Source organism: Schistocerca serialis, chromosome 6 (assembly GCF_023864345.2).
Source record: "Schistocerca serialis cubense isolate TAMUIC-IGC-003099 chromosome 6, iqSchSeri2.2, whole genome shotgun sequence".
NCBI classification, from domain to species: Eukaryota; Metazoa; Arthropoda; class Insecta; order Orthoptera; family Acrididae; genus Schistocerca; species Schistocerca serialis.
In genome coordinates this window covers 245287818-245431996 of record NC_064643.1, presented here as the reverse complement: position 1 = coordinate 245431996, position 144179 = coordinate 245287818, and the positions used below count along the sequence as shown (strand labels likewise).

Below are 144179 nucleotides of genomic sequence, written 5' to 3'. Positions count from 1 at the left end.
AATGAATTTTACTGAAACATCACCTAAATAGGAATTTTGGTGCTTTATGAAAATGTGATACATCTACTACCAGAAAAATATAAAAATGAAGTAAGAAAATCGTCTAAGGAGTAGACTTAAGGCTAATGGAGTTACTCCAACGTGCTAAGTTTCAAGTTCCTCATCTGTACAATAGAAGTATGTATTCTGCTGTCCCCACCTTAAAAAAAGTACAGTTCTCAAATCCAAATTGGTGCATGTCAATCAGTGTTTATGAAGCAACTGTTGATTGCTTTAGCACTGCAGATAATCTAACTGGATTACGGGGCCTACCAAATTAGGGATATCTTTAACCCAGCACACAGCTGCAAGTTTCTGAGGGGAACACAGTATTAAAAAAAAATGTTGTAAAATAATAATAGAGCACTTGTGTACATAGTACACAGATCTACAAAAGCAAACTTAAGAGAGTGGCGTACAAGGGTAGTCAAATTAATAAAAAAAAGTAAAGAAACTATTCATTAATACTGAGGTAATTGCCATAGTTGTTAACACATTTATTCCACTGTAATTGCCTTACAATGGTCAACGCCTTTGTGGAAAAATGTTGCCAGGCACACACCTCTTTATCTGAAGCAAAGGGACAGCCATGAATGTCTTTCTTCAGCACTTTAAAAATATGGAAATCACATGGGGAGAGATTTCCCAGTGAAACTTCTACAGCGTACTCTATACAGCCTATGCTGCAGATTTTTGTCTGGGAAGCCTTCACACAACCTCCAGACAGTGCCAATCTCTCCTCATGTGATTTCCATATTTTTGGATCCCTAAAGAAACATTCTGGGCAATTCGTTTGGTTCACACCAAGAGGTGCACGCATGGGTACAATCATGGTTTCGTAGAACACCACAAACATTTTTCCATGAAGCGATTGACCATCATGTCTCACAGGGGCATAAATGTATTCACAGCTATGCTGATTACTTTTCAAATACTAAACAGTTAACTTACTTTTTTGCATCAGTCTTGTTTTCATGGCGCTTTCACCTTGTGTACTCTTTCCGAAGTTTTGCATCAGTGTAACAGAATATATTAATACAAAAAAAGACAAATGTGACAAGGTTCAGATCCCATGCAGAGCCAATCACAAAATATTTTGATTTCATTCATCACTTTCAAATTATTTTTTAATTATGCTATGTTGACTCAATGATAAATCTATAATGGCAGATCCATGATTAGGTTCGGATTTCTTAATTAACACATACGCCCCCCCCCCCCCCCCCACACAAAAATTCATAAGACCAATTTTGTTTATCAGTTTCTTTGGGTGGCAGTGGCAGTGTGTGTAAATACAACTCAGACACACATACCTGACCACAGTCTCTGGCTGCCAAGGCCAGAATGTTAGCAGCAGTGCAAAACACTCAAAGTCTTGCCTTGGCAGCCAGAGACTGTGGCCACATCTGCACATGTTGCGTTTGTGTGCTGCATTGTGTGCTGTCTAAATCTAATGAACACCTCTTTGGCCAAAAGATGTGTTTGACAGTCTTTTTGTTGTGGCTATCTGCGAATCAGTGACTCCACTATATGGTGGGTAGCAACTATCCTTTTCATGATACTGTCAAACATAAATCTTCCTTTTTCATTGTTGTGAGAAGACAAAGCAATCCAGGTACAGTTACTGGCATCACTATTTTAAACCAAACAGCTGCTTTTGTTGTTATAACCAGTGTTCGATTTGTGATGGTATGGCATACCGATACCTCTGGTAAGTCACAGTACTGGTACCTCTTCATTTTTTAAATCAAGCACTGGTCATAACTGTTACTACTTCTACTTGTTTTATTTCTTCAAGATCCGGAAGTTACAAGCAGAGGAGAGGTGATGTACCTTATTGTAAACATATACACAGTGAATCTTTGATGAGGCTCAAGTTGCAGTCCACCTGAAATTTTCAGATGTCACTAATATACCTGATACAGCTGATGTCTAATAGTTCACAGTAAGCGAATAAATTCTGAATAATTGAATATATTATAACAAAAAATTCGACATTCCATACAGAAGCAATCACAAAATATTTTAATTTGATACTTTTCACGGTTTTACTTTTGAAGAAATGTAAGCAACTCAGCCAAAAAATATTATCCTTGGACCTACAATCATTAATGGATGGATCATTGAACTCTTCTCAAAAGTGTGTGCTCCCCCCCCCCCCCTTTCCAAGACACACACACACACACACACACACACACACACACACACACACACACACACACACACACACACACACACACATTATGCAATGATTCTTGATTCTGTAATTACTTTCTCTGGGTAGGGATGGGAGCAGGGATTGTGAACAACACACACATAAAATGGGACAATACAACATATGTAAAAGACATAACTCCTTTTGCAATAAACAAATTTATTTTACTGCAGTTGTTTTTAACATGTCATACTAAAAAATTATATTCATTGCAACAGTAACTCCAACACAAGAGATACAAGTGTTATCCACGCGTCAATAAACATTTTGTGACAGTGTGTTTGCACAGTGGAACATAAACAATTTCATTTTCTTAAAGTGTATCTATGATACTACTTCAGACAGTGACATAACATCAATATATTACCAGACACATTAATTTGGTAAAATAAAAATAATGATCTTGGGTACTGGCTGTTGCCTATGCCTAGTAACCATCCCAGAAAATGTAGGGTGGTGGTAGAGAACATTTGATTGTGCAATCCTGTAGTTACTCTGTTGTGGTACTGGATTTGCAATGTGCTTCTGAAAATAAATCAAAGATATGTTGAACGAATTATTGAATATTTTTTGATAGAACCTAGCAGTAATGGAAAGAACTAACATAACTAGAATAACATCACTAGATGTCAAATTAGAATAACACCACCACATGTCAAATATGAAAAGAATTAAGTATGTGCTGATCAGTAACATGAATTCTGTATGTAGAATACACCACTCTGTCACCAATGAGGTGCCAATCAATCTCAAATGAAGTACCTAAGAGTAAAAACTCCTACTTTTGAGCACATATTAAGTTGTTAAATGGTGGAACATATAATCACCTAATCTGATCATGTATTGCATTCACATTGCAACTGGGCAGCTGAAGATAGTGACGCTACGAATTTACTGACAGTCATTATGTGGCTGCGTGTTCCAAGGCATTAAGCATTCTAATAGCATCTTCACATTATATACATTTACCAACATGGTTTGACATAATTAAACCATTACAATTTCAAAAGAACAGAAATGTCTTCTGATCATTCATCATATTCTGTACATCCCATCAAGAAGGTGAACAAGAATAGAAATTTCTTCCACTGTACCACCAAGAAGATGACCCTACAGGGAGCAAGTGAAGGTAAACATTAACAAAAGACAACCAAACATTGCTTAAGCTGTTCACTATATTAACAAGAAACTATCACAATACTGATTAATGCTAGTTCTGTTCATGCCAATTAAATGTGTTCTAGTGAATTAGAAAGAAAGCTGCTGCTACTTCAGTTATATTAGGTAGCTGCAGTATGTCTTATAAGAGACTTAATATTTACTTCATTAATCAAGTATTTTTTCAAAGAAAACAGTACCGGTAACCTAAATATGTAATTACATAGGACAGTTTACAACACACTACGTGTCATCAATCTAAAGAAGGAATCAAATTCGTGCACTAAGATAATCAGTGGAAGGAGTCGCTAATGAGATGTGTTTTAAATTATCCTTTGAATTTGCTGAGATAACTAATTACTTGTTGTATGTTAGATGAGAACTTCTCAAATATCTTCATACCATAGTACATAACTTTGATAAATCCTAGTTAAGGATACAAAGTTTACACAAAAGTTATATTTGTGTCTCGTATTGATAGTGCAGATCAAATTTCAGCTTGAACTGATTTTCTTTTCACAACCACACTACACCTTGATTAAAATAACTCTATATGTTATTTTAAAATAACTCTGTATGTTATTTGGCAGTGGCTAAGTCAGCTTGATGCCTATGTGCCCGCTATAAGGTCTGATTTTTTAGGCATCACACAGCTTTCTCAGCTGCAGTATGATGCACATGAAGGCGAGAGCCAACTGTTGCCTTATCCACCATCCCAACTGATGTACTCCCCACTGCTGCTGACCATGACAACAATAAAACTAATCTCAATGTATGTTTTGCTCTATTTGCACTGCATGTGCAGCTCTTGCTCGTTCTGCTGGAATGATGTATATAATGAACGACCCTGTGCCACCATAGCTGTCTGTCAACCAAGAGGTTATTTTAATCAAAATTTAGAAGAAAACATAATAATTGTTTCACTAAGTCTACCAAAGGTTCACAAAAGTGTTCAACAATAGCCACAAAAGCTTTTTATTACTACCCCATCACTATCATCAGATGGTACATATTTATTGCAGGTTTGCAGCTTTGTTGGAGTTGTGCAGCTATGGCCAGGTGTGAACTGTACATATTTCGGATCGACAGAAGCGTCCGATCCCATGCGTCGGCTTTGACCCGTGACGTAAGGGTGTTGTGTGTGACGTCATGACGGCGCGGAGTTTGGTTTGTGAGTGTGGCGTGTTTGTAGATGTTGTCGTGTTGTGGTTTGTTGTGCTCTCTGGCGGTATGTTCAGGGTTTTCGTTTGTGTGGTGTAATGGGCTCTGTTTGAGTGTCGGGTCTGTTTTGTAGTGGAATTCGTTTCAGTGAGTTAACGATTTTGTTTGAAGGTTAATTTAGTGTTGTTCACTGTACATCGTGTGGTAATTTTAGTAAAATTAATTGGTGGTTGTTTTTGTTCAGGAATGGATATGACGGATAAAATTAACAGTGCGCAGGTCAAGGGAAGTGTTCGATCCCAATGTGTGGCTGTGTATGTTGATATTGGTATCGGGAGATATTTTTGAGCTATATAGACCAAGGGAAGTGTTTGACCCTAATTTATGGGATCGGGAGCTGATGATGAGCTATATAGGCCAAGGGAAGTGTCCGATTCCAGATGATATTGTGTTTAGTGGTATTTGGGGAGTTTTGTGATGCCGGTTTTTTTCGTCGTTTTCTGTGGTTTTGTGTGCAGGTTGGTGTCTAAATTTGTTTATATTTAGTTTGCCCTCACCCAAAAACACCCCATTTCCCGCGCTTGTCGCGTTAGTGTCATTAGGCTTTTTGTGGAAAGTGTGCGTGTTTGTTTCTCGATGTATTTTCGTCCTCATAATGTGTACGTACCAACTTTATATGCGCCATATTGTAATCGTGATTTATGGTCGTTTCAGCCATATTTGTGACGTCATGGGTCAAAGTAGACGGGCGGGATTGGACGCTTCCATATTTCCCATATTTCTAAACACATTTGGTGCGTATATGTTTCGTGCTCTTTCCATAACTGCATAAGCCACAAGAATGCTGCAAATATGCAATAAATATGTACCATCTGAAGATAAATCGCTTGTTAATTTAAAACCAGTCATGGAAAATAGAAACTGAAGGAAAAAACCAAAGGCAACTGGCTGCTGTAAATCTTTACTAAACTTTAAATCTGAACTGAAATTGCTTCTTCTGGCAACTTCTGCTCTAAAGATGGATATTTAACAAAAACCTTGTGGTATAAAAAGACGACAATGATTGCTTTTGCTATTTAAAAGTAGATGTAAACATTCTGTAACAGTAACATGAGCAATGAGAGACCAATATGTTCATTATCATTACTTTTCAGCCAATAAGCTAGCTGGTAATCTGTAAATAGCCATTATGTAGCCATAAACAAAGACACAGAGTGTAAAACCAAAGTAATCTACACCATTTTGATAGAAACAGACCAATGGTCCTTGGAACACAGCATTATTTTTAACTAATCAAAACACACACACACACTATATATGAAGAACAAATCAGTTTATATAAAGTGATCTACTTCTCAATTATAAAAGGTAGAGTGGCGTAAAGTCATGACTCCACCTGCCTGTTTTGACCAGTAATGCCATCAACATGGTGTACACTGTTTCAAACACATACAATATGGTGACCACAACATCACTCATTAAACCTGCAAACAAACAAGTAGCATGTGAAACATTTAACTCCAGCAACAGAATGAAACTAACAGAACAACCAAATGAAGAGGACAAACTAAATAAATGACAGTAAGAATAATGACATCACTGCAAAACAAATATTCACCCAAAAATCAAGCACACAAAATCTTCAAAACTTAACAAAAATGACAACTACAGGTGTTGTAAATTTCACGTGAACTATATATCTCAAATGAAGACATGAATACCGGTAACCCATATAGAACTCAGAAACTCAACACAATTTTCACTTGGGCTACACAGTTCCAACAAAGCCCTCGATACCAGGAAGCAACCACTCTAAAACATGGGTGCTGCAAATTTCACTTCACCCACAAAGATCAAGCAAAACCCTAGATACAACACTTTCACTTACTCTATCTAAACCAAAGTTCTCATTACAACAAACCAAACCATGTTCACATGACTAATATCAGAAATGTATCCTATACAATAATGGTAAATCAGTACCCATGATACCTACCAATAACATTCCAACAATTACCGAACACTAACAAGGAAATACCGAAAATTCATGAAAACTATCACCACCACCAGTTTCAATATACGCAAACAACTTCACCCATTGCAACAAGCAATGAGCTACTCTCCCAATATCTATATCTTCTTCACCACCGAACAAAAAAAGAAAAATATTAAATCTCCGACTACAAGAAACACACGGCACTAATATTTCCAGACGTAAAAATGAATCCATCAGTCAAAATATGCAAATTCAAAATAACTCATTAGAAAGCCAGCACAAATTCTTTCAATACCAACATGAAACACTCAATTCATGTCATACTACTAACTAAAAAACATACAGCACAACAGAGAGCCAGCAGATACTACAACACACAATCTACAAACACAACGACTCAAAAACGTCAAGGCTCACAATGACATTATGGGTCAAAGCAGATGGGTGTAACATCAGCACCTGACCTTGTGCGAATAACCTCAAGTTAGCCTCAGGTAGGAAATAGTGATGAAGCAATGACTGCCAATTGGCAAGAAAACAGGACTAAATTATCAAGAATGAAACTTAATTACTGTTGGAACATTTGTTCAGAGTTTGCATGTTTTTGGTTCAACCCAAGACCACCAGTGCTGCCTGCATTGCACTTAAAGAGATGTTTCTCACTGTACTGGCCCATAAACAGCATACTTTTATTCAATCTGTCCTACAGCATTTTCTTTATAAGCAGCGCAGCTAGATAGAGATGTTTCTCACTGTACTGGCCCATAAACAGCATACTTTTATTCAATCTGTCCTACAGCATTTTCTTTATAAGCAGCGCAGCTAGATCTAAAAATTGTCCATTCTAGCATTGAAATTCTAATACTTACATCCATTTACTCCCTAGTGGTACTTATGATTAATAATGAAGAGTGAATTTACGAGACACTGATTTGATTTGCGAATTTTCTGCATGTCAGGCGAGACATTCGTACAAATCATTACTTGCTATTTCAGCTTCTTGTTTTGTAAATCCGAATTTACCACAGTATCTCCAGTCTTGCTGCATTTCTCTTCCTGTTTTAAGCGAGCTTCATCGCTATATACTTCAGTGACTAAAAATAAAGTACAACAACTCCATTACTTAATATTTCAACATGTTTAAACGAGAGTTACCTTTGAAGAAGCCTTCCAACAGCCACTACAACAGTACTAAGTTGCATACAACACAGCTATAGAGCTAAATCTGCCGTTTATAACGTTCATAAGCACAACACTACACGTGTAGCTTGACTAGATACGTCTCAGTATTGAATAACTCCCATACATTTATATTCTATGCGAAAATACGATATTCTAACCACAATCATTTTAACCGGTCAGCTTGTTTGCCTACCAGAATGCGAATGTATATTACGTGTCCTACTTTCTCTCCAACAATTTAGCATTCCACTTTTCGTCTCTCAGAAATCACAATCCCACAAAGCCTATTACTGAGTTAGTGAGTTACTACAAAAGTTCCACGCGGCATCTACCACCTCGACAAAAACAATAACAAATGTCAAACACAGATCTTTCTTCCCGCCAAAAATTTCGTCTTCAAAGATAATACTCGCAACGCCTTTAACTGGATGTGGTAACTTCTGTGAACTACATCACTTCCCGTGTTTCGATGTCGCTAGAGTCTAGTCTAAAGATGTTCCTAAAATAATACCTTTTGAATTAATAAATATAAATTTTAATCTTGCTGATGGAATGCATGTAAAACATAATGATCATTTTCATAAAGCTAATATTATTGCTTCATTTAAACATAATGCCGAGTTTGGTGAACCAATAATTTATGAACCAAAATATCCTGTAAATGTTCCTATTTTTAATACAATTCAAGATTTAGAAGTTATTATAACTGATGAAAATGATAATTTAATTGACTTTAATGGTGCTACGTTAACAGTTGTCTTAGAAATATCTTAATAAATTTTTTCCTTAATAAATCATAAATAAAATTGAAACTTATCAGTTTTACTCATACCGTGTGAGTGTGAAAACTAAAAATAATTTAAATGTTCCTAACAAAGATACATAAATTGAAATAAATATTGATGATGGTTGGCTTCATCCAAATCATGGACAATTGTATATGAATTTTAGTATTATTGGAAATCATGGAACAGATTATCCAACTTGTGATGGAAAATCAAACAAAAAATTAATTGATAATTATGTAGCAAAACTGTTTGATTTTGTAACGATAAAGAAAGGAAATAATATTTTATCTAGAATTGAACATCCTTTTATTTCTTCATTGGTTTCATTACATCTAACTTCATCCGTTACTGACAAAATAAGTTTAGAAGGACATATAATTAATACAGGAAAAGTAAATAGTAAAATAAATGAAGTACTTTATCATTATCATTACTTGGTGGATTTCTTAAAAAATATTAAGAAATTATGTGGGAAGGAGATTTAACTGTAATTTTTACACATAGCACGTCTTCCGGAGATGTAATTCTTCATTGGGCTGATAAAAATGACGCTGGAATTGAAATAAAAGATACACTTCCTAAAGAAGGATAAATAGTTATACAATCTATGGATATTCGTGTACCAGTTGTTAAATATGAACCAAATTATGAACTTGAAAAACGTGAAATTATTCTTAAAAAGCCGAAAATTCCTATTTCTTTTATGAACTTCAAACACAAGAAGTTGCTGGATTATCTGGTAAAAACAGTTTTGAACTAGATATCACAAATTACTATAACTCTACAGAATTTGATATGCCATACTTCGTATTTGTTACATTTCAGACAAATCGGAAAAATAATCAATTAGTTGATTCGTCATTATTTTATCATGTTAAACTACAGAATATTTATTTAAAAAATGGTAGAAATGAAGTTTTTCCACAATAAATGTGGAATATTAATCTGCCAAATAATTTTCTAAAAGCATATGATGCATTTCTTGATTTTAAAAGGATTACTTTACTAAGATCAGATATTGATATTAAAAAGTCAAAAAGGACCATTTTTACAGCTAAGAAAATGATGTAATAAATGCCTTTTTCAAAAATAGTTTTTAAAAAATTATAGTTAATTACCTAATTTATTTAATTACATTACAATCACCTGTGGGAAATGTACGTAAATTAAATGATTTTTTATTATAGTTATTATTTTATTATATTATATTATTATTAGGTAAAACTGATAGTAGATTGATTTTGTATGTTCTGGATAACTAGGTCAATTTTGTGAAAAATAAAAAATTGTGAGTGTTGGCTCAAACGGTTCAAATGGCTCTGAGCACTATGCGACTTAACTTCTGAGGTCATCAGTCACCTAGAACTTAGAACTAATTAATCCTAACTAACCTAAGGACATCACACACATCCATGCCCGAGGCAGGATTCGAACCTGCGACTGTAGCTGTCCCGCAGTTCTGGACTGAGTGCCTAGAACCGCTAGACCACCGCGGCCGGCTTGCGAGTGTTAATGAACAATTTTTTATAAAATTGAGAAAATGAACCAGAACATACAAAATCAATCTACTGATATCAGACATCAAAACATTCAAAGCCAAGTTACTTAATATTAAGAGAAGTCAAATGGAAGGGTTGAAAATAAAATTGAAGGCAAATTCGGTGTCAGAAGATGAAGCTACATCTCTATATAATTTAGTGAAGCATACGAAAAATGGGAGAATGACTTATTGATGAAATTTGAACAAAACACGGTACGATTCTCAGAACCCAGCAGGGTATCATGGACGAGATTTTTTATTGCGACCTATATTCTGTACATCAAAGTAGTGATGCATCCTTGGAAGAATTCCTTGACATCCTAGCCCCACAGCTGACAGAAGATGACACCGAAAATTTTCTCAAGGTTGTCAGTGAAGAAGATTTGTATGAGACTCTGTGCGCCTCACCACCAAAAAAATCCCCAGGACCGGATGGTCTGCCAATAGAGTTTTACATCCGTTATTGGCCAATAGTAGGTGCGAAAATCACAGACATTGCAAATGAGGTTATTCAGCGTGAAATGATTCTAGCTGAGTTTAAGGACAGTAAAATTGTTCTGGTGCAAAACAATAATGGAAACAAAGATTTAAATAATTTTCGTCCAATTTCACCCCTAAATCCGGCTATAAATTAATAGCTAGAATAGTAAACAAGAGAATTTCATGCCTTACAGATAAAATTATTAGTCAACATCAGAACTGCAAGGCAGAACCATTTTTCAAAATCTAACAGAATTCAGGGATATCATTGCAGTAACTTCTGTAACAAACATAAAGTGTGCTTTATTGTTTTTAAATTTTTACAAAGCATTCGATGTAGTAAATCATGAATATCTTCTACAGACATTGAAGAAAATAGGTTTCAACAATAGGGTCATACAGTTGATTAAGAACATAGCAACTGGAATAAATGCTAAAATAGCGGCGAATTGTCAACAATCCAGGCTGACGCAAATACAACGAGGTGTTCCTCAAGGAAGTCCTCTGACCATGTCACTCTTTGCCATTTCGCTGGAACCTTTCCTCCGACATGTCCATGCTAGATTAAATGGCTTACATTATCAGGAAATAAAGCAGTTATAAGAGCCTATGCTGATGATATAGGGGTCATTATAAGGAATAATGACGAGGTAACCATGCTAGCAACAGTGATTGATTCGTACTGTAGAGCATCTGGAGCCAATGCAAACGAAAAAATCTCAGAGGTTTTTAATAATATCAGCGTTGAGTGGGCAAAATTAGTCCGACAACATAAAACATTTGGCATGACTCTGACAGCATGCCCTATGAAAATGACAGCTTTAAATTGGAAAGTTGCAGCAGATAAAGTGCAAGGAGCCATTGTAGAGAATTTAACTCGATATATGAACCAAGTTCAAAGAACACAGTATATCAACTCATTTATCCTTGCTAAACCTTTACCTTTATTATACTGCCCAGCTGTTTCCAATACCGAGAATGATAGCAAGGAGAATAAAGTACAAAATCACCAACTTTTTGTGGAGAGGTGAAGTGTTCACTCATGCTTTGAGAATTCCACAAAATTAGAAGGTATTGGAATCACAAGAAAAAGTTCGGTAATATGTTAAAAATTGTATTTGAAAGAGTGGGCATTGGTTAATATAAAAAAGAGGACTGTGTTGACAGTGATGTATTGTAGTTACCTTAAGGATATTATTTAAGATTTTACAGTATAGTTATGATGTGTGCTTTTTCTACTTCATAGAGTAGTTTTTGAAATTTATAAGCTAATGTACGGAGCTTATGTGACATTGAGATTGTGTGTCTAATAGTGTCAAAACACAAAACATTAGAGGTGCATTATTGGCTTATATTATAAATCTGGAAATAGACAGTTTTTATAGAAATGTCCTTAATGATTGGTTAAAACCATAAGATTCTATTTGATAAATGTAATATTCAATGGCTGGCACATTGCCCTGTTCATTTTTGCACTGTGACGTGTAAGTCAGTTTTGCAGTGAAAGACTGATTATGTAGGTCTGATCACTTCAGATACTTAACATTCAATTAATGTCCAGAAAGTATAGTTGGAAGGCTTGTCAGCTTTATTATATATCTCCTTTCTGCCATTCTCAAGTATTTCAGAAATTGTCTAATACGATTATTAAATTGTTTTATATTTAAAATTATCCCACTAACTTGCTGATATCCATCATAAAAAACTAATTATGCTTCTGTAAAGTTTGGAGCCCATGTAATTCAAAGCGCAGTTTTTATTTCTTCCGGTTGAAGTTTGAATGTCTTTTAAAAAACTTTTCTTGATGTTTAACTTAATTTTTTCTGGTAATTTAGTCAGTAACACAATCTTCTGTTGTCTTTCTTTAACATCAGCTTAATTGAAATGATCGAACCGTTTTGTTTAAATAACTTTATGTATAACATGTGTACATGGTTAGTATATGAACTTAGTATGTATTTGGAATGTGTAACATTGTTTTTTTTAATAAATGTTTTTTATAAAAAAAAGTGGTTAGCGTGCGGGAATGCCATGTCAAAGGTCATGCATTCGTTCACAGATGGATGAAAAAAGTGTTTTTTTTTTCCTCTTGATATATGCAACACGCTCTGAGACATTGTTATTCGTGTAAGTTAAGATTTTTCTGCAATATTCCTTATTACTTACATGTAAGATCGCACTTCCTCAGTAATGATTTCGTGATTTCTACGTGTTTAAAAAACGAAATATGAAATTGCTGGAGATGAGATTGCTGTGAGAGAAAAAACCGACAGTGACCTTTATATTTTTTCTTGTCAGAAATAATTCACCATTTTTTTCCGAATATGTAACGATTTCCTAGTTGCGGTTAGACAGGAAAGTAAGAGCGCAACTTAAATTACTGGGAATGTCACTATCAGCGGTCATCTTCATGATCCTGCTTGTCACAACTGCTGTGTGTGATCGAATCCTCAACAACAGTAGACAGAGATGAAAGAGCTCTGCTGTAATATTTTCAGACTGTAGCACCATATACAAAACATTTTCATTCATGAGATGCATTGACGAACTGCAGGAGCTCTTGAAAATGTATTTTTTCAGTTTTGTTTTTAAGGCCCAAATCGTTGTCATATCATACAGTGGACTACTTAATCATTTGGATCTCTAGGAGCGAGTTATAACCACATTCTGTTTATCTTCTTATTCTTTGAAACTCTCATAATCAATTTTTCGGGTGCTTTTACAGATGTATTAGTACAATGTGGTACTACACACTATTCCTAACTCATTTTCCGAAATGTAAAATCCAAAAGACGTAGTCAGTGTGAATGAGAATAAGATGACATAATGCGGCATTTATGACAATCTGCAGAATACAGTCAAATATGCTATTGTTATTATGCACGCATGGAAACATGTGGAAACTGTAAAAAATTCTGTGAATTTCAGCTGGGAATCATGGAAATGGATATACTGTGTCTGATTCTGTTAAGGAGGAGGCAAGAGTGGTGAAGGCGGGCACATCAGCTCAATGGAATGCGGCGTCATACGTTATGGCAACATAAACGCAATTTTCGGTACTTGGAAGAACAGCGCGCCTGTGTCGTCTGCTAGCCGGTTTGTGTTCATGTCTCTGTGCGCGCTGCAATGTGCATGCTTGGATCTGCGCCCGCTTGCTTTTGATTGGCTTGCGTGACATGAACCAACAACAGCACTTCGGTTCTCTAGACTTGAACGGTATTGCTACTGAAATGCATACTGAATAATGCATGGGCTCTAATTCGATTACTAGACCGTTCGGTGCTCTTGAGTACCGAAACAATCAGCACAATGGTGGAAAGATACAGAATTGGCACCCAGGAGACCATGAGTTCATACCCTGGCCCTGCCCCTGCTGAAAGCAGCTTGCAGCCCGCTGGACGATATCAACCAGAGAGTGGAGGCCAGTAGCCCTCTCACTCTTCATGCTGGTGCAGCTCCAAGGTGCGGCATGCTCCGCCACTGCTATGATGCATCCTTACTGTGGAGGTTGGTGGTAGTTTGAGTGGGCTTGTTGGCCACCAATATTCATCACCAGAAGGTCATTGTGGTTGGCCTGCAAGTTAAAAAAACCATCATCTCTCTGGTTTTAGCTGTGGACAGAATGGTGACACGACTGTCTGATTTGAGACTCCAGGCTCACTTATTTATATGTCTTTTCTCTTCGTAGTTCCTCTGGAGGGGACATGTGGAGTGCTCTTTAATAATTACAATGTCAGTTTTCCTCAGCACGCTTCAGCTTCTATACGCAGGTCACTAGGTGTTATGTATGGGTTCGTCACAGCACATCAGTACCTTGTGCTGCCCTGATTACTTCATATTTGTATACAATGCCCACTGGGCCATGCCTTCTCACCTGCGAATGGAGTCATAAAACTGCCTCACAAAATTGTTTACAAAATATCAACATTGCCCACACCTGTCATCTGATGTGCTGGTCGGTTTCTTAACTACCACCTTCCAGCCATAGCTGTGCAAAATTTACAAGAATTTCCCAAATCCACCCCTGTACTTATTCATGGTGCAGCATACCTCCTCCTTCCTTAGAAGATTTCTCTCGAATCATTAACATTGGGCTCCTACTCAACTACCTCAACTCTGATAATTTACATATTGAGGACAATCTCCTGAGTCTACCATACAGGAATTCTGCTCACACTTTACTACTACCATGTACCCCTTATCATATGCTTATACACTAATTAAGACCTTAAAAATAATTGCTTTCCCTAGCAATGGCGGTCAACCATTCTACTAGTAATTGGTGTGTTAGCTCATAGCCTGTGTCTTCTTGCATCTTACCCAGAAACGCAGTACACAAAAGCCTGCTGGAAACACGTTGCAACTGTTGGCTTATATGGTCACCACTAACACTTTGTGCTCCTGTTCTTTCCAGACATGATGTACGTACTGCCACATCCATTCCATCGAAATTTCCCCTTGCTAGGAAGGACTGCAAAAGGTCTGGATTGAGTGTGTCATTTAAACATATTAAATTTTGAATGGGTAATACCCTCAGAGATCCTCCTGTCCAATGCAATGTATTCCATGACAACTTCATAACTTCTGAACCTATAAGCATAACCAGAAGATGAATATCCATCCTGACTATCTCGCAAGTCATGCCATTAACGATCATCCTTTATGATGAGACAAAAAATCCATAGTGAGGATCAGTTCATCGATGTAGGCAATGTAGAACATCCATGGAAAACGTAGAGAAGGAGATGGGGTCACTGTAACCTTTACTGAGCCTGAGGTAGGTAATGTCGACTCGCTGACAGCTTTTAAAAGTGACTTCGTCTGTGAAGAAGCGGCTAGAGCCATTGAAGTAGGTATGATCGACAAGTCAGCACCAGTGTGGACCAGAAAAGCTAGACCTGACACAATGTCAATCACATAGAGACGACCACTCGGCCAGGTGGATGAGTGAATGGAGTGTAATAAAAGAGAACGCCTGTTAGGTTCCCCACAGGACTCGACATCTCTTAGTTCCTGCGGTCGGCATTTGGTTGTTTGCATGGCAACTTGCACTTCTTGGCATTGTTGCTGAACATCTTCTGGTACCAGCAGGAAGGGCGAGCAGGGTGAAGAGGAGGTGGGGAGTGCGATAGTGGGGGAGCTTGTCATTGTTGATTTGTTCCGGTAAATACGCTGGTACGTAAGGTGCGTGGGCCATCCTGGAGTGCTCGGACAGTGGAGAGAGGGAGCCAATGCCGCCAGGAGAAGTAGACATGGTGACAGTGGAGCGAGCCCTGCCTCTGCTGGCTGCAGGGGTGGCTGTGCTGATGAACAGTGTGGAATGAACTGGCTGATGTTGCTGCAGCAGCTAATACAACTGGTCAGCAATGTATAGGTGGGAACCGATGGACTCAAACTAGTGTGGTAACAGATGGATCTGTAGATCGGTAGGTAGTTTGGCAGACCACACAGCCCATAGCAAGGTGTCAGGCATGGTATGCTCATTAAAGAGCAATTGAAGACGGTGTCAGAGTTGTGAGGGGGTGCATTCCCCCAGGTGCTTCTTGTAGAGAATCTTGATTATTAACTCTTGTGGTGAGCAGGCAAGTTGTTCCATTATAGTCTTCTTTGCAAACTCGTATTTTGGTGCAGGTGGCGGTGAAAGGAGCAGGTCACAAATCAAATCCGAGTGGTCACGTAGGTGTGTGATGAGGCAGAGAAACTTTGAGTTGTCGTCAGACACTTGATGTAACTCGAACAGATGCTTGTCAAGTGTGAACCACGATGCCGGGTTGTCCTCATATAAGGGCGGTATCCTCGGCAGGCGCCCAGAAGGGGGGTGATGACAGCAGCTTCGGTGTCTCCTGGGGTAGCGGCTGAACTGAGGTTAAGTTGGAGGCCGACATGGTAGGCCCAGATTTAAACCAGGCGAGCGAAACCGTAGTAGCAGCAGCTGGCATAGTTGATTGTGTGTCACAAAAACACGGCACAGCAGACATGGACAGTACCGTGAGAATGGGTGGATGGACAGCACACGAGGGGGGCCCAGAAACTGGACCTTGAGTGACGAGTGCTGGATGGAAACGATTTGCTTCCGGAACAGGGCGAGAAACCGGTGCGGCAGACACATGCGGTGCTGTTGGAGTGGCAGGCGGTTGAGCAACTGGAAACGGGGACCCTTGCAAGTGAGGGGTGGAGTGGGGTGGGGTTGGGGGGTTGAGAACGCAACCCGCGTGTAAACTATCTGACGCATAACATGCCTGTAGTGCATGTGGCGGCCACTGAGGCGAGGTCAGGGGTCCATGTTACACGAAACACTGAATTGTGCATGTAAATTAGACGCAACTGGAACACCACGTGCGTGGAATGGATCCAGAACGGTTTGTAGTAGTAGTGGCATTGCACACAGCACGACAGTAACTGATGTAGCATGCCAGTGGGTGGCTAAACGCGTGTTATAATGGAGATTACTTTGGTCTTGAAACACTCAATTTGAAGATACACAATTTGAAATACTGTTCAGTAAACATTTCACTGTCGGATGGGCGTAATCCGGTGACACAAAGCCTGAATCCATTGTTCGCTCTAATGGCGTAGTTGTTGACTGTTGAAAATTAATGAGGTTAGCACACAGCGTTGGTTGAGAATGCGAATCACTGTGCATAAATGATGAATACCCCGTTAGCGAAGAAACAGATCATATTTCCCCAAAGCAGGTGAAGTGGGTCCCAACAGCTCAGTTTGAGTTCCAGTGAAAAACAGCACTTCAAACTTCTTTGTTAGAGGGACTGGTATTACACCATGAACCATCCCTGGTCCCTGCCTACCCGCACAGGATGCTTAGATCTACAATTGACACACCACTCGCAGTCACGTGGACGAGTAATGACATATCCCACAATTCCTGCAGATTATGTAGGCTCCACAAGAGAGGATAGTACTTGAGGTACCTTTGGTATCACAGTTGCTGGTACATGTTCCTTGGGAGGTCTTCCATCACATCGATTCATAGTAGCTGCCAACCATTTGACAGTAGTGAAGGTGATTTGCAGCTCCTTACAATTTTGCAGTGTTTTCCAGGACAGTGAACAAATAACTTTAAGCAACACACTGACTATATTTTAATCTGTTGATCAAAAAATTAACAGTTCCCTATAAGAACTGAAGAAAATACTCTAAACGAGATTTCTGTAAGGCAAGAGGAAAACATGTAAAAATTACTAGTTTTCTAAAACTTTTAAAGCTAATTATTGTTACTAACCAACTCAAAAATAGACTTAAATTATGCTAAATATAAATAACATATACTCTTCTTGAAAAGGAAATCTAAATGTAACACAGTATGTTAGTTACAGTATGTGCTACAGTAACTAATCACAAACACTAATTACTATGAATTAGTTTGTGATCAGAACAATGGCAACTTCCTGAAATTCTTGAAACTTGGTGTGTTTGCATTGATATACACTGATATTAGGGATAATCTATTCTTTGACACTAACTGTGGATCACAAACACTGATTTACTATGAAATAATTTATTTACAACACTTGTACCAGTGGCTTATGAATATTTTCAAGAATACAATTTTCTAAACATCTAAAAATTTACAAAATAACCAATTTCTCACATAATTATGCAATTAAATTAGAGAATTATTATTTTGGATGAAGATAGGCATACTGCTCTCAAGGATTTTACAAGACCATAAATAAGTTTAAGCCTTCAAATACTAAGTTTAAGCATACAGTAACAGTACCAATACAAGTCACAGCACTTGCAAATGTTTGATGTTTCACAATACATCACAATATGAAAGAGTGTTGACATAATAAAGGAAAGATTATGTGAAGCTACACAAAAAGTAAAATATATGAACCTAGAATCTTAAATTGGCAAACTAATTTGGCACATGTGGTCACACAAAAAAGGAATATTCTGAAGTTGGCTTTTACATATAAATTGCAAGGATTTTTATTTAGCTGATTCTGTGACAGCTCTTACATTGGTATACAAAAGATGAACACTGCAGTGTTAGTCTATCTTGGTCAAAATCATGAAAATGTGTAGCTGCGAAAAAGCACGTCTTCTACCTGGAGCATCACACATCTGTTGTGAAACACAAGGTTCCTGGATTAAGTCACAATCCATCATGCAGTTTTAATCTTTGGGGAGCAAAACAGTACAAGGTCTTACTGTTGATTGAAGAGATTCATTCTGTAATCTTATTTATGATTGTGATATCGTTATATTGCCTTGTAATATTACAGTTATAACTAAGATGTAATTTTAAGTGTTCCTAATGATTTATATCTGTTTTCCAGTCAAACTAGCAATCACAGCAGGTGAAAGTTTTTTTGCAATCATTGGAAATGATAACATGAAGCACTATATGATAGCAGGTGAACCTATATGGAATATTAGGCGGGCTGAAAGAAACTGGCTATCAGGAGACATTCTTGTAGATTCCAAAGCATGGAGCTACATGAGGGCTGCTGATTATCTATATAAAACTGTGAACAATGGGCAATTTGTGAAGGTCTGTATTATTTTAATAGATTAAGTTAATGGGCTTCGTTTAATATAACATAATTTGATGAATATGTTGCAGATTTTGGGAGTCCGAACAGAAGATACAGAGGTGCGCCCACACAAGTTCATGAGTTCTTGTAAGTTTTTTATTCTTCTTTGTCTCATGAAGTCTACAGTCAATGGAAAGAACTAGGCAGTATCACAGTTTTACCTTAATACCCAAATTATGACCAAAAATCTTTCAGGTGTTACTTGTTTTTAATACTTCCTTTCTAATATGTAGATATGTTTTGTCTCACTATGGTAACATCCAATAAAACATTCTCAGGCTGAAGTGTTTCAACATAAATGGTTGATTCATTCAGTGAATTAGAAACTAAATAGATGCTACTAAGTGATTTCTTTTGCAGCAATTGCAAAATGATTGAGAGTACATTAATTTTCAAAAACTTCTTATCTTTGATGTGGTATTAAGATTTAGGTCCTTGGGTTAGCTAAACTGTTAAATCAAACACATTTTTCCTATTTTTGTGGTTTTTTAGTACTCATCCAGTTGCAAATACAAATACAAATACACGAGAAATACTAGCAGAATAAACACACTTTCACACTCTCTTGTGTCCCCTGCTGCCAAACTGTACATTTAAAAGCCTACAGCTTAGAGCTCCATTGAATCTAGAATACGTCCACCTGAAGGCAGTGTTCAAAAAATGGCTATAGTGATTATCAAATGACATCTACAGACAGAAAGCCACAGTACAACCAACACATGAAGAGGATAATCTACAGCAACACCCTATATCCTATACACCAGCAACACATTAGGAAAAACTGGTGGAATTTTATACTGATTCAAGACCAAATGTGTATACCATGTACCAGCCAAGAATAAACCCCCTTCTAGGGCCAGTAAAAGATTATATGGATAAGTAGTAAATTTAGAATATACCACATACTGTGAAAGTGGAGAAAAGCAGACATCTGACAAGCCATTGGAACAGGTGAAGAAAGGTGCACTGACATAAATGGCACACTGACCTCCAGCAGCCAGTGAAATCACCAATTGCTGAATGCTGTCTGGTGACAAACATTAAAATGTCATAAAAGTGAAAGCTATCAATGACATGAAGGTTGGTTGGCACACTACAGTGCTTTACTAGGCATTTTTCTATTGGATGCAGTATACACTGCCTTTGCTTTTGACCTGACCTTTGAACTGACTTACCTAGACAGTTATAGGAGTCAAATGTGAATTCCAAACCATGGTCAACATAGCATTTTTCAAATAACAAATATAGTTTCTAGGACTGAGCAAGGATCAAACTTGAAACCTTTGGATCCACAGTCAGGTATTTTACCACCAACTGTGTACACAAGAACCACATAGCAATAGTCATTCAAAATATGAAGCCATTAGACAAGGGGTGCCCCAGGGCTCTATTTTAGGTCCCTTGTTGTTCCTATTATATATTAATGACCTTCCACATGCAGTGTCACAAAATGCAAATTTTGTCTTATTTGCAGGTGATACAAGTATTGGTATAAAAAGCAGTACCTGTGATCTCACTGAGCAATCAGCTAATGAAATATTTGTATCAATGGGTGGTTTCCAACAAATGGATTGTCACTGAATTTTGGCAAGACCCAGTACATACAATTTACTAGTACCTCACAAAGAATACCTCACCCTATCAGTATAACGTATTCAAACATTGAAATTAAATCTGTAGACAGTGTCAGATTTTTAGGGCTACAAATTGACAACAACCTAAATGGGAAAACTCACACTCTAGACTTAATGAAATGCCCTAGTTCAGCTACATTTGCAGTATGCATGATAGCAGAAATAGATGATTTAAAAATGAAGAAGTTAGTTTATTTGGCCTACTTCCAGTCACTAATGAGTTATGGAATCATCTTTTTGGGAAACTCCTCTCACAAAGAGAACATTTTCAAAATTCATAAACGAGTCATTAGAATTATATCTGGTGTCAGTCCTAGATCATCATGCAGAGACCTCTTTAACAAACTTGGTATTCTAACTACTACTTCTCAGTATATATACTCATTGATGTCCTTTGTCATTTCCAACATGTCTCTTTTTACACAAGATACTGCAAAACAAGATTATAATACCAGAACCAAAAGCAATCTCTATAAGGATTACAAAAGCTTAACATTAGTACGAAAAGGAGTCAAATACATGGGTACTCATATATTAAATAACATACCAGAGCATATCAAAGGTCTTGTAAGTGATAAAGATCGGTCTCAGAGTGAATTAAATAACTACCTGTTGACCAACTTCTTCTACTCCATCGATTAACATTTTCACAAGGATTATAGCTCGTACCTCTGTTTGCATTAGATTTATACAATATCCATGTAACTGAGTAAAAATAAAATAAAATAAAATAAAGTAAACTTTGACTTTTTCTACAACCCAGAGACTCCTCTCCAACAAATTCATGGAAAATGATAAATGTAATGTAACACAATGTAATATCAACAAGGACAATGGATTTCAACTTATCCAAGGACGGAATCTTGTACTCAAGCTATCCCATGTGTGACAAAGGTAGAATACTGAGCAGGATGAATATGCAGCATAAGTTGAGGACCACCACTTGACCCCTGAGAGTGAGGTACAACTCCCACTTTGGCTGACACATTGTATAATCAACTCATAGGCCAGGAGTAGCGTACAATGGGTAGATAGGTGGGTGAGGGGGAGGGGGGGGGGGGAGGGGTTGTCATGGTGCTGGCACATTACTGTATTAAAAATTCAAACTACAATGACCATCCCAACTGACTGCAGGCTGAGAGACCTTCAAGCTATAGGTCACTGCCTACCAAACACAGGAACTATTGAATAGTTGACAAGCAGCAAACAGATAGTAAAGGAGAACAGGCAGCAAGTCAAGGATGATTAACAGCTGAGCATTCAGACAGTGCCCTCTCGCATTCCATTTACACACACACACACACACACACACACACACACACACAAAACACACACACACACACACACACACACACAGAGAGAGAGAGAGAGAGAGAGAGAGAGAGAGAGAGAGAGAGAAAGTGCATCCCTTTCACTCACCAATGTGTGAGATCCACTGGGGCAAGAAGTGATCTTAGTTCTCAGTTAGTTGCATACTCCATGGATAATAAAAGCAGTCTCTCAGTATGATGCAGAATGAGTCACTTTACTATTATAAACTGTTTCTCAGTGAAACACATAGCAACATGCTGAGCATTTACATGGTCATCTTGAATGATGTTTTTCTAAACACTTAACTAATACTCAACTATATTCAATCACGCCACACATTCACACACAAAACTAACAAACAGCAGAGGAGATGGATTCCTCACTGGAAGTGTGGGAAAAAAGGTCCTATGAACTTGTGTCTGGAAGTGCATCATTGCCTTGGTAGATGGTGCTGAGGAATGACAGTTCCTGTGACCATGCACTCTGTGTTCCTTATGTGTTGCAGGGTGTGTGATTGATGCATTATACTGTAAGAGCTAGAGCAGTCTGGTATTCATGTTGGGAATAAGCTGAGATGATGTTAGTGTATGACTAAGCAGCTGGAAATGTACGAGAGGCAGCATGGCTGTACAAACAAGTACACTCACAGACACCACCCACATCACACATCATTTCAAGCCTTTTTTTTGGGAGGGGGGGGGGGGAGCATTTGTGTGATCATGGGTCACAAACACTATCTTGACTTGTTCACAACATGAATACTGGCACTTAAAGTACGCTGTGTCACATCCTGCAACAGACAAGGGTCACACGGCACATGGTCAGAGGAACTGTCATTCATCAGTGCAATGTACCGGGGCAACAAACCATTTCCAGACACACATTCATAGGATGTTTTTCCTTCATTTTGAGTCAGGAATCTGACTCTGCAGTTTGTTGGTTTTATTAATGTTCACCCTGAATATTTATCTACAGAGTGCTCATAATTAAAGTTCCAGTTTCAAAATGTTGTGGGAAGAGAACCTCTGACATTATGGAACAAAAGAAAACGTTTAATCATAATTTTACCAATACAGGTTGCTGTAAGTGTCTTAATGTAAATGGAGTCATCTCCACATCATAATGGTTACTGTGAAATTGATCAATGATACACATAACTAGCTAACTACAAATGACAGATGAATCACAATATGACAGCTAAGGTTCAAATTGTGTGTTATGCTATCAACACTATTCAGTGTGCATAACTGCACAAGTTTGGCAGTCAAGAGTTGTGGCATTGTAGTTAGGTAAGCCCATCCACCACACCAAGGTTGTACCACACTGGATGGGAAAAATCAATTTGTAATTGTTCTGAGGGCAAAAACAGTATAAACAGCAAAATGACATTGACTTTTAATTGTCCTGCTGCCAATAACCACGTAAAAAACAAAATGACATCAGTTTTTAGTCGTCCTGTGTCCAAAAACTGCATGAAAAGCAAAATGTTCAATATGGTGTCCACCATATTCTGCCATAAGTTGAAATCAAAAACAGCATGTTCCACAACAGGTAGGAGTGTCTTGAGGGTCAGTTTCAGAACATGTTGCACAATGTTTGCCTGAAATTGAGCTGCATTCTTAATTGAAGCATGCAACACAACATTTTTCAGATAACCCCACAGCCAGCATTCATGCGGATTAAGATTGGATGATTTGGAGAGTCTGGCTGTAGGGAAGTATTGGCTGATAATTCTAACATTTCTGAAATCCCTCTTCAGCAGCCATTTTACTGGCTGTGCAATGTATGCAGGAGTGCCACCTTGCATAAAAATGATCCTTTCCACACATCCATGCTGTTGAAGGACTGAAATGATGTTTATATGCAAAAGTGTCTCATAGTGTTTACCAGCGATGCTATAGGTAACAGGATCCACAAGATTCATCTTTTCAGAAAATGTGGCCCTACAATAAACAATGCTGTCAACAAGCATCACACAGTCACCTTTTCAGAATGAAGTGTTACGGGTTTATGTGGGTGTGGTTTTTCTGTTTTCCATAGTCTGCAATTCTGCATATTGACATGTCCTTGGAGATGGAAGTGGGCTTTGTCTGTCCACAGAACACTCCATGGCCACCCATAGTCCATATCCATGTGAGCAAGAAATTCCAGAGCAAAGATTTGTCTTGCAGGCAGGTCAGATAGTACCAACTCCTGAACATGAGTGATTTCATATGAATAGCAATGCATGATGTTTTTAGCATTTTATGCACTGTGCTTGCAGGTGTGTCTAATGCAAGGGCAATTTCTCTTGCAATGCATGTTTGCAAACCACCACTTGCCCCATCTTGCAGTTCTGTGGCCACATGTTCAAAGGAAATCAGATCAACAGCTTCCCTCTCTCTGCCACATTGCAGTTAAAAAGAACCTGCCTTTCCAAATTCTGTAATCATTTTCTCCAGACTCTTAGCTGATATTGGACCAATGCCTTTTTTCATAACCTTGAGTGTCTGGAACTTCTGCAGGACTGCTGGTGCATAGTCACTGTTCTTGTAAAAGAGCTTTCCCAGCAACACACAGTTCATCATGGAGACAGCCAAGTTGTGCATGTTGGACGCAAACTGAGGAACAGCTGTATGCTGAGCACCTGTTGGTGTTTGTATTCTGACACTTACAGTGCAGTCCATTGGTCAAATTTTTGTAAAAATAGGTACCTCACTCCTTTCTGAATCACATCAAGATTGGATGATAGATAATGTAAAGCGTTTCTCCTTGTCGTTTTATATTCATGAATGTTTCAAATTGTGATTTAGTGTTAATAATAAAATTAATAAGGAAGTGTGGAAACTGGCACTGAAGCTGCTTGAAAAGCAGCAGAGGCTGGTATCAGTATGCCCAACTCATCAAAGAACTCTCATTGGGGTGGTTGGTAGAGACAGAAGTGTGGAAAGGGGAGAGGTTAGGGATACTAAGAAAGAGTGTTAAAAGGGGTGTGGTATGTGTAGGTTAATGTCAGGAGCTGTCTGATACTTATCTACAGATAAGATAAATGACTTGAGCAATAAAAAATTAAAAGAAGAGTTCAAAAAGTGTCAGAAATACTATATAGACCTCCTAATTTTGGAAAAACAGAAACATTTTGAAAGTGTCATTCAGAGCTCAAATAATATCTCCAAAACATCATGGTCACTAGTAAATAGAGTAATAGGTAAATCTGAGAAACATACAACTGAAAATCACTTGTTGATAAACGGCACAATAGAAACTGATCAGAATGAGATAGCAGATCTATTTAACAATTACTTTGCTTCTCTTGGCTCCAGCATAAACAATCAGCTTAAAAATCATAAATACAAATTCAGAGGAACACAAGTGTCAGGAAGTATATTTTTGATGGCAATAAGTAAAGAAGAAATAATTAAAATATTGAGTAGCTTAAAGAATTCCCATGCAACAGGATATGATGATCTTAGTCTGGACACTCTTAAGAAATGTATACATAAAATTTCATCACCTTTATCAACAGTTATCAACTCTCATATGGAATATGGTCTATTTCCAGATGAGTTGAAAATTGCTCGAGTTGTGCCTATTTTTTAAAAAAGGAAACAGGAATCTAGTAGAAAACTTTCGACCCATTTCTGTTCTTCCAATAATATCCAAAATATTTGAGAAAGTAATATACATAAGAATCTGGAACTTCCTGGCACGCAAAAAAGTGATTTCTAAGGGGCAGTATGGGTTTGTCAAGGAGTCGTCCACCATTACAGCAGCATCAAACTTAATTGAAGGTGTCACTCAAGCAATAGATAATAATATGTATGTGGCAACTTTCTGGACTTGCAAAAAGCATTTGACTGTGTTGATACGTCCATATTGCTGGATAAACTGTGGAACTATGCATTCGAGGCACAGCCCATAGTCTGATGAGGCCGTACTTGACAAATAGGAAGCAGTTTGTGTCTATTAGCACTACAGAGGGAGCATACAAATCAAACACCACTGACATAAATTTTGGTATTCCACAGGGGTCAATATTAGGACCACTTCTTTTTATTATATATGTTAATGATATTCAGTCCATAACAAACCATGCAACAGCTATCTTATATGCAGATGATACCACGTTAATATGCTGCAATCCAAGCTATTCGCAGCTCGAAGTGGAATCCAATACTGCAGCAGGCTTAATTCTGCAGTATTTTAATGAAAACTAACTAAAATTAAAATCAAACACCACTGACATAAATTTTGGTATGCACTGGGGTCAATATTAGGACCACTTCTTTTTATTATATATGTTAATGATATTCAGTCCATAACAAACCATGCAACAGCTATCTTATATGCAGATAATGCCACATTAATATGCTGCAATCCAAGCTATTCGCAACTCGAAGTGGAATCCAATACTGCAGCAGGCTTAATTCTGCAGTATTTTAATGAAAACAAACTAAAATTAAACACAAATAAATCTGCCTATATTGAATTTGATCTTGGGAGGCAAAAAACTCATGAAAACCAAATCTTAATGGGTGATGAATATATTAAAAAACAATACTCGGCCAAATTTCTTGGCCTGACACTTGATGCAAAGTTAAACTGGTCTGATCATGTGAATGATATCTGCAGAAAGCTATGTACTACCATATATGTCCTAAGAAAACTGACACCTTTTTGTAACTTCACCACTCTGAGGCAAATATATTTTGCACTATTTGAATCCCATCTAAGCTATGGGATAGAGGTAATATGTAAAGTGTACTTACCTTACAAAAGAAGGTACTTAGAATTATGGGAAAGAAATGTGCCAGGGAATCGTGCAGAAATTTGTTTAAAGAATTTAAAATACTAACTGTTCATAACCTGTATGTGCTGCAGATAATCATTATGGCAGTAAACAGTAACAAAACACTTAATAAAGAAATAAACGATCACAACACTAGAGGTAGAGAGACACCTCACATCATCTCTCATAGAACAACACTTTATGAGAGAAGCCCTCACTATGCAGGCATAAAACTACTGAATTGCTTCCATCCTAATATCTACCAATTGCCCATTACAAAACTAAAAACAAAATTAAAATTATGGCTCCTAAACAATCCTGTGTATTCAATAGATGAGTTTCTAGATTTAGTACACTCGTATGATGGAAGACCATCTATCTAAAAATATATATAATCTCAGATCTTAGATTGTCACAAACTGTAAATATTTGAATGTCAGATATGAATACTGTGTCACAAACTGTAGATTCCTTAATCTAAGTATGGCAATAACAATTTTTTTATGTGTAGTCCATATATGTAACTCTGTTCTCTCAACTAAATTTAGAAAAAGTTGTGTAGATAAAAGTGCCAGCCAATAATATGTAACCCTAGTAAGTAAGGCTCTGACTTATCCAGAAGACTCGAACAAAAAAACCTTTTTTGTAATCAGTCGATGTCAGATCAAAATAAATAAATAAACAAAATGAAATTGTCTACAATTGGATTTGTCACACACAGAAATTAAAGTATAGACTGTACAAAATGAAATTGTCTGTAATAAATGACAGCAAACTTACAGTTTCTTTCCACATAAATGGTTTATAGTAATTTGTTTCTCAGTAACAATATATAACTAGTACGATAGATGGTAAAGTATAATAAAAGCTGAAACAAACGAAGATAGAAAATTTTGGAGGTTAGTTTGTAAAGTCATTTTCTTGATCTTCAAGATATTCATTTATTGAGTAACAACATTTATCAGTTAAAAATTTTCTAAGTTCCAATTTAAAATTTGTATTTTTCTTTAAATCTTTAATGTACTGGGGCAGTGCATTATAGATATATTGTGTATCCCATGTATGTTTCTCAATGTACTTTCATCCACTGGATACATGTGTGATCTCTGTTAATTGTACTTTGTTTTCCAGCTATGACTGAGACCATTTGTTAACCACTCCCCTTACTCCTAGTGCCTCTAACTTATGCAACAGTTTCTGGTGTACAGCTGTATCAAATGCCTTAGACAGGTCTAGGAAAAGGCCAGTTACATAGCTGTTCTCATATAGTGTTCCTAAAACAGTTTGTTTTTTAATTGTGCTATTGTTGCTTCTGTGCCTCTGTCAGTTCTGAAACCATGCTGGTCATTGCAGAGGAGGTTCAGTTTGCTTAAATAGATTGTAAGCATGTTTTTCATTACTGTCTCTATCACTTTGGAAAAGGATGACAATAGGGCTATTGGTCTGTACTTCTCAATGTTTGCCACATCACCTTTCTTGTGAAATGGTAAAATTTTTGCATGTTTCTGATACTCAGGGAAGCAACCAGTTTTGAAGGATTCACTTATGATTTCTGTTAGTGGAACTTTGATATCATTTATACATTTTTTGAATACATACATTGGGACTTTATCTAAACCTGCTGAGTTCTTGTTTTGTAATTGCCTTACAACATTCCATACTCCCTCCTCAGTAGTTGGAAGCAATACCATTGAGTTAGCTATATGCTTCTGTGTTGGTTGATTAACACTTTTTGGAAAAATTTTCTGTGACTTTGTTGCAATGCTGCTAAAGTAGGCATTCACATAATTTGCTAATTCTTTTGGGTCACTTGCTAAGTTTTCCATGTTCTTGATTTGTGTGTTTGTACACCTCTGCTTCACAGTTCCTGTTTCTTGTTTCACTACAGCCCATGTAGCTTCACTTTTATTAGTGGCTAAATTTTTCAACCTATCATTGGCTGATTTTTTTGCATATTGAGAACTTCATGTAGATACTTTTGTAGTTTTTGTAGTAGTGCAAAAATCTGGATCACTGTTGTCCTTTTTAATGGAGTTTGAGCAGCTTTTCTAATTCTTTTAGTAATCCATTTATTTTTGGTGGGTGTTCCAATGGGAATTAAATTTCAGAATGAATAATAGCAATGGTTCAATAGTGGGATTCAAATTGTCTTTCACCTGTACAGAGAACCAAAGTTTGGGTCTCAGGATATAGTAAAGGAATGCTTTGAACTGAAGTCCACCATTGTGCAGCGTTACTCAGTATGCATAGAGAGTGGAATTCTGATTTCAACATAGTGATGAAACCTGAATGGAGATGGGTCCACTAAAGCAGATAATATATTGCTAGTTTTGTGCTTGGTTAAGGGGTCAAAATGGACAACAATGTTATGAGCTGGGAGCTGTAATGCAGCATTGACAGGTGATGTGAAATGCAATATCTGAAATGATCCATCTCAGAAGCATTTAAATTTCTTAGTTCTGCCTAGTCTCATGACAGTTTGCCATAGCATTAGATGATGGCCTGTTTGGTATAGCAGCATTTTGACTTTGGAGCTGTTGACCTTGTGTCGGCTACATTGTCCTGCAGAATTCTCTTCCAGATTAACTGTAATCCTTTAGACAGGTGCTCCAATTTGCTGAAAATTATTCCATGCAGCAACTTCTCTGTCTTTAATGGGAAGTGCATTTTGCAGATGTAAACCACCTCAAACAAACTCGACACAGTTGCTTCATGAAAGCTGGTGTTGTATGGTGAAATTACAAATGGCAATAGTCTATCCCACTCTGAGTGTGAGCTGTTCACACAGTAAGACAGCATTTCAACAATTGTTTATGAACACATTCAGCTCTATAGGAGTGAATAGTTTCATGACATACATACTAATAAAAGTTTATCAGGTTTCCAGCCATGTCAAGTGGTTTAAAATCCACAAGCTTTTGGCTGAGTACTCCTCAGCCGAAAGTTCATGGATTTTAAACCACTTGACATGGCTGGAAGCCTGATAAACTTTTATTAACATTCAGACCTGTCATTACTCTTGGGGATAAATGGCCTAATTTCCCACTTCTTTATTGTAAGTAGTCAACATACCAGTATCATAAGACTGGGCATAAAGTTTGACCGTTGGTCTGTTATAATAGCCTTTGGACTTCAAAAGGGTTGTACTAAATGGTTGGTGAATACTTTTGCAACATATTTTGTTCTTGTTCAAGACAAACCACACTTCCTGTGCATCTGTCTACCATATAAAACTTCGTGTCTTGTTAAATCTCCATTTAACAAATCTTTCTTTAACTCTGTCCAAACGATTTTTCCAGTACTGCCTGATATTTTCTCAGTTTTGTTTAACTTCAACACTGTGGTACATGGCTTTGTGGGTTGTCAGGATGTGACAAATTGCTCTGGACTCATTTGCATCTTTATAGTGGGAACACTGCCAAAATGATGGGCATTTCTCAAAATTTTGACTTCTTGTGTTCAGAAGTTAACTACACCATGAAAACGATGCAGGAAATCATTGCCTAAAATACTAGAACCATGGTTACACTGCGAAAACACTTCAAATATGAACTGGTACTTCCTTCCATCTGTTTTTAGTTCCACACATTGTGGACCTAATGGGTAAATTACCTTTTCTCCCAGTCCACCTAGTCTACAATGCAGCAGTTTTAATTATTGACCATGAGCAGATTTACTGAGCAAAACACTTATCTGTGTACTTTTATCAATGAGAAAGGTGAGTTATCTGCCATTGATCTTAACTTGCAAAGTTACGTTTCCCACCTGACTGACTCATACCTCTCTTACTGTACTTGCGTTGTGAAATGGAAGTAAGGGGCAGTGGCAGAACTCATCTGTACCTGTTTCATGTCTTTGGATTCCTCTGAGCACCTCTGTAACCTATTTGATCAGCCAATGATGCTGTAAAGACTGATAGTTTGCTCTCTTGTGTATGTGCTTCCTACAGTAGGCACATGCTGATGCTGTCATGCACTCAGGAGCCTTGTGATGTAGGCATTTGCTACAAGTGCATCACACTTCAGCAATGAATGTACATATAACATAGTTTTCACTGAGGGAAATGGGGTGAATTGCTGAAATTTTTTTTGCAGAGTTGTACGGCCTCCTGTAGTGTGCTTGGTGAAGCACACTTTACCTCAGCACCTACCTGCGGGTCAGTCCTGTGAACAAATAGATCTGCACAATGAGTGTCTGCTTCACTGAGTGATAACTCATTCCTATTGTTACTTCCCCCTAGTAATTATTTACAACACAACACAGCTCCTATTCTGTCAGAAAAATTATCTGGATCGTCTCTGGAATTTTGGTGTAGAATTCTTTTGCAAGGGCATTAAATGCCTTTGTATTTCTGAGCCCTGCCACAGAATTTACATAAGCAAGTGCTTCTCCTTGCAACTTAAGGTTGACAACTCCTACCAACATTTCATCACTCCATGTGGGCAGTCTTTACATCTGTTATATTTTGTATGAAAGTGGGGAGATTGTCATCTGGTTTATCAGTGCAGGTGGGAACCAGTGAACCCATTGCAACATAATTTACAGGCTGGGTCAGAACCGGCTGTGGGAACCCCAGAAACGGGGAAGTGAGTCTAGAGGAGGTGCAATGCTGCTTTGAGGCACAGAATTTACTAATGCTTCATTAAGGCACCTTTGCAGATCTTTGTTCTACATCTGGAGTTGCTCAAGCATTGCTTGCACACCAGTATCCATCTCCACCTGTCTCTGTGACCTGGTGGTAGGAATTGCTTTAAACTACACACATGAATACAAGCAAAAAGTCTTCAATGGCTGTTCTGAATGATGTCTTAGCCAGCATCAGACCCCAGCAGCCTCTTCTCCCTAAACTCGAAACTTGCAGCTTACATTTGTTGATTGATGAATGGTGCAACAGTGTTGACCAGTGACACAACGACAGCACCTGGCATCAGTGTGGTGCTGGCTCATTGTACCCATGATGTGGTGTTTTGCAAAGATAGCATTGGTGACGGGTGAGGTTGGTTGGCCTCATACAGCTGCAGCAGTGGTGGCAGCCCTGGGTCAACTGGGGCAGGCAGCCCAGACTGAATGTGCTAAGCACTTGTCCATTGTATCACAGCACACAGTTGAATGGTCCCGCACAACTGTTTTATGCATTTGCTTATGGCTTAGTAAGTTGTATGCGGCATCTGAAAACTGAAAACAGTGAATTCAGCAGCCCGCTTCTGATGCCAGTTCATACGCCCTGTGAAAGGTGTAGGCACCTTTGGAAATCAGTGAGGGTTGGAATTAATACATGATAATCAGGTTGACAAAAACTAACTCCATCAGTTTATTTGATCATGGGAATTTTATGACAAGAATTCCCAGGTGATGAGAGAAAGTAACTCCAGTAGCTCCAGACCCATCTTGGAGGAGGAGCAAAAATTCAAAGGTGAAGGAACTGAAGCAGTGGCTTAGAACAGAAGAGAGTAATAGTTTTTGCTCATGACTCTGAGGGCCAGCAGTCTCACAAGTCAGGTGATTCTGCAATGTGATTTGATTGGCACAGCAGCTTTGCTGACAATGATTTGGCCTATTCCGGCATGAACTCTTTGATTGTTGTCATGTCAACTGAGAGGCAATAAACAGAAAAGGCACCCTCTTTGTAAAATTTAAATAATAAAAATTTGCTTATGTTGGGCCCTGGGGCACTTTGTACACTGTCATTAGTACAGTTTAGACTAAATTACATCTTTTATATGGAAATGGATTATATAATGTTTTCCAACAATGTTATTAGTTAATGTTTTAATTTCAAATTTATTCATCTGCAGACCTTGTTGTGGATGTAATTTTGATGTTTGTGTGTGTTGTGGATTATGTTACATACATATCTTATGAGCTGAATAAGTGTTAAAATTTGATCCCAGAGCTATTGACTAGATGATAATAACTGAATGTTATATGGAATGTAACTATAAATTATAAGTACAGTTTAAAGGTAAAAAATAATGTAAACATGATACAGATGCGATAATTAAGTCCTCAGTGAAGTAGAAAGACTAAAAGATAGAACAGTAGCAGTTACTCTAAATGTGAGAGAAAAATATGTGGCTGTAGGTTAAGAAATTTCATTAATTCTGGTATCAGTCACTTCAGTATGTGCTGTCCCAGTCTGTCATGTGCTATCACAGTCTGCCACATTATGATGTGAAACACACGCAGAACATTACTTGTTTGGACTGACTCCATCTACACTTCGTATGAAAGAAATTGCAAATATTTGTCAAAACATCACAGAAAATGTGACTGTTGACTCTTATAAGAGATATCCAGTGTGTGATTGATAGATTTTAACATTCCTTGCCCATCAAAATATATTTGACATTAATAATTTTATCAATATTATGTTCAGCAGATGATTTTGATGGTACAAGAACCATACATTAATACCACCTGTAAGTGATGGAGTTGTCAAAATTAAAGAAATAATGGAAATATTTATACTTCCAGTGCAATTCAATACTTAACCTTGGTGCAGGATAGTCAGGTCCAGGTGCATTGCTACTAATAACTTGACACCATACAGTTAAAAAGTTTTCATTTTTATTCCATTAAGTTTAAGACAAGTACAGTCAGTATACCTTAACTTGTTTCCCATACCAACTTTGTACTTTAAGTTTAGATTAATTTAGTCTTTTTATGTTCCTTGAATCATTTGCATGATAAATTGTAATGATGTGAAATGAGTCACTTTACATACACATCACAACTTAATTTTTAAATATGAGTATATGCCGAACATTTATGAGGCTTTCTCTTAAAATCTACAAATATGAGTTAGTATTTCCTACTCACCACCTTCTACTCATTATAGTAGTAGAAATTATTCTACAGAATTGAAGGAGTTTTCAGGGTTTTTTTGCTAACAGCAACCTTAAAGTGGAGTAATGAATGTCATCTTTCCTTCTTATATTGCAATTATGTATAACATTGTTTCTTTTCAACTGCAGTAGATTATTTACAACAAACTTATGAAAGACTAAATATTCTGTGAAGGAGTAGTCCAAATGCCCAACTCTTGAAACAGATGTCCACAAGGTGAACTTGTGTGTGCACCGCATATTACTCTTACAATATGTTTTTGAGCAATGAAGACTTTCTTGTTCAAGATGAGTTGCCCCAGAACATTATTTGATATGACATTACTGAATGAAAATACACAAAATATGTCAACTTACTGATTTGTTTCTCCACAAGATATGCAAGGATTCTAGTGCAAATTTAGTTGAACTGAGTTGTTTTAGGAGTTCTAAAATGTGCTTTTCCTGTTTAAATTATCATTAATATGAAGTTAGGAACATTTTTGTGTAGGCAATTACCACGCTTTGGCCCAAACAAATTTAAAACGCATACAGATGCCATCTATGTGAAAAGCGTAAAATATAAAGAAACAGAAAAAACATATGACTAAGGAAAAACCTCATAAAATATAAAAACAATTTCGATGAAAAATTCATTGAATGGCTGCTTGAATTGTATTATAAATTTGACACACACTCCAAGCCATCAGCAGTGTTGCACTGCATACTCTTGTAATTAGTCTTCCTCTCCCTCTGGTATAGGCAGTAATGGCTCCCCCCCCCCCCCCCCCCCCCAAGACAATCCATCCATTATTGATCTGATGAAGAAGTATTGGCCTCTCAATGATGGATGGTTATCATGCAATTGTTTATTAATGTTGTTAGACCCATTGACAAGTTCTGAATGGTAAGCCATCAGTGAAGATGGTTTGCTGTCAGTGACAACCCTAATTTGGATAGTAAGTCAAATGTAAGTAGGTTAATGCAGTTAATGGATATCAGATGATAAAAAATTGATGGAGACCATCTCCTGGTTTTTCAGTTGGCCAAAAGAATGCTGCACTTCACATCCAGTGTGTCAACTCCAGATTTTGTGCAATTCTAAAATGTGTGATCTTAGGCTTTCCTGGCAAGTCAACTGTTTCTACTATCGTCAGGGGTCCAACCAGGTGCATTAATTTCTGTAATGTGATATTTTGACAGCACACCTTACCATCATCATCAGGTGATGGCTGTGGAATGTCTTTGCTACATTTTGCTTCCCTTATATCCTTACTCCATTACTGGTGACATACTACAATGTGTGGAGTGGTGGAGGGGGGGACTTTCCCAGAAGCTGGGCCTGAACTCTGGTATCTGTGTCCTGTATTGGGCACAGAAATCACCATCAGCCAACACTGTGATTTTAGTTGGCTGAGTGCTGAGTCCCAAGCTTTGCTGAGAGTGATCAGCCTGTCAGCCACCTACATTTCAATTGCCTCCTTCAGAAGACAGTCCCAAAATGATGAGGTCTGTCTCAAGTACTTCCATTTCTTCATACTTCATGGAGTCTGCTGTAGCCACGCAGTGTTCTGCAACTGCTGATTTTGTTGCTTGCTTGAATTCTGTGTGTGTTTTGTGTTCCTTGCATCTTTCTTTGATTGTCCATACAGTCTTCCTGATATATGCCTTGTTGCATTTACATAGAATAAGGAACCCCAAGTCATCTTTCACTGTATCTAATAGGGCATGCTTTTTCAAAGCTACATGGAAAACATTTAATATTACATAAGATTAAATGTGTTTCTGTCCCCCTCAAAAAATGTGTGCCCTATGTGATTTTGTGAAAGATGACTTGGAGCTTCACAAACCAGATGTTTACCATACCATTTAATTTCAGTAAGGCATATATTGAGGAGACAGTATTGACAATTCAAGAAAGATGCAGGGAACACAGGAAACAAACCAAACTCAAGGAATCAACAAAATCTGCAGCCCTCATGAGCTCAGCATTCATTTGGTGGGTATGGACTTGGTGACACAGGGGTTCCTGAGCTGGGAACTGGTGAATACTGCTAGCCCCCTGTAACCTTAAACTCTGGGCATGCTTCAGCAGCCACTGTGTGGCACAGCAGTGGAACATTGTGTGTCATGTGGAAGGAGGATCTTGGCTTGACCACCTGGATTGTGAGGATGGTAAAAACTTCTATAAAAAAAACCCTAAATCTCAAGGTGTACATCACGCTGATGAGGTGCATGGCTGTTGAGGTGGAACAGTTGTTAGTAGACAACCTTTAGGGGTCCTGCCACACTTCATTTGTATAAGGCTTTGCTAGGCATGTGTGGCACTGTCTAGGTGTACTTTTATTTTCCTAGCCACTCATGGAACCCAGATGGAATCTTTAAAATTATCTCCTTCTCCTTCCAGCAGAAAGGGTGCGCCACTGGGTGGTACTAATGCCCAATCCAATTTGAGGCCTTGTATAGCCAGTGCTCCCTACTCAGGAGTACATTCTAAAATAGTGTCTAATAACAGAACACATACTGGCAGTAATAGTAAAAAGGGAAGAGAGCAGCTTTGAGAAAGTTTCACCTTTCTATATTTAAAAAGGCTAGAAGGCATTACTGACAGGTTAAAATCAGTTAAGTGATTGAATAATGGGACACTGTTGGTAGAAACACTTAGTTCCCAGGAAGTTAAGAACTTACAGGAAGCTCAATGCCTTGGAGAATATACCATCAATCACCAAAAATGAGCTTCACACCATCTTGAATTATAAAAAAGGTGGTGTGACATGCAGGTGGACGTTTCCAAGGAGAAATTGAGAGATGAGTGGGCTCCAGAGAGAATAGTCAGAGTGCAAAATATCATGAAGAGGGTGGATAGGTAGCTTGTAAAGTCTGACTCCTTTATCCTGACACTTAATAACATGAAACTCCCTGAGCACATTAAGGCAGGTGTCTTGCAACACAATGCACCGTTTCAAATGCCATTGCTTTGGGCATTCTACTCTTGAGTGTCATGGAGAATCCACTTGTGGCAAATGTGGTAAGGCCACCCAAGAAGGAGTCATGTGTACATCTCCTTTGAACTGTGTGAATTGCTCTGGAGCTCACCATGTCTGCAGTCAGGACAACAACATATATCTTGCAGAATGAAAGATATAAGAGCTTAAGACTATGAAGTGCATCCCATATAATGAGCCCAAAAACTTGTATACAGCTGTGTCGTGTCAACATTTGCTACCTCCCTTTCTTAGTTTCTTAAACAGCCACTGCAGAAAGCAGGTGCCGCTACAGAAATGTGTCAGCACTAGTACCTGTGTATGTCCAAGCACTTGTGTTGCTGTAAAATGTAAACTTTCATTGCTGGAAGTATCTCAGTTAATAAAATGTTCTGCATGATTATGCCCTGGTTGAATTGATTTCAATTTAAAACCAAGATTTCATCCCCATCAGTGGAGGACATTTTCAAGGGGGATCATAACTTTGTTGAATGTCCAATTCACACCTTGGCTCGCTACTGACTACAGAAAAATTCTGCTTCAATGAGCTTCTGTGCAGTGGCACAATGCCACATATTTTGAATACACAAGCGTAATTTGCTGTTGTTGAATGCCATCATTCACTGTTGCTATCATCCTATGGTGGAAGACTGGTACACATCTTCTTCGGCACCAGAATCCAAATGGCATTCAATTTCATGCCCTCCCCCTTCCCATGGAGATTCCTGGGGTGTTTTGCAATCTCTATGGCCTCTCTGTATACGCTTTCATGGTATCTGCTTGTGCCTGTACTTGACTCCTATAAAAATGAATGTGGTGGTCTTGTGGCTAAAAGGCATGTTCCACAACAGCTGATCTGTCAGTTTCCCCTCTTGTGCTCTCTGGGTCATTTTTTGACAGTTCTTTTTGTAGTACCTGTGTACATCTCCCCACAACTACAATGAATCCTATAAATTGCAGCTTTTATCAGCGACTGGCAAGCATCTTTGGCTGATGTTAGATGATCTTGTATCTTCTATGTAGGTTTGTAGATTACTGTGATGTTCCAATTTTTCAGGTTTTTTTTTTTTTTTTTTTTTTTTTTCTATGTGGTCAGTCACGTCCTTAATGAATGCCAGGAAAGTTTTGATCTCACCAGCGCTTGAGTATCACTATAATTTCTACATGGTATTGATGGTTTTTTCATCTCAGTGAATGAATTACCATTCTTGAGCAATGCATTGGTGAGATGTTTTAATTCTGCTTCAAGCAACACTGGTTCACAGATTTTCCATGCTCCATTGGCCAATGTTTTTATGCTTCCTCACTTTTGTTGTGTGTGCTGGTTCAAATTCTGGTGTAGGTAACAGTCTGTGTGCATGGGTTTTTGGTAAACCATGTGGACCAGGCTACCATCTTCTGTCTTGAAAACTAGTATATCAAGAAAATTTAATCTTCCACCTGCCTCCTCCTCCTTGGTAAACTGAATCTTCGGATTGATCCCATTCACATTTTTGTGAAAACAATCAAGTTCCTCCATGCCATGTCGCCACAGAACAAACGTATCATCCACATAACGGAACCAGATATTCAGTGTCTTGTTAACAGTTTCTGATGCCTGCTCCTCGAATTTTTCCATAAAGAAGTTTGCTATAACTGGGCTTAAGGGGCTCCCCATAGTGACACCATCCATCTGTTCATAGAACTCTTCATTTCATTTGAAATATGTGGTTGTAGACAACATTTAAACAGTTCTGCTACATGGGGAGGAAAAAATCTGATTTAGCTGTTGCAGCACTTCATTGAGCGAAACCATAGTGAGTAGAGACACCACATCAAAACTAACTAATATGTCCTACAGCTATAGCACTATGCCGTTTATTTTACTGATAAAATGTGCCAAATTTTATCAGTAAATTAAATGTCATAGGAGTACAGCTGGAGTACAAAATGTGTTGAATTTTATCAGTAAATTAAACAGCATAGTGGTACAGAAGGAGAACATACTAGTTACTTTTGATATGATGCCACTATTCACTGTGGTTCCACTCAATGTAGTGTTGCAACAGCTAAATCAGATTTTTTTCTCCCCTCCCCATGTTGCAGAACTGTTCAAATATTGCCTCACAACCACATATTTCAAATGGAATGAAGAGTTCTATGAACAGATGGATGATGTTGCTCTTGCAACTGCAGAGAACTGCAAGTTGGAATTCAGATCCCACAATTCTGAGTATTACAACTGCCCTTTCTCCATGTGGAAGCTGGAATTAGCAATGTATGAGATTTGTGATACTGCATCAGGCCATGGCCAAATCTAATACTGCATGCTTTAACATTTGCTAGCAGTGTCAAAGGAAATCCCCCTCAAATGTTTTAATATTATATGTTATTGGGAAACTTTCTCAACTTTTGGAGAGAGGAAATTTTGATACCTCTCCTCAAACAAGGAAAGGACCATACATGTCCCAGTAGTTATCAAAGCGTCATCTTATTGAGCTGTGTAGTAAGGACCCTGGAGCAAATGGTTAACCGTCATCTGGTCTGGTTGTTAGAGACCAGGCAGCTCCTCAGTCACTCTCAGTGTGGATTTCAGAGATTTCAGTCCACCGTCGACAACCTGCCCGTACTATAGGTGGCTACTCAGCAGGTTTTCTTATGTAAACATCACTATCTCAATATATTCTTTGATAGCAGTAAGGCATACAATACTACCTGGAGACACAATCTCCGTGCTGATGCTGGGGAACTGCAATCACCAACTGGTGGCAGCTCCTCCTCCTGGCGCATTAGGCATGTAAGATTCTCCCAGCTCTGACTTCACCTGCACACCGTACTGTTGCTTATCCACCTTTGGAATACCTTTTCTCCCATCATCCATGAGCCACAATGCTATTTTGGATTCGCGTGCATCATGTACTGGAGTCACTTGGTGTGGAAAATGTACAACTCCAACTCCAGGATTTTAACCGCCTGCCACCATGGTTACTGTGTAGGCCCAGGGTAATTTTAAATTTAGTGCACTACAGGAGAGACTGCATTCCTACATATGTTTTCAATACTTTATTTTCTACCATTTTAACTGAGCACCACAATTCTACAACTGTCTATACAGATGTGTTGAAACAGGGGTATTATGTTACTTGCTCTGTTGTTTTCCCTGATCATGCCCTCAAGGTCCAGGAAGAACTGTATTCAATTTTATGGGTACTGGAGTAGATGAGGTATGCTTTTACTGCTAAATTTCTTGTTTGTTCCAATTCTGTGAGGCCCCTTCGCTCTCTACATTGCTTGTACCCAGCGGGTTAAGTAGTCCACAATATCCAGTTTTAATCCCATGAATAGTTCCTTAACACCATATTCCATTATATTAAGGCTTATGAGATGGACTGATTGAATGGGTAAGTGGGAGTGAGGTGGTAGTGGGTGTCATTTTGTAGGTTTCCTCCTCACTGTGTAAGAACAACTTGAGACATTTTATCCATATTTATTTTTTTTAACATGTGTAAGGGTGGTGATAAACTCATCATTGAACACCCGTAAGCCCGAAACGTGCATGCGCGCGGCCACACACACACACACACACACACACACACACACACACACACACACACACACACACACACACACACAATCTATGGTTGTAGAACACTGCATGGCTACAGGGAATTCCATGAAGTACGAAGAAATGGAAGTGCTAAGACAGACCTCATCTTTTGGAACTGTGTTCTGAAGGAGGCAATTGAAATACAAGAGTAGCTGACATGCTGATCAATGCAGATAATGGATTCACTCTCACCAAAGCGTGAGGCCCAGCACTCAGCCAACTAAAACCACAACATCGGCCAAGAGCAACTTCGGCACCTGATGCAGGCCACAGGAGTACTGAGGGACAAAAGTTTATGCCCTGCTTCAGGTATCACATGAAGATGACAGCAGTGTGGACACCCTACTAGAGTACAAAAAATTAGAAAATGAAATTATGTCCAGTTTGTTAATGTTATTGTTGATGTATATGTTGTGATGAACTGATTAAAGGAGAATGAGAGCCTTAGATTTTCTTTGGTGAATCCACACAAAGATGACTCAACAGGCCAGCTTTTGATTAGTTGAAATTCAAGAGGAATTTCTAGCTTGTATTCCTTCAGTATGGCTGTGACTCTCAAAGATTTGTCACTCAAATATTCTGTGAGTTCCATATTCATAAACCAGTTATCTAAAGTTGTGTTCCCATTGGTACCGTACAAAGGCTTGGCTAATCATACCACTGCTTCATCAGCTTCTTCAGGTTTTTTTCTTCAGCACTGATAGTCATCCTGTCACTGTCTTTTCTGACATAAATGTAGGTTTTTGAAAGGTAAAAATTTCAAGTGTCAGTCAGGCAAACAAATTTCATGCCAGTTTTAGGTGCTTTGTTAGGCATATACATCCTAAATTTGTATCTCTCCTGGAATGGGACAAGTGTCTCATCAACACAGGCAGAGTATCCAGTTTTGTAAATTTGCTGGCACTTTCTTGTGAACCTAGTGAGTACTTCTGAAATTGCACCTGTCAGATACATTTCTTCCCTGGTCCAGCAGATTCTAGAGTTATCAAATTGAAATGCTATGAAAAGAATACTATAGCATTTTTTGGACATCATGGCATGGTATATTGCCCTGCCTGTGGGCCCTGTGGAAAAAAGTGATGATAGTGAATCTCTAGCTGATATGTGAATACAGCTCAAAATTAACAATTCAATAATGCTTTTATTTCAACTAGGCCTGTCAGCTGATAGGAGTTTCACTGAATTAGGTATTCTCTTGCATGGAATTCAATTTCATGTTAGTCCATGTGACAATGTGCTCAAGAATATCAGGGGTAAAAAGGAGTCCCCAAATGTTTTCAGTTGTGGGATGAAGTAAATGTTTCACAGGGCCTTTGAGTGTGGCTGTTTCAGTTTTTATACTATTTCTACTGAAGCAGCTGTTTATGGGTTGGATGGAATCTTTTTTCCAAATAAAATTTCTTTCCCTAAAATGACCCCTTGATGGTATGCTACTATCTATATCCTTGTGCCCTGCTTGGTTGGTAGGCGATCCCATGTCTTCTGTTGTCACTGTAGTTTTACGTTCTACATTTACATCTTTACTCTGCAAACCACCATGAGGTGAATGGCAGAGTGTACATCCCATTTGACCAATTATTAGGGTTCCTTCCTCTTCCATTCGTGTATGGAGTGCGGGAAGAATGATTGTTTGAATGCCTCTGTGCATGCAGTAATTACTCTAATCTTATCCTCATGATCTGTGTGTGAGCGATACGTAGGGGGTCTTACTACACCCCCAGAGCGATCATTTCAAGCTGGTTCCTGAAACTTTGTTAATGGCCTTTCTCAGGATAGTTTACACCTGCCTTCAAGAGTTTGTCATTTCAGTTCCTTCAGTATCTCTGTGAAACTGTCCTGTGGTTTAAATAAACCTGTGACCATTCTTGCTACCTTTCTCTGTATACATTTAATATCCCGTGTTAGTCGCACCTGGCATGGGTCCCACACACTTAAATAAATTTATTTATTCCATGTGATCTGATGGTACACAGTGTGTTGCAGATGTCGGAAAATATCATTTAACATTGTTAACATGTATTAATGTAAGCCTATAGTATTCTAATGTATTATATTGCTCAATGTTTTCAATGTAACACAAACAGCAAGGTTATTGTTCTAAGTATTCATTTACAGAGTAAAAACAGTGACACAACAAATATGACTTCACGGCTTTGCTAAATTTTATGTTGTCTTCAATGGACTTAATACTAGTGGGAAGATTGTTGAACAGTTGGAGGCCCATGTGGAAAACTCGCTTTTTACACAGTTGAGTGTTTGTACGTATAACATGCAGGTTTGCGTTTTTCCTGGTGTTGTGTTCATGTATTTCACTATTTTTTACGACTCTGGGGTCAGTTGGCACTATGTGTTTTCTGAAGAATTTTAGAGTCTCAAGAATGTAGAGGCAAGGCAGTGTAAGGATTTCCAACTTTCTGAAGATGGGTTTGCAGGAGTCTCTGGGTTTGCTCCCAGTAATAATCCTCATTGCTCTCTTCTGGATTATGAATGTGCTTAGAGCAGTTGGAGCATTTCCCCAGAATATTACACCATATTTTAGGTGGGATTGTATATAAGCGTAGTATGCACTGGTTAATATTTTCAGGCTAGCACATGTTTTCAGTACACTCAATGCATAACAGCCAGTACAAATCCTGGCATTTACCTTTCCTGTATGTGTATTCCATTACAGGTTATCTTGAATCCACAAACCTAGGAATTTGAAAACAATGTCGGTATCTATTGACTGGTTATTTATAGTAACAGATGGCTGAGAGGAATTTGCATTTTGTGTTGTGTGGAAGTTCAAGGAAGCTGTCTTTTTGGTGTTGATAGTTAATCTGTTGATTTTTGCCCAGTTGCTGAGTTGATCAGTAGCCAAGTTCACAGCTTTTTGCACAGCCTCTGTATTCTCCCCTTTGAGGAGTACAGTTGTGTCATCAGCAAATATTATCGTTTTGTGTTCATCAACATTCAGTCTCAAGTCATTAATATACAGGAGGAAAAGTAGGGGTCCCAATACTGAGCCCTGTGGAACACCTTGCTTTACAATTTTATTACTTGATAGTATTTCGGTTATTGAGTTGTTTTGTCTATTAGTATATTTCATGCTGACACTCTGCATCCGATTGGTTAGGAATGTAGCAATCCAGTTGTTTGCAATTCCTCTGATAGTGTAGTGTTCTAATTTTTCCAGTAATATTTTGTGGTCAACAGTGTCAAAAGCCTTTGACAGATCCAGAAATATGCCTGTTATGGGTTGTTTTCTGTCTAATAGTTCTAAAAGTGTATTTATGCAATCATATACTGCAGTTCCAGTAGATTTGTTGCTTCTGAACCCATGTTGAGCTAAACTTAGTAAATCTTTTTTTTCAATGAAGTCCATCATTTTTTTGGACATTATTTTTTCAAAAACTTTAGAAAAGCAGGATGAGATTGAGATAGGCCTATAGTTATTCATATCTTTATTATCACCTTTTTGAAGACAGAAATTACTTTAGAAAGTTTCAGAGCTTCAGGGAAGATACCTGCCTGGAAAGAACAGTCACAGAGGTGAGTTAATGGTTCAGCAATTGTGTGTTCACAATTTTTGATTACAGCTGCTGGGATACCATCAATTCCAGCTGAATATGAATCTTTTAACTCTCTGAGGGCTTTGCAACATCATTTTCAGTGACTTTGGTAATGAAAATTGACTCTGCACATGTGTGATATTTTTGGTTTGCTGGTTGCTAATTTGTGTTAGGATTATTTTGGACCACTTTTTCAGCTATGCTTGTAAAGAAATTGTTGAATGAGTTCATCACAACTTCGGGATTAGATATAGATTCATTGTGGAGTTTGATTTCTATGTTCGTATGTGAAGCTTTCATTTCCCCTCTTTCCCTTTTTATGATATTCCACATTACTTTTACTTTATTGCTGGATTTGTCAATGTACTCATCATTCTGCATCCTTTTTGCTTGTCTTATCACTCTTCTTAGGATACATGTGTAGTTTTTATAGTATTCTGTTAGTTGGGGGGAGTCACTACTTTGTTTACATAACATGTGCAGTATTCTTTTATGTTTGCAAGAGATTTTTATAGCTGGTGTAATCCAACTCTTGTTTCTATTATTATTTATTCTTACTGGTTTTTGTGGAAAGGCCTCTTCAAAGTGGTGGATCATTTTGTCAAGAAATATGTTGAATTTCATGTTGACATCATTGGCTGTGTACATCTCTGTCCACTTTCCTTTACTAAGGAGGGCATTTAGCTTGTTCAAGTTCTCTTGGGTGAAAAAGCTTCATAAAGTTTTAGGTGGGACTGGGTTTGAGGCATCTTTGCTAACATCGACCTTTAGAATGACAGCTTGGTGGTCACTGAATCCTGCATTGTATTCTTCTAGAGTTGGGTTAAGTTTGTTTCTATTTGCAAAAATTTGATCTAGAGTTGTCTTGGATGTGGGTGTTATTCTAATGGGCTCGTTTACAAGGCCATGCAGATTATAAGTTTTTGCAATGTTAATCAATGTTTCCCTGTTTCTGTTGTGGATGAGAAAGTCTGTATTAAAGTCACCACATATAATCACCTCCTGTTTCCACTGACTTATTTTGGATAGAAACAAGTCCATTTGTAACAGAAAATCATTAATACTACTGGAGGGGGGACAGTAGATTGTAGCTACAATTAGATTTAGATCTGTAAGCTTTATGGCTGCACATTCAAAGATTTTATCTGTTCCTATTTCCTTTAGGGTAGGAAGTGGGCTATATTCAATGTGTTGTTTAATGAAGATGGCAACCCCACCATGTCCATAATTTGATCTGGAGTAGTGTTCACACAATTTGAAGTTAGGTGGTGAGATTAGCTTAACCACATCAGTGCAGAGCCAGTGCTCTGCTAGGCATACTACTGAGATATCACCGAGTTCACTGGTCAGCAAAATGCTTAAGTCATCAGTTTTGTTGCTCAAGGATTGGACATTGTAATAATAGATTTTCAGGTCTGAGTGGGGTTTACTCAGGGGGCTCGAAGTCATATTTACTGTGTCACTGACCTTTAGTTTAAATTGTGCTGTATTCCAGGTATGTTGACGTCTGAGCAGTTGTGCTGGTTCTGTTGGTCGTCCTTGGCAGCCATCTCATCTTCCAGGTGGGCCTGAAAAGTATCCACATGCACTTCACACTGTTGAGGCATCACATTGACGTTTTGGAGGGATGTCTCGATAATGTTCACCATCACATTATTGATCCTTTCAGGTTCCTGACCTTTTTGAGGGTTCAGGGGGTTTGTGTTTCGTCTCTGTGACTTTGTGACCCATTTGTCTAGTGTAGTTTGCACAGTATGGCCACTATTACTCTTTTTATTTCCCATCTTGTTTGTCTTTATCCAATTGCTTATTAGCGTCTGTTTATGGTTTCTGACTTTTGGTTTCTTATTGTCACCCATAGTTGTCAGGAAGGCCAGTCTATTGCAGGTAATCTCCTTGCCACATTTGTTTAGGTGTAAGCCATGTGTTGTGAAGTGGTTTCTGGCTAGTCTCTCTATTTCAAAGTTCACAGCAATTCTTTTTTTGTACGCGTGTTTAGCTAAATTCAGAGCCTGTATCAGGTGGAGATTTGCAGTATTAATTTTACTATTTAAATTTTGAACATCATATCTCCTGGGTATAGGATGGATAATGATATTCATTTTGTGACTTAGAGCGAGTATTGGTTCCAATGGTTCTACCACATGCTTCAACATTAGATCGAGAGGTTTGTCTGTGTCGTTAGAACCCCCTATTACAATCAAAGTATCACGTGTACCAAAGCTTCTTGTCAAATATTCTGAATTTTTTATCACATCTTTTAGTGGGGCGCCAGGTTTTACTATGCTTTTTACCATGTATGAGGGCCCTAGTTTGTCTTGCAGTATTTGAGCACAGTCTCTTCCATGACTGTCACTTGATATTAGTACTTTCATTTTTTCTGAGATTTTCTTGCTATGTAACGTTCTGGAATTTCTTTCATTTTTGTCCTGCACATATATTGGTGCTTGAGACATGTTCATCGGCAGATTATTCATACACTTTATGGCGGATTGTTCACTTTGGGTTAATTTTTGCGTAAGATATTGAGCAAAGTTAGACTGCAAATTGACCTTGCTAACATCTTGCACCCGGCAGTTATCAGTAGTTACACTTTTAAAATCACTTTCTGGATCCATTTCACGTAGGCGTACCCCCTACATTAGCCTTGTTTTCAGTTGCAGTTTGTTTACATTCAGATTTTACAGGGCTACGGTCACACGTGGCGCTAGACAACACATGATTTCTGAGCATTGCATTCTGAGCACAATTTATGGCTTGAGTATTTCTCGTAGTACGTTGTCCCATCAAACGCCAGTTTTTGTTACTGATATTTACGTTCGGTGTGTGGATAACGAGTTCATTGTTCGTGGTTTTATTGGTTACTGCCACTTCAAGTTCATTACACTTCACTAATAGTTCATGATACTTCACCAGTAGGCTTTCAAGCCTCAGGTTGAGGTCCATTATTTCTTGTTTCAATGACGTAATTATGTGATCCTGCGTTTTTAGAGTATTGTTTACTTTGGATTCAGATGATTGTATGATGCACTGGTGGCATGTCCACTGTTCTTCACTGTTAAAGTATTTCAGGTTAACTTTGACGCATTTTTCGTGATACCAGTAATTACAGTTAATACACAGAATACCTCGTATAACTCTTTTCGAACATATTTTGCACTTATTACGGTCGAAATTCATTGGAACTGCGGGATCGGCATATTTTACTCAGTCCTCACTTGTGGAATGTTCTTGGATGGGTTGTACAAATGATTTGTAAGCAATCTCTTAAGTAGACTGATTGCACTTCCCCAGTAGTCTACCAATAAACCGAAGTCTACCACCTGCGTTACCCATGACCAAACCTATGTTATCATTCCATTTCATATCCCTACAAAGTGTTACACCCAGGTTGTCAGATTCCAACAGTGATTCATTGTTGTTATAATCATAGGATGCAAAATTTTTTTGTTATGTGAAGTGCACAATTTTACTTTTCTGAAATTTAGAGCAAGTTGCCAATCACTGCACCGTGTTGAAATCTTATCAAGATATGTCTGAACATTTATGCAGCTTCTCTCCGATAGTACTTCATTACAGATAACTGTATCATCTGCAAAAAGCCTAATTAACTATTAATAATGTCTGCAAGGTGATTAATAAACAACATGAGCAGCAAGGATCCCAACACATTTTCCTGGGGCACACCCAAAGTTACTTCCACATCTGACAATTACTGTGCATACAAGATAACATGCTGTGTCCTCCCTATCAAAAAGTCCTCAATTCAGTCACAAATTTCACTTGACACCCCATATGATTGTACTTTTGACAATAAGCATAGGTACATACTGAGTCAAATTTTCTTTGGAAATCAAGGAACACTGCATCTAACTGGTTGCCTTGATCCAAAGCTTTCAGTGTGTCATGTGAAAAAAGTGCGAGTTGAGTTTCACATGATTGATGTTTTTGAAAACCATGCTTGTTGACGTGAGAAGGTCATTCTGTTCAAGATACCTCATTATGTTTGAGCTCTGAATATGTTCTTAGATTCTACAACAAACTGATGTCAAGGATATTGGATGGTAGTTTTGTGGATCACTTCTACCACCCTTCTTGTAGATGGATGTGACTTGTGCCTTTTTCCAAGAACTGTCTACAATTTTTTGTTCAAAGCATCTACAATAAATTATAGTGAGAAGAGTGGCTAACTCAGCCATAAATTCAGTATATAATGTGACATGGATTCCATGGGAGGCTGGAGCTTTGTTCAATTTTAATGATTTCAGCTGTTTCTCAACACCACTGACACTAACAATGTTCACCTTCATCACATGTAAGTCCACTGTCAGAGCTGTATTGTGACATTTCCTCATTGTCTTTTGAAGGAACATAAGAGTCTTCTGAGTTGAGGTTAACATCTGACTCCTCATCCCTAAGATGCAGTCAAAGCAAGTTCTAAATTCTTTCTGGCCCATGCAGAAACATTGTTCAGTGCTCCACTCATGTCTGCCAACCTGAAACAAATGATGTAGATTCCATGAATGGGATAGAAAAACTGAATAAGAATAATTTAACCATTAAAAACAAAGTCTTTCCAAACTTTGTGTAAAGAGGAATGCGAGTCTCTGAGACCAGGTGATTAATAAATGTATAGAGCAATAACGGAGTGTCAAATAGCCCGAAAGTAGTACGTACAGTATCCTGGAGCCAGAGCAGTATTTTGGCTGGCGTCTGTGCTACACTGGCCAGTTCACTTCAGGTGATCTTCCTGGGCCAGGTCCCAACTGTGAAAGCATTCCATCAAGCAGGATCTCACTTTTGAATCACCACTACAACACTGGCTGTCCATTTTGACATTCAGTGTGAGGAGTTGCCAGCTATGGACCTACACTGTTTGTGACCTCTACTCTGAAGAAGATATGGCCACCACCTTTGTGACCAGAAGTTGGACTCTGTAGTATTTCTTGTGTTATTCATTGGCACTTACACCATGCTTTAACTTGTGCACATCTCTTACAGACTTTGATAGTGGTACACCAAATGGCAGGAAAGTTCACAATTCAATCTATTGTGAAAAATATTACTCTTGTTTCTATTTGTTCAGTTAATGTCCCACATTAACTTATGTCAGAGTCAGTTTCACTGTCTGTTATTATTCATGTTCATGCAGTATTCTAGATATAACTTCTTTTTAGTTATCATGTTCAACACTAATTCCCATGAGAGAAAACTGTTTATTTGTGTTACATGAACTGAATAATCAGTTTTTACTTGGGTATTTTTTCCTTGTGCTACCTACAGTGGACACTTCAGAGTCAGCACACTAATATTGTGGAAATTGTGAACTGAAATGGGAATCCCTGGAGGGAAGATGATGTTTTCATGAGGCACTATTGAGAAAATTTAGGAAACTCACATTTGATGGTATCTACAGAATGTTTCTATTCCCATCAACATACATTTTGCATAAGGACTATGATGATAAGATAATCCATATGAATGCAGGAAGTCATACTTAGTAATTCCACCAATATAAGCAAGAGAGATTCCTCTGACTGGGGAGAAATACTAATGTGGCTCCACAAGACTCTATCTTAGGTCCACTTTTGATTATTATACACTCTATGGTAAAAAGCTGAAGGATCACAAAGGAATTGTCTGAATGGGACCAAATTTGGTAGATGTGATGTACATGTACAGACAAACAAATGATTAAAATTTCTGAAAAATTGGATGATTTATTTAAGAGAAAGAGATTCACAAATTGCACAAGTCAATGACATGTTGGTCTATCTTTGGCCCTTATGCAAGCACTTATTCAGCTCGACATTAATTGATAGAATTATTGGATGTCCTATTGTGGGATATCGTGCCAAAGTATGTCTCATTGGCCTGTTAGATCATCAAAATCACAAGATGGTTGGAGGACGCTGCCCGTAATGCTTCAAACATTTTCAATTCAGGAGAAATCTGGTAACGTTGCTGGCCAAGAGAGGGTTTGGTAAGCATGCAGACAAGCAGTAGAACTCTCACCATGTGTGGGCAGGCATTATATTTATGAATTTTAAGCCCAGGATGGCTTTCCATGAAGGGCAACAAAATGGGGTCTGGACTATCATAAGGGTTGTTGGGCCATTTGGTGGCTGACAGTTACCGCTGTCTGGTAGTGTCTCCAGACATGTCTTTGGTCTGAAATCTCATTGATTGGACTAGAACTGTTTTCAGTGATGAGTCCTGTTTCAAACTGAGCCCCAGTGACCAATGAAAACATGTCTAGAGACATCCTGGACAGCAGTGCCCCTATTGATGAGAATTTAAACAGGAAAAATGCACATTTTAACTGCTAAAACTACTTAGTTCAGCTACATTTGCACTTAGAATCATTGTAAATCTTGGGGAGAGACCAATCAGTAATTTGCAATATTTGATGTATTTTCATTCAGTAATGTCATATTGTTCTTGGGTAATTCATCTTTAAGAAAGAAAGTTATGACATTTGTGCAGATTTACCAGGGTGTGGGCAATGTACGGCCATTAACTTTGAGTGTGGCTTGCTAATGTCAATAGAGGGTGGCCATATACTCACTCTGTAGTCTAACAATGTTACATAATGATGTTAATACGAAAGTCTTATATTAGCAGTGAGACATTAGTGAATAATTTAATGAAAGTTGTTCTGAGGTTGGACCTGTTGGTTGAAATCCCAAAGACTAATAACATCGCTCAAAACAGATATAATTTAACTTTGGTATAAATATCTTTTAATTATTTTGTAGAGAAGCACAACATATGCGAAAAATATAAATAACTCATTAAATAACTGTACGGTGTCTATTACCAGCGCAAATTTTTGGTATTTCTTAGTGGAGATGTAGCATTATACTCTGCAGCAGGCACTATATCACAATGTACAAGCCCTGTTACATGAAAATAACAGTTGCGGCATACACACCACCCATAGCTTTACCAGCTCCAGATGAAATACCTCACCAACAATCCAGATGCAAGACAACAGGCAAAAGGTTATGAGCTCTGCCCTACACATACTGCCAGCAGCCATTAAAAGCTTAACAACCAATGAAATTCAGTTTAAGAGAAGCCTAAAGGATTTATTGGTGGCCAACCCCCTCTACTCCATTGATGAATTTCTCAGTAGACCCAACTGATTGGTGTGTGTGTCTATATATATATAATATAACTTCTGCACAATTTCAGTGCAGTAATGTGTTCATTGTAAATAAGTGTGTGTGTGTGTGTGTGTGTGTGTGTGTGTGTGTGTGTGTGTATGTGTGTGTAAGTACAATCTTAACTTCTGCACTATTTCAGTGCAGTAATGTGTTCATTGTAAATAAGTATTATAGTAGTTGTATTACACATTTATTACCTTATAAATAAATAAAAAGACTTTTTTATTTTAAATTCAGTGCATTAGTATTTGTAAAATGATTCTTTCATATAGTGTTCATTAAAAAATGATGATCATTCGACTTGAGACCTATGGAATGGTACATTAGCTTATTTGTTTTAGTTGTAAATATTTGTCATGTATTATTGTTTTTCTGACATGTTCTACATCCCGGAGGACCTCCTCACTACGTATCAATTGGAATGAAAGTAAATCTAATCTAATCTTAAAGGTTCGATCACACGAGCAGTCCTTGATTCAGTGCACATACTTTCATCCTGACCACCATTCATAATTTTCATAACAGTTTCATACCATAGCTTATGATAAAATATATGAAAATCTTTGCAGACATTTTCCAATCTCTTAACAAACTCATTTACACATTACTTTAACAATTTCAAAAAAAATCCCAAACACACAAATTGCCACATTTGGCACTCTAGTCAAAACACTAACATAACCTGTTTTATAAATCACAACTACAGTTCAACACACATTGAAAATTATTATAATATAATGGGAAGAAACTCATGCTGGTAAGATCATTTGTATCTCTGTGGAGGTATTCATAGTTGTGGCACTATTTATGCAAATGAACAATTGCTTATAGCATTTGTATAGTTGTTTAGTTAGAAAAATAATCTTAATTTATTTGCAGGCATAATTGTCTTTCATCTGGTGTATCAGAACGTTGACTTTCATGATGGATTCAGTTATTACAATTTACTATGAACAATAATGGTAATAATGTCAATAACTTTTCAACTATTAAAGCTTCAGACATGGATTTATGTTCAATGACCTCATCCCATTGCAATAATTCCAAAACTGTCATAGGTTTTTCTCTTAACATTCTTTTAGTGAGTCAATATATTTTCATTAAAATTATATTAGTGACAGCATCTCAAGTCACAGATCCCTCCACATTAGCTTGTCCCATGACCAGGTCGCCAGAACACACCTCTCATCCTGCCTGGAAAAACCTTGATGATTGCTGGGCCTCATGGCTTGCTAGCCACCTCTTCCTCCACTCAGTTCGCCTGTCACAGCCATCTGACAGTTGGCTGCTCCAAAACACATTCACACCAGCTCACAGTTGCCTGTCAAATTCAATTTGTCCTGCGGGAGTCAAACCAGCTGTTTGCAATGTGACATACCCCAACTTCATATATCACTCACATGCTGAGTGGTATATGAAGTAGCACCATAGTTCACCATATAATGTCAAGTAATACCAATTTTTTCAGATTTTTAATTATGCCAAAACTCATGTAATAATTTTGTTAGTGGTGAATCAGACAGCATGAGCATTATCTCTAGCATACATATACATATATTAACTAAAACATAATTGATGTATATTTACCTAAACATCTTATTAATAATTTGATAAAGAAATATAAATGCCATGTGACTAGGGCCTCCCATTGGGTACACTGTTCACCAGGTGCAAGTCTTTCGATTTGACACCACTTCAGCAACTTGCGTGTGTTTCAGCAGCGCAATGGGTGTGTACAGAATGGTTCACAGAAGGCCATAGAACATGAAAAGATAGGTCAGGGCTCACCATCCAACCCCCCCCCCCCCCCTTCCCCTCAAGAAGATCAACACCTCATATGAATCACACTAAAGGACAGATCTGTGTCCTCCTCAGCTCTGGCACAACAGTGGAACAGTCCAGCATATCACACACTACCAGAGGTGACAGTCCATCACCAGTTATTATAAGCAGAGCCATATCACAGTGACTGCTTTCACACAAGACATACATTGCCAACTAAGGCATAATAGTGTGGGATGCTATTGGGTACAACCATTAATCATAGCTGGCATGTGAACAGGGCACTGTGACCAGTGTGTCTTGTGAGCAGTAGCCAGACCCTTTCGGCACAACACCCCAGGAACTATTTTTCAGCAAGACAATGTATGACCACATGTTGCTGCATGAACATGACTTGTTGGTCCCACAAGATGTCAGCTTTTGCCCTGGCTTGCCAGATCACCAGACTTGCCACCAATCAAAAATGTGTGGGATATGGTGAAACAATGAGTGCAGCACTGTGACCTAACGCCAACCACCATAGATGAAATTTGGAACCAACAAAACGCATCATGGATGGCACAGGACACCATTCATACCTTATATGCATAGACGCCATCACAGAACACATTCTGAACTGAGGTGACTGAAATGCTAATCATTTCTGCAGAACATACTGATGTATATGTTCTCTGAATGTGAACGTCCTTCTGTGAATATGAGTGTCCTATCTCTAGCTGTTCCAGGTGTTGTGATTTTTGTGAATATGATTCTATATGCAGTCTGATGATATGCATGAGCTATTACCATCATCTCATTTAACTTGAGCATTTGTAATTCTAGTTTGCTAATTAAAGGAGTAGAGAACTTCACTCTCATGTCTGCGACACAAGCAAGCATAACTACACTTAGCCACACCTATATCAGTTCTACCAGGAGGTGGTCTATGAATCTACAGGGAGTTATGATAAGGAATCTAAAGAGGTATGTATCATCTGCTGCTTATATCCATTGTTTACACATCACACAATAATAGAGCAAATTCTTTGTGAATGCGTCTTTGTGTTTCATGACAAACTATTTGCTCAGTTTTTGCAGCCCTACAGATAACATTCTTCCATCATTGTACCATACAAGTTTATTAACCCTTTGAATGTCAAGGTAATGATCTATCGTCACCCCCTACTGATGCTAATACTGTCAGGGTGTCGATTTGTCGGTACTCTGCTTAGTCTTGTTTAGCTTATAGAATCGGGCACTAGATGGTGTTGGCGTGCTTATTACGGCTGCTCTTTATCTCGAGCCATGTGTAGGTTGAAAGCTATCAACAATAGAGCATTGTTTCAGTGAAATATTAGTGTTCAATTATTCCACTTTTGCATCGTTTCTTTATTGATGTCGTGTTTCGCAGTACATGTTTACATTGTGTTATTGCATTCTACATTCTTGTTTTTGCCCAGTACTATTATTTATCATTGTTTCTGTGTGTTTTTCTTCATGTTAAGAGTTTACAGTTTGTTTATTTTCTTCGTTTTTTGTGAAAAATGTGACCTACACCAGGCCACAGCAGACGACTTACGGACGAAGAGATTTGTGAACTTTTAGAATGTACTAGTGATACAGAATGTTTTAGCATACGTAGCAACAGTTCAGAAAGTGAAAGTGATGTACTTGATGATATTGTGAATGAAAGTGAAGACGAAATGCAAGATGTACAATACACTGAAGTAATTGCACCTGAAACAGTACAGCTGTTACCACATCAGAGCAGACACAACCAAAACATATGCTGCCAACAGGATATCCTGTGATAGAATATTTCAATCTGTTCTTTACTACAATGTTGCTGCAGCTTATTGTAACTGAAACAAATCACTCAGGTAAACAGTTTATAACTAAACGTGCTACATTGTCCAAACCGTATAAGAAATGGAAGAATGTGACAATTACTGAGGTAAGAGCTTTTATTGCTTGCTTACTAATTATGGGACTCAATAAAAGTCCCACAATGCTTCCATACTGGAGCACAAAACCGTCACAGGCATTTCCATGGTTTGGTAAAATGTTTTCTGCCCACCAATTTAGACACCTTATGAAATGTTTTCATCTTGTGGATAGTGAGAAATGTCCAGCACCAGGCCATACTGATTATGACCCATGCATCAAGTACCAGCCATTGGTAGATCATGCTAATAATGTATTTAGACATCATTACACACCTCATGAACAACTTAGTATTGATGAGTGTCTAGTTGGCACTAAATGTCACACTTACCTATTACAGTATTTGCCAAACAAACACCAACACCAATGGGGAATCATATTCTGGATGCTGTGTGACTGGATAATGCACTATTGTCTTGGGTTTTATACTTTCAGAGAAGCCAAAAGCCAAAGATAAGGCTGAGATTGCAAGACATGGCTTAGGTTACTGTGTTGTCCAGAAGATACTGTGTTTGGGCAATTATTTGAACAAGGGATATCATATCTTTGTAGACAACTTTTTCATGTCAGTACCACTTGTAAAAAGTCTTTATAAATTAGGTACATACATTACTGGTACTGTAAGAAAAAGCAAGAAATATTTGCCAGAGCAATTTAGAAAGAAATTTGGAATTGGAGAAAAGATGTATTGTAAGTCAGGTCCGATACTAGCGTGTGCGTGCCTAGAGAAAGAATCCCAGCGTACCCCCATTATCTTATTGTCAAGTAAAGTTGGTTCTGGTGATATTGAAGTCAAAAATAAAAATAAAACAGTAAAATAGCCAGAAATAATACTCAAGTACAACCAGTATATGGGTGGAATTGACACATCAGACATGATGCTGTACGCGCATTTGGTTGAGAGGTGCACTCTTCGTTACCGGTAGGACGTAGCTTTTAACATAATGTCAAGAATGGCGCTGAACTCTTACATATTATACAAAGAGCATAATAATGGAAGGAAAGTTGTTTCCAGATATGTATATACTGTAATGATAATTGAAGCCTTGTCAGATGAACGGCTGCAAGAAAAACATGCAACTGATGATCATCGTGGTTCTCCGGGTTTGAGAAAACTTCCAGAGAAGAAAGAGTCAAGATGCTGTGTGTGTACTAGTGAGGGAAGGAAAAAAAGGTCAAGGACTGGTTGTAATAGATGGTAATAGATGTAATAAGGGATTGCATGGTGAATGTTTTCCTAAACACAAATTCTAAGTCATACTGTAACCATGGAAATTCTGTAATGTTCTCTTCAAATAAATAATTATAATCTCTCTAAATAATAACACAAATTTCATATCCTTCATGTCATTTTACTCAGAAATGTGTGTAGATTCTACGGACTGTAGTTAGCCTTCTTAAATTGAAACACAGTGTTGGATATATGGAATCAAAGTCAGATTTATAATATTTTAAAAAATATATATTTTATTTGGACTGTCACAATCAAATTCATTTGAAACATTATGATAATCTGAGTAAGCCATAATATTCTACATACTTTTATGGATAAGTGGTAATTTTTCATGTTTGTAAAGTTAATACTGTGTGATATATGGCAATTTAAATAGAATGTAGCATAACGGAGTAAATACACATGACATTTTTAGCACACACCATTCCAAATCCACTGACTGCAAAAGGGTTAATGTCATTTGCTTGAATGTACCTGTAATGATTGTACAGGATGACAATTATTGAACTACATGAAATAAAATTGTCATAACTTCTTAACAGTTTGTATAGGATACTCAAACTGTGCAGTCTGACATGGGGAATCATGGGTATTAGTATGCATATGCATGGTTTGGTTTGGCGATGAAGCCCACTTTCATTTTGATGGGTTCATCAATATGCAAGATTGGCTCATTTGGGGGACTGAGAATCCACATTTCTTGATCGAGAAGTTTCTTCACCCTCAATGGGTGATTGTGTGGTGTGCAATATCCAGTCACAGAATAATCAGTGTGATATTACTTGATGGCACAGTGATTGCCAAATGGTATGTGAATGTTTTGGAAGATGGTTTCATCCACATTACGCAATGTGACCTTGATTTTGACAAGATGTCGTTGAAGCAAGATGGTTCTTGACCCCATTAGAGCAAGAGAGTGTTTGATGTCCTGGAGGAGCACTTTGGGGACTACATTCTGGCTCTGGGGCCCCAGAGGCCAATGGCATGGGCCTCAGTTGGCTGCCATTCTCCGGATCTGAATATATGTTAAAGACAACTTGTACAGCAATAATCCAAACCCATTGCTGAGCTGGAAACAACCATTCAAGAGGTCATCAACAACATCGGTATTCTGATACTTCGTTGAGTCATGCAGAACTTCACTAGTTTGTGCCATATCATCACCAATGATGGCAGGCATATTGAACATGTCATAACCTAAATCCGAATATCTGTAGTGATGTTTACATGTTGAATGAAGTGTGTGCACCCCATAGTTTATAACTAATTTATGGCTTTTTTCATATGTTTGAATGATTGTCATCTGTGGAATAGTATACATGACACCCATGTGGTATGGTGACATCGAATCATCAGTATCGGTGCAGCCAGAATGTGTGGTCTGGGATAAGTGGTAACCATATTTTGGGACCACTCATCCTTCCATGTCACCTAACAGGCTCGAACTATCTGCATTTCCTGCAGGTGACTTTGTCTCCCCTGCTGAAAGAAGTTCCATTGATGATTTGAAGGGTTATGTAGCTGCTACGTGATGGTGCTCCAGCTCACTTCATCATTAACATCCAGACACATCTCAATCGTGTCTTCCCTGGTCGATGTATTGGAGAAGTGGGTCCAGTTGTATCGCCTGCTCATTCACTGGATCTCAACGCATGGTTATGGGGCCATCTCAAAAGTGTTGCATATGCAGAGCCCATTCCAGATGTGGATACACTGGAGCAGTGTATTCATGCTGCCTTTGACACTGTTCGGATGCAGCCTGACCGGCGTGAATGTGTGAGGCACAGTGCGTGGTACAGTGCTTATTAGACCACTGTCTCTTTAACAATGTATGACTGAATAAATGGTCTCTAGCATGGAAACCAGGCATTTCTGGATGTAAGTTCATTAGACCTTTTTTGTTGTGTATCCTCTCATTAATCAGTCTCTATAGAGTTTGTACACAATGGAAGAAAGTCAACCTGTATATTTTTTCATTCAGTGAGTAAATGTTTTTAGTTCATTATTTTGTTAATGATTCTTAGAATTCAAGCCATTTTTGTGAGAGCACAAATAGTAACAGTTTATCTATTGTTTCAACTTACCTGTCCTGCCTCTTCCATATTCATATAACAAGAGCACATGAAACTAATAGATATCTTTCTAGATGAGGCATGTTGTCATTACTCCTTCTCATAGCTTACTCAGAGCATGAGCACTGTCATAGAATTATTCATTCTTTGATGGTATATCTTATACTACAGTGCTTGGTTTATTTTGTATATAGCCATAATATAGATTTTTGTGTATATATTATAAATAGTAACCTAATGTGTTAGATGTCTTCTAATAGTTTAATTAGTCCATCTCTTTCATTCCATGTAAATATTTCCTTATCTTTGTTCTATTTTCTTATATTGGTTTTATTCTTCCAGTGTAGACCTCAGTATTTATTTTAGCAATCAATTTATATCCATAATCTTTCATATTATATTCTACTTCGTGTACAGATATTAAAGTTATCTGAGCATCTTGCATGTTAAGTGTAATGATGGACTCATTTTATCTTTGCGCATGCACCATGGTCACTGTTCTGTGAGGCAAATTTCTACTGTACTTATGCATTACCTCTCGTTGTAACACAATATCATTTATTTCTCCCCACCACATCTACCAGTTTGTGATTGGAATGTGTATGCATTTTATTAGAGAATTTGCATCATGGTGTTTAAATTCATCTTATTACTTATTTCACAACATCCTTTTGTCAGTGAACTAAGTCTTAAATAACTAATGATTTACTTTATTTCTATTTACACTCATATAAATAAAAAGAGAGAATTTTATCCTAAAACTAAATGAACATCTTTCAAAATTTATAGTGAAATATTTTTCACTACACTTAAGCACAATAACATCATGAGTTGCTTTAACCTTTTGTCAAACCCATTCAGTGTTTGACAAAAGGTTTTCCACTTATAGGGTAAGCTAGTCTGTAGCATCGATCCACAGATCGATATGCCAAAACATCATATGTGTATTATGTCTTCGAGTTGATCTTTGTTTTTGTATACTTCTGGGACCTCAGTTGCCGCCTAGTCTTTGACCTGTACATTTGTCGTGTAATAAAAGTATTGATGATTAGAAGAGAGAACCAAGGTCATTACTTTACCACCTTGATATCTCCTTCAGTGGTGACCCCGAAGTTTGAATAATCTGTCGAACCGAGTATAAAGTTACTACTGTGGCGGCTTCCGTGTTCCGCATGGACCTTTGTCCGCTACAGAATGGCCTTCTACAACACGCTGCCACCACCCGGTTTTCACCAGAAACAGCAACTAAATTCAAGCATTTCAGCTGTAGTCAGTGCCCAACGTGAATTTCCCCAGTCCTATAGCCTCGAGAACCCAGAGACCTCGTCAGGTGCAGTGGTTTTGAACATGATGCCAGTGATCTCCGACTCCGTGTTTGTTAGCCCTGAAGTGCTTCAGTTTTCACCGTTCTCAGCAGTACAAGAAACCACTACACACTGATACCGAACTTTAATGCAAGTACTGTAAATAGTGGGGAGCATAGTTTTCATAATGTGCCACAATGGGACGCCTTTTTGAATGTGTAAGCTCCATGTGTCTATCACTCCTGCGTCCGAGACCGGCTGCCCGCATTCTTTGACCACCAGCTCGTCGAATCTCCTGAAACTTCCGGCATTCAAACCTGCCCACCCGGAATTCTGGTTCAACCTGGTCGAGCAAACTTTCAGTGTCTGTGCACTTGATGACAACACCCATTTCACATGCCTCATGAACCTCTTCCATGACCATGTTGACTTAATTTATGACCTGGTTAAGTCACCTTCTCTGACCGGGAAGTACGCTACAGCTAAACAAACAATACTGGAGCGTGTCTCCAAGACAAGAAGAGAAAACGTTTGACAGCTCGTCTATGAATAACCCCTCGGTGACACATCTCTGTCCCAGCTGTGCTGGTGCCTTCGACTTCTTGTCAGTGAATGCGACATGCCAGACGCCACACTCACCGAGATTTGGATGGAAAAGCTGCCTCTGTCTGTCCAAATGGCTGTCTCTACCTACGAAGATAGACCAAATAGTGAATGCTTGCATGCCGCCAACTGAGGTTACTCCACTCTACTACGTGAACGCCGTGCTCTGCAGTCCGGCAGCTACGCCAGTTTCCAACCATAACCAGGGCCCCAATGTGGACACCCCACTAAACCTAAGTCTGTCAAGTTCGCCACACTACAAGCACCTTCACATCCACACAACAACAGCATATCTGACTCTGCAGAAGATTCTGGGCTGCTGCCATCTGACCACTTGCAGGAGCAGACGTCTGCCCATAAATACTATTTCTTCCATGCAAAATTCGGGAACAAGCATGCAATTGTAAACCGCCGTGCTCCTACCCAAACTTCAACCGCAGGTAGGCAGTGGTGCCACCTCCTGTGACATAAACAACAGGCGCCTTCCCACGCTCCATTCATTGTCCAACACCAATGCTTCAAATGAACGAGTCTATGTCCATGGCTTGAACTCTGGCACAAACTTTCTCATCGACACGGGCGGAAACGTCTGTTTCTCTACTTCCATCTCGTCTTGCTACTGAAAAGATCTGACTACACAAAGCTGTCCTACGTGCTGCAAACTCATCTAGTTTGTTGTTCTTAGGTTCTGCTTCGTATGCAGTGTCCCTCTCGCCTGAGTGCAACCTGAAGTGGTCCTTCCTGGTGGCTGACATCGACGATCCCATTTTGGGCATCGACTTTCAATGACACCACAAACTGTGGCCTGAGCTCGTGAAGAATACAGTGTTCTACCACCCTACGCAGGAACACATCCCGTGTGCTTCGTCGAGTGTCAATAGTACTGCTAAACAGGTCCACCTGGCTAGGAAGTGTAATAACCCCTCCTCCGAGCTCTTGTCATGGACCAGTAAGTGTCTCACGGAGCGTGTCGAGTCTACACGCCTGCACTTGGAACAACTTGAGCTACGCCGTCGCCTCACACCCGACACATAAACTGTACAGTGTCCGCACTCCCGCCAGTTCTAACTGCGTTAACTCAAGTGCACATTCACCCCCCTCTTCTCTTGGGCAGTTAACTTCCCAGGCGCAGGTTAATGTGTTTGATTTACTGTTGTCAGCTTTTCATTCATGCCCGCTACTGCCACCAAGCTCGACAGCGGCACCTTCGGTTACTAATAAACAGAGTACCAACCTTGTTTCACGTAGCTCACTTGTTTGTCACTCCCAGCCACCCAACAGTTGGCATTTATGGAAACTTTTGCCATCCGTGCCACAACCCAGCCTAGCGGCCGCTGCACACACTATACCACAGACAGTCGCCTCATGTACCGTGTTGCGCGTTTCCATGGTTACAGACGGCACTGCCCACAAACTTCACTTGCAAGACGGACCACCTATCTCTTGCCGACCACGCCGTATCAAGCCAGAACTCATGAAAGTGGCTCGCGAACAAATAGACAATCTCTTAACAGCCAGCACCATTGAACATTCTGTCGGATGCTGGGCCTCGCCTATCCCTCCATCACAAAAAGTGACGGCACCTGGTGTATGATTGGCGACTATTCTATGTTGACTCTCATACTATCATAGACAAGTACCCGTTTCCTAACTTCGTGGATTTTAACCATGCTCTTACAGGCACCAAATATTTCTCGGTAGTGGACTGTAGGAGGGCCTATCATCAAATTCCGATGGCACCAGAGGATATTGAAAAGACAACTGTTACAACACCTTTCGGCCTTTTCCAGTACCAGTTCATGCCCTTTGGCCTCCACAACGATGCACAAACTTGGCAGAGATTGATAAACAAGGTGTTGTTTCATCTGGATTTTTGTTTAGTTTACATGGACGACATTCTTATTTTCAGTCCTACTTTGCAAAAGAACAAAGAACATTTGCAGATTGTTGAAGACACTCTTACTGCTGCCGGTGTTGAACTGAATAATAAGAAGCTCCAGTTGCACCAGACTTCGGTAAGATTCTTATGCTACATCATGTCAGCTAAGGGCTTCACTCCTTCCCGAGGATAAAATCAAACCCTTTTTGGATTTGCCAAGCCCTCACTCGTTTAAGAAGTTGTGCAGGTTCATCAGAACAGTTAACTATTATGGGAAGCACTTTCCTGCCGCAGCTGAGGTTCAGGCTCCCCTAACAGATGGCCTTGCTGGCAAAAATATGACCAGTATCCACCCGGTCCCCTGGACCCCTGCCATGGAACAAGTTTTTGACAAACTGAAGCACCTACTAGCAAACGCAGTGACTGTTGCCCACCCGCATCTGGATGCTACATTTATTATTACCACGGATCCCAGTGATACTGCAGTAGGTGCTGTCCTCAGCCAAACCGTCGGAGATACTACCTCTCCTTTGCAGTTCTTTTCTAAGAAGCTCAATGGTGCTCAAAAAAAGTACTCAGCCTTTGATAGGGAGCTCATGGCAGTTCATGAGGCTGTGGTTGGTTGGTTGGTTGGTTTGGGGAAGGAGACCAGACAGCGTGGTCATTGGTCTCATCGGATTAGGGAAGGATGGGGAAGGAAGTCGGCCCTGCCCTTTCAGAGGAACCATCCCGGCATTTGCCTGGCGTGATTTAGGGAAATAACGGAAAACCTAAATCAGGATGGCCGGACGCGGGATAGAACCATCGTCCTTCCGAATGCAAGTCCAGTGTGTAACCCATGAGGCTGTGAAACACTTTAGCACCGAGGTTGAGGGTAGGGACTTCTACATTTTAACCAACCATAAACCATTGGTTGCTGCTGTAAAGAACCCCATGACTGACCCTCCATCTAGATGCTTCCATCATTTGGACTTTATATTGCAATTTACCTCTGACACACGATACATCAAGGGTGCAGATAATGTGGTTGCAGATTTTTTGTCTTGTGTCGGCCCTCTCACAACTCTGACAGACATCTCTAACTTGCCTCAGCTGCAGTCTGCCGACACGGACACTATAGACCTTATTTCCCATCACAGCTCATCACTCAAACCTGTGCGATCCACCTTTCCTGGTGTCATAGGCAAGGTTTGGTGTGATGAATCAACTGGTACGCTGCGTCCCTTCATTCCCAAACCTCTACAGAGACAAGTGTTCGACAAATTACACAGCCTAGCTCATCCAGGTGTGAGCCTCTACCAGACTTATTTCAGAGCACTTCATCTGGCATGACATGCGTCGTGACTGCCAAGCCTGGGCCCATGCCTGCATTCCGTGCCAACAAAATAAAGTTTCGCGGCACACATTGCCCCCACTAGGCAGCTTCACTGCTCCTCCCAGTCACTTCCAACACATTCACATCGACTTGGTGGGCCCCATCACCCCCTCCGAGGGTTACAGATACGTGCTATCTATTATAGACAGAACCTCTCGTTGGGTGGAAGCTGCCCCGCTACCCAATATTAAATCCAAATCAGTGGCACGATCCTTCATATACACTTGGATATCATGCTTTGGCTGCCCTGTTTACTTGACGATCGACCAAGGCTGTCAATTTGAGTCTGCCTTGTTTTCTGAATTATGTAGACTGTGTGGCATCAGGAAAATTCATTCAACAGCATACCACACCCAAAGCAACGGCCTCGTGGAACGTTGGCATAGGACACTTAAGACGGCCTTATGTTGCCATGGCCTCCTTTGGACAGAAGCCCTGCCATTCGTCTTACTCGGTTTGCGGAGCACTTTCAAGGAACACCTTAAAGGCTAAGTGGCCAAGTTTGTCTATCGCCAGTCCCTTACACTGCCAGGCAAACTTGTTGCTCCTACTCCAGTCGCCAAAACATCTGAACTGCCATCCTTGGTAGAATGGGTGAGGTTACACTGTAACAAGCTTCAACCCCCGGCCCCTTGCAGCCACTCTCCACCACACACATATGTTCCCAAGGCACTTGACACTTGCAAATTTGTGTTCCTTTGTGATGACACTGTAAAAGCCCCGTTACAGCCCCTTTACACAGGCCAGTACAGAGTTTTCAAATGAACAGTTACACACTGGACATCGTAATTAAGGGCTCAGTAACTACTGTCTCCCTCAACAGGGTTAACCTGATCACGTCAAGTTTTGCCCTACCTCACCCACTGTTGAAGAGACCACACTCTCTGGCCACCCTTGGCCTTCTTCTTCTGTTCATGATTCGAGTAAACTCACGCCTACACCAGCCCCGTCAACGAGCCTGCACTCATTCTGGGGTTTTCCACCTCCCAGCTCCCAGCTCGCAGGGCTCTAATATAACAGTTCCATCTTTGTGCAACAGCACACCATGCCACTCTTCTAACCAGTGCAGCCCACAGGTTCCTGCCACACCCACTCAGACCTCACCGTCTGACACTCACCTCTCTACTCACAGCACACTGTCCTCACTGTGCTATGGTTTCCCCACCCCACCGGCTCAGCATACCTCTCTGTTAGCAGGCACCACTTACGAGCTCTCTACCCACATTCATCCTAATGACATTTGTGGTTTATCTGTTGTCGTTAGTGGTGGTACCGCATTAGTGCTGCTTGCATGTGATGATTCATGTGACTTGTTAGATGGTGTGTCACAACATGTAGTGAAGCGTTGCAAAATCTCTCGAAGTGCTACGTGTGGCAGCCTACGTGCTTATGTTAGGCCAAGTGGAATGGTGATCATTAGGTTCCCTGCCGACAGCACCCTTCCACACCAGTGCACCCGCACCGGCCAACGACTATGACCGCTGATGTCGCTTCAAGACTTCAGCATGAGCATTCCAGGATTTGCTCCACGCTCTCCTCCCACACGGTCCATGCCATTAGACATGGAGGAACTCACTGTAACCCACTTAAAATCTCGCGAAACCGCCAACCCCCCCCCCCCCCCCTTTTGGTACATACTCCATACTGCAAGGGGGGGGGGGGGGGGGGGCTATGTGATGTCAATCCATGGATCGATAGGCCAAAACATCATAATGTGTATTATGTCTTCGAGTTGATCTTTGTTTTTGTATACTTCTGGGACCGCAGTTCCCGCCTAGTCTTCGACCTGTATGTTTGTCGTGTAATAAAAGTATTGATGATTAGAAGAGAGAACCATGGTCATTACCTTACCATCTTGATATCTTGTTCAAGTCTATATGATCTGGATGAAGGACTTGTGCAATTACAAATGGGCCAGTATATAACAGATGCCATTTGCAGTCAAGTTTTCCATATTTGGTAGACTTTGGGCACATTTGCAATGATGCTTCTTGTCCTATATGGAATTTAACAGTGTTTTTTTTCGTAAGACTTTTCTCATAGATTAATCAATGCTTGCGCATTTTTTCTTTAAATGACATGTCTGCCTTGGGCACTTTAAGCAGTGGTTTTTCCCACTCATCCATTTCTCATTTCTTAAACATTACTTCAGTTGGTGTAAAAATTGTCAGAGTAGGTGGAAAGTTACTAATGATTGCTGAATTGGTGAGATGATCTCGGTCTATTTTGTATGTTTTGTCATGTGTAGCAGTATATAAATCTATTAAATTCCTTAAACACTCTTACTATGGGGCCTGCTTTGAAGTGGAATTATAAGACCAATATATGTTTTATTTAATTTGTAGTCATGAATTCCTGCCACTGCTACCTGTGAAGTACGATGTGTTACCAGTTAACAGTATCTGTGTCTTCCCTACTCTTGGGGGATAGTTGTCTGTAATTCTTCCAGTAATAGAGCTGGTGGTTACTGACCTCACTGAATACAACTTCACATACTTGGGAGAAACGTTGTATAAGGCAATTGCACACTTAATACCCCATTTTCGTTTTGGATGAGGACTGACAGCATCCAGTGATGCTAATTCTAAAGGTTTTGTTGGGGCTATTTTGATTTGTTCAAATGTTTGGTCTTCTGACAAGCGATACATTTTTGAATTACTTGGAGAATTCAGCACAACAAGTTGGGGAAGTAGCAGTACGTGTTTATCTTACTGGTACATTTAGAAACACGATATGACTCCACACACTGTGAGTGTAAAGAATGAATACATCTACAAACATTTCAGGTAAACATATACACCACCTTTCTTGGTTAGGTGTACATTGGTGAAACAGTACTCCTCTATAAACAGTATAAAAAATTTTGAGTTATTATCATCATATCCTTTACATAGTTTGACTCTTATCTTTTTCCAGCAAGGATCTTCTTCTTGCAGTTGGCCCAGACAATTGTACAGTTTTGCATAATAGGGTTGGTGTGTTTCGTCATACATAAGTAGGATGCAGGTTTCATAATTCTATTAAGTGTGTGCTATCAATTCATTCGACCCATGCAGTAGCCTCAACAAGGTGTTTACAATTATGTTTCATTTACCTCTGATGTACACTACCTCGAATCTGAATTCCTCTAAGTAGAGACACCATTTGGCTATTTTTCTGTGCAACAATTTGCACCTCAAAATAAAAGAAAGCACTTGGTGGTCACTGTAGACTTGTGTGTTTTCCCCACAAATAATATTTGAATTTTGTAAAAGACTACACTATAGAGAAAGCTTCGAGCTCCTTTATTGAATATGATTGCTCACATTAAGTAAGAGTTGTGCTTGCAAAACTAAATATCTTGAGTGTTTGTTGTCCATCTATCATGGTGATTTGGAAATAGGCACACCCAAAGACTCTGCGAAGGCACAGTGTTTGAACAAAACTCTTTTGATAAGTCTGGGTGGTGCAATATATCTGCATTGAGTAGAGCTTCTTGTATGTTTTCAAATTGATTGGTCCATATCCATAGGTTATTCTTCTGTAACATGTTTAACAGGGCATCACTGTCCAGCAGCTGATCAGGAATAAATTTTCTAAAGAAAGATAATAAGCCCAGATGAGCTTTGAGTTGTTTTTTGTTGTGAAGCAGGGCAAAATGTCTGATTGCACCTAGTTTCCCCAGATCAGCAAAGTACCTTGGAGTGATATGATGTTTCCTAGGAATTTGGTCATTTTGTTCCCAAATTCAGACTTCTTTAAATTTGCTCTAACACCGTATTCTGAGAATCGATATAGTATTTGTCGTAAAAGTTGCAAATGCTCTTCCCAAGTAGGCATTGATTTTAGCAATTCGCCATTTAGACAGGGTCTTTATTAAGTAGTTCTGAACCAAAAAGTTTGTCTAATGTGGGAATGAAGACACCTGCACTCACATTTAAGCTGAAAAGCAAGACACAAAGTTCATTGCTTCTGCCTTCACATTTAAAGGCATTGTACTACTTCCTATTGTCTTAATGGAGAGTAGACAGGTAGGAGGTACTGTCTGCCATTGCTGTTGTATTGTTTGGCTGCTTACCAGTATACTGCGTGTATTCTGTTGCAGCTTGTATTGACATTGGCAGTGCCTGTTGCATTTTAAACTCTCCCTCCTCTGTGTCTGAAAGACTAGTGGTAACAGTGGATATGTATTGCAGCTCTCTGTTCTGCCTGACTACACCTGACTGCTAGTGATTAGTGGCTTCTGTTTGGCAATTTTTCTTCTGCTGCCTTTTGACCTGATTCACTTCTGGCAAATTAGTTCATTTTCCTTCTCCTTAACTACCTCTTTGACCCCTTCTACATAGGTCTATTGCTCTTGTACCACTTCGTTGTTAGCATCATATCCTTATCTAGTAATACTGTCAGGCGAGGTGATTTCGGACGGTTTTGTCGTTATTTTGATTTTAACTTTCATATATATTGTTAGATTAAATTGATTTTTGTGGACGTGGTAGGGTATATGTGTAATGAATAAATATCCCATAACCAGAAAGTGTATGTGTAGGTATATTTATCTGAGGCAGTTAAATAAAATGTCTGAAGTTATCCCATGGATTGGGGTGATTTTGGACACACGTGTTTTTTAAATCTCTGTCCGAAGTTATAGAGGGTGAATTCAGACAGTTACTGCCTTTTTTAAAATTCTACATGCTTTTTACTTGATTTTGGTGACATTTTACACATGGTGGAAGGTTTTCCAGATTTTCCTCCACCTGGCATTGTTCACGGACGGGGTAAAAAAAAAAGCATCTTAACAGTCTCTTTGTTCACTTCTGCACGAGCTCGTTTAATATTTTCACTTAAGTGTATGGAAAGATCTTCTGACTGTCATTTTTGGAATAAATGCACCCATTCTTCTCCTGGCTGATTATTAAAAAATTTCTTCTCTTTTTGGCCAGATTTATCAAGGTAGCCTTTAAATAAATATCTAATATCCAATTTAGTGAAGGGAAATCCCCAATGTGCAGCCCTCAAGATACCTTGCTTCAACATTTCTTCTTCTTCTTTATTTAGCGTCTTCCCTTTTTTTTGGATGTGCTTCCTGCACTTTATTTTGTAGGGTTGATTTAGGTATATCATACAAATCACACACTTTTCTGTAAGATAATTTACCACTCTGAATATCATGAACCACTGTATCTAAAAGTTCTGGGGCATAATTACACCATACTGTAGCACCTCTGCTGCTCTTATACGCTCTTGGCATTGTGCAAAGTCACCCCACACAGTACACAGTTTTACAAAAACCGTTGTTATTTTATAACCTTGCATGAGAAACTCGACAAACTTGTACAGAAATTGTCTCAATGCTGTTAGCTACTGAGTGCATCAACAATTATGGTTACAATAACTTCCCGCTCAGTGCAACAATAGAAAGTTTCCACTTTACGGTAATGCATGGATTCTTAACACTGAGACTGTTCATCAATTATTCACCTAGGGAAATAATTGATGCAAAATAAAAGTTGTGGAAAGTGATAAATGCATTCTTGCACTTAAAATAACTGGCACACAGATGTTAAATTAAGTAACTCTTTGTTTCTATGCAATGCCAAAGAGCAAATGAGCCACAACATCCGAATTCACCCCGGTGTACAAAATCACCCCGTTTGACAGTACTGATTTGGCTCTCTCCATTAAGTTCTTTACAGCCCTATCAATTCTTTCTTGGGTTTTCATTATGAAATTACTGCTCAGTTTTAAATTATTCAATTCATGTGCTTCCTCAGGCAAATCTTTACATAGAGTTTGCAACTCGGTAATAGTATCTTGCATCTCCTTTACACTTATATTAATTTCTGATTGAGTCCCCTATATTTTAATCTGTGTGTCACTCACATTTTACAGCTTACCTGTCGTTTTTTCCTATGTCCTGTCAACATCTTATACATTTTTACCTAGGTTATCTATACACATCAAAAAAAGTTTTGCATCACACTGGTTCCCAGAGCTCCTGAAGATAGACGTTGACTGTGGATACTGCTTCACAGACACTGCCCCTTCGACTATTCCAGAGATGTCACTAAACCCACCCAAAGATGTAAACAACCACACATGAGCAGCACCTATTAGATGGAGGGGGTCTGACAGCTGATCAGTTCCAGTCATTCAACCAGGAAGGCGGTACATGGCTTATGTCGTCTGTAGTTCAACCAAGCCTAGACGGTCAATACTGCGGTTTGATCGCATCCGCATTGTTAGTTTTTTCCAGGAAGGCCTCTCAACAAGGGAAGTGTCCAGGCATCTCGAATGGACTAAAGTGATGTTGTCAGACATGGAGGAAATACAGAGATACAGGAACTGTTGATGACATGCCTCACTCAGGCCACCTAAGGGCTCCTGCTGCAGTGGATGATCACTACCTACGGATTATGGCTCGGAGGAACCCTGACAGCAATGCCACCATGTTGAATAATGCTTTTCATGCAGCCACAGGACATCATGTTATGACTCAAACTGTGTGCAATAGGCTGCTTGATGTGCAACTTCACTCCCAACGTCCATGGTGAGGTCCATCTTTGCAACCACGACACTATGCAGTGTGGTACAGATGGGCCCAAAAACATGCCGAATGGACCACTCATGATTGGCATCACATTCTCTTCACCGATGAGTATTACGTGTGCCTTCAACCAGACAGTCATCAGAGACGTGTTTGGAGGCAACCCGGTCAGGCTGAACGCCTTAGACACACTGTCCAGCGAGAGCGGCAAGGTGGAGGTTCCCTGATGTTTCGGGGTGGCATTATGTGGGGCCGACACGCACTGCTGGTGGTCATGGAAGGCACTGTAATGGCTGTACACTACGTGAATGCCATCCCCTAACCAATAGTGCAACTATATCGGAAGCATATTGGTGTAGTATTCATCTTCGTGGATGACAATTCGTGCCCCCATCATGCACATCTTGTGAATGATTTGCTTCAGGATACTGACATGGCTCGACTAGAGTGGCCACCATGTTCTCCAGACATGAACCCTATCGACATGCCTGGGATAGATTGAAAAGGGCTATTTATGGATGACATGACCCATTTGTGTTTGTTCAATCCTATAGTCATTAAGAGTTTTCATCAGCCCTTGCACAAGTTGTATCAATGTTGGGGTATCATTTTGAACACCTCCAGAAGCATATGTGATTACTTTTGGTTGTGTTTTGCCTGCTGTGGAAATTTTACATCTACTAGAATGTGTACTACCATGCCTTTCACTTGTCTCATGTGAAAGAATACTTCTGGGTGATATTCAGGAAATTATTTCACCTACCATAAGTAAAATCATATCATTACAACATTGCTATCCTCAATCACATTTGAGTTTAAATAATACTCGCAGTTGTCATCTGACTCACCACAATGTCCACATTCACTATAGTTTTTCATCACATTAGTTTTGGCTATATTTTGCACTTGTGAATAATTACTGAAGTGACAACAATGGTTGTATGTACTGCATCCATTGCTATCCTTGTGCTTTACTAATTACAGAATTTTAAAATTAATATCCTTCTCTTAATTGCTCTAAGAAAATTTTCAAAATTATCCTGTGATGTGTTGTGAATATATACTGCAACTCATTGTTTTCGCACTTACATTTACTCAAAATTATCAGGCAAAAAATTATTTTTAATAAATATACTATTTTACTACAGTTTAAAATACTCCAGTTTTTAGGATGGGAGGGAAGAGGTACTACTACTAATAGATATGAGTGAGGAACTACCAAGCACAGCCATGCAAGCTAAAGTTAGAATTTTCCTACCTTCTCAATGGGTTTCGCATTTTTGTTTGTAAGTTCCCATGCAAATTTTATTCTCCATTCATGCATATCCTTCTTTCACAATCCTTTCTCTCTTTCTCTTGGCAATATTATTTGGTTCACGTAACAAAGAAAACAAAAGATAATTAATACAATGGAAAATTTTTACAGCATGTTCTTACGTTTTTCAATTACTTCAGTTAACTATACCTGACAAATTCCTGTTACAGTCCCCAGCTATAATCGTATCTAAATACTTGCACTTTTAGGAGGTATGAATAATGTGGATTATTTTAAGGTATGTGGCTGGTGGACACTTTCATGAGTGGCAATTCATGTGTCTAAGTTCACACCTCCACAGTCTCTTACTATGATTATCACTGACACAGTCTTAATTTTTTTATATATTAACTCTCCTGTGAACAGAGCGATATTTACTTCTTCTTTCTTGAAGAAAAGGAGGCGCCACCCACTGCTGTGCAGTATAGTGCAGTCATAAATGATGTCACCATTACATCTAAAGGTTGTAGGCTGCAGTGTATCCGGATATAATTTTCAGAATGAGAAATTTAGAATGGAAAGAAGCTACTTCCCTTTCTAAAAGATACATTGTAGAAAACTTTTTCACAAATACACATAGCTGCCTGAAACACTTACATATCCACCTTGAATTTTGGATGGGAAGAGACAGATAGGTGAATAGTGAAAACTTTGATATTGGCTTAAGGACACATTAGGATACAGATATATGTTTATCTCTCTTTCGTACATATCTCTTTTTGGCATGGACATTAGAACTACTGATGGCCTTGGGAGAGCCAGTCATGACAAAACTCTACCATCTGGTGAGCAAAATGTATGAGACAGGCGAAATACCCTCAGACTTCAAGAAGAATATAATAATTCCAATCCCAAAGAAAGCAGATGTTGACAGATGTGAAAATTACCGAACTATCAGTTTAATAAGTCACAGCTGCAAAATACTAACACGAATTCTTTACAGACGAATGGAAAAACTGGTAGAAGCGGACCTCAGGGAAGATCAGTTTGGATTACGTAGAAATGTTGGAACACGTGAGGCAATACTAACCTTATGACTTATCTTAGAAGAAGATTAAGAAAAGGCAAACCTATGTTTCTAGCATTTGTAGACTTAGAGAAAGCTTTTGACAACGTTTACTGGAATACTCTCTTTCAAATTCTGAAGGTGGCAGGGGTAAAATACAAGGAGCGAAAGGCTATTTACAATTTGTACAGAAACCAGATGGCAATTATAAGAGTCGAGGGGCATGAAAGGGAAGCAGTGGTTGGGAAAGGAGTGAGACAGGGTTGTAGCCTCTCCCCGATGTTATTCAATCTGTATATTGAGCAAGCAGTAAAGGAAACAAAAGAAAAATTCAGAGTAGGTATTAAAATTCATGGAGAAGAAGTAAAAACTTTGAGGTTCGCCGATGACATTGTAATTCTGTCAGAGACAGCAAAGGACTTGGAAGAGCAGTTGAACGGAATGGACAGTGTCTTGAAAGGAGGATATAAGATGAACATCAACAAAAGCAAAACGAGGATAATGGAATGTAGTCAAAGTAAATCGGGTGATGCTGAGGGGATTAGATTAGGAAATGAGACACTTAAAGTAGTAAAGGAGTTTTGCTATTTAGGGAGTAAAATAACTGATGATGGTCGAAATAGAGATGATATAAAATGTAGACTGGCAATGGCAAGGAAATCGTTTCTGAAGAAGAGAAATTTGTTAACATCGAGTATAGATTTAAGTGTCAGGAAGTCGTTTCTGAAAGTATTTGTATGGAGTGTAGCCATGTATGGAAGTGAAACATGGACGATAACCAGTTTGGACAAGAAGAGAATAGAAGCTTTCGAAATGTGGTGCTACAGAAGAATGCTGAAGATAAGGTGGGTAGATCACATAACTAATGAGAAGGTATTGAATAGGATTGGGGAGAAGAGAAGTTTGTGGCACAACTTGACTAGAAGAAGGGATTGGTTGGTAGGACATGTTTTGAGGCATCAAGGGATCACAAATTTAGCATTGGAGGGCAGCGTGGAGGGTAAAAATCGTAGAGGGAGACCAAGAGATGAATACACTAAGCAGATTCAGAAGGATGTAGGTTGCAGTAGGTACTGGGAGATGAAGAAGCTTGCACAGGATAGAGTAGCATGGAGAGCTGCATCAAACCAGTCTCAGGACTGAAGACCACAACAACAACATGTTTATATTGCATCTTTGCCCCATACAGTGTTCCAGTACTTAGTAAATGATATATACTTAATAGCTAAACCAACATAAAGTCTATCACAAAGTCCTTTCATATTAGCTCATCCCATGACCATGTTTCTGGAACAAATCATTCTTCCTGCCTGGAAAAATCCTAATGACCACTGGGCCTCATGGCTAGCCTCTTTTACTTCTGCTCAGCTCATCCATCACAGCTGTCTGACAGCTGGCTGCTCGAACATGCATTCACATTGGCCAACCTGTCAAATTCACTCTATCCTGCAGCAGTCAAATCAGGTGCTTGTAATGTCACAAAGTGTTCACCGCTCAAAAACATGCTGCAGGAATAATATGTGGTCCTCATCCACATTCATCTGGTAGATATTAGTTTAAGGAGCAATGCATTTTTGACTACTACTTCAGAGAATATTTAGTCTCTCATAAGGATTCTTGTAAATAATCTACAGCATTACAAAAGGAACAATGATGTACATAATTACAATACCAGAAAAAATGATATTCATTACTTGATGTTAAGGTTATCTTTAGTGTAAAATATGGTGCACAGTGCTGGACGAACATTTCCGGTCATGTATCCAGTAATATAAAAGGACTGACAGACAGGGAAGTTAAATTTGTAAACAAACTTAAACTATTTCTCCTTAACTGCTTCTGTTCCTTAGGAGAATTTCTGTTTTTATAATCTATCAAAAGTCATGTTTAAGAATGAGTAATTATTTATTTATTAAGCATGTGATTCCCATCAACCCCTGAACGATAAAATAAAATGGGATCATACACTTCAATTGACATATAATACACTTCAAATGGAACAGATGTATCCAATCAACCCTCCGACATACGAAACAATACAAGGAAGTATTACCGAACACACATTTTAACCTATAAAGTACCACTAAAAGACACAAATACAACAAAAACCATCCACACCTAGCATCAACAACAATAGAATCTACACCACAAAAATCTTTGGTAACCTTGTTTGGCTCTCGAAATAGCACAGATGGGGGGTGGTATCCCATGCTTCAACTGACCTAATTTTTAATACAGCTGAAAATTTATTTAACCATAAAACTACAGTGTAGCTTACATGAATGGCATTACAACAGTTTCCAAACTGACTTTAGTTCATGGCTGGTGCAGTGTTCAAGCCTTCTTACTTTACTCTTGCTATCAGTAGCAAGATGTCTGCCTTTCATGAACCAAGAGCGTACATAGTCCATGGGCTGGAACAACGTCAGTGGAGGACCAATCGACATCGTAAAAAAATTACTTTGTCGATGAAAAAGTTTAGGGGCCCCCAGCATTCCCCCAGAAAAACAGCACTGCATAACAGTAAGCCTTAATTTACCAGCATTAACATGCAATCAATGTTGTCAGAACTATAGCTATTTGTACATTACGTTTCATATAACAAAATATTACGTGTTAAAAAATATAGCAGTGTTGTACCATATTAGCTTATAGTTGACTCTATATCTAAATCTATACATAACAGTAAGCCTTAATTCATCAATAAATTAGGTCATCTTTACAACTATTCTGAAATTCTTCTATACTATAGAAAGTATTTTCCTTCATCCACACTTTGGTTTTAGTTTTGAAAATATCCAGTGGAACCAATTGAGCCTGTATGGGTAAAGTGTTGAATAATTTTATGCCTATGTATTTATATCTAGATTGGGTTTTCTTAAGCCTGGTAGTGGGTATGTCAATCATATTTGTTTGTCGAGTATAGTGTTGATGAACAGATTTTCTTGTGGTGTTGTGGTTTAAGTTTCCTTTTGTGTTTAATAGGCAACAATTTATGTAAAAAGATGGGACTGTGAGAATTTTTAATTCTTTAAAATAAGGTCTACATGAGATCTTGTTGTCAGTGATTCCATAAAGACGTCTAATTGCTTTTTTCTGCCAAGTGAAAATTTTTTGGGTCCTGGGGAATTACCCCATAAAAGGATCCCATATTGTAGATGGCAGTGAAAGAAGGCATAGTATGAATGAAGTAATAAATCTTGTGTAACACATGTGTGTAGTTTGGCTAATAGGTAGATAACTTGTGATAACTTTTGACATACATAATCTGTATGTGTGTCCCACATTTATTTTGAGTCAACGTGTATTCCTACTAGTTTAACAGATGATAACTCAGTGTTACTGTTTGATAGACTGAAGATTATCTTGACAATCTTTTCACAGTTCATAGTTAACTCATAAGCTGTAAACTAGATATTAGATATTTTGAGACATTCTTCACTTTCCTCCTTCAATTTGTTTATACCATTTCTGGAATTAGCTAATGTTGTGTCATCAGCATAGAGGATAGATTTACAGGGTAAATTACTCGGAAAGTCATTTACAAATAATATAGATAGTAGAGGGCCAAGCACTGAGCCCTGAGGAACACCTCATTTTATGCTTAGAGACTGTGACTTTTGGCCATTATGCTTTACAATTTGTTTTCTATTGCTGAGGTATGATTCAATTAATAAGAGTTCCAAGTGTTATATTCAATAGCAACACAGTTTATCTAATAATAATTTGTGGTTAACTGAGTCAGAAGCCTTACTCAAGTCAATTAGAATGTCTTCAGCAGATAATTCTGACTTGAATGATTACAAGAGAGATAAGGTTTTCAACTGCTTTGACTGTTGATAAGTTTGACCTAAATCCATACTGAGAATCATTTAATATATTATTGTCTGATAGTTGTATGCACATTTGCTGCAGTATGCAGCAACTTATATCTGTATTAAAAAAAATGCAAATATCCAGTATGTAGCCATATTTACAAAAGATTGTTTAAGTGAATGTAAAATGACTCATTTCACTGCATTACAATTAAATCATATAAATGACCCATGGAACATGAGACTGACTAACACATAAATATATGTATGTAGTGAATGTAATGTCATTATTTTGGAGTAAATGAATGTCATTTCTACATTACTTTGTGATAATCTGGTTTTAATTCTTTCTATAGGTCGCCAAAGCATTTATATAACTCCAGAAAGAAAGATTGAGAATATACTTCTTCCTTTCATGATACCACCAGTGAAGAAAGCTGTTAGTAGAACACATTCATTTTTAATTTACTTGTAACAATAAAATTAATATGGCTTTCTTTTCTATATTATTATTTTTAACTACACATCTTTTTTCCACCTGCTATATTTATATTTTCCCCCTTCTTTGTTGCCTCAAACCACTGACTACTGTATTCATTTTTATAACTCCTTCTCTATCCACTTCTAGTTCTCATTTGTGATTCTTTTGCTTGTAAGCTTTTATATTTATAATGGTACAATTCCCTTTCATTTCTCAGTCTGATACTAAATTGATTAATTATTTGTGATTATGATTTTGTTTTGTATGCCTAAAATTGTTTCCACACCAGTATCCTTTGCAAATGACATGTCATTTCTTTGCTAAAACAATGATCTGCAGTAGTTCTTGGACTACTGATTTGTTAATTAGAGTCTGAATGATAGATTCCAGATGTACCATTTTTAGTTTCTGCGCTGTATATTTGTGTTTTTGATTGAGCTGCAAACTCCTTTTGGCTTGAACAAAGATGCTTTCAGTATCTGTTGAGAAATTATTGAAAGAATGTAACATTTAAAGTTTTGTGCACCAGTAAGAAAAGTTACTTTTTCTGAGGTTTTCTCCCCAAGATTATCAGTTTTGGCATTGGCTTGAAAGATTTACAGAGTGAGATGGTGCTGCAATTGGCACACTTGACCTGCATTCTGGATGTTGATGTTTCAAATGCCTGTCCAGCCATCCTGGTTTAGTTTTTCCCTAAATCACTCCAGGAAAATGCTGGGTTGGTTTCTTTGCAAAGGGCACATCCACTTTCCATCCTATAAAGGGACACCCTCCTCTAGCATTACTTTTCCTCAGAGGTAGTCAATACCAGAAATATCTTCAAATTTTGAAGAGGTTAATGTTATATCATCTGTTTTTCTAAAAGATTTTCATATGATTTCCTACAATATGTATTATATTTCAGGCTAAAATCTGTAAAAAGAAATTATGTTATTTTCTTTATTACAATCGATATGTACTAGCTATGAATGTACAGTTGAAATTATTTCTCTTAGAAACATTTGAAATTAGGAAATATTTGGCACACTTAAAATTTACGAATTTTAGTACTGTTTATTATGTTTATTTCTAGATTCATTTATAAAATAATAATGTAAATTAATAGAAATTCATTTTTCAAGAGAATTTGTAAACCCTTTGACACATTGTCACATAGAGGAAGGTGTAAGTAAATGAGTTACAAACACTAACTTCACTTAACGAAGGTTTATTCAGCACTTGCACATACAAGAGCGTGGACCGAACTGTCTCCGGCCAGAACACATACAGTATATATAAAGCTATAGACCATTCCAGTACAATGGTTCTAGCCAGTTGTAGATAGTTCTAGAATGTACTCGAACTGAATATAGAAATTACAATTGTACAGGTCACATGAGTTTTGAACGCACGACTCTCCATGCAACAGTCTAGTATCATAATCACTACACCACAGTGCTACTGTGCTTTTTCTCTAACAATATTGTTAACACCGCAGAGTGAAGTAGTAGTGTGCATGATTCTGATGTGATCAGATGTGTTTTTATATTTTGGAATAACAATGTAATTTTAACTCTGTTAATGAGAAAATTCAAAAGACTGTGAGATGTAGAAAAGTGTGAGAGAATAAAATTAACACAAAAACAAAAAATACATTGCAGGCTTACTTCGAAGTTAATTATGTCAATTGGAACGACAAGATCCAAAAATATGAAAATTTCAGATTCAAGAATAATCCCCTAGACATAAAGAACTGGAGCCAACTTCAAGAAAAAGAGGATAAGTAATAAGTTTATTGTAAATCTTAGTCTCTTGAAACTTATTAAAGAGTTATCCATGAAGACAGTGACAATCAACAAATGATGTGAGGGTGGTATAGATTACAAGTGGTGGTGTCATCTGGCATCAATTGGCTAATAATGAAGTTTTTTCTGTTGCAGAAGAAGAAGGGAGAGTGATTTGTGCCATCTGCAGTTAATGTATGACTGGATTTCTTATCACACTAAGAAAGAAGACCGAGGGCTGCCCAGCAAAATAAACAGTGTTGACAGTGACAAAGTACTACCAACAATGACAGACCAGATCAAATGAAAGAGGACTTTACAACTACAACCAGGGACATCAAAAAGGGAAAGATAAGTACAAACTATTTGTGAAATTAATTTGTTTGTGGACCCATGTGAATAGAGGTGAGGGTAGGACCAGGAGCAAGGTAGAAGTGAAAGCTGTATGATCCACTCAGGACACGCCTGAGCTGGGTGAAATCATAGTTAGCAAAGAAATAGTAAAAACTGATATTTTGCACTTAATTTTGGCATGGATAGAGGGAATGAAGACAGATAACAATACTGAATTGGACAGGATGCAAGATCAAATGCACCAACTTAGTAATCAAGTTTCAGAGCCAAAAAATGGGTTGTCATAGGGGTTAAAAAGTGTGAATGGAAAAGTTGTTATTCAAAAATGGATCTAAGCAATATGGGACTTAACATCTGACGTCATCAGTCCCCTAGACTTAGAACTACGTAAACCTAAGTAACCTGAGGACAGCGCACACATCCATGCCTAAGGTAGGATTTGAACTTGTGACCTTAGCAGTGGCACGGTTCCGCACTGAAGTGCGTAGACCCACTCGGCCTCAGCAGCTGGCAGTTGATGTTTTAAAAAATAAACTTATTGTTTTCAATAATGAGTTCATAGTTGAATAAGCAAGACAATTGAAAAATGTTGCTAATGTCAGAGTTGAACAGAAGGCTGTAGCGGAAAAAAAATGGAACAAAACATGGCTAGTTTAAAACAAAAAAATTTAAATGTTGAAAACAATATGCAAACTAATGTAACTGTTTTAAATCAAAAAATTATAGGATTTCCAGAAATTCAAGTGAATCAAAGTCTTTGTGCAGAAATCAGACACTTTACATCCAATGGATTTTCTGCACCACTGTAGAGATCGTTTTGTGTCAGGCATGATTGACAATCAAAAAATTAAATTTGTTAAAAGATGTCTTGAGGGTGAAGCCCTATCATTGGTAAATTTAAATTTTAATTCAGTAGGAAACGCATCGAAGTCTTGAAAAAAGTTTTTTTACATAAATTTAAGTCCAAAACTGAACAGGGGGAGAATTAAAAGTGAATTTTTGAATGGTCCTAATTATAGGAATAGGGACGATACTTTGAATGAGTTTTGTAAGGATCAACTTAAAAAATTAACACACCATGACAAACCATTTGACAAAATGACCTTGACTGATTCACTTAAAAGGAAATTACCAGAAAGGTTTCAGTGGGATTTAGAACATGACCTGATGATTGTCTTGATTAATTTTTATGCTATGTTGACAGGCTGGATGGGCAGTAGAAAGAAGTGTGTACCATAGTAATTGGAATGATAGACATCACAATGGGAATAATTACAGAAACAGAGATAATGGTAACTTCTATCAGGATCAAAGTGTCAATAGAGAGAGAATTTCTGAACATCAGCTGGATAGGAATAATGCAGATGGCCATGGGCATTTTAGTAGGAGAAACAATCATCACAGTAACTGCCTCAATAACGGTTTGCTCTTTGTCAGTCTCATAGTGAACAAGGCGGCGTCATGTGAAGTTTTATGTGTTGATAAAGTGAACAAAAGCTACAGTGAAGTGGTGAAAAAGCGATTTTGTAGTGATTGTAATGCGAAAACTGTGAAGCTAAGTGAATGCTTAATAAGTCTACAGTTCATAATGGATGCACTAACATGTGAAAATTCACGCCTAACTAATGAAAATTCTGTACTGCAAAAGCTACAGACATCATGAGTTCCTGATTTTCAAACAAGTAAGCCTAAATTGCAAGACTGGAAACAAGAAAGTGCTGTGAAAGCAAAAAAGGTATCATTTATAGCAAATGAACAAACGTTTATTGATAAAAACATGTATAGTGTACTCTCATGAAGTGGTCATAGTGATTTCAGTAAATATGCAGAACCTAACAATGAACATAGTAAATGTGATTTTGAAAGAAACACAGAGAAAAGTATGAAAGTGAGTTACAACAGCAGATCCTGAGTGTAATGAACTTCTGAAGACTACCGTAATGAAGTGTAATGAACTCCCAAAAACTAATGAAAAAAAGGCCATTAACAAGGGAAACGGGCGCAGTTGACAGTGTGAATATAATCATCGAAATGCAGTTTGTAACTCCTTCAATGAAGTCTGTAATTCTCCTACGAAACAGACACCAAAGTGCAATGTGATTTTACTTGCAGATAGCCATGGAAAAAATCTAGCTGAAATCCTGAATAACTCAAACAGTCCTCTTCAAGTGAGCATTGTTAGAAACCCGGCACAAAACACAAAAAACATCATACAAGGTGCTGACTTTGAAGGTAAAATGCTGCGTAGCAATGATTTCATAGTTTGTGTACGTGGTGTGAATGATGTATGAAGCAATAAAGCTGGTGTCTGCATTGAAGGTCTGAAGAATTTCCTTGGACAAATAAGCAGAAAAACACATTTGTCGCTACTGTCCTGCATCGGTATGATCTGATCAACTTGTGTATAAACAAGAAAATGAGAAAAACAAATATTAATGCGCTATCTTCAAACTATGGAAATTGTTCAATTCTAGGTATAGGAAAGTTGGATAGAGGTCAACAGACTAACCATGGATTTCATCTGAATTATGCAGGTGAATGTTATTTGTGTGAAAAATTAAATCAAATACCAAAAGAAAAGATTGAAGTGAAAAGCGTTATATAAAAAATCAGTTCGTTTACTAGTGAAAGTAGTCCTACAGAAACTTTTTTAGAGTAAAACAGCCTTCACCATGTATAGGTGGAGGTGAAGTACTTGACAACAACATCATAAATGCCAGTAAACTCAAAATAATATCAGAAAATGTCCAATACATTACCAACAAAATAGAAAAATTTTTTAAGTGTTAGTAGCACTCACATTTATCTTGTGAATGAACTAGGGTGCAAAACTGAAGAAATGTGCAGCATTAATTTAAGTAATTATAAAATGGTCAGTGTGTATTGTAGGAAACAACAAAAAGGTGAGGGTATTGTTATTTATCTCAAAAGTAATGTCCAGCGCCAAAAAATTGATTGGGTAGATTGTTAAGCTGGTCAAACCTATTTAAATGATATCGATATGTGATTAACTATGTATATGTATCTTTGACTGTGTTTTACATCTTTGTCCCTACATGCTGTTCCCAGTTTGCTTACTTGTGTCAGTTGTGTGTGTAAGCTAACATGCAGCGAAGTGACCACTGTGAACCGTTACAATAAATGGGAATACAGAAGGGTCTGATTCCACTCATCTGCTTTGACCCATGATGTCACCAATATGGGGGAAACGACCATACTCAACGTCTCCAATATGGCGCCTATGACGTCATTACATAAACATGACAACTAACACCAAAATACATATAAAACCAACAAACACATCTCCCTCCAGAAATATAATCAAACTAACGGGACCAGTGCAGGAAATTGGGAGTTTTTGGGTGGGGACAATCTAATTATAAACACATACACCATGATCCCAAACCACACAAAACAATGACGTCACTTTTCTTCACCTACACAGCTCAACCACAATTGTTGACACCACAAAATAGAAAAAAACTATTCCAAAAATTATAATCACACCGCAACTGTCGATACCATAACACCAACACCTAAAAGAGCAAAAATTGGAATCAGACACTTCCCTTGACCTATATAGGTCAACAGTAACTCATGATAACAAAACCCACATAATGATGATGATGATGATGATGATGATGATGATGATGATACATTGGAATCAGACACTTCTCTTGACCTATAGGTCAACAGCAGCTTATGATACCAAAACACAGCTACGTCGACACATTGGGATAGAACACTTTCCTTGATCTATATAGGTCAACAACAGCTCACAATACCAGTACACACATATCTATGATGACAAATTGCAATCGGTAACTTTCCATGACCTATATAGCTCAAATACAACTGACGATAAGTGTACTGTTGTTCACAAAGAAGAATTATTCGAGTCAACAAATATGCTGACAAATTATCTAATTAAAGTGCCAAAGCTAAAAGGACGTGAGAACTACAGAGATTGGGTGTTAGCTGTCAAAAATTTGCTTATTCTCAAAGGATTAGCGAAGTGTGTCTCACAAGTAGTTTCATCAGAAGATTCGGAGGCCAAAACTTGATAATTCTTATGATTGATCCATCTTTATATGCGCACATAAGAGAAGCAAAAACAACAGTGGACTTGTGGAAGAAACTGAAATCAATGTTTGATTCTGTTTTTGACAGAAGAATAAATTTATTGAGAACACTGATATCAAATGTGATGTGATTCAATGACGAGCTGTCTAAACCAGATAGTAGGTAATGGTCAGAAATTACGTGGAACAGGTTTTGCTATTAATGACGAATGGATTGGTTCATTATTGCTGGCAGGATTGCCAGAAAAATATTCTCCCATGATAATGACAATTGAGCACTCAGGAATTCCAGTCATAAATGATGCAGTCAAAAGTAAGCTTCTTGACATGAAAGAAGAGGTCACCATGACTGGTAGTGCTTTTAGGGCCAAAAGTTGGCAAAGTAAACCAAAGTTTTCTCACCAAAATTGAAATACAGTGGGAAACTAAAACAGGAAGAACATTGTTTGCTATAAATGCAAGGAACCAGGACATTTTAAAAGTAAGTGCCCTAACAGTGAAAATGATACAAGACAAAACAGAACTTCAAATGTTTTCAGTGCAGTATTTATAAGTGGCTCTTTTGACAGAAGTGACTGGTGTGTTGATTCAGGTGCTAGTGTACATCTCACAGCAAATGAAGAATGGATGAAAAACAAAGTGAATGATGTTAACATTCAAAAGATGATGGCTACAAGTCAGACAGAAATCTCAGTGTTGTGCTCTGGAGAAGCTGATTTAATGACTGTGGTCAGGAAGAACTTTATTGATATTACCGTAAGAAATGTTATGTGTGCTCCAGAACTAACTAAAAATTTGTTCCCTGTGAGCAGGTTGATTGAACAAGGAAATTTTGTTGAATTTTATAGTGATCAGTGCAATATTTATAACAAGCATAAGGAACTAGTTGCAACTGCAGATCTAATTAATGGTGTGTACAAGCTAAATGTTGACAGAGGAAGTGATTTTTTGGAAATGATCACAGGATCTGATTGGCATAGGAGATTAGGTCAATTAAATGCAAAGGATCTTATTAAAATGAAAAATAGTGCTGTAGAAGGGCTGGTATATGAAGACATCAACATCAACATTAGCAAGCAAGACTGTGTAGTATGGAATGAAGGCAAACAAACAAGACAGCCTTTTCCACTTGGAGGCACTAGAGCCTCTAAACCACTTGAAGTAGTACAGGCAGACTGTGGATCAATGGAGGTTATGTCATTAGGTGGTGCAAAGTATTTTTTCATATTGGAAGATGATTACACCAGAATGGGATTTCTGTATTTTCTGAAGACAAAGAATGAGACTTCAGAAAAATACCAAGAATTTCAGAAAATGGTGGAGAATCAGTAAGAAAGGAAAATCAAAACAGCAAGAACAGGTAATGGAAAAGAATTCTGATATGTGAATTTTGACAGTTTGTTAAAAAAAATATGGTATTATACATGAGTTATCCAACAGCTATACACCAGAACAAAATGGTTTGGCAGAAAGATTAAATAGAACTGTCACAGAAAAGGCAAGATGTTTACTATGTGATGCCAAACTTGAACAAAGATTTTGTGCTGAAGCAGTTAATAGTGCAGTATACTTGTGAAACAGGTCAGTGAGTTAAAGTTTAGGGAATAAACCACCCTATGAACTTTGAGCCAGCAATGAACCCAACCTTGGTCATCTCAGAATAATTGGAAGCAAGGTCATGATGCATATTCCCAAAGTCAAGAGATCAAAATTGGATAAAAAGGCAAAAGAAATGATATTAGTGGGATACAGCAATACTACAAAAGGCTATAGACTATATGACCCTGAAGCAAATGATATTGTGATAAGCCAAGATGTGACTATGATGGAAAATGCAGAAACAAAATAAAGAATTGTGAAGAAATCACCACTTCAGTGGGGGATGAGAAGAAAATGAGAAGTGTGATACTATATGAAGAGAGGACTTATGTTGTTACGTAGATGCAGATTGGGCAAATTGTCCTTTAGACAGAAAATCATACACTGGTTTTATTTTCAAACTATTCAGGTCTATAGTGTCATGACAGAGTGCTAAGCAAAAAACTGTTGCTATTTCTGGCACAGAAGCTGAATATATGGCTCTTTCAGAAGCTTGTTGGGAGGCTATTTATTTAAGGAACTTGTTACATGAACTGATAAGCTATAATAAGTATGTCATATTACTCAATGATAATCAGAGTGCACTGAACTTATCTGTAGATACTTCCAATCATAAAATGTTGAAGCACATTGATGTTCAACATCATTTTATAAGGAAAGCTGAGTCCAATAAAGTTGTGAAAACTGTTTACTTGTACAGCTGATATACCTGCTGACATAATGACAAAGGGATTGAAAAAAGAAAAACATTATGATTTTTTGGACTGGATGTATTTTATAAGAAGATCATTTCAATGTTTTGAAGTTGGGGTGTTAAGCTGGTCAAACCAATTTAAATGATATTGATATGTGGTTAACTATGTATATGCATCTTTGACTGCGTTTTACATCTTTGTCCCTACATGCTGTTCCCAGTCATTCCCAGTTCATTTACTTGTATGTGTAAGCTAACAAGTAGTGAAGTGTACCATTGTGAACCGTAACAATAAATTATATTATGTGCACAAGTTTATCATGTTCTCAATATCCACAGAACCTCAATATAGATAAACTTGCAAGTGAAATGGTTTTTAAAATAGCTGCAATAAGAATAAAGCTTAAAAATAGCAGTTTAATAATAGGTAGCCTGTACAGATCTCCTAACAGTAATGTGGAAGAATATTTCTGTCATTTAAATGAACTTGTTGAAAAGCTCTCACCTCACAAGAACAGACTATAATAGTGGGGGATATGAACATAGACTCCGTAACTAATAGTATAAATTATCTTAGGTGTATTGATATATTACAGTCCTATGATTACAGCTATGTAAATTCAACACCAACAAGAGTTACATATGACTCTCAGACATGTATTGACTGTGTTATTGCAAACTTAAGAAAGGAAGACGTTGTAGATATAACTGTTGACAATAACATTTCAGATCATAGGGCATTAGCCCTAGAGCTTCTTACAGACAAAGAAATAGTATCTGATGGAGACCTATTTACCTATAAAAGAAAGCTTGACTATCATACATTAAAGGAAATGCTGGCACACAAAAATTGGCATAAGGTTGGCCTATATGAAATGTTAGGTATCAATGAAAAGTGGAACAAATTTTATACAACATTAACCCATTGTCTTAATCAAATGCGTCCAGTGGTCAAAATAGTAAAGAAAACTGACAGTACATGAAATCTTAACCTCCCCCCAACTTGATAAAATTAAAGGAAGATATGAAGGATTACATATTCCTTTTAGAGACACCAAACTGCAGTACTTCCAAACTAAATACAAAGCCTGTAGAAAAACCTACAGGGAAGCACTTAAGACATTAAAAGCACATATTTATGCTGAACAGATGAGGCAATCTAGTAATGTTACAAAAATGGTGTGAAGTATAGTAAATAAGAAAGAGGAGGGAGCATCAATGCAGTGTGCAATAATAAAATAATAAGTGACAATGAAAAACTGCTCAGTGACCCAAAGAAAGTATGTGAGAGGTTCATAGAGCAGCTTAGTAAGATGAGTACAGAGGATGTGATCAACCAACTACAGGTGCTAAATCCCAGTAATGGCAGAAATTCATTCTTCCTGAGGTGTGTTACAGAACTGGAAATCCTGAAAACCATTTCCAACTTAAAAGCAAATACGTCCAGTGGCTGTGATGACATCTCAGGGAAATTTCTGAAAGAATGTAGTAATGAATTAATAAAGCCATTTCAAAATGTAATAAATGCTTTTTCAGCCAGGGCTCATTTTCTGACCTGTTAAAAGTTACTGAAATAGGACTGGTGCACAAAAGGGGGAAAACTATAGATATAAGAAAATTATAGGTCTATTTCATTGACATCTGTACTTAGTAAGTTGTTGGAGGGGCTACTTCTTGATCAACTTGAATCATTTTTCTGTAAGTACAAAGTGTTAAAAAACTGTCAGAATGGTTCAGGAAGGGCCAGTCTATAATAACAGTTGTAGCTACATTTTTTCAAGTGGTACTGAATAAACTTGATGAAGAAAACAAAGTTATTGGCACCTTTTTAGACCTATCCAAGGCTTTTGACTCTGTAAATCATTCCACCTTGCGGGTCTGGGGTTAAGAATAGGCCTGAGGTATTCCTGCCCGTCATAAGAGGTGACTAAAATGAGTCTCAAACATTTTGGCCTTTATGTGATGGTCCTCTGCAGGGTTTGACCTCCATTTTTCAAAATTTTCCCAAAGTGCGAGCCAGTTGGGGAAGGGTGTCTTACATGGTGCTTTGTGTCCATCGTGCATTGAGATCTGTAGCTCACTGTCTCATCATCTCATTGCAGCCCACCCATTCTCCATCTCTTGGGCAAGGACACCTTCCTGGGTGCGTTTTCCACCATGCACTATGCAGTGTCACTTTCTGTGCCAACAATGATCATGGACTTCTTTGTATCTGATATCCAGCACAGTAGCCAGTCCATTGTGGTGGGGACACCATGTACCCTGTTGATTGTAGCCCCCTGACAACACAGGGATCTGCTGACGTCTGCACCGTTAACTCCCACGTATGCCAAGGAGTAGATGCCCATCACCCTGGAGCATTGGGACTCCTGGCAATGGCCATTCCACCAGGTGGCCTTTGCTGCAGCTGGGTGGCACCTGTGGGGAGAGACCCTGGTCAGAGTGGGTGGTATCAGGGTGGATGACACGCCATGAAGCGTAGTACATCATCTCTGTATCTCTGTATCTCTAAGCAGGCAAAGTCTAACTTTAAACTAAGAAATGTGACCCCAAGTCGTTCCCCTCCTTGGCCACGTCATGGGAGGAATGCCAGGCTAAGGATGGCAGTGAAGCTTCTTTGCCCCAGTTCCTTGTATGCATGAGAGTTGATGGGTAATCGTTCATGTCTATGAAGCCTCAGTTTTTTGTGGAGCATTTGGAGGACAATTTTGGGAGGTGGAGGGCGTGGCCAAAATGCGTTCTGGGTCAGTTTTGATAAAAACAGCATCCTCTGTCCAGTCATGGGCATTACTCAATTGTGGCAAGTTGGGGGATGTTTCTCTTACCATCATGCCTCATAAGAGCTTAAATATGGTCCAGGGTAGTATATTCCAAAGGGACCTTCTTTTGCAGTCTGATGACGAACTGTGCACCAGTTTAGAGCGGCGAGGTGTTCATTTCGTCCAGCGCATCCATCGGGTTCTGAGGGATAACCAGGTTGCCACCGGTGCCTTCATCTTGGCCTTTGAGGGTGACACACTGCCTGAGAAGATCAAAGTGATGGTCAACCACTGTGACATCAAGCCATATATCACTCCCCCGATGCGGTGCCTTAAGTTCAGCCATATGTCTTCCCACTGTACTTCCAGCCCCACCTGTCGAGACTGTGGATGTCCATCGCATCCCAATACTCCATGTACCCCAGCTCCCATCATCATTCATCTTGCTCGCCAGATTGCAGGATTTTACAGAGAGAGAGGAAAATCATGGACCGACTGATCTACACTGAGGCTAAGAGGGAATTTGAGTGCCTACATCCTGTGGCTATGACCTCCTCATACTCCGCCACTATGAGAACAATTCTCACCCCATCAGTTCCTTGAACTCCTTTCGCCTCTCAGAGCAAGGAGATCACACCTGTCCCCTTGATGGTGGGAGGCACTTCCTCCCTGTTGCTCCTGCACCACCTACTTTAGGAGCAACACCCCCAAATCTTCGGAGATTTCAGTCCCCACTTCTCAGCCAGAGAAGCGTAAGGCTTCTTTGGGTCCTCTCACTAGGAAGGGGTCCCTTTGGTCACTCCCTTCCCATGTTTCTGCTAGTGGGAAAGATGACACCTGCCAGCAGCTGAAGAGCCCAAAAGCAGCTGGTCTAGTGCTTCACACTCATCCTCAGTCCCAGAGACTGATTCAGTTAAGTCCTCCCAACCAGGGAAACCCAAGAAACAGCACAAGAAATTGAAAAAGAAGACCCCTAAGAACAAGGAACTTGCAGTGGCACCCACACCACTACCACCATGTTCTGTGCCTGAGGATGGGGTGGATATTCTGGCATCCGCTGAGGACCTAGATCTCACCAGACCCTCAGACACAATGGATATAGATTGCTCAGGCAAAACGTCAGTGGTAGCAGGTGACCTGAGGCATAAACTGCCTGTTTGTGTGTTCCATGCCTTCCCAGTCTCACGATGATGTCATCCTGAAGTGGAATTGTGGCAGGCTTTTCCACAGCCTGGCTGAGCTAAGGCAACTGTTAAGCTTTACACTTGCTTTATGCATTGCCCTCCAGGAAACCTGGTTCCTGGCAATGCAGACCCCTGCCCTCCATGGCTATAAGGGACATTACAGGAACCGTAGCAATTATAACTGTGAGGTAGAGTTTGTATTTATGTCGTAAACTCAGTCTGTAGTGAACCTGTGCCCCTTCAAACCCCTCTTGAAGCTGTGGCTGTCAGAATATGGGCAATGCAGGAAATAACTGTCTGCAATGTATATCTTCCTCGAGATGGTGCAGTACCCCAGAATGTATTAGCTGCACTGATTGATCAACTCCCTAAACCTTTCCTACTTTTAGGAGATTTTAATGCACATAATCTCTAGTGGGGTGACACCTTGCTTACTGGCTGAGGCAAAGATGTCAAAACTTTACTGTCTCAGTTCAACCTCTGCCTCTTAAATACTGGGGCCACCACACATTTCAGTGTGGCTCGAGGTAGTTACTCGGCCATTGATTTATCAATTTGCAGCCCAGGACTTATTCCATCTATCCAAAAGAGAGCACATGATGACCTGTGTTAGTGACTACTTCCCCATCTTCCTGTCACTACCCCGGCATCAGGCCTAAGGACGCCTGCCCAGATGGGCTTTAAACAAGGCGGACTCGGAAACTTTCACCTCTGATGTCACTTTTGACTCTGCCCCACATGGTAACATCGATGTGATGGTTGAGCAGGTGACTACCACAATCGTTTCTGTGGCGGAAAACGTGATACCTCGCTCTTTAGGGTGCCTCCGGCAAAAGACAGTCCCTTGTTAGTTGTCGGAAGTCGCTGAGCCAATTACAGAGTATTGCGAGCTCTACAGTGACATAAGTGACACGCTTTCCTAGAGCATCTGATAGCCTTTAAGTGGCTCCGTGCCCGAATACACCAGCTTGTAAAACGATGGAAACAGGAGTGTTGGGAGAGGTATGTGTCGACCATTGGGTGACATACATCACCTTCCCAAGTCTGGACGAAGATCAAACGTCTTTTTGGGTAACAGACCCCAACAGGTGTCCTGGTTTTATCATCAGTGGCATACTATGTACTGACACAAATGTAATTGCCTCAAGATGACTGCGTGTTTGTGTTGTCCTCCTCATTTCATCATCATTCATGAAAGTCGCGAAACTGGACTGAGCAGAGGTTGGGAATTCGTACGGGCTCTGATAACTGTGCAGTTGAGCGCCCCACAAACCAAACATCATCATCATCATCGTCATCATCATCATCATAAACGTGATTGCTGAGCACTTTGCTGAGCACTATGCTCAAGCCTCTGTGTCGGGGAGCTACCCCCCAGCCTTTTGCACCAACAAATGGCGGATGGAAAGGAAAGTCCTCTCGTTCATTACACACTACAGTGAACCCTATAATGCCCCATTTATGGATTGGGAGCTACTCAGTGTACATGCACATTGACACGACATGGCTCCTGGGCCAGTTCGGATCCACAGTCAGATGATTAAACATCTTTTATCTGACTAAAAGCACCATCTCCTCATCATATTCAAAGGGATCTGGTGCAGTGGTGTCTTTCTGTGGCAATGGCAGGAGAACACCATTGTTCCAATGCTCAAACCTGCAAAAAACCCACTTGATGTGGATAGCTATTGGCCTGTCAGCCTCACCAACATTTTTAGTAAGCTGTTGGAACATATGGTGTGTAGGCTGTTAGGTTAGGTCCTGGAGTCAGGTGGCCTACTGGCTCCATGTCAAGGCGGCTTCCACTAGGGGTACTCTACCACTGAAAATCTTGTGTCCCTCAAGTCTACCATCCAAACAGACTTTTGTAGATGCCAACACCTTGTTGCTGTCTTTTTTGATCTTTGCAAAGCATATGACACCACCTGGCAACATCATATCCTTGCTACATTATATGGGTGGGATCTTGGAAGCCTGGTCCTGATTTTTATCCAGACTTTCCTGTCCCTCCATACTTTCCATGTCCAAGTTGGTGTCTCCTATAGTTGCCCCCATATCCAGGAGAATGGGGCCCTGCAGGGCTCTGTATTGTGTGTATCACTATTTTTAGTGGCCATTAATGGTCTAACAGCAGCTGTAGGGCCATCTGTCTCACCCTCTCTGTATGCACACGGCTTCTGCATTTCGTACTGCACTAATGCTGCTGAGCAGCGCCTACAGGGAGCCATCCACAAGGCGCACTCATGGGCTATTGCCCACGGCTTTCACTTTTTGTCCACTAAGTCATGCACTTCTGTCGGTGTCGTACTGTTCATCTGGAACTAGAACTTTACCTTCATGATGATCCACTCACTGTAGTGGAGACATATTGATTCTTAGGACTGGTTTTCAATGCCAATTGACTTGGCTGCCTCACCTTTGTCAGCTTAAGTGGAAGTGCTGGCAGCACCTCAATGCCCTCCGCTGCCTGAGCAACACCAACTGGGGTACAGATTGCTCTTCTCTGCTGGAGCTGTACAAAGCCCTTGTTCAATACCGTCTTGACTATTGGAGTCTCATTTATGGTTTGGCAGTGCCCTCAACATTGCATGTACTCAACACATTGTACAACTGTGGCGTTCACCTAGTGACAGGAGCTTTTAGGATGAGTCACATAGCCAGTGTCCTCGTGGAGGCTGGAGTCCCTCCATTGCAGATCTGATGTGCACCACTGCTTGTCAGTTATGTTGCAAACATTTGTAGTTCTCCAGAGCATCCGAATTACCGTCTCCTTTTTCCACCATTGGCAGTTCATCTCCTGCATCGACGGCCTGGGTCAGGGCTAATGATTGCAGTTCATGTGCAGTCCCTTCTGTCTGAACTGGAGCCCTTCCCTTTACCACCTCCCATCCAGGTCCATCTGCATACACCTCCGAGGTGTCCACCTAGGCCGCAGATTTGTCTGGACTTTTTGCATGACCCTAAGGACTCAGTTACCTCCAGCCACTCTCCACTGTCACTTCCTCTTGATTCTTGACATGCTCTGGAGCTCTGAAGTGGTTTACACTGATGGCTCAATGGCTGATGGTCATTTGAACAGCATTCCTTTCCTGATGGCTGCAATGTATTCATTGCAGAGCTTGTGGCTATCTGTCGTGCACTTAAGTATACCTGTTCATGCCCTGGGGAATCATTTCTACTGTGTACTGACTCCTTGAGCAGCCTACAAGCTATCAACCAGTGCTATCCTTGCCATCCTTTGGTAGCGTCCAGCCAGGAGTCCATCTATACACTGGACCGGTCCTGTCATTCATTGGTGTTTGTGTGGACCCCGGGAAACGTCGGCATCCCAGGCAATGAACTTCCTGACAAGCTGGCCAAACAAGCTACGTGAAACTGCTTCTGGTGATGGGCATCCCTGAACCTGATCTGCGTTCTGACTTATGCTGTAGGGGTTTTTGGCTTTGGGAGATGGAATGTCATAACAGTACACACAACAAACTGTGTGCCATTAAAGAGACTACAAATGTGCGGAAATCTTCCATGTGGGCATCTCTCGCAGGGAATCAGTTGTCCTCTGCTGGCTCCACATTGGCCACACTTAGGCTACCCACAGTTACCTCCTGCACTGCGAAGACCCACCTGAATGTTGGTGGGGCACCTGGCTGACAGTGGCCCATATTCTGGTGCGCTGTCCCACTTTCCCACTTTGACTGCCCAGCACGAAATCTTGAGTTACTGGACTCACTGCCACTAATTTTATCTGACAATGCATCATCGGCTAATTTATTTTTACATTTTATTCATGAGGGTGGGTTTTATCATTTGATGTAACTTTTAGTGCATGTCCTTTGTTCCTCTGTGTCTTCCACCCTAGTGCTTCTAGGGTGGAGGTTTTAATGTCTTGCAGAGTGGCTGGTGTTTCCTTTTTTATTCTCATGGTCAGCCAGCCCTGGTAACCTGCTTTGTCATTTTAATTTCTTAATTCCATTTCTTGTATTTCTGTGGTTTTCTTGTCCCCTTTTATCCATTTACATGTTTGTTACACTTCATTGTTCTTGTGATTTTCTTTCATTCCATTTTGAGTTGTCAGTCTCACTTGTTTTATTCTCGCACTTGCGGCATTGTTTTATTTGGAACAAGGGACTGATGACCTCATAGTTAGGTCCCATTCCTCCTCTTTTAATCCAGCGAACCAACCAACCAATCTGTAAATCATTCTGTTCTTCTACACAAATTAGAAGCTTATGGAGTCAAGAGGAGTAGCTTTAGAACTGTTGAGATCCTACCTTCCTGACAGGAGACAATGTGTAAAGCTGTATTATACAACTGGGATGTACACAAACAATAAAATCATCTTATAGAATTCTTAACTGTGGAGACCCTCAAGGGGCAATGGCCTTGCCGCAGTGGACACACCGGTTCCCGTGAGATCACCGAAGTTAAGCGCTGTAAGGTGTGGTCGGCACTTGGATAGGTGACCATCCAGACCGCCATGTGCTGTTGCCATTTTTCGGGGTGCACTCAGCCTCGTGATGCCAATTGAGGAGCTATTCGACCAAATAGTAGCGGCCTCAGTCAAGAATACCATCATAACGACCAGGAGAGAGGTGTGCTGACCCCACGCCCGTCATATCCACATCCTCCTCTGAGGATGACACGGCAGTCGGATGGTCCCGATGGGCCACTTGTGGCCTGTAGACGGAGTGGAGACCCTCAAGGAAGCATTATCAGGCCTTTTTTGTTTTATTACAGTATAATAATTCCACAAAATTCAAACCTAGTAAATTATGCTGATGACACCTCCTTCATAAGTTGGTGCTCTACAAAACAGTTAGTAGGTGCAAAATAATGCAGAGAACATTAACCTCATCACAGAATATCTCACTACAAACAAATTGGCACTAAATAAGGGCAAAACAATTCTGATGGAGTTTCTGCTAAACTATAAATCAAGACAGATGGATACAGAACCAGAGCTATCAGTTGAAACAATTGATAAACATATATTCCTGGGTATCATAGTACATGAACATCTTACATGAAAGGAGCACATCAGCTACATGTGTAAAAAAATCTCCTGTAATACCTACCTGCTAAAACCTCTTTCTAGCATAAAAGCACAACCTGTTTTAAAACAAATCTATTTTGGAATTATACAATTTGGGGTGGGGCACCAATGGTATATATGGATAGGGCTTTTAGAGCACAGAAAAGAGCAATTAGGATAATATCTAATATTAGTAAGCAGCAGTTCTGTAGGGAATATTTCATTAAGTATAACATACTAGCAGTGTATTCATTATGTTCCCAGAACTATACTGTTTGTAAAAGAAAATATGGAGCATAGTGTACTCAATAGTGAAATCCATAATTATAATACAAGAAAGAGAGGATTACCACATAAAATTTAGTAATAAAAGAGAAACAGATCATAGTCCAGCTCCTGCTGGAAGAGATTTTTATAACAGATTGCTAAATAATATTATATTGTTAAAAGGAAACATATTTAGGACAAAATTAAAGCAACTGTTAACTGATAAATGTTTTTCTCCACCAAAGATTTCTAATGTTGTTGTATATAATTTATCTTTACTTCTAAACTTTTTTTAATGTTCTTGTGTTTGTAAACTGACTATGTGCATGACTGTTAAGTTATTATAGACAAATAAACCATTTACTTATTATTTATTTATTAAGGTCCACAGTTTTGGGGCAAGGAAACACAACAAGCACAGGACCCCCAAGCTACACTTTCAATTGTCAATAATATCAGTGTTAATGATATGGGACATGTATCTTTAATTGAACAGAAAGAATATCAGATTTCTCATTTATGTTTTGATCAAAGGTTTTGGGGTACTATATTTAGTTATGGTGATGTAGGTGCTAATCACAAACCAGAATGTGAGAGTAGTGAGAGTTTTGATGTACCAATGATTTCTTCTCTTCATCAGAAAACAGTGTTATTGATGTATGTAAATCAGGTGATGACAGTATTGGATCTCAGCTAGATGGTATTTTTGATGAAAATGTGAATGAGAGCAGTGAAATAATGGAGGTTAGTAAGACTGATGCTGGTGGCCTATTGCAAATGAATGTAGGTGAGGGAAGTGACTTTGATGGAGATGAGACTTGTTTTATTAGTGACGTTTTTGGTGAAGTAATTTTGGAGGAATATGATGATGAGGAGTATGAGGTATTTGTGGAGTTTAAAAATAATGAAGTTTACGAGTTATTTGTGAATGATTTTGATAACACAGGTAAAGTAAATGATGTTTGTGATGTTGCAAACGAGATTCATGGAATATCAGTCCAGTCAAAACAGTTTTTAATTAATGTCATGCAGAGTAACGATCCAAAGAGTAAAGGCGAGTTATCTGTGAGCCTAGAGAATAAAGGTGAAAACATTTCGAAGTTTGTTTGGGACCAGATTGATGATAACATAGATAAATGTGCATTCTGGAATAAGTTACCTGTGGTTAGTCAATATTTGTATCCCAATGAAGTGAAAGAAGATTTAAGCAGGAAGTGTAATTTTGACAAGAATCTGTTTTGTGTTCCTTCTGTGACAAGTGATGTTACTTGTACCATGGAATCTATTCACTGAGTTCAATCTTTACCCAACAACATGAGTAAACCAAAGTAATGCTATGATAACAGTAAAGTTGATAAAAACCTGTAAACACATGATGGATGTAGCATTTTATGAAATTAAAAGTGGTCTTTTGCATGAAGTGTCTAATAACAGAGAAGGAGATTCAGATATTGGGTGTCCTTACACTAAGATTAAGACTGATCAGTGGGAAGGGAACTGTTTGATTGATACAGGGAGCCTGATCTGTGGTATATCTGAACAATTTAGAGACAAGATTAGGTATAGTTAGATTTCTGTGGAAATGCCCATTATACATGTAAAGGTTAGAGGAGCTACTGGTAAGCAAAGAAAACTGATAAAATTTCAGATGCTTTTAACTTTTATTACAGAGGACAAGACCTTTAAACATGAATGCATAATGATCTCTTGTCTGGGAGAAAATATACACTATATTTGCAGACACATATGATTATATAATTGTGTTTTGTTTGTCATGTAAGATTTGTGATTTCTAAAGCTCTTTCTTATCTACTGACTGAGTTTAAATCTATGACACAGTATGTTTGGAGGTTCATACAATTATATAATTATGTTTTGTTGTAGATTGTTGCTTTATTGCCTTACTAGTCCATTTTTCATTGCATTTAGCTCTGTTTATTAAAGTTTCGTATCTGAACACTTTCTAATCCTGTCTGACATAAATCCTATATACTTGCTTTTGCAATATAAATAGGGAGAGCACATGCCATGTGATGTGAGAAAGGTATTGAACAGCATATTTAGTGCACAAAACAATGTTTCATGATTTGATATGCATGCTAGACAGGAAGTAACCTATCTGTTGGTGCGTGTGATGAGAAATCTAGGAAGGAAACTGAAAGATGTGTGTGGATCCACTCCCCAACCTCCTGTATGGCTGTACCCTTACTGGTGCAGTCGACTTACAAGAGATCATAGGTGCTGGGTAATGTGCTCGAACATCTGTCAACCACATCAGTGTTGTGGCTGATATTTATAAATTGTTAGCCAAGAAATTATCCTACATGAAAAATTCATTGAACTATTTGTTTAGAAAAAAAAAATACTGCCAAAGACAGTGTTGTTCAACATAAATGTATGGTTTTTGAAGTAGGAGATTAACAACTCCCAGTACATTACGTAACTTTAAAACAATGTTTTATTTAATCATTTGTAAATTAATGTTGTAGGCTGCTATGTACATAGATTAGTTTATATGAACAATTAGCAAATAGTGTGGAAGACCTCTACTAATATAGACAGTATCACAAGATGTATAAATATCTGATTTCATACATTGATTTTGGTCCTCAAGCTACATGATTATGTCATCATTCAAAGCTGTTTATGACTCTGTTTACCTGTATTTATCCTGAGTACTGTAATATTGTGTCTAATTGGAACTTAACTTGTGTGCAAACTCATGCTTAACTCTGTTTTGATTACCCCTGGTCATTGTGACTGTGTGTGTGTTCTCAAGGAGAGCATGCAACTATTAATTGATGCTAGGTGCTTCCTATAATTACTCTTTACATATGATCAAACTTACTGATATTGATTATGAACTTTATTCATTTTGTTGTGTTGAAACAATTTTTGCTGGTGCTGGTGTGGTTTGGGTTCATGTGTTGGTCCCCACATCGTAGGCTTAGGCCCCTTTTTTTTTCATTATTTTGTCCTTTCATGAGCCAACATATCTTTAAATACTCTGGTTTATGTGGGTGATTGATATTGTGTTATATTCCTACTCATGACTGAGTACATTCTTTTGGTCTGTACCCATCATTGTGAGTTTTTTGAGTCGGCTCACTTGTTGTACACTTAGGCTCTGAATTTTTTCTCTTCTCTTTTTATTATTTTGGAGATGTAAACTTGTGATTTGTAATTCTAGTAACTTACATTCTCTCTGCACTTATTTCTGTAGCTTAGTGTTGTAGTGTTGACTTTGTGTCAATTGTCTTGTGACAGAATGTTCCACAGATCTGAAAATCTGAATGCCATATTCTGATAAATGTATATGTTATAACTTCAAGTTGAACAAATATACTACAAGGAAGACTGAATACATAAAAGTCACAGATCAAGTAAACAGAGTAAGATGTGTGTACACTTTAAAAGTCAAATCTTAACTGAGTCCAAGTCTAGTGGCCGCTGGCTGGCTGGTCGCTTAGGTGGCGTTGCTGCTGCATGGCTGGCAGACAGCACCGCATGTAGAGGACGCGCGTAACTGCACGGCGGCACTTTGAAAGATCGGCGAGTCACAACACTTTTCCCCCCTTTGAATTTTTTGCACAGGTCTTGATGGAGGTGGCCTGTAGATTGCTAACGTCCATAGGTGTTGTTTGACTGGCCTCAAAGTCTTGAGGAGGAGGCTTCCCATACGGGCGGAAGTGTCCCCGATGATAACAGGTCGAGATGACAGGAGATGTGGGGGTCAAATCTGCTGGGGCCCCATGCACCAATTTGCTCATTGTGGCAAGTCCGGTTGTTATAACAAAAGGCATGGGCGATGTGTCCACATCCGTGGTCGCCCATGGGGGTGAAATGGTAAGAAGCCAGAAACTGGAGAAGTGCATCATCAGCAGAAGAAGTCAAGAGTTTCGTCATCTGAGCCTTAAATGTGTGGACCAGTCGTTCAGCCTCACCGTTTGACTATGGATGGAATGGAGGGGCTGTGGCATGCATGACGCAGTGACAGGCAAAAAAATCCACAAAATTGGAAGAGGCAAATTGCAGACCATTATCAGTAACAAGAGTAGAGGAAAGGTTTTCCAAAGAGAAAATGCGAGCTAGAGCATTGGTGGTTGCCGCGGTGGTAGGTGACATGCAATGGACAATGAAAGGAAAGTTAGAGTAAGTGTCAATAACGAGAAGAAAATAATTACCTAAAAAAGGTCCCATGAAGTCAGCAAGAATACGCTCCCAGGGCTTCTCAGGTGAAGGCCACGGTGACAAAGATGACTTCGGGTCGGCGGCCTGTGATGCACAAGGGCCGCAGGCAGCGGCCATGTGTGCAATTTCAGAGTCGATGCCGGACCAGTACACATGACAGCACGCTAGAGATTTTGTGCGAGAGACACCTAAGTGCCCTTGGTGAATGAGGCTCAAGACCAAAGCACGCAAAGACACAGGTACCACAACACGCAGTGAAGCATTTTCGGTGGAAGGGAGGATAACACCATCCCTAGCCGTGAGGCGGTAACGCAAAGAGTAGTAGTTCCACAACGGATCAGAAGTCTTAGTGGACAGATGATCTGGCCAACCCTTCTGAATACAGTGTAAAACCCGGGAGAGGGTAGGGTCAGAACCCGTAGCAGCCGCCAGCCAGTCCCCGATGATGGGGAACCCGTCCACAACCCGCTGCTCGGCAACATCCAGGTGGAAATACAAAAGTTCGTCCCTATCGAATGCCAGATCAGGACCCATGGGAAGGCATGAGAGTGCATCAGCATTTGCATGTTGAGCCATCGGCTGGAAATGAATCTGATAATTGAAACGAGACAAGTAAAGAGCCCAACACTGGAGGCGGTGTGCAGCCTTGTCGGGAAGTGACTTTGATGGATGTAACAAGGAAACAAGTGGTTTGTGATCCATAACAAGATGAAATTTGGATCCATAGAGAAAAACACCAAACTTATGAAGAGCATAAATAATGGCCAAAACTTCTTTTTCAATTTGAGAATACTTTTGTTGGGCATCCGTGAGCGTTTTGGAGGCATAAGCAATGAGTTGTTCAGAACCGTCAGAAAAACGGTGCACAAGGACTGCACTGACCCCATATTGAGACGTGTCCGTGGCAAGAACAAGATGTTGGCCAGGTCAATATGTAGCCAGGCATGGGGCCTGTTTCAGCATAGTCTTCAATTTCGGGAAAACCGCATCGCATGATGCGGACCAGTGAAAAGGCACGTTTTTATGCAACAGACGATGCAACGGCTGAGCCACCGAAGCAGCAGATGGTAAAAACTTGTGATAGTATGCTATTTTCCCCAAGAAGGCCTGTAGTTCCTTAACAGATGTAGGGTGAGGAAGGGCATCGATCACAGCGACAGTTTGCTGAAGTGGACGAATACCATCCCGAGAGAGTTGAAACCACAAGTACGTGACAGATGCCTGAAAAAATTTTGATTTCCAAAGATTACACTTAAGACCGGCAGTCTGTAAGACATGAAAAAGTGTGCGGAGATTTTGAAGATGTTTGTCAGTGGTGGAGCCAGTGACAACAATGTCATCCTGATAATTTATACACCCAGGGACAGTGAGCAATAATTTTTCCAAGAATTGTTCCAAGAATGGCAATCATTGGTATTGATAGAGGCCAAAAGACATGTTAAGGACCAGAAACTGCTGGAAAGCAGCATCAAGAAGAAGTTGATGATAAGCTTCTGACAGGTCAAGTTTAGAAAAATACTGGCCTCCAGCAAGTTTAGTGAACAATTCTTCAGGTCTAGGCATAGGGTTGTTGTTGTTGTTGTTGTTGTTGTTGTGATCTTCAGTCCTGAGACTGGTTTGATGCAGCTCTCCGTGCTACTCTATCATGTGCAAGCTTCTTCATCTCCCAGTACCTACTGCAACCTACATCCTTCTGAATCTGCTTAGTGTATTCATCTCTTGGTCTCCCTCTACGATTTTTACCCTCCACGCTGCCCTCCAATGCTAAATTTGTGATCCCTTGATGCCTCAAAACATGTCCTACCAACCGATCCCTTCTCCTAGTCAAGTTGTGCCACAAACTTCTCTTCTCCCCAATCCTATTCAGTGTCTCCTCATTACTTACGTGATCTACCCACCTTATCTTCAGCATTCTTCTGTAGCACCACATTTCGAAAGCTTCTATTCTCTTCTTGTCCAAACTAGTTATCGTCCATGTTTCACTTCCATACATGGCTACACTCCATACAAATACTTTCAGAAACGACTTCCTGACACTTAAATCTATACTCGATGTTAACAAATTTCTCTTCTTCAGAAACGCTTTCCTTGCCATTGCCAGTCTACATTTTATATCCTCTCTACTTCGACCATCATCAGTTATTTTACTCCCTAAATACCAAAACTCCTTTACTACTTTAAGTGTCTCATTTCCTAATCTAATTCCCTCAGCATCACCCGATTTAATTTGACTACATTCCATTATCCTCGTTTTGCTTTTGTTGATGTTCATCTTATATCCTCCTTTCAAGACACTGTCCATTCTGTTCAACTGCTCTTCCAAGTCCTTTGCTGTCTCTGATAGAATTACAATGTCATCGGCGAACCTCAAAGTTTTTACTTCTTCTCCATGAATTTTAATACCTACTCTGAATTTTTCTTTTGTTTCCTTTACTGCTTGCCCAATATACAGATTGAATAACATCGGGGAGAGGCTACAACCCTGTCTCACTCCTTTCCCAACCACTGCTTCCCTTTCATGCCCCTCGACTCTTATAACTGCCATCTGGTTTCTGTACAAATTGTAAATAGCCTTCCGCTCCCTGTATTTTACCCCTGCCACTTTCAGAATTTGAAAGAGAGTATTCCAGTTAACATTGTCAAAAGCTTTCTCTAAGTCTACAAATGCTAGAAACGTAGGTCTGCCTTTTCTTAATCTTTCTTCTAAGATAAGTCGTAGGGTCAGTATTGCCTCACGTGTCCCAACATTTCTACGGAATCCAAATTGATCTTCCCCGAGGTCTGCTTCTACCGGTTTTTCCATTCGTCTGTAAAGAATTCGTGTTAGTATTTTGCAACTGTGACTTATTAAACTGATATTTCGGTAATTTTCACATCTGTCAACACCTGCTTTCTTTGGGATTGGAATTATTATATTCTTCTTGAAGTCTGAGGGTATTTCGCCTGTCTCATACATCTTGCCCACCAGATGGTAGAGTTTCGTCATGACTGGCTCTCCCAAGGCCATCAGTAGTTCTAATGGAATGTTGTCTACTCCCGGGGCCTTGTTTTGACTCAGGTCTTGTCCATTATGTACAAAAATAACCACTATTTCAGTATACATATAATTCGATAATGATGCTTTGCTGAAACCACATGTGTAAAAGCCACCGTGTGCGTTTTGAATGTGCCAAAAGCATTTAACATTGTTCTTATGTGAGAAACACAATATAAATGTGAAATTAATACTGTAACTAATCGAAATAAATAGAGCACATAGTCAGGATGTACCAGTAAACCTATCATTATAAAATTACTACAGCAAATTAAATAGAACATATAAATAAAGCACGTTAATTGAATCTCCGATATATGTTAGCACTAAAATTCAGGCACTAGTTGATTTGTTATAAACAAATTTAGAAATGTAATTGTTACCTGTAACATAATTGGTCAGAAAATGTTATATTAACTCGTAATGAAGTTGCAAAAAAAGGTTCATTTTGTTCAGCACTGAGATTGTAAAGTTTTAGCAATGTGTATCTCATATTCTGTTTAACTTCTAATTGTGATTTTACATAAAACCTTAATTTTCATTGTATGTATTGTTAACAAAAGTTTAAATAGAGGTCGTGCAGGCACCCTGGGAGACTCGTTTTTTGGCTATGGTTGCGATCACATGTATTGTATGCGGACTCGTTTGTTGATTTTGGTGGCGTGAACTCTGTGTCGTTTGATGTCAACTTTGTGTACATGTGATGTAACCGGTACAGTTCACCAGGCTCAGACACCAGAGTCCTGGAAATATATTGGCATTAAAACTGCACTGTGATTTGGAATTTATTTGGGAGTCTTCCGCAATCCTTTTCATTGGCTGCACAGCGCCGAGACAAAAATCCAGGAATTTTACAAAACCCCAAGAAGTAAACAACTCTCAATGTTGGTAGAATTGACGTGAAAACAACAACACATCAACTGGGCATTTCACTCAAAACATCTGCAACTTGGAGGTGGAAAATAAACATCTCAACAACAACCAATACATTGAGGTGACATCCATGAAAGGATGAGAGACTTACATGTTTGTTCATCCGCAACATGAAATGCCAAGCAGTGCTGTCGAAGATGTTTTTCGTAATCAGACCAGTCTTCCGCCGTCTTGTCGTAAGGAGGAAAAGTAGGTAGAGCCAACGACGAGAGACGCCCTGCATTGATGCCGCGACGAAATCATGAATCACATTTGTGAGAAGCATTTGCTGTTCTATGAGACCTTGCAATAGTTGCTCTAAAGTAGCCATGGAAACGTGGGTCAATGATGGAAAAGACAAATCACTACGTCATCACCAATTGTTATAACTTCAAGTTGAACATATATATTTCAAGGAAGATGCAATACATGATAGTCACAGATCAAGTAAACAGAGTACACTTTAACAGTGAAATCATAACTGAGTCCAAGTCTAGCAGCCACTGGCTGGCTGGGCGCTTAGGTGGCGCTGCTGCTGCATGGCTGTCAGACAGCGTTGCATGTAGAGGACGCACGTAACTGCGCAGCGGAACTTTGAAAGATTGGCGAGTCACAACAGTATAAATTGTGACTTGTATAGTAGATATTTTTCTTATGTTTTCCATAATATGTTATGTACCAGATACCTCTACAAATCTGTATTCTATCTTTTTGTATCATTTTGTGCACAATTTGGCAGATCTTAAGTGGTCTATCACAAAATATTGTAAGAACATCGTTTCCAAATTTTGTGAGAGGGATATTGTAAAGGGACACCCTCCTCCAGCATTATTTTTTCTCAACAGAAGTGATCAATACCAGAAATATCTTCGAATTTAGAATAGGTTGATATTATCTCAGCTTTTTTTCTAAAAGAATTTCATATGATTTTCTACACTATGTATTATATTTCAGGCTAAAATCTGTAAAAAGAAATTACTTAATTTTCTTTTTTACAATCGATATGTACTAGCTCTGAATGTACAGTTCAAATTACTTTCTTTTTAAAGCATTTGAAATTATGAAACATTTGATACACTTAAAATTTCTATTATTAATTGTACAATTTAGTAATTTATTTCTGGGTTCATTTATAAAATAATAATATAAATTAATAGAAATTCATTTGTCAAGAGAATCTGTAAACCATTTGGAATATTGTTAGTATCGCAGAGTGAAGTAGTAGTGGGCATTCCTCTGATGTGATAGGATGTGTTTTTATATTTTGGAATAACAATGTAATTTCAGCTTAGTTATTGAGAAAATCCAAAAGATTGTGTGATATAGAAAAATGAGAGAATAAAGTTAATGTGAAGACAAAAAATATGGCACAGGCTTACTTCCAAGTTAATTATGTCAATTGGAACCATGAGATCCTAAAATATGAAAATTTAAGCTTCAAGAATCAGCCCCTAGATGTGAAGAACTGGCTCCATGAGTGAGAAAAGAGGATAAGTAAAAAGTTTATTGTAAATCTTACTCCTCTGCTGCATGGGGTAGCCGCGTGGTCTGAGGCATCTTGTCACAGTTTAGATGTGGGTGTGGGTGTTGTCCTTAGCATAAGTTAGTTTAAGTTAGATTAGTGTGTAAGCCTAGGGAGCAATAACCTCAGCAGTTTGGTCCCATAGAACCTTACCACAAATTTCCAATTTCAAAATTTCCTTACTCCTGCCAAAACTTATTAAAAGAGTTAACCACAAAGACAGTGACAATCAACAAACGATGTGAGGGAGGGGTACATTACAATCCCCCATCTTTCCAATCCAAGCTTGTGCTCTGCCTCTGATCACCTCACTATCGACAGGACATTAAATTGTAATATTCCTTCATGTTTTTAACAGACCATGACAAGTGGCCAATTGGGCTGCCAGATATAAAAACCTAATGGCAAGGGCTCAGCATCTTGTGCTCCACAAGCAGCCACACCACAAACTGACTTCCTCCATCTAGAAGACCTGAGACAGTGGATTTCAAATATACATGATGACAAGAAGGCTGAGGCCGTCTCGGCAAATGTACCAGATCAAACAGACCAGTGTAGGATCAATTGCACTGGAGACTTATCTCTTATCACCTAATGTGTGGCTGTTCTGTTCTGGCTTTGAGTCCAGCCACACCACTGATATAGTCTCAGTGCAAGCTGGCTGTCTCCATAGTCTGCACTGGTTTCTTGGTGCAGACATGGGCCTACTAGTGTCAGCTGGTGTGATGCTCTTGCCTATTGAAATGGGTCCACTCAGTGGAGGTGTTCAGTGCATTTCAGCACCTAACTCTCCGTTGATTTCAAGGATCCAGAGTTCAAACCAGGCCACTTTGAACCCAACTTGCCATCACCCAGCATGCTGACAACATGGACTGTTGACTGCCTCTTCACAGCAGGTGGTGCTAACATTGTCTGCTCAGCAAAGCCACACCAGCAGGCTGTGGCCAGTAGTGCCATGGTTCGTCCCATTCTTTGACCTCAGCAGATACTGCCAATGGACACTAACTCACTTTGCTATATTGAATGAGCTGCCAATAAAAGTTATCTTCTGAGAGCAGTTTCTGGCTTCACCTTTACTGCCGACCCAGCCGTAATCATTCACCGAGGTCACCCATACTCTACAGCCTGACAACCAGGCAGTCATCCTATCATCCTTGGTGTCTATGACAACACTTTAGCACGGCGAGTGCAACACTCTGTTTTTCATACTTGTGGTTTTTTTGCTTGTTCATTTGCTGTTGAATATCTTCCTTCCATTGTAGGCATAGGCCTTTTAGTGACTGAATCAATGGTGGAGACATTTCCTACAGCAGAAACAGTTCAGACCATACTAAATCATATTGTACTGAAACATTAGCAGCATTAAAAGAAGATGGGAGGGAACAATTCTCATATGTTATGTCAACACCCATCCTAGATACTACCAGTGCTGACTTGAGCTCCCATTTTCCTGGTAAAGGAAAGGCATTTGTGGATAACTTGTTAACAGTTGCTGGTATAGGATGTTGATCAGAGGAGCAATTTTACGTTTGGTAGGAGACACTAAGGTATATATAATGTTTAATAATGAGTTATGGAACACACCAGAGTGTGGGAGTCTAACGTTGGGGTTGTTACAGTGATAAAGAAGGAAAAGCATCTGTAGGTATTACGGGGAAAGTTAAATACTGTGTTGCAGGAGTTTATTGAGCATTTTGTAGATGGGATTAAAAAATTATATGTCCATACATATGAGTTAACAGAGTGATGACACTAACAGGGTCTTTCTGCAAGAGGTGAGCAGAGGGCTCTGGAAGCATTTTTGTGAGAGCTTCCTTTTGACCTGAGAAAAATTATGAACAGAATTCCAAGAAAATTTGTGTGAAGCCATAGGAAGTGCAAGAGCACTGAAAGAAATAAACTCAGTGACTTGTGTCTGGTATAGGGGAACATTTCTGTGGAAGTCAGCTGTTACCACTGTGGCTGGTCAGGCTACACACAGCAAGAATGACGTCATCTGCAGTGTAAGAAATGTTGGCTAGTAGGGCATTGGAAACGAGACTGCAGTCAGAAACCTAATAATGGACATGATAAAGGAACATGGGATGGGAATAGTAACCTTCTGTTAATAGCAATGGCGGCTTGGGGTTTGCCTAATAGCACTCCCAGTAAATATAAGTACACCTAAAAAGTGTAAAACGGCAAAATTTTGCTTAGATGGCTTAGTGGATAGAAAAGAACATAAGGTTTTTATTGGAAATAGGTTCATAGATGTGTGTGTGGAAAGTATGGATATCATGGAAAAATTCGGTTGGCAGGCAGGAAACTCTTGCTGAATCGTTATATTCTAAAAAGTTCAACGCAGTTCATCGTGAGAGCATTAGGGATGGCTGCTGGAGACTTTCAAACCAAGTCTCAGACTTTGCTTCTGAGCTGAGAGTTAGGAGCTGCTTTTTCATTTGGAGGCATTTCCCAATGATCCAGCATGGCTATAGATACCACCCCGTCATGCAGTCTTCTTATCAAGTGCTCATCAGTGTTCAACATGATAACATTCATTACACCTAACTTCTAGGGTGCCATTTGGAATTTGAGCAGAGTAGCATCTGATCACATAGTAGTATTAAAATTATTTTCAGAGCTGGAGTAGATCTCTTCTCAGTGTATTGGAAAGGCTTTGGATGTTTTGAAGTATCTACATTTACATTCATTCTCTGCAAGATACTATGAAATGTATGAGAGGATATTTCCTCTTGTAACAGTTGTTAGGGCTTCTTCCCATTCCATTCATGTATGAAGCATGGGAAGAATGATTGCTTAAATGCCTCTATGTATGCTGTATTTAGTTTAATCTTCTCCTCATAATCCCTTTGGGAGAAATATATAAGTAATTGCAGTACATATCAAGATTCTTAATGTAAAGCTGGATTTTGAAACTTTTGCACAAATCACATCAGTGTGGAGGGTTCCTGTGTCAAAGATGGGTGAGGGGCACCAGAATGGAAGCGATTTAAAATGAAAGAGAGAAAAGAAATAAACTTTTGATTATATTGTGACAGTACAGTGTATGTGAGGTCTCATCCTGACTGGACTGACCTGCCCATCTGAGAGTTAATGAAATATGGAAATAGGAAAGGAAGAGAGGTAGTTCACATTCAAACTAGCCTGTGGCTGATTGTAGAGATCAGGGACAGAGACAGAGGCAGAGGTATGAGGCCATCTGCTCTACATGAGACCTGGAAATCAAGAGAGTGGCTCTGCTCCCTAAAACGCAGGCAGTGTGTAGAAAGATGTGCAGTATATTGCTGCATCCATTTTCAATTAGCTACCACAAGTAGTGGCACAAGTAGTGGGTGGTGGTGGGATCACTTGTGGAAAAATTCCTGTAGTACTTGGAGTTACAGCTGCACCTTTTTTAGATTGAAGTCAGCTGACAGATATACCTGCTTGAAGGACGTCCCTCTAACTAAGGGCTCACCTTCAGAGGGCAACGTGTTTTCAAGTAGAGAAGAAATTAGCATCAAAATATAAGTGGTATTAGAGATGAAGTTAGTGAACTGCTTATAGATGTTGACTGAAATTATTGGTATATTGGAGCACCACTTAAATAATTTGACAATTCAGAGGCTTCCTTTACCAGGATACAGATAAGCTGGCTGTTTCTCAAGGAGTTTCTTGTGGGGTGGGGGAGTAACTATGTACATAAAAAACAGCATTCCATTTGATTCCATAAATGTATCATGACACTGCACTGAACAGATATTTGAATGTTGTGCAGGGGCAGTTGAATTTAACTAAACTAAACTTCTAATTGTCATTGCTTATAGGTTCCTGATCTCTGACTTCAGAGCATTTCTGCTCAAGGTAGAGAGGGTTCTTGACTCGCTTTACAGGAAGTATCAGAAATTAATTATATGAGGTGACTTCAGTATAAATTTTGTACATGATGGAGCAAGAAAAAGGATGTTGATAGATCTCCTAAATTCATATGATCTGATGCAGACTGTATTTTTTCCAACTAGGGTGCAGGGGAACAGTAGCACAGCCATAGACAATACTTTTATTCTTTCTTCATTACTAGATGGGCATTCTGTTAGTAAAAGGGTGACTGGCCTTTCAGACCACGATGTACAAATTTTAACACTAAAAGGCTTTTGTACTCAAAACAATGTCGCATATAATTACAAACCATATAGGAACATTAATCCAACAGCAATAGAAAGTTTTTTAAACCTCATCAAGAAACAAGGTGGCAGTATGTTTATAGTGCCGAAAACATAGATGACAAATATAACGCTTTCCTTAACACATTTCTAATGCTCTTTGATGGTTGCTTTCCATTAGAATGTTCTAAATGGCGTACTAGCAGTAAAAGGCAGCCCGGGTGGCTGACTAGCGGGATAAGGATATCATGTAGAACAAAGCGGGAATTATATCAAAATGTTATTAGTAGTCACAATCAAGCCACAGTAACTCATTACAAACAGTAGTGTAAGGTGCTTAAAATGTTATTAGGAAGAAAAAGAGTATGTGATAAGTAAATAGAATAGCTAATTCACAGGATAAAATTAAAGCCATTTGGTCAGTTGTGAAGGAAGTGTCTTGTCAGCAGCATAAGGTCGACGATATAGTCAGTTTGTAGTAAAAGTATTTCTGTTACTGATAAATCAGATACATGTATATAGTATTTAACAATCTTTTCTGAGCATTGCTGGTGAATTAAATAAAAATTTAGTTTCTACAGGAAATAATATAATTCCTTTGGCAAATGCATTTCCAAGGTTGATGTCTGAAATACTCCATTGTGATACAGACAAGGGGGAGATTGAGTCAATAATTAAATCACTGAAGACTGAGGATTCTAATGGATATAATAGAGTGCCTAGCAGAATATTAAAGTACTGTGCTGCAAATGCTAGCCCTGTATGTAGCCATAATTGTAATTTTTCCTCTGGAATGGTCAGTTTCTTAAACGATTAAAGTACTCAGCAGCAAAGCCACTTTATAAAAAGGGAAAAAGGGATAATGTAGACAATTTTAGACCTATTTCTATGCCATCAGTGTTTGCTAAAGTTATTGAAAAAACTGCATATATAAGGATAATTGATCATTTTATATCACACAATTTGCTATCAAAGTACAGGTCAGCTTTAGAAGTCGTTTAACAACTGAATATATTGTATTCTCTTTTCTCTATGAGGCACTGGATGGGTTAAATAAAAAGTTTTGAACACCAGGTATATTTTTCCATTTGACTAAGGCATTTGATTGTGATCACAAAATATTGCTCAAGAAGTTGGACCATTACAGAATACAGGGAGTAGCTCACAACTGGTTCATTTCTTATTTAGCAACTGACAGCAAAAGGTCATTATTCAAAGTGTTGAGAGTGGCTGTGATGTGAAGTCTGAGTGGGATACGGTCAAGTGGGGTTTGCTCTAGAGATCAGTGTTGGGGCCAGTCCTGTTCCTAATTTATATAAATGGTATGCCCTCTAGTGTTACGGGTAACTGTAAAATACTCCTGCTTGCTGATGACACTAGCTTGGTAGTAAAGGATGTTGTGTGCAACATTGCCTTGGTTTCAAACAATGCAGCTCATGACATAAGTTCATGGCTTGTAGAAAATAAACTAATGCTAAATCACAGTAAGACTCAGTTTTTACATTTTCTAGCGCACAATTCAACAAAACCTGATCTTTTAATTTCACAGAATGGGCATGTGATTAGTGAAACTGAACAGTTCAAATTCTAGGTGTTCATAGATAGTAAACTATTGTGAAAAGCCCACATTCAGGATCTTGTTCAAAGACTTAATGCTGCCATTTTTACTATTTGAACAGTTTCTGAAGTGATTGATCGTTTGACACAAAAATTAGTCTACTTTGCTTATTTTCATTCACTTATGTTGTATGGTATTATATTTTGGGGTAACTCTTCCCATTTTAAAAGGATATTTTTGGCTCAGAAACAAGCGGTTCTGTCAATAAGTGGTGTAAGTTCACGAACCTCTTGTCGACCCCTGTTCACGTGTCTGGGTATTTTGACATTGGCCTCTCAATATATATATTACTTGTTAACAATATTAGCTTATTCAGAAGAGTAAGCAGCTTTCCCTCCATTAATACTTTGCAGAGATCATACCTGCATTTACACTGGACTTCCTTAACTCTTGAGCAGAAAAGTGCACAGTATACTGCTGCATCCATTTTCAATAAGCTACCACTAGAATTCAAAGATCTTAGCAGTAATACACGTTCTTTCAAATCAAAACTAAAGAGTTTCTTCATGGGTCACTCCTTCTATTCTGACGAGGATTTCCTTGACAAAGTAAGCTGATTGTGTTTACTTAAACTTATGGCTTGACTTTTTTCAGGTTCATAAACATTTTATTTTTATCTGTTTTTTATGTTGTAATTTCATGTACTGGCATGTTCCATGAGCTTGGAGATTTGCACCTCAATTTGGTCCTACAGAACTTGATGTGGAAATAAAATAAATAACACATGATTCCTTTGTGATGCTTCCCTCTTCGGTAGCCAGTGGCTTGAGTGTATTAGTGCATTCAGCAGAAGGCTGAAAGCATACCTGGTCAGCAGCATTTACTGGAATGGACTACCTGTGTCCTGAAGAACAGGCTTCACTGCAGCTACATGCATTTAAGTAGAGTTTAAATTCTTAGTAAAGTATCAATGAATTATCCCAATAACCTGAACTTGCTGGGTGTTCTGCACAAACCTTTCAACTTCCACTTGGCCCACATTAGTGTAGGTTTGACCCTCATGAGGGCTTAACTCCTGGGAGGGATTCGTTACACTTGTTTGGTTTTAGAATTGTAAAAAGGGGCTTGTTGCTAAGAGTCACAATAATTTAGTTGATCACTGTTGTCGGAATGTATCATGATACTGTTTCAAAAAACTCTATTCAAAAGAAAATTTCACCAATTTCACAGTATTTCTTCAATATACATAAATTTTGGGGATTCAGTCATGTCAAAATACAAAATTTTTAATTTATTTAGAAATATTCTCATGTATTTATATATTATGGAACTATTCCCCTTCAAATACCAGAAATGTTTCATAACTACACAAATTAGAAAACAAATGAGGTAATTATTACTTTCTGCACAAAATTTTATATCTATTGTGTAAAGCAGAAACAACCTGATTCTGTATCAATTTTTGGAGGAGAATAGTCTATATTTTTTGGCTACAACAACAATAAAATGATGACCTGTGGGAATAAGATAAGTAGGTGCTATTTTAAGGAAAGATAGTTTGCAGTTTCAAATTAAGTTACTGCCCGATACTGTGTGTGTCTTCAGTGTCAAACAGCCCATGCTGTATAGAAAATATTGACTTCCATATACTCTTAAATTCTGACATAGCCTTATGTTCAGTTGTCATAAATTAATCCACCCTAATTTTAGTAAGCTATGTCACATTAATACTGATCACCAGTGAAGGGAGACAAAATGTCTCTTAACACAGTGTTTAAAAAGAGAAGGATCACTGGGGTAACCATTATGACACTGAATTACAACCCTTGACATATATTAAAATCAGAGTACTACTGTCTCATAAAATAGGGATGAATCCCATGACAAACAAAATCCAAAGTTATGATTTACTAATCAAGTATATGACATGACTGATGTTTCACCCACAGCTGACAACAATGTAAATATACAGGGGTACCACTATCTTATGACAGTTGAAATTATTGGGTAAGTATAAAAAAATCAACAAACTGGGTGCAAGAAGAATAAAAGAAAAGCTCATTTCCAATGACAGAGTTTCAGTAGGGAGATGAATAAAATGCAGTAAGAAGAGGGATCAATGCCTCAGTAATCATGGCTGGAAAGATGAGATAGTGAACTGGTGTGGCCTAGAGGATCTAGCATGAACTTCTCTTCCTCAGAAATAGGAAAAATAATGATCCCAGGACAACAGTTTTTAAGAACGGTTTACAAGAAATGACATGGGATGAAATCCATAATGAACCAAATGCTAACATAAAATTACACCTATTTTGTGATGAAGTTATATCATTATTCAAGCCATCTAAAAAACCATGGATCACTAGAGGGATTAAAGTATCTTGTGAATGGAAAAGGGAACTGTGCCATTGACAAGATAAAGTAGAGATTATACAATAGTTTCACACTACAAAAAATACTCAAAATTATTAAGAAAAGTTACAATGAATCAAAAAACATACCTATAATGTCAGAAATCATTAATTACAATGATAGACTTAATGCTATGTGGAATGTATGAAATCAGAGACAGGACAATCGGCCTTAGAACATGATACCATTATTACTGAACTGAATGGAAGGGCTGTAAATGATGAGCCACTGGTAGAAATTGTATTTAATAATCATTATAGCAAGGAGTATCAGGATGGACAGTTCTAGAGAAAAATCACAGCAGTACATTGAAAAAGTACTGTATATGAATGTATCAAAAACTTATCCTTTTGAAATCAAAAAAGTTATATATTCTCTCAAAAATAAAAGCTGAGCTGATTTTGATGGTGTTTCCCATAGAGTGCTAAAGATTTGTTCCCATATAATAAGCTCTGTCATAGCTGACATATGTAATGTGTACTAACTCAAGGTGCTTTTCCAGAGAGCCTGAAGTATGCTGTTATTAAATCTCTCTTTCAGAAAGGTGGTAAGAGAGATGTCAATAACTACTGATCTGTTTCACTGCTGACATCATCTTCTGAAATTTTCAAGAAGGTGTTATATTCTAGAATAGTACCTCAACTGAGCAACAATAATATTCTCAGCAAATCACAGTTTGGTTTTCAGAAGAGTTGCTCTACTGAGAATACCAAATTTGCACATCAAAGGGCACTACACCAATGATAAGTGTAACTCATGGTGAGGAAATAATAAATAGGGTGGAAACTTCAAAATTCTTAGGTGTCCATATTGATGAGAATTTGAATTGGGAAAAGGACATTTTGTAACTCCAAAAACAACTTCATTTAGTCAAATTTGCATTTATAGTCATGTAAATCTTAGGGAGAGGCAAATCAATAACTTGACATATTTTACATATTTTCATTCAATAGTTTCACATGGAATACTGTTCCAGGCTCAGTTGTCTTTAAGAATGAAAGGCTTCATTGTCCAAAAATGTGCTGTAAGAATATTATGTGGTACTCATGATCATCCTGTAGACATCTGTTTTAAGGACTCGGCATTCTAACTACTGTTTCACAGTATATTTATTCTGTCATGAAGTTTGTTGTAAATAATCCACTGTAGTTCAAAAGGAACAATGATACACATAATTACAATACCAAAGTGAAAAAATGACATTCATTAATCCATATTAAGCTTTCTGTTAGCACAAAAAGGGGTTCACAATGCTGCAACAAAAAATTTTGATAACTTACCTAGTACTATAAAACATCTGATAGACTCACATCTGCATATTTAATAATAATAATTAAAAACCTATAAATGTTCATCATATAATCATATCTATAAATTAATTTGTAATGATAATGTAAAATGACTTGTTCTGCATAATTATGATTTATCATGCAGATGATCCAGGGAACATGAAACTAAGTGCCTAAATATTCAAATGCAATGAACATTAATCAACTGGCCTTAGATAAACTATGACTAATAACTTAAAAATGTTTAAAAATTCATTATAAGCAAATGTAAAATACAAAACTGTAAGAAAGAAAAACACATATGCACAACTCTAGGTATATTGGTCCCTAAGTCCTAAGTAAGCACATGCCAAATGTCTCTTTTGTTTCTCATGGTAAAAGTTAATGCATTGTGATATGTAAAGATTATTCTTCAATCAGAAACATGCTAATCCATACACATTCCAATTTCCATTGATTTTCAAAAGTGTGGTCATCTTATGATTTTAAAAGTACATTTCTTAGAAACTGCGTGACGTATATGTTTCTAATAGGGCACTTATAACACACATTACATGCACATAGAAAGTTTATACACGCACAGTACGCTGTCATTCTGTGTACAAGTCTCTCTTTTTCATTTTAAGAAAGAAAGTAATATGGCTAAACAAAGTAAGTACTGTGCCCCCCCCCCCCCCCCCCCCCATGAGCCATGGACCTCGCCGTTGGTGGGGAGGCACATTTGTCTGCCTCAGCGATACAGATAGCCGTACTGTAGGTGCAACCACAATGGAGGGGTATCTGTTGAGAGTCCAGACAAATGTGTGGTTCCTGAAGAGGGGCAGCAGCCTTTTCAGTAGTTGCAGGGGCAACAGTCTGGATGATTGACTGATCCGGCCTTGCTGTGCTGGTACTGCGAATGGCTGAATGCAAGGGAAACTACAGCCATAATTTTTCCCAAGGGCATGAAGCTTTACTGTATTGTTAAAGGATGATGGCATCCTCTTGGGTAAAATATTCTGGAGGTAAAATAGTTCCCCATTCAGATCTCCGGGTGTGGACTACTCAGGAGGATGTTGTTATCAAGAGAAATAAAACTGGCTTTCTACTGATCAGAGCGTGGAATGTCAGATCCCTTAATCGGGCAGGTAGGTTAGAAAATTTAAAAAGGGAAATGGATAGGTTAAAGTTAGATATAATGGGAATTAGTGAAGTTCAGTAGCAGGAGGAACAAGACTTCTGGTCAGGTGAATACAGGGCTATAATTACAAAATCAAATAGGATTAAGCAGGGGTAGGTTTAATAATGAATACGAATAGGAATGCAAGTAAGCTACTACAAACAGCAAAATGAAAACATTATTGTGGCCAAGATAGATATGAAGCCCACGCCTATCACAGTACTAGTTTATATGCCAACTAGCTCTGCAGATGACAAAGAGATTGATGAAATGTATGATGAGATAACAGAAATTATTCAGGTAGTGAAGGGAGATGAAAATTTAATAGTCATGGGCGAGTGGAAGTCAATAGTAGGAAAGGGAAGAGAAGGAAATGTAGTAGGTGAATATGTAATGTGGGAGTAAGGAATGAAAGAGGAAGCCGCCTGTTAGAATTTTGCACAGAGCATACCTTAATCATAGCTAACACTTGGTTCAAGAATCATGAAAGAAGGTTGTACACATGGAAGAAGCCTAGAGATACTAGAAGGTGTCATATATATTATATAATGGTAAGACAGAGATTCAGAAAGCAGATTTTAAATTTCCAGGAGCAGATGTGGACTCTGACCACCATCTATTGGTTATGAACTGTAGAATAAAACTGAAGAAATTGCAAGAAGGTGGGAATTTGAGGAGATGGGACCTGGATAAACTGAAAGAACCAGAGGTTGTAGAGAGCTTCAGGGAGAGCATAAGGGAACAATTGACAAGAATGGGGGAAAGAAATACAGTAGAAGAAGAATGGGTAGCTTTGAGAGATGAAATAGTGAAGGTAGCAGAGGATAAAGTAGGTAAAAAGACAAGGGCTAATAGAAAGCCTTGGGTAACAGAACAGATATTGAATTTAATTGATGAAAGGAGAAAATATAAAAATGCATTAAATAAAGCAGGCAAAAGGAATACAAACGTCTCAAAAATGAGATCAACAGGAACTGCAAAATGGTTAAGCAGGGATGGCTAGAGGACAAAGGTAGGGATGTAGAGCCACGTATCAATAGGGCTAAGATAGATACTGCCTACAGGAAAGTTAAAGAGACCTTTCGACAAAAGAGAACCACTTGCATGAATATCAAGAGCTCAGGTGGAAACCCAGTTCTAAGCAAAGAAGGGAAAGCAGAAAGGTGGAAGGAGTATATAGAGGGTCTATACAAGGGCAATGTTCCTGAGGACAATATTATAGAAATGGAAGACAATGTAATGAAGATGAAATAGGAGATATGATACTGCGTGCTGAGTTTGACGTAGCACTGAAAGACCTAATGTAAAAACAAGGCCCCAGGAATAGACAACATTCCATTAGAACTACTGATAGCCTTGGGAGAGCCAGTCCTAACAAAACTCTACCATCTAGTGAGCAAGAGGTATGAGACAGGTGAAATATTCTCAGACTTCAAGAAGAATATAATAATTCCAATCCCAAAGAAAGCAGGTGTTGACAGATGTGAAAATTACCGAAATATCAGTTTAATAAGACACGGCTGCAAAATACTAACATGAATTCTTTACAGACGAATGAAAAAACTGATAGAAACTGACCTCGGGGAAGATCAGTTTGGATTCTATAGAAATGTTGGATCACGTGAGGCAATACTGATCCTGCGACTTATCTTAGAAAATAGATTAAGGAAAGGCAAACCTATGTTTCTAGCATTTGTAGACTTAGAGAAAGCTTTTAACAATGTTGACTGGAATACCCTCTGTCAAATTCTGAAGGTAGCAGGGGTAAAATATGGGGAGCGAAAGGCTATTTACAATTTGTACAGAAACCAGATGGCAATTATAAGAGTCGAGGGGCACGAAAGGGAAGCAGTGGTTGGGAAGGGAGTGAGACGGGGATTTTAGCCTATCCCTGATGTTATTCAATCTGTTTACTGAGCAAGCAGTAAAGGAAACAAAAGAAAAATTTGGAGTAGGAATTAAAATCCAGGGAGAAGAAATAAAAACTTTGAGAGTCACCGATGACATTGTAATTCTGTCAGAGACAGCAAAGGACCTGGAAGGGCAGCTGAACGGAATGGACAGTGTCTTGAAAGGAGGATATAAGATGAACATCAACAAAAGCAAAATGAGGATAGTGGAATGTAGTTGAATTAAATTGGGAGATGCTGTGGGAATTAGATTAGGGAATGAGATACTAAAGTAGTAAATGAATTTTGCTATTTGGGGAGCAAAATAACTGATTATGATCAAAGTAGAGATGATATAAAATGTAGACTGGCAGTGGCAAAGAAAGCGTTTCTGAAGAAGAAAAATTTGTTCACATCGAGTATAGATTTAAGTGTCAGGTTGTCGTTTCTGAAAGTATTTGTATGGAGTGTAGCCATGTAAGGAAGTGGAACATGGATGATAAATAGTTTAGACAAGAAGAGAATAGAAGCTTTTGAAATGTGGTGCTACAGAAGAATTCTGAAGATTAGGTGGCTAGATCACATAACTAATGAGGAGATACTGAATAGAATAGGAGAGAAGAGAATTTTGTAGCGAAACTTGACTAGAAGAAGGGATTGGTTGGTAGGGCATGTTCTGAGGCACCATGGGATCACCAATTTAGTATTGGAGGGTAGCATGGAGGGTAAAAATCGTAGAGGGAGACCAAGAGAAGAGTACACTAAACAGATTCAGAAGGGTGTAGGTTGCAGTATGTACTGGGAGATGAAGAAGCTTGCACAGGATAGAGTAGCATGGAGAGCTGCATCAAACCAGTTAGGTTCAGTGCTTAAGGTATCCTAATGGTAGCGGGTCTGATAACTGTACCAGAGGGAGATAAGTGGTATCCTAATAATGCTTCACACCCTTCAACTGATCGCTCCCAACTCCATATAAAAATATATCATGTGGCCCACTATAATTGTCAATAATGCACAGACAGTGTAAAAGGTAATAGAATGCTAGTGCACACAACAAAAAACTAAAAATATTTCTGGTGTATCTGAATGAAGTACTGAAGTGACAAAATTAAAAACAAAACCTTCAAAATTCTCATCCAAAGTATTTTCAAGGCTACTTTAGTTTACTCTCGTGGTATTCCTACAAATGCCACACTCCACAAAATGAAGTAGTTCCCTATAATGCACACACTACATATGAACTAGGTCACATGAAACAGTACTCAAACTCCCTTCTAGATCCAGGTGGATGTGCCACATCAGACACACAACTGTTTATTACTGCCAGTTAAAAGAATGGTCATAATTAGCAGTTCATTACATGAAATGATACAAAATGAAGTAGTAAATGAATAATCCATAAAATAGTACAATATTTAAGACAAGTAATTACCATACATGGTGTGAGAAATGCTAATCAGCTCTGAAAGCTCTTCTTTAACAGGACTGCTCTATAAAACTAGTACAGTTGTAGGAAACCTTACTACGAGTTTGCTTTCTTATGTTATGTTACAATAGATTATTTAAAGAGTGTTATGAAAAGGATAGACTATTGTTCACATATAGGGCAGAAATTAAGTTGGAGAGAGGTGCAACAAAAATACTGCTTTACATTTGAGCTTCCAGACAAAATGCCTGAACCCCCCACCACACACACACACACACACACACACACACACACACACACACACACACACACACACATCCTCAGTGCACATAGCAGCCCTACCCTGTCCCCACTACATCCCTGTGTGCTCCTACAAGCAGAAGCAGCACTGCACCTTCCCCCATGACTAACCTGCTAACCATCCTCCTCATGTCTTCAGCCTGCTCCTTAACCTCACCACCCACAGGTTGCTTCTTCGATCAGGGGCAGTTGCGATACGCAGTCCAGCTTCAACGCCCAGAGACAAATGTCATGTGTGTGAGTTGTGCTTTTGAGTATGTGTGTGTGTTTTTTATGCTTTAGGAGGAGTACTTTCACACAAAAGCTCAACTGTATAGCAATACTTTTGTTGTGCATGCCTGTGACTCAGTGTCTCCTCTATATGATGGGTAGCACCCTGCTCTTTTTGTGATACTATCCTTATTCCATCCTGGATTTCCATTGTGTGATAAATTATTTAGAAACAGATTTCATTAGCATCACTTGTAAAAAATACTGAATGTAAACAGTGTGTTATTAGGTTTCTGATATCAGTTTATAAGTTTACCTGTACTGATACTGTGCCATCATAGTAGTGAAGACAGAATAATGATATGGTGCCAGAAAATCTAGAATAACTGACTGATATTGTTTAAACAGTGAACTTTCTCTATATTTCTTTATGGCACAGGAAATCACCAAATGAATGAATTTCCTTATCATCCTAAAACATTTCTTTGTATCATATTTTGAAAACAAGTTTAACACTTTACATAAGAAATCCATAAACAGCATGTCATCAGACTTTGAAATTGAACATAGGAGAAAGGCAAAGAATGCACCAAGCTTTCCATAAAGTATTGAAAGACTGTGTTTGGAACATGTCTAAGTATTGCACAGGCACACATGCAGCATATTTACAAACAGCAAACAGACGAGAAGTAGCCATGTTGGTGGCTTGGTGAGAAGCGAGCATTGAAAAATGTAAAGGCTGCAGGGTAAGGCTTGCAGGTTGGGGATACCTCTTGTGGCATAAGACATTGACTCCACATGAGGCATAGAGAGAGGAGGGATGGACATTGTGAGGTTGTGAGGAGAGGGGAAAAGACATGGAATGCAGTGGTGTGGTCGATGGGGAAGGTGGGGTAATAAGGGGCATGGGAAGTGGGGTGGGTGTTGCGCCCAGTGTGCTACAGATGTGCGTGTGCTGGCCAAACTGGCCTTGAAGATTACATATACTTGTAGGTGCACATCTTAACACTAAGTAATCAACAACTGACAGATTGACACCAATTTTGTACTTGAATTAAAGACTTTTAACTATTATATGACAGAAGGCCTAAAAGATATTATTTTTTATGTGAAGAAAGATCAAACACTGACGCCAGTTCTTACAGGCATACTCAGAAACTAGCGTAAGACAAAGAAAAGCAGCTTTAGCACTGGAAAACAATTATGCTCTCCCTGAAGCTCTCTACAACCTCTGCTTCTTTCAGTTTATCCAGGTCCCATCTCCTCAAATTCCCACCTTCTTGCAATTTCTTCAATTTTATTCTACAGTTCATAACCAATAGATGGTGGTCAGAGTCCACATCTGCTCCTGGAAATTTAAAATCTGGTTTCTGAATCTCTGTCTTACCATTATATAATATGTCTGACACGTTCTAGTATCTCTAGGCTTCTTCCATGTGTACAACCTTCTTTCATGATTAATAGAAAAGTGTAATTCAGAAGGCAAGCAAGGATTTTGTGTCAATTTGTAATGACAGAAATGAGGTTAGAGAGTGCATCTCTAGAATTTCAGCAAACAAAGCTTCAGAAACATTGGCCACCCATTTTAGGAATCTAGCATCTGCATAGAAGCCACATCAGAGTTGTGTCGGGACAACACACATTCTGATATGAAAGGAACAGGAGTGTGATACAAAATATTACAATTTGGTTTTCAGATACCGGTTAAAATAAGTAGGCAAAGAAAGAGTATACTTTGATTAACAGGACACAAGTACGGAGAAGCTTTTCCAAAAATGAATAAGAGAAACTGTTCATTTGGAGATCACAGCAGACAGAACAATTAAAGATGTGCATATTTTTAATTGCTCACTTAGTACAGTACTGGTACCACAATTCTTCGACAAGTCTGTATAATTCAGATAGGTTAATGAAAGAAAATGGCACTTTGTCTGAATGAGTGTATTGTTGAACACCAAAAGCCTGCATTCTTATTGACCCATATAAATTTTTAGCTAGTGAAATATTATAACTTAAAACACATGCAGTAAACAAAGGGCCTCTCAGTGGAAATGATACTGGTCTCCATAAGCTCACCAATATTTGTAAACATATAAAACCTGTAAAAAAAGGGAACATCTAGATAAGTCTGCTGACTTACAAAAGTTCTATCCGATAATTTCTTAACCTTATCAGTTACTAATTGGGTATTGTACAAAAATTTAAGTTCCAGAACATTTACATTCAATGGCATAGAAAATATACAATAATATAATTGAATCAAGAGGAGCAGAGTGCAATTTAGTGGCTTCAATGCATAATCAGCATTCAAATTAATGAAATGGGTAACCACATTAATTAAAATACCATCATTCAATGAGGCTATTGATATATGTGTTGACTTAAGGTACGTGATAGAACGGATATTAAACACTGCACTGGAAACTCACTATGCTCAACTAGTAAGTTACTCAGCTGATCTTTGCTGTCCTCTATGCATATCAATGGAAAGTAATTCCCTGTATAATATTCAATACAAGTCAACACATCACCTGAAAATGTGTAGTAGTGGAGGCACTCTCGATAGCAAATGCCATGTTATGCACATTACTCATTAACATTCAGAGCTGCTTGTTTGTTCAGAAGTTCAGCATTACATTCTGACAAGTTTGGCTCAGGTAGGAATCAGCACAATGTCGCTTTTATGCATAACAGATGGTAAATTGTGTGCCAACTTCAACTTTACCTATATCAGCATTAGTACACATCACCTATTGAATCTTTCATAAGACACATTATAGCTGCAAGCATTGCATTCAGCAGTGTGGACAGGTATACTGAATATTAAGAGGCACAAAGAAAGACTGCTGCAGCAGGGACTTGTATCCTCATCTTTGCATTAATCATTTCCACATTAATTAATTATTTTCCCAGTTGCATCATGTCAGTTAGTAGTCCACTCAGTACAAGGGCACTTCATCCTCATTATATGTTTTGAATTAACCAGTTTTCAGGCAACTGCCACTTATGCAGAAAGAATATAAATGGAAAACAGTAACTGAAGCAATAAAGGACAGAAGGGAAATATCTAATCTTTTAGTCCCACACAAGAAAGAAAATATGTAAGCCCTACTTTCAGAGAAGAACAGAGAGAGAAAGGGTATCCAAGACACAGAAGATAGAGGGAAGAGAACTGAATGCTTGTAGGTCACACAGGATCCTGGTGGTTTCAGCATGGCAGGTGCTAATCAAACTTGACAAATGTATGGGCAACTAAGGCCTAAAATCAGCTAATCTCACTAGAAATCTGATAGTCACTGCCGGGATTGAGAAACTTAATAGTTCATGGTTTTTCCATCAGAGCCTAGATGCTAATGTTGCATCTGTATCTTGCTCTAAAACAAAATAACACTCCCACCAATGTTTAAAGAGGCAGTGTGCCAATGGTTTTACATCTTTGCTAGATACTGTTTATGGACAGAAAGGGTTTGCATGGTCCCTAAAGCCCTCTTGTCTGAGATTCCAGCAAGATGCCCTTAGGCCATGAGCAACTGGGACCCTCTGTGGTCCTGAACCACGTCTTGCTAGTCACAAGTTCCTAGAAATTAACTGAAAGCACTATTCAAAAATCATAAAAGTGTAATTTCCTATACTGCTGTAGACCACAAATATTTTTAAGAATTACTGCAAAAAATAGCAGCTCAATCATAGTAACAGATGAACTGTAAGCAGCTAGCAAGTGCCAAAACAACAGCATGCCAGTTGCATTATTATTTATACACTGTGAGGTAAATCAGACTCATACCACAATCATGCCCATGCAGAGGTTAAGTCAGCGGCTCTTGCAGAATGAGCCAAGCAGTTTCTTCATCACCAGGCCACCAATTTGTTGTTGCAAACATGGATGGAAGCAGTGAATCAGCACAACTGGTGAGCTCCTAACCCGAAAATATAACTGTCAATATCAGTAAAGGTACCAGCAGTCTGACAGCAATTACTATGTTGAGAGGGGTACACCAGGTGCTGGAATAATACAGCAAAGCAAACAGGTGCCAAAAGTAAGGGCCTCCACTGCTGCTTCTCAGTATCATTATTAGTTCATAATTAAAAGTAAAAACATAATTATTGTGTGCATAAACACTGCAATGTGAATAGTGTTAAAAATGTGTTTTCTAGTATTTAAGATGTTATAAGTCCAAGATGGCCGACGAGTGAGATCACAGGTATTTTCTTTGTTAGATTAGATTAGATTAGATTAATACTTGTTCCATAGATCATGAATACGACACTTCGTAATCATGTGGAATGTGTCAGGTTAATAAAAGGTGTCCATCCAAGATATTACATTACACTTAACATTTCATTTTTTGGGTGGGGGGTGGGGAAATTACCCACTTACTATATCCAAAAATTCATCTAGTGAATAGAAGGAGATGACATTCAGAAATTCTTATGATTTCCTTTTAAATGCTATATGGCAATCTGTCACACTTTTGATGCTATTAGGTAAGTGACCAAAGACTTTTGTGGCAGCATAATTTACCCCATTCTGAGCCAAAGTTAGATTTAACCTTGAGTAGTGAAGATCATTCTTCCTCTTAGTGTTGTAGCCATGTACACTGCTATTACTTTTGAATTTGTTCATATTGTTAATAACAAATTTCATAAGTGAATATATATATTGTGAGGCTACAGTGAAGATCCCTAGCTCTTTAAATAAGTGTCTGCAGGATGATCTTGGATGAGCTCCAGCAATTATTCTGATTACATGCTTTTGTGCAATGAACACTCTTTTACTCAATGATGAGTTACTCCAGAATATGATGCCATACGAAAGCAGAGAATGAAAGTAGGCATGGTAAGCTAATTTACTGAGATGTATATATGTATTTCTTCTCCATATTCCATGGAGAAGAAATAAAAACTTTGAGGTTCGCCAGTGACATTGTAATTCTGTCAGAGACAGCAAAGGACTTGGAAGAGCAGTTGAACGGAATGGATGGTGTCTTGAAGGGAGGATATAAGATGAACATCAACAAAAGCAAAACGAAGATAATGGAATGTAGTCAAATTAAGTCGGGTGATGTTGAGGGTATTAGATTAGGAAATGAGACACTTAAAGTAGTAAAGGAGTTATGCTATTTGGGGAGCAAAATAACTGATGATGCTCAAAGTAGAGAGGATATAAAATGTAGACTGGCAATGACAAGGAAAGCGTTTCTGAAGAAGAGAAATTTGTTAACATCGAGTATAGATTTAAGAGTCAGGAAGTCATTTCTGAAAGTATTTGTATGGAGTGTAGCCATGTATGGAAGTGAAACATGGACAGTAAATAGTTTGGACAAGAAGAGAATAGAAGCTTTTGAAATATGGTGCTACAGAAGAATGCTGAAGATTAGATGGGTAGATCACATAACTAATGAGGAGGTACTGAATAGGATTGGGGAGAAGAGGAGTTTGTGGCACAACTTGACCAGAAGAAAGGATCGGTTGGTAGGACATGTTCTGAGGCATCAAGGGATCACCAATTTAGTATTGGAGGGCAGCGTGGAGGGTAAAAATTGTAGGGGGAGACCAAGAGATGAATACACTAAGCAGATTCAGAAGGATGTAGGTTGCAGTAGGTACTGGGAGATGAAGAAGCTTGCACAGGATAGAGTAGCATGGAGAGCTGCATCAAACCAGTCTCAGGACTGTAGACCACAACAACAACAATATTGCCAAAATTTTCAATGACCCTAATAGCATAAGTTGCTGAACTCAGACATTTCAGCAGATCTTCAGTGTGTTTTTTCCAGTTCAACCCCTCATCAATGAATACACCTAGAAATTTTGAATATTCTACCTTAGCTACTGATTTCTAATTGAAGTCTATATTTATTAATGGTGTCATTCGATTTACTGTATGGAACTGTATATACTGTGTTTTGTCAAAATTTAATGGGAGCCCATTTGAAGAGAACCACTTAATATGGGAATGAAGTTTTTCGCAATGGCACTTATATATAAAACATTCTCAGTATTCTTGCCACGTCAGTTCTGTATAAAATCTCGAGCTTTTGACGATTACCTCCATCGTCTTCGTCAGGAGCTGACTGTCTCCACTGCTACTGTAGTAGCCTCTATATAGCCCGAAGGCGGCTTCTGATTGGTCAGCTTATGATTGTTCAGTGATTACATACTGCTGTCGCAGATGGTGTCACTGTGTGCGCCGGTGGTACCACCGCTTCCGTTTGAACATAAACATGGGAAGAACGTCTCTGCTGCTTCTGTGTATCAAGCAACCGTTTCCATGCACAGCTCAGATGATATCTGCTATCATGGTTAAAGTTCTTTTGGCTCATTCTTATTTCAACAGCCTCCTTAATAACAGAATCCCAGTATGTGGAGGCATGGGACAGAATTTTAGTTTCATCAAACAATATTTTATGTTTGTTCATGAGGCTGTGCTCCAAAATTGATGATTTCTCCTGTTCTCTATTTTTAATATGGCGTTGGTGTTCTGCACAGCAGTCGGAAACTGTATGAATCGTCTGACCTATATAATTGCTTACACACTCACAGGGTATATTATGAATGCCAGGGACCCTGAGGCCGAGATTGTCCTTAACAGGGCGCATCATCTCCTTAATTTTCTTAGGAGGACGAAAAATCGGTCTTATACCTCGTCTATGCAAGATTCTTCCTATTTTGCTGGAAATTGCACCACAAAAAGGAAGAACCGCAAATGGTGTTTCATCCTGTGAGGTTGCAGCATTTTCACATTTCCTTCTTTTGGAGAATGCTGCCTTTATATCATGTGCACCATAGCCATTCTTTTGGAACACGTTCTTCAGATGGTTAATCTTGGACCTTAAGTGGTCCTCATCAGAAACAGTTTTGGCTCTGTATACCAATGTGTTCAAAATGGCTCTCTTCTGAGCAGGATGATGGAATCTCTGTGCATTCAGGTATAAATCGGTATGCGTCCGCTTATGGTATACAGAGTGCCAAAGATGCCTGTTCGCCTGTTGTTGTACTAAAACAACTAAGAAAGGCAGTTGTCTTCTTTCTCCATCTCGACAGTGAACTGGATGTTTGAATGTAAGCTGTTCATGTGTTCCATGAATTGTTCAAGAGCTTCTGCACCACGTGGCCAGATCATAAATGTATCCTCAACGATAAAATAAGGATGGACGGAGGGGAGCCAAATTTAATGCACATTCTTCAAAATTCTCCATAAAAAAGTTAGCCAGTGATGGAGACAACAGAGAGCCCATTGCCATACCGTCTGTCATTTCATACAATTTGTTACCATACAAGAAGGAAGTAGGTGGTCATCATCATGTGCCGGAACAACTTTATAGTTTCAGGAGGAAAAAGATCCACCAGTATTTTCAAAGTGTCCTCCATAGGAACTTTTGTGAACAGCGATACCACATCCAGGCTGACTAAAATGTCATTTGGACCAACTCTAATCTCTTTGATTTTCTCAGTGAACATCTGGGAGTTTTTGATGTGATGTTCACACTATCTGACTATAGGAGTTATCAACTTTGTTAGGTATTTGGCCAGCTTACAAGTTGAAGAACCAATTGCACTGACAATAGGTCTCATGGGAGCATTATCCTTGTGGATCTTTGGAAGTCCATACAACCTGGGCTGTCTAGGGGCACGGACTCTGAGATTTTTTGTAACATCATCTGGCAGCCCAGAATTCTTCAGTAACTTCATGGTATTTCTGCTCTGCGTCAATGCTGGGTCCTGTTTAAGACGTTTATATGTACTGTCCTCCAACAGTTATGTCATTTTTCTATGATATTCGGTAGTATTAAGGACCATGGTGGCATTTCCTTTGTCAGCTGGTAATATGACAAGATCTTCATCCTTCCTAAGTAAATGGAGCCCCTCCCTCTCATCTCTACTGATATTAGATCTGGGAGGCTTAGCTGAGGCCAAAAAGTGACTGGTAACAAGTCTCACTTCATTGGCGCCATCCTGTGCAAGATGCCGCACAGCCTGTTCTACTCCACTGATAAAATCCACGATGGGTATAGTACGTGGTGTAGGAGCAAAATTCAAACCTTTATTAAGGGCTGAGATGGCTCCTTTGACCAGGTTCTTGCCTGACAGGTTGATGACAGTGTGTGCTGTTTCATACAATGACTTTGACCTTTGCACAGCTGCAAGACGCTCAAATTTCTTTACTTGTCTAGCTGATGTATTGCTAAGATGAGCTCTTTGATGAGCAGCCGTCATCATATCGAAGCACTTCCAGTCAAACGGCAAAAGATGGCAACAATATAAATTTCGTGCATAAAGATCCAGTTCGTACCTTGTGTGTCATAACCTTTCTCTGACAATCACCCGGCTTGTCTTCTGTAATATATTCTTCATTCCAACTGACTTGATATGGTGTTTAAACCCGGCAAACTTAGGCTCAATCTCCTTATCATGACAGTGTTGCAGAAATGCCAAATTACTCCGCAACTGTGCATATTTGATGCGCAGCTTCTCCAGTTGATGAACCTGGTGTACTATGTCCTCCCCATAGAGGAAAGTAATATGGGAACGAAGTTTTTCGTGATGGCACTTATATATAAAATGTTCTCGGTATTCTTGCCACACCAGTTCTGGATAAAATCTTGAGCTTTCGATGATTACCTCCACTGTCTCTGCATAATAAGTTATTGTCTTTTATTGTGAAGGTACTGTTCAGTTTTCAATCTATGTAGAGTAAAATGAGTACGAGGGTTATTCCAAAAGTAAGGTCCGGTTATAAAAAAAAAATCAAAACTAAAATGTTTTTTCAAAACAATTGTTTTATTTACATTCCTTACATCTTTATCTATTTTTCTACATAACTTCCATACTTATTTAAACATTTGTCACATCGTTCACCAAGCTTTTGAATGCCCATGTTATAGAAATCGGCCGCCTGTGACGATAACCAGTCCTTAACTGCTTCTTTCACTTCATCATCTGTGTCGAAGCGCTTGCCGCCGAGAAACTCCTTTAAGTAACGGAACAGGTGGAAATCACTTGGCGCCAGGTCCGGACTGTAAGGAGGATGGTCCATCTGTTCCCATCCAAATTTCTTGATCAGAGCTTGCGTTTCATTTGCAGTGTGGGGTCTGGCATTGTCATGCAACAACAAGATTCCAGACGACAAAAGACCACGTCGCTTATTCTGGATTGCACGTCGAAGTTTAGTCAGGGTAGCGCAGTAGGCGGCTTTATTAATCGTTGTTCCTCTCTCCATAAAGTCGACTAACAATACTCCACGTCTATCCCAGAACACAGTCGCCATAACCTTACGTGTTGAGATTGTCTGCTTTGCCTTGACCTTGACTGGTGATGACGTGTGACGCCATTGCATTGACTGACGTTTAGACTCTGGAGTGATGTGAGAAACCCATGTCTCATCCCCTGTGACAACATTGTCTAAAAGACTGTCACCTTCCTTATGATATCGCTCCAAAAAATCAAGAGCAAAAGCCATTCTTTTCATTCGTTGGGGCTCAGTAAGCAGCCTGGGAACCCAACGGGCACACAATTTGTGAAACTTCAAATGTTCAGACACAATTCTGTACAAAGTTGTTCTACTCACATTCGGAAAATGCATGTCTACGTCTGTAATAGTGAATCGGCGATCTTCACGAATTTTTTTGTCAACCGCATTGACCAAATCGTCTGAAATCACTGATGGTCGGCCACACCGTGGTTCATCGTGCACATTATCCCGTCCTTCATTAAAAGCTCGCACCCACTTGCGCACTTTACTGTCGCTCATTATGTTAGGACCGTACACTTCAGTAATCTGCCGATGGATTTCCGCCGCTGAATTGTTTCTTGCAGACAAAAACCGTATCACTGCCCTTACTTCACAATCGGCGGGCTGATCAATTGTCTTAAACATTGTAAAGTGACACTGTGAACTACACTCAGCAACAGTAACAAAGCGAATGGCGGCGTTTGACGCGCAAGGCTTGCCGGGAGTCGGCGCGCATGCGTGTTTTGTCATTGGCGCCAAATTTCAATAGTTACGGCGAATCGGACCTTACTTTCGGAATAACCCTCGTATTTCGTATGCCACACCTTTTAGGTAAAGACGTGATTAAACAAAAGAAGAGGGGTGAAACTGCTGAAAAGTGGAGTGCCCTTAAATATGTAAATAAACTGATGATTGTCTACAAAATAATATAAGATATTTAGTTTTACATATTTTAATACTGTAACTTTATAAATGCATGATGGCCATGTTTAGAAATAATATATTTAACTGATGTAGTGTCACGTGACCGGACACAGGTCAGGGGACAAAGGTCGAGGTTTTTTGATCATGGTTCGTCGATGTGGTAAAGTCGGTGTAGCTAAGAGCCACCAACATAGTATCACGTGGCCATCAGTTTGTTTTGTGGATGTGATTTAATAAAATAAAAATGTTCTCATTATAAACTGTTGTCAGTGTAAATCATTTGTGAACGATTGTGATTTAGACAAATACTTGAATTCATTCACTGCTGTACTTAGGCTGGCTATTTACTCAATATGGGGTGTGAATGCAACTGTGCACAATTGAACCCCTTTTGCAGACAAGTCATGATAAAAGGTTGTGTACAAGCCCAAGTGAAGTTGAAAGTTGGAGGAAGCAATGAAGGAACTCATATGGATCAAGGGAGATAGGGGCGAGGAGGAGGGTGGTTGGGAACTGGCAGCTGGTAGGAGGATAGGAAGAAAGAGAACAAGATCTGACAGTTTTATCATCAACACAAAAAACAGGCATCTACCACTGATAGAGTTAAGTGGAGAGGAACCTCAGGTAGAACGGGGAGCAGGAAATGTGCAGCACACTTCAACTAAGGCCAAGAAGCCTAGGAATGTACAGTCTTAGGAAGAAGAAAGTGCTGCTGCTAGGTAGTAGGCCCTCAGTTACAGGAAAGTTTAGGGGCAGCGTACCAGACCACCAGTATCTTCAAGCCAAATGCAGGGCTAAGTCATGTGATAGAGGACCTAGGGTATTTATGTGAAGACTTTACAAAAGAGGACCATGTAGTGATAGTGGCTAGGGTGGGAAACAGTTTGGACACGCATGGAGCATATGACATAGGTGGTGACCTGGATGAGATAGCTTCCCTGACTCAGGGCACCAACATATACTTTGTTGAGCTGTTCCGGCATCATGATCGACCAAACCTTGATGGAGCTGTGAGGTGAATCAATGTGGGGTTAGGGATGGCTCTGAGGGCAGCCAACTTTGCTCATGTTTCTCTGGTGCCTGTCGGGACTATCAACAGATGGGGTTTCACTAGGCATGGCTTACAGGACTGGGAAGGGATGATTGGTGCAGCTGATTCATGAAAGTATAGGGGGTGGATCTTGGGCCACACATGGTCAAATACCTGTTATCATAGGTAGGAAAAGTAGGTATTTTTTAGGATAAATCCAGATAACAGCTTTCCCTGCCTAGAGAGTATCTCCAGCACTTTAAAAAATACTGAAACAATCACTCACATGACAGATTTTAACACTTCAAACATCACATATACCAGATGTCACAAAGAAAAACAAACCATTGGAAAGAGTAACATGGGGCTTTTCACAGACTTAACAATCCTCCATCAAAATATGCAATCAATAAAAAATAAAATACAACTATTAGAAGTTGAACTTCAGTCTTTGAACTGCACAGTAGTTTGTATTATTGAGCACTGGTGTAGAGACACAGAAATCCAACATGTAGTATTATCATCATATGAAAAGGCAAACTCTTATTGCAGAACTACTTCAAGGGGTAGAGGATCATGCATTTATATCAAAAAAGGAACACAGTTCAAATCAAGACATGACCTCAGTACAGTAAGTGAAGACAAACACTTTGAAATATCAGCTATTGAATTAACAGGGCTTGATATCACCAAGAAATTAATCGTATTGTGTGTGTATAGATTTACCGGAAGTAGTGTGCACACTTTTTTCAATAAATTAACAGAAGTTCTAGGTAAAGTCTCAAGCACAAAGGTCAACATAATTCTGTGTGGGAACATTAACATCAACACTAATATCATAAATTAATCCAGCAGCACCTTCATAAACATCCTTCAAAGCTTTGGCATGTTGCTATTGGTCAATAGTGCAACAAGGGTTACCACAACAACTTCATCAGTAACTGACCATGTGGCCAAAAATATGGACAGGGAAAAATGTGATGTAGCTGTAAAAGATCTCAGACTATCAGACCATCTCTATCAAATAACAACAGTAAAGTCAGGTAACAAATCATTCCCTAAACTATGAGCCTACAAACGACATCTATCAGAAATCAAAATAAAAGATTTATCAAAAGAACTAGAAAAACAAAGCTAGGATGATGAGTATAAGGAAACAAATGTGAATATGAAATTCTCTAAATTCTCCACAGTGTTTAAATTGAACTTCAAAAAAGCATTTCCAAAAGTATGCATGTCTTTATCAACATCTCACAAAAACAGATGGATAACAGCAGGTATTATGAAGTCATCCCAAACACTTAAACACCTCTGTTCCATGAAAAAGATTCACAATGATCCAGAATTCTTAAATTTCTATCATAGATACAAAAAGATCTATAGGAAGGTGCTGATTGCTACAAAAAGCCATTTAATGACAAAATAATATATAATGCCGAGAATAAAAGCAAAGCAGTCTGGGATGTTATAAAAAAGGAAACGGGGAGAGGCAAACAAATGCAGAATAACATACTGCTAAGGTAGGGGGATAAAGTAAAAAATGATTCACAGCACTTAGCAAACTATGTAAATGAGCATTTTTCAAGTATTGCAGGGAAGCGGCAGCAAAAATTCCCCCAAACAAATATAACACCTGTAGATAACATTGCACCAAATACAATGATGTTACTTCCAACCACAGAGAATGAAGTCAGTAAAACAATTCAGAAACTAAAAAATAAAAAGTCAGTAGACTTAGATAAAGTACTAATGTGTATACTGAAACAATGTGTAGAGATTATACAAGGCCCCTTAACAAATATAATAAATGAATCCTTCACATCAGAGACATTTCTAGAGCAGTTAAAACAGGCAAGAGTTGTACCTTTGCTTGAGAAAGGTAACGCAGAAGACATAGAAAATTACTGGCCCATTTCCATGCTGCCAGCATTCTCAAAAATAATATAAGCAATTATGAAAGACAGATTAATGAATTACCTCAATAAATATAATCATTTAAGCGAATCACAGTTTGGTTTCCGAAGTGGCAAAAATATGGAGTCAGCCACAGTAGAATTCACAAAAGTTGTACTTGATGCTCTTGATAAAGATGAGTATGTTGCAGGCATATTTTTGAATCTTTCTGAGGCGTTTGATAAAGTCAACCACAAGATTCTATTAAATAAATTAGAAGCATTAGGAATAAGAGGGGTACCTAACTACTTGTTTCGATCATTCCTAACTGACAGGGTACAAAGAGTAGAGATAACACATACTTCAAATAGATCTAAACATTTAGTAAAACACTTATCAGAACCAAAATACATTAATATAGGGGTTCCGCAAGGTAGCATATTAGGACCAATACTGTTCCTGATATACATCAATGACTTTCCCAGTAGTGTTACTCATGGTGAAAAAATCCTCTTCAGCAATATTATAGTCACTGAGAAAGCAAGAGAACTCCTTGCTGAGAAAGCAAATGAAACTCTCAAGGAAGTTTATGATTGGTCAATAAGTAATAAAGTGACATTGAACATAAAGAAAACTAATGCCATGAATTTCAGTTTGAAGAGGAAAAATGACAATGTTAAATTAAATGTAGATGCCACCTCTATAGAGTGTGTAACAAATGCAAAATTTCTAGAAATGAATATTGATTCTCAGTTGAAGTGATGTGAACGCACAAAGGTACTTGCAAATAGAATGTCATCAGCATGTTATGCCCTTTGAATCCTATCATCAGTGTGTAACGTGCAGTGTCTTTTAGTTACATATTATTCATATGTACACTCAATTCGTAGCTATGGAATTCTTTTTTGGGGAACAAATGCACAAAATATGAACACAATTTTCAAACTCCAGAAAAGAGCCATAAGAAAAATAACCAAAAATGCTAGTCGAGCTCATAGTAAAGATCTGTTCAGAACACTGGGGATTTTAACAGCTTCATGTGAATACATTTACCAGTCAGTTGTATACGTCAAAGAATAACATTGGTAATTACTGCACAAAAGGCTCAGTCCATGACCATGCAACAAGAGAGAGACTCAACTTACATTTACCTAGAAAAAAGAAACATAAAACTCAAAACAGCATTTTCTACCAAGGAATAAAACTGTACAATAAATTACTAAAAGAGATTAAAGAAATTGCCAAAAACAGTTATTTATAAAGGCAGCTAAAAAGTACCTGTTATGTAATACATTTTATACATTGAATGATTACTTAGCTAAAACAGAGTAGGGGTTTGATAAAAAAATGTTATACAAATAAATAATAATAATGATTATAAAATATCCAGCATTCCACATAACACCTTCACTGTATGTTATTTCCCTTCTTTTTTTCCTTTATAGAAATACTTACCCCCAAGCCATGCATTGCACAATACTAACACTTCTTCCTCTTTCTGAGCTCAACATCTCACTCATTATGGAGGGATGCTGACTCAGTTTTTCAGGATAGCAAATGGGAACTTGTGGTATGGAAAATGGCCCAGGGATCACCTGTGTGTGTGTGTGTGTGTGTGTGTGCAGTGAGTGAAGTGTTATGAAAGAATGTGTATATAGTGTGTACAGTGACTTATAATGAGATATGAGTGAACGATGTGGCATTACATTATTTAATAATTTATTTGTAAAAAAAGTATTTTATACCAGGAGTAAATCTAATGATTGTCTCTAACTAGAAGTCTGTAAATATATGTGTATATGAATTAGCTTATTTTAAATTGATCTAAATTTGTAAATACTTTGATATGTCCTGTATCCTCATAAAAAGAGATCTATGGATGAATTAAGCTACTATTACTACTACTACTACTACTACTACTACTACTAAAGCTATTGAGCAGGTCCTGTGAGAGATGATGTGAAGTGTTAAGCAAAACATGGAAAGATTCCACAATATTGTGTCTAGCAAGAGGTGCTGATAGCAGCTGTAAGTTGAGTTGTAAGATTTTGTGAGGAACTGTTTACTATTAATCCAGGGAAGGGGATTTATGTGTTGCAAGGCAAGGACAGGCTGAGCAGTTCAATCCCACCAATGCAATGGTAGATCAGAGCTCTTGCACCATGCGCCAAGCAGTGTCTACATTGCTGTCCTACAGATTTGTTGTTCTGAACATGGCTGGAAGCAGTGTGTCAGCACAACAAATAAGCTCCTAACTTGTATAAATAACTGTCAGTTTTAGCAGAGGTATTAGCAGCCCAGCAGCACTACTATAGTGAGGGGGCTATGCCAGGCACCAGAGCGATATGGTCTACAGATTTGTTGTTCTGAACACAGCTGGAAGCAGTGTGTTGGCACAACAAGTGAGCTCCTAACTTGTATAAATAACTGTCAGTTTTATCAGAGGTATTAGCTGCCCAGCAGCACTACTGTAGTGAGAGGACTATGCCAGGCACTAGAGCGATACGGGTCAGCAAGAAATAGCTTCGTGTTTGGGCCTTTGCTACCGTACCATATTCTAGCACCTAGTCCTCCTTCCCGAACTTGGTGCCTCTTCATGATTATAAAATATCCAACATTCCACATAACACCTTCACTTTATGAGGTGGGCTACCTCCAGGCTCACTACAGCAGCAGCCAAACTACTGCCCAGGAGGGAAGCAAATTGTGACTGGGACATTACAGCTGCTCACCCTTCTATACAGGTAGGGGCTCACTGGTACTATGCACTATCATTTGCACAAGTGGGATCCAAAATGGACGTTGTAATCCTCTGCAAGTATTCCTGCAGTATGTCATGCCACTGGCACCTCTTGTAAGCAGCCATGCAGCATCTGACTGGGATGCACTGCTAAGTGAGCTCCTGGCATCTGTATCCCTGGGCATAGAAGTCATAGCCTACTGGCTAAAAGCTGACTGCATGCCACAGTTCTGTTCTCATCACATGCTGACAAGGGGTATGGCCACTGCACTATGATGTTATAAATGTAGTCACATGGGTTTCAATAAAATATTTGATTTTTGGTGTTGTTTATTTGAGCTGCCATCAGCCTGCACCCTTGCCATGACCCACAGCTACAGCCCAATTCTGTGCAGAAGTGGCTCTTCACCCCAGGCCCAGTACACTCAGTATGCTGCAAATAAATTGAAATATTTTCCTAAATCATTCTCCATATTTCTTTTGTGACCACAGCATCTACAAACATCTGTTTGAAATTGAGGCATTGTAGGCCACAAGATAAAATTACTAATTATTCTTTGAGAAATAATATTTCATTGTACTTTGGCTTAATAAAAATTAATGTAAAAATGATAATGTTAATAAGCAAACATGTACTAGTAAATCATTTAGCTTTATCGGAACTAAAGTTTCTGTATACTGCTACAAATCAACTTCAAAATTCCAAAACAACAAACTCACTTAAAAAGTAATGTAGAAAATGTGCACCTGTAACTAATGCTGTTCACTGGCAGTGACTCTGCTATTGTTTCTCACACTAATTAGTCCAAACAATACAACTAATGCAATGCAATAAAGTTTCACAAGTACCAAATGAATGTTCTATCCATAAAATTCTGCGTCTCAGCAAGTCAGGCTGAACCCTATCCCTAGTGACAATGCCACAAGACATTTGACGTAGTCATTAATCCCATGAAAATAAGGTTATGTGCCAATCTGTTATTTATCATTAAAATTCTACTTATCATTCAAAAGTTTAATTTTTTCGTTTGCAAGTCCCTATTTACACCCAGTAAATAGAAGTTGAATGGTACTTAATCCAGTCAAGGATTGACAGTAATGGTGCAGTGCTGTGTAACTCACATTGGATGGTGGGTGATGACAGGATGACACATGTGGGCAGCAGCATAGAGGTGGTGGTGGCTGCTGCAATGGTGTGGTTCTGAGGTTGATGCTAGGACCCTCAGATAGAGCAGATGGGCTGTGTCAGTAAATGGGTGGCATATGAGCTGCATGGCAGCACAATGCTGCAGGGCAGCACAATGTTGGTCTTTGTGGGGTGCACAGCTAGATGGCAGCAGCTTGCCCCATGGGCAGGCATGGTCAGCCACATGATAACTAATGTACAGGCAATGTCTCTGACAGTGGCATAATTTGCATGGCACTTGCTTGCAAATTATATCGACTACAATGCTCATCATTGGCACATGGTGACAGATGGATGGCAGGCCTGACCAGAGCAGCAGTAGATGGAAGATGCCAGTGGGCAATAGGTCACCTATGGGCAGTGCCTTTGTATAGTGGTAGTGGCAGGTGAGCTGTACTGACCATAGTCAGCATGTCCATGTGCTTGGTATGGCCACAGAAATGACATAGATCCAGAAGTGATTTGGATACCACTTGTATGCAGACAGCCCGACAGCAACCTGGTGCTCCGCAACAGGATAGCTCCAGCCAACTGCAGCAGTCAAATGGGACCTGTGCAGCACAGGCTTGTGAGCATTGTAGCTGCACAACAAGGCTTGGTGCATTTATGTTGCGACTCTGCTATGGCTGGGAAGCAGACAGCAAGCAACAAGTTGGAATTTGCTCCAGGTGCAGTATAATGCAATTGGGCAGTGCATGCTAGGCAGCAGTGCTGGCACGCTATTACACCCTGTTTCATAGCGAAGTAACAGTAGCAGTGTTTTCTAGCCAACCACACAATGTAGAATGTGAACCAAAGTTTCGTTCCCACCCTTTGGGGCCAGTAGCTATTCAAACACCAAAATGTATGCGCTTCACCTGGTGTGGAGGTAACTTGTGTCAAGGGAGGGAGAAGAAGGCTCTGGAAGGGAGGCAGTTTGATATGAAAGAGAGAAAAGAAATATGCAGTTGGGGTTTCATTCAGGCTGGACTGTAGGGGTGTCTGCCAGTCTGAGTGTTAGTGAAACATGAGAATAGGAGGGTGAGACAAAGGTAATTCATATTTGAAACAGTCAGTGCCATAGTGGAGAGAACAGAGCTGGAGGCAGATGGAACAAGGCTGTCTGCTCCTTCTGAAAGCTAGAAACTATAGTGGTGCATGTTGCTATTTAATACAATAACATATCTCATTTCCTGCTGGTGTAACAATGAAAGATGTTAAAGGAGAACCATGATTTTAATCAATTGTGTAGGAAGTACTGCACACTGTGTGTGCATTTTTTGGATTTATATACGGGTTGTTGTTGTGGTCTTCAGTCCTGAGACTGGTTTGATGCAGCTCTCCATGCTAATCTATCCTGTTCAAGCTCTTTCATCCCCCAGTACCTACTGCAACCTACATCCTTCTTAATCTGCTTAGTGTATTCATCTCTTTGTCTCCCTCTATGATTTTTACCCTCCACGCTGCCCTCCAATGCTAAATTTGTGATCCCTTGATGCCTCAGGACATGTCCTACCAACCGATCCCTTCTTCTAGTCAAGTTGTGCCACAAACTTCGCTTCTCCCCAATCCTATTCAGTACCTCCTCATTAGTTTCGTAATCTACCCATCTAATCTTGAACATTCTTCTGTAGCACCACATTTCAAAAGCTTCTATTCTCTTCTTGTCCAAACTGTTTATTGTCCATGTTTCACTTCCATACGTGGCTACACACCATACAAATACTTTCAGAAACGACTTCCTGACACTTAAATCTATACTCGATGTTAACAAATTTCTCTTCTTCAGAAACGCTTTCCTTGCCATTGCCAGTCTACATTTTATATCCTCTCTACTTTGAGCATCATCAGTTATTTTGCTCCCCAAATACCAAAACTCCTTTACTACTTTAAGTGTCTCATTTCCTAATCTAATTCCCTCAGCATCACCCAATTTAATTCGACTACATTCCATTATCCTTGTTTTGCTTTTGTTGATGTTCATCTTATATACTCCTTTCAAGACACTGTCCATTCTGTTCAACTGTTCTTCCAAGTCCTTTGCTGTCTCTGACAGAATTACAATGTCATCGGTGAACCTCAAAGTTTTTGTTTCTTCTCCCTGGAGTTTAATACCTACCCCAAACTTTTCTTTTGTTTCCTTTACTGCTTGCTCAATATACAGATTGAATAACATCAGGGAGATGCTACAACCCTGTCTCACTCCCTTCCCAACCACTGCTTCCCTTTCATGCCCCTCGACTCTTATAATTGCCATCTGGTTTCTGTACAAATTGTAGATAGCCTTTCACTCCCCATATTTTACCCCTGCCACCTTTAGAATTTGAAAGATAGTATTCCAGTCAACATTGTCAAAAGCTTTCTCTAAGTCTACAAATGCTAGAAACATAGGTTTGTCTTTCCTTAACCTTTCTTCTAAGATAAGTCATAAGGTCAGTATTGCCTCACGTGTTCCAACGTTTCTACGGAATCCAAACTGATCTTCCCTGAGGTCAGCTTCTACCAGATTTTCCATTCGGTTGTAAGTAATTCACATTAGTATTTTGCAGCCATGTCTTATTAAACTGATAGTTTGGTAATTTTCACATCTGTCAACACCTGCTTTCTTTGGGATTGAAATTATTATATTCTTCTTGAAGTTTGAGGGTATTTCGCCTGTCTCATACATCTTCCTCACCAGATGGTAGAGTTTTGTCATGACTGGCTCTCCCAAGGCCGTCAGTAGTTCTAATGGAATGTTGTCTACTCCCAGAGCCTTGTTTCAACTCAGGTCTTTCACTGCTCTGTCAAACTCTTCACACAGTATCGTATCTCCCATTTCATCTTCATCTACATCCTCTTCCATTTCTATAATATTGTCCTCAAGTACATCGTCATTGTATAAACCCTGTATATACTCCTTCCACCTTTCTGCTTTCCCCTCTTTGGTTAGAACTGGGTTTCCATCTGAGCTCTTGATATTCATACAAGTGGCTCTCTTTTCTCCAAAGGTCTCTTTAATTTTCCTGTAGGCTGTATCTATCTTACCCCTAGTGAGATAAGCCTCTACATACTTACATTTGTCCTCTAGCCATCCCTGCTTAGCCATTTTGCACTACCTGTCGATCTCATTTTTGAGACGTTTGTATTCCTTTTTGCCTGCTTCATTTACTGCATTTTTATATTTTCTCCTTTCATCAATTAAATTCAATATTTCTTCTGTTACCCAAGGATTTCCAGTAGCCCTCATCTTTTTACCCATTTGATCCTCTGCTGCCTTCACTATTGCATCCCTCAAAGCTACCCATTCTTCTTCTACTGTATTTCATTCCCCCATTCCTGTCAGTTGTTCCCTTATGCTCTCCCTGAAACTCTGTACAACCTCTGGTTCTTTCAGTTTATCCAGGTCCCATCTCCTTAAATTCCCACCTTTTTGCAGTTTCAATAGATTGTGATCAGAGTCCACATCTGCCCCTGGAAATGTCTTACAATTTAAACCTGGTTCCTAAATCTCTGTCTTACCATTATATAATCTATCTGATACCTTTTAGTATCTCCAGGGTTCTTCCATGCATACAACCTTCTTTCATGATTCTTGAACCAAGTGTTAGCTATGATTAAGTTATGCTCTGCACAAAATTCTACCAGGTGGCTTCCTCTTTCATTTCTTAGCCCCAATCCATATTCACCTACTATGTTTCCTTCTCTCCCTTTTCCTACTGTCGAATTCCAGTCACCCATGACTATTAAATTTTGGTCTCCCTTCACTACCTGAATAATTTCTTTAATCTCATCATACATTTTTTCAATTTCTTCATCATCTGCAGATCTAGTTGGCATATAAACTTGTACTACTGTAGTAGGTGTGGGCTTCGTGTCTATCTTGGCCACTATAATACTTCACTATGCTGTTTGTAGTAGCTTACCTGCACTCCTATTTTTTCATTCATTATTAAACCTACTCCTGCATTACCCCTATTTGATTTTTTCCTCCTGCCACTGAACTTCACTAATTCCTACTATATCTAACTTTAACCTATCCATTTCCCTTTTTATATTTTCTAACCTACCTGCCCGATTAAGGGATCTGACATTCCACACTCCGATCCGTAGAATGCCAGTTTTCTTTCTCCTGATAACGATGTCCTCTTGAGTAGTCCCCGCCCGGAGATCCAAATGGGGGACTATTTTACCTCCGGAACATTTTACCCAAGAGGACGCCATCATCATTTAACCATACAGTAAAGCTGCATGCCCTCGGGAAAAAGTACGGCTGTAGTTTCCCCTTGCTTTCAGCCGTTTGCAGTACCACAACAGCAAGGCCGTTTTGGTTAATGTTAGAAGACCAGACCAGTAAATCATCCAGACTGTTGCCCCTGCAATTACTGAAAAGGCTGCTGCCCCTCTTCAGGAATCACACGTTTGTCTGGCCTCTCAACAGATGCCCCTCCATTGTGGTTGTACCTACGGTACGGCTATCTGTATCGTTGAGGCACGCAAGCCTCCCTACCAATGGCCAGGTCCATGGTTCATGGGGGGAGGTGTGAAGGGCAAAATGGAGCCACAGTGCATCAACAAGACACGAAAACAAATGAGGCTCTTTACTTGTGACTGAGAAGTCATTTACACTTTGCAGCCTCACTTTGCGGATGCTTTGAACTCCAAAGAACAAGGGGCCTGATGACAATGTTGTACTATCAGAACAAAAGAAGCAAGATCAAGTAATCTCTTACTCACTGTCTTTTGATGAGTTATCATGTCCAGACTGGCTATGAGCACATAGTAAATAAGTGCTCTTTTCCCTTGATAATGTAAATTTTGATAAATAAATTTAAATGCAGAAAAGTTCTTTGAAGAGGGGTTACGTGATTTCATAGCTAGTGGGTATAGATGTGAGCTCTCTTACAGCCTTCATCCCTCTGCAGAAAGGAAATAAGTCCCATGGTACAACTGGTGGCACTGCATAGCATCACAATTGTATCAAGAAAACTATGATATAAGACTATGAAGTTGGAGAAAGGTAACAGTAATTGTGAAAGCATCGGGGTGACACATCAATTTATGAAGTAGGTACACTCAGCAACTCAAACACAAATGTGAATCAATTGCACCACTTAAAAACAAAGAGTTACTTCACTGCCCTCTGCTCCTCAGGGCATGGCCAGCAGCAACCACCTATTTCCTTTCTCAGACCATCCTATTAGATAGTCTGTGGCATGGGTTTGTTAGTACATTCAGCAGATGGCTGAAAGTGTACCCTGTCAATGGCTTTTACTGGAATGAACTGGTTCCATCTTGAAAGACAGGCTGATTTGGCATGTAGACTCTGTCAGAACTCATGCTAGGAACCTGTCCAGTAGCTTGGTTGCAAATACATACATGAAAATAAATTTTAAATTCTCAATTAAGTGTTAGTGAATTGCCCCCAATAAACCAAACTGCCTAGGTGCCCTGTACACTTTGTAATTTGGCCCAGAAGCATTTTTATAAACTAAAAATGTTTTTGCGGTAGTAAACAAGAACAGCTATATTAAGTGTTGTACATACACTGCTGGGGGAAAAATAAAAGAAATAAAATAAAATAAAATTATGACAGCTGGAAAGATGATGTTGACTTTGATCTGATGATGGCATATGCCACCTGGGGGATAGTAAATGTACTGAGAATGGTGTCAGCATCATCTGTCAACAGATAGCATAGTAGCATAGCTACCAGAATGCCATCTGTGTCTACTCTGCAATAGGAAATGCTCTGAGTCAGGAGGCTCACTGTGGTGCAAACATGTGAAGCATGTGCCATGGAGATGCACTCATGCTTCTCACAGCCAACTGAGTGAGTTTGAAAGGGGTCAAACTGTGGCCTTCCACATGGCAGGATGCTCCTTTTAGAGAGCTGTCACAAAAGTTGACATGCCGTGTGAGTTGAGCAATGATGCTGGTATCAGTGGTCACGTGAACATTCTCACACCTGTAGACAAGATTCTCGACATCCACATAGAACTGATGCCCACCACAATTGTTGCATTATAAGGGCAGAAGTGGCAGCTTCTATAGGTATCACAGCAAAAATACAGACGTGTCAACTCAAACTGTTCTGAACGAGTTATTAGCAGTGGGACTACAAGCATACACACCTCTAGCCCACCTTTTCCTCACAACATACTGTTGATGTGCATGGCTCAACTGGTCCCATCAGAGGATCACTTGGGAGATGGAATTGCACATCATGGTCCTCAGTGATGAAAGTAGATTCTGCCTGCACGCAAGTGATGGTTGTATGTGTGTTACGTAGATCTGGTGAGTGTTGTCTCATAGAGAGTATTTCTCTAAGACATACTGGCCCCACCCTGGTCCTTATGGTCTGGGGTGTGATAAACTAGAACTCTTGTTCACCTTTAGTGTTTCTGGAGGGGATGATAACCAGCATTTGGTACATGCGGAATGCTATTAGACTCTTTCTTTTGCCATTCTTTCAATAGGAAGGTGATGTGCTGTTCCAACAGGATAATGCTCACTCACATACTGCCCGTGAAACTCAATGTGCTCTGCAAGATGTGCAGCAAATTCTTTGGCCAGCACAATCTCCAAATTTGTCTCCAATTGAGCACATGATGGATATGGTGGCATGAGAAGTGACTTGTGCAACTTGTCAACCAGCAACTCTTACAGAACTATGTGAACAGGTTAAGCAGGTGTGGAATAATGTGTTCCAGCGCAGTATTTGCCATCAGTATGACTGCCTGGATGCCAGAGTCAGTGCCTACATTGTCACCTGTGGTGACTACACCATGTCCTAATATGGAAGTTTCAGCATGGGTTGATACCCAGTACCTCAGACTCACTTGTGCTGCTATTATGTAAATGTATTCATTTCATGTACTAAGTATGCGCTATTGCAACAATAAATATTGAGTGAATTGGAAACATCTAAAAGGGTGAACTATTTTTTTCCCAGCAGTATATATGGGGATACATATGTGCATTTTTGAGTGAATTTACTGCCTTTGATGCTAAATATCCTGCAAGCTTAGAGACACAGACACAGGTAACATCTAATTAAACCTAGAAATTCCTCATATTCACTGATATAGGTAATTTGCAGCCCATTCAGCACTTGTATCCAGTAAACAGAACTGGTAACAGTATTCCCAATGCACTTTACCACTTACAGCAACAAATTGCCGGTGTGACATGGTCATAGGTTACATTTATCCGTCCACAGGCAAGAGACATGTAAATCATAAACATTTCCTTATTGGCTGCACTCAATTGATTGCTTCCTTTGTACTTTAGTGTAAAGATTGCTTAATTGCAATGTTGTGAGGTGCTCTGCATGCCATGTTATGCAATTTTAGGACTAGTGTAGAATTTATTTTAAGTTTTTATGATTTTTCAGAACTCTTCCACAAAATATTAAGTTGGGATTTTCAGTGTGACACAGAGTGATTTGTTAATTATACATGTTACATAGTAAATGCCCTGTCACACCTGCATGTTCAGTTCTATCTTGTGATTATGTGGAATGTTTTGCTTTTTAGATCATTGCACAAAGTAAGGTCTGCAATTATGACTTAGTTTGCATGAATACCCATATTTACATTTCTCCATAAGTTGGAGAAATGTAGGCCTCCTCCTCTCCTTACAATTCTCCTTCTTCTCACTGAATGAGCCTGTACTGGTAGTCTATGGCCAGAGATTAAAATATGTATCAGAGTGGCTAGTTGTTTTCTCCATTTTGTAGTAAATATCGGCTTGCTAGTCACACAAACTGAGAAAAACTTTCAATAAATTGTGTATTTTTCTTTGATTATTAGTTGAGCAGTATTTTATCTCATGCATGCTACTGATTCTTAACACAATGAAAAAAAGATTATGTAACTATCACTCATCCAAAACAATAATTATACCAGAATTCTCAAGAGCAACATAAACTTGAACAAATAACCAACTGAACTTGTTGATCTGGCATACAAGTATAGTTGCAAATAAAATACATTATCTGGTATAGTAATTTATTTAAAAAAAGTTATGCTGTGGCTTGTTATGGACAAGTAAGATACACTGAGAGTGCCAGTTATGGAGTCTTTTCATTAACATCTACCAAGAATCACAAACCAGAAGTAGAGAGAAACTGTATCCCTTCCAACAAATTACTGAGTAAAACATTGTATTTAGATATAGTGGCATTCAGTCCTCATCTGGCTCTCCAGGTTAGATTTTTTATGGTTTTTGCCTAATCACTTCAGGCCAGTGGCATGATGATTGCTTTGTATAGGCAATGGTTGTCTTCTCCAGTCAAATCTTGTACTCTGTGACTTATGGCAGACATATAGACAGGACTCTACACTTTGAGTTTCCTTAAACTTTGATCTTCCTTTTTTCCATAAATTAGTCAGATTATCTGTAAGACTAATAGCAGAATAGTAGTTTTATGTGTGGTGGGTTGGTCATTTATGTTCACATGTTTCATTGTGACAATAATAATAATAATGAGCGTACGGCATTGGTGTCCGTGAGACCCCTCGCAGGTTCGGCCGCCGCTCCACAAGTTCTTTAATGCCACTACGGTGACTTGCGAGTGAATGAGGATGAAATAATTATGAAAGACAAACACAACACCCAATCATCTCGAGGCAGTAGTGAATAATCTGTGCTACAAATATGATAAAGGGAAGTATTTCATGGAATATAAATAATGGAAAGAGTGAAATGAATGAATCATAGTATAAGTGAGGTGTTATTGCATTGTTACAAATATAAACAGACTTAGAACATTGCTTAGCTTCCAAATGTATCATCTGTTATGTCTGAAGAAGGATTTGTCCAAAAGCTCAACAAATTTTCAGTTATGTTCCTGTTAATTGCTCAGCTCCTCAACTATACAGTGAACTGTTACTTTTATTGGTTACATTATTTTTATAAATTTATTGAGTAATTTATAATTGTAAATAAATTAGGATCTTTGGCAAAAGTGGATCAGGCGGAATTTTGGAAATTTGGACTATATGTCGATGAGTCATAAACAAGGATTATAAATCCAGAATGAAATTTTCACTTTGCAGCAGAGTGTGCACTGATATGAAACTTCCTGGCAGATTAAAACTGAGTGCCAGACCGAGATTCAAACTCAGGACCTTTGCTTTTTGTGGGCAAGTGCTCTACCATCTGAACTACCGAAGCAC

At 38.9% G+C, this 144179-nt stretch overlaps 1 protein-coding gene across 1 annotated transcript; it reads left to right on the top strand.

The window, feature by feature from the left end:
• The first annotated feature begins 54205 nt into the window (after positions 1-54205).
• LOC126484807 (piggyBac transposable element-derived protein 4-like) lies at positions 54206-55473 on the top strand. Its single transcript, XM_050108403.1, has 4 exons — positions 54206-54221; positions 54269-54435; positions 54561-54942; positions 55088-55473. Exons 1-4 carry the CDS (start codon positions 54206-54208, stop codon positions 55471-55473), a joined length of 951 nt encoding a protein of 316 aa, XP_049964360.1.
• Positions 55474-144179: the final 88706 nt, after the last annotated feature.

Coding starts and splice junctions, on each gene's coding strand:
- LOC126484807 (XM_050108403.1), top strand. Junction 54,436..54,560: donor AAGATGTACAATACACTGAA/GTAATTGCACCT, acceptor ATGTTGCTGCAG/CTTATTGTAACTGAAACAAA. Junction 54,943..55,087: donor CACACCTCATGAACAACTTA/GTATTGATGAGT, acceptor TTATACTTTCAG/AGAAGCCAAAAGCCAAAGAT.